This window comes from Jaculus jaculus, chromosome 1 (assembly GCF_020740685.1).
Source record: "Jaculus jaculus isolate mJacJac1 chromosome 1, mJacJac1.mat.Y.cur, whole genome shotgun sequence".
NCBI lineage: Eukaryota > Metazoa > Chordata > Mammalia > Rodentia > Dipodidae > Jaculus > Jaculus jaculus.
In genome coordinates this window covers 342,291,665-342,435,452 of record NC_059102.1, presented here as the reverse complement: position 1 = coordinate 342,435,452, position 143,788 = coordinate 342,291,665, and the positions used below count along the sequence as shown (strand labels likewise).

The 143,788-nt window shown below is 46.5% G+C and overlaps 3 protein-coding genes and 1 non-coding gene across 4 annotated transcripts; all 4 read right to left on the bottom strand.

The window, feature by feature from the left end:
- Nucleotides 1-8,522: 8,522 nt before the first annotated feature.
- Nucleotides 8,523-13,674, bottom strand: Hlx (H2.0 like homeobox). Its single transcript, XM_004670113.2, has 4 exons — nucleotides 12,942-13,674; nucleotides 12,046-12,228; nucleotides 11,091-11,275; nucleotides 8,523-9,223 (listed from the first exon to the last, which is right to left on the bottom strand). Exons 1-4 carry the CDS (start codon nucleotides 13,549-13,551, stop codon nucleotides 8,786-8,788), a joined length of 1,416 nt encoding a protein of 471 aa, XP_004670170.2. The 5' UTR covers nucleotides 13,552-13,674; the 3' UTR covers nucleotides 8,523-8,785.
- Nucleotides 13,675-32,590: 18,916 nt separating this feature from the next.
- Nucleotides 32,591-32,723, bottom strand: LOC123457875. Its single transcript, XR_006635233.1, has one exon. It is a non-coding gene; the product is annotated as a small nucleolar RNA SNORA33 (small nucleolar RNA).
- A 44,104-nt stretch (nucleotides 32,724-76,827) lies between these two features.
- On the bottom strand, nucleotides 76,828-102,482 carry Mtarc1 (mitochondrial amidoxime reducing component 1). Its single transcript, XM_045130964.1, has 7 exons — nucleotides 102,199-102,482; nucleotides 97,578-97,751; nucleotides 94,499-94,661; nucleotides 92,985-93,125; nucleotides 86,903-86,964; nucleotides 86,747-86,818; nucleotides 76,828-78,255 (listed from the first exon to the last, which is right to left on the bottom strand). The coding sequence occupies exons 1-7, from the start codon at nucleotides 102,480-102,482 to the stop codon at nucleotides 78,129-78,131; spliced, it is 1,023 nt and encodes a 340-aa protein (XP_044986899.1). The 3' UTR covers nucleotides 76,828-78,128.
- Nucleotides 102,483-108,509: 6,027 nt separating this feature from the next.
- Mtarc2 (mitochondrial amidoxime reducing component 2) lies at nucleotides 108,510-142,595 on the bottom strand. The gene is made up of 8 exons (XM_004670115.2): nucleotides 142,297-142,595; nucleotides 138,410-138,583; nucleotides 134,553-134,721; nucleotides 132,835-132,975; nucleotides 114,888-114,949; nucleotides 114,720-114,791; nucleotides 111,169-111,316; nucleotides 108,510-109,239 (listed from the first exon to the last, which is right to left on the bottom strand). Exons 1-7 carry the CDS (start codon nucleotides 142,578-142,580, stop codon nucleotides 111,190-111,192), a joined length of 1,029 nt encoding a protein of 342 aa, XP_004670172.2. The 5' UTR covers nucleotides 142,581-142,595; the 3' UTR covers nucleotides 108,510-109,239; nucleotides 111,169-111,189.
- Nucleotides 142,596-143,788: the final 1,193 nt, after the last annotated feature.

Genomic DNA, 143,788 nt, shown 5'->3' with positions numbered 1-143,788 from the left:
TCCCCACTCTACCTAAGAGGCAAGGGCTTGGGGGACTGGAATAGAAGGAAGAGATGGCACCGGGGTAGATCAGATGAGAAAGTGAAGCGGAAGGCGTGAGGAGGAGCAAGGATTTGCATTCACGAGTGCCCCCTGGGTGCACAGGACCCCTGTGGCCTTCCGGGTGTTCTTGAAATGGGTTCTTTCCTCCTCTTCCTCTTCCGGGTGTGCAGGACATACCGGGACCTGGGATGTTGCCTAGTGAGAGCGCACAGGAAAAGGCCCGGTTCCATCCCAAGCACCACCACAAAGGAGTGTGGGGGGCGTCTCTGATTTCACTGACTCTACTCTCGCATTTATAAGAAGTATCAGAATGATTCAACAACAAAGTTCTGCTGTGAGCTTTTTTGTTTGTTTGTTTGTTTGTTTGTTTGGGGTTTTTTGTTTTTGTTTTTGTTTGTTGCCTCCACTGAAGACAGACTAATCAAAAACCCCCCAGTTCTGGCTTGGAAGCAAGAAAGTTGTACATTTGGGAGGGAGGAAAAGAGTGGCTTGTTTGGTTGTTGAAATTGGGTCTTGCTAAGTGGCCTAAGACACCCCCCCTACACACACACACACACACACACACACACACACACACACACACACGCCTCAGCCCCCTGGAGTTCTGGAATCACCTGGGCTGGCTTTTCCTCTCCACTCTTCAAGTACCCACCTTCACCAGGCGGTGGAACCTGGGTGCTGGGGATGATGGCTTAAGGAAGGCTTGCAGGTTTAGCGCCTTTCTTTTGTCAAAAGAGACGCATCTTTTCTTTAACCCTGCTCCTATCAGGAATGAATCTGGAGGGAATGTGAACGACCTCTGAGTGGGCGGGTGGGTGGGTGGATGGATGGATGGATGGATGGAAAGATGCTAATGGGATGACCTTTCTTTTGCAAGGGCAAGGCAGAAGTGTAGGGAAATCGGTGGAAAATAGTTTCCAATTGCCAAAAATTTTTGACCTAGAAGGAATCTCATTCGGAGAACCTGCAGATCTTCATCCCCAGATACTGATTGCGCCTAACCCAGAAGGGGCCGCCAGCACCAAAGCAGAGACAGTGGTAATATCGCACACCACATCCATTGATGGATCATGACTGTAAGTGACCCATGTGTTACCCACACGTGGCCAAGGACTCCTAAACAATGCCTCTTGGAATAGCCATGGGGGGCGGGGGCTCCCGTTCTAAGATATGCGGAGTCCTTCATTTATTTGTAAATAAGATTTCTAAAATTGCTGCCTTCCATTGCACACTGGTGTGTAGGCTAACCTCCACCAGCTCAGAACTACCTGGCTGTCTCTTCGCTGTCTGGGTCACACACTCAGGTCACGCCCTCTATCATCATGAAAAATCAAGGGGGATGACCACCTTCAGTTTTAAGATTGTGTGCTAAGTCAGATTTCTGCTTTTTCTCTCTTTTGTTGTTTTTCACCTCATCGTTCCCCCACACCCCCCCGCCTGAATTGCAATTTCTACATAGAGAATTGTTAGAACAAATTTCATCAACCCTACAGAAGGTGAGGAGATTGGGGGGGGGTCGATTTAGTTTGCTGAGCCGTGACCAAAGTGACCTCATAGAAGAGGAACTGCAGGGACGCTTGTGGGAGGGATGGAGAGGGGATCTGCCTTAGATTGTGGAGTTTGACAGGGTGGGCTTAAGTTTAAACCCCGGGAGCGCTCCCCACCAGCGACCCCAGGATGACTTAGACACAGAGTGAGGCCCAAGGACCAGATGCGACAGATTCTTGGCGTGTGAGAGGGCTAGAGAGTCAAGACTACAGAGGATCCAGGACTCTTCCCTAGACTGGAACCAGTGGAGAGCCAGGCAAAGCCAGAAGACCCTGATAGCATAAGGGAGGTTTCTGGGCAAGACGCTTCCCTGGGCAGGGACAGCCCACCTGCTTGGAGCCTCAGACACACCTGCGCAGCACCTGTGCGGGGCCGCAGTGCTCGGTGCTCAGGAACCCATGAAAATGGCCAAAAGCACTGGCAGATGGTGTGAGGGGGTTATCAGGTAGACTGGTGCCCCTGGTCATTTTTGTTAGTTCATTCATTCTCTCCATTTCTTGAGCTTCTGCCACATGCTGAGAACTCTGCTGGGTGCCCTCTTCTCTCAGTTTCTGAGAAACAAAAATAAACAGCCCTGTGAGGTCAAAAACAAGAACCTGGCAGACCCAGAAACCTCTGTGCTGAGGATGTCGACCAGACCTTCCTCATCCTCCTCCCAGCTCAGCCAGGACCCAGTGGGGGACCTGAGAAAGGAAAGCACCAGAGGCTTTGGGGGTTTTGTCTTTGAGGGAAAAGGGTGAGGGGTGAGCTTCTTTCGGCATCACTCAACCTCTCCCAGAATTGGTTTCTACCTAAGGATGGGGTCAAGGATGCCCATGGGCACACAGGGCCTGTGCAGACCAGTTTCTTCACCTTCTACGTGGACCAGCTCTTCTCATGTGAGGTCCGAGCATTCCAGATGCTCCTTGCGACACCTGGGATGATTCTCCGCTCCAGCTAGACTTCCAAGGGCACTACGCAGGAGCCCCTGGCTGCAGTTCTAACCAGATGATCATACTAATTTTTAAAATATATTTTACTCATTTATTGGAGAGAGAGACAGAGAGGAGAGAGAATGGGCATGCCAGGGCCTCCAGCTACTGCAAACGAACTCCAGATGCATGTGCCACCTTGTGCATCTGGCTTACATGGGCCCTGGAGAATCGAACCAGCATCCTTTGGCTTTGCAGACAAACACTAAGCCATCTCTCCAGCCCCCTAATCATACTGTTTTTGAGGGCTCTTTGATATTATAAACAAGCACAAGAACCACAATAATTTTATTCGTTTGTTCATTGAACTGCTTTGCTAAATGCTGCTCACTTCACAGCTTATCTGAGACAGGGCTTCGCTTAAAAAGCTGAGGGTCGAATTGGGGTGTAGCTCTGGTACAGCACCTGAACGACACCAGCACAGCGGGGAGCGGGAAGGGGAGGGGCTCAAGATGCTTTTGCCCTGGCAAGAGGTCATTAATTTCCTGTTTCCGTGTGGATATCTCTCAATGCTCTTAGTTAGGAATTTAAAACTCCCAGAGTGCCGTTTGTCCTGACATTTTCAACAGTACCGCGCACAACATTTTCCCTCTTGGGATCCCCAATACTTGCTTCAGCTTCCGTCAAATCCAAAGTGTCAGAAAATTCTAGCTTCTTTTCCCTTCAAAGCCCCAAGGGAAATTCCCAAATATATCCCCCCAGGGGCTGTATTGAGCACCTGCTATGCGCGCTGGGCCCTGGGTGCAATTCTTAAAACAGCAAGAAAAGAGCCAGTGAGCACCTGAGACTGTAGATGGAGATAAATGGAGAGAGGGCAGGCATGTGAAAAACATCCGCTTTACTCCTTAAAGGTTTCCTCCAGGGATGCTCACCGGGCAAGGAGGGATCACATTCATAAACCTCCATCTACTGATTAATTTATTGGAGAGTAAGGATTGTCCTGCATTCTTTTTCTTCTGCATGGACGCTAGTAAAGACCTCAATGAATACTATAATGAATAAAGGAACAGATAAAGGACTAGATCATAGTTACTTTGCTCTGCACAATTTTGAACTCAGTTAACCCTCATGATGATTTATGAGTTAAGTACCTATCATACATAGTTGAGAAAATCGAGGCCAAATGGTTTGGGTGAATTTCCCAAGGTCATGTGGCTAATTGTGGAACCAATGAACCTAGGAATGCATGTCCCTGGGGCTAGTTCCCATCCTCCTATCCTGGGCTGGAATCAAGCACACAGGTTCCAAAGCACTGACTCCCCGGTTATAACCCATAGCTTCCTGCCATGCCTCCCACCACCCACAGAGTCTGGTCAAATCACCTGAGCAACCCTGAGCCCCAGGTGTGAGTCAGGTGATGCCACCTCTGCAGCCTTCCAGTTTGCTCCTCCCCGAGGTTCCTCTATGATTCTTGGTGGTGGGTACGAGAAGGAGACGTTTGGTATCTGCCAATGCTGGGGTTGAGTCTGAGGCCAGAGAGAAAGGAGACACCAGCCCGGTGCAGCAGGCACCCAGAGGCACCATTGAGCCTCAACTTCTATTTCCTAACCAGAATCCCGGGTATCGGACACTACCAATAACAACGTGCATGTCCTGCTGACCTGATGTGACCTGGGACACTACTGAAGATGCTATCCAGGCAGTGCAAACTGGAGAGTGGGGTGTCAACCAACAGAGACCCAGGCCTGGACTTCTGTAGAGACATCCCTCAGCGACCACCAAGGAGAAAAGAAGTAGCTACCAGAGCCCAGGGTCCCTCCCCCAGGCCATGGTCTTGAGCCTCTTGTGCTCCTTTAGAGAACCTACTGGGCTTTGATCATCTTGATCAGAGTGGGCTGATGAGACCTCTCAGGAGAAAGCCCTTATATTCTAGCAGAGTACTTCCAGGAGACACTGACCCCAAGGCTTATCTTGGTCCTGACACTCGCTGTCCAGGTGACCTTCAGCAAGTACCTTAACTTCTCTGTGTTGGTGCCTGGTCCCCAAAATGAAATCATAAGTAACAGCACCTTGGCTTCTTCAATGATGCACAGGAGGAACAGAAAAGAGAGCCCAGAGCTACAGTCCTGAGGTTGCCTATGGAAGGAGGGTTAGGATGGAGCCAACAGCCTGGAGAACTCAGTTGGCAGGACATCTGACCCAATGCATCCCACTCTGTGTAAGGGTCTGCATTGTCCCAAGAGCCGCGGTGCTGAGAACATGACTTGTAGAGGAGCCCCCACTTGTCTTCGGGACTCCGGAAAATCCCTTTGTTACACTGAAAGTGGTACTGAGACTAAGATCTGTTCACTCAGGAAACTCAAGGTTTTCCTCTCCTCCACCCAATATCTGCAGCTAAAGTTCCTAGAATCCAGCCCTTGCATTTGCACAAAGGTCTTGGAGTATATAACCACTCCCTCACAGTTCAAAGGCTTGACTATTTAGGTTTTTATTTTTTGCCATCTCCAACGCAGCAGTCATTATATGGTGCAAGAAGGACTGACCTCACAGAACCTGCTTTTCCTCCAAAACGTGGGACTGGGGATGTAGTTTAGCAGCAAAGCACTTGCCTAGTATGTACAAGGCCCTAGGTCCAATGCCACATATTTCCAGAAAGAAGAAGAAGAACTCAGCTGGAGGGGACACTAGCTGCCTTAGCCTCTGGCCTTTCATCCTTTATTGTTCCTTGCTCATCTCGCAAAGCCCATCCCACCAATCTGTTTTAAAATGACACAGCTTGGAGAGAGGGGTTGTCAAAGGCCTGAACAGATGAAAACTCTGCAAGTAAAGTTCAAGTGTAAACCGCCCACAGAAAATCCTCTGCTCTGCCCTCCAAAGTTCTGGTAGGCAGCTGTGAGCCTGCAGAGAAGAACGTGGGCTCATTCCCCAATTGTCTGACCTCTGGTTCCCCTCAGAAGACGTCTGTACTGTAAGGATGGAGAGCTCTTACCTTGCTGACTCCATTGGTGCAGCCCCACCAAACCGACATCTCCTCCACAGTCTGGATAGGGAGCACAGGCCAACAAAAGATCCCAGACTGACTGTCTTTATTTTCAGTCCCCACTGAGGTTTGGAGGGAATCAGAGAGATTTGTGGCAACTGGAATCTGAGCTACCGCCTCCCCTAATTCTTGGAGAGGGTAGAAGTGGAGCGAGCATGGAGTGTGATATTGGCTGGTGTGTGTGTCTGCCTGTTTCCCTCCGAGGTAAAGACCAGGCCTTGATGTTGCTCGTAGACAGACTTGGCCTCAGTAGAAACACGCAGCCTGCGTGACACACTCCTGGCAGCCAGGTCACTATCCACTTCTGGCTGAAGTGAGCCAATGGAGGGGAAAGCGGATCCGGCTTTCAGGACTTCCTCTGCGAATGCCACACCACACAACTGCCCCAACCACACGGGAAGAACAATGCACCAGATCCTTTGCCATATGGAGAGGACACGGACAGTTGGATAGGTTTTTCCCACCACCCCAAAGAGAGTAGAGGACCCATCCTCCACGCGCCCATGGGTCTGTGTGTCTGTATCTGTTGTATCTGTCCGCAAGAGTGAATAGAAGTGGGTGCAGGGGCCCAGAGTCAGATCCCTCCCCGCCCCCAGCGAATGCATGCTGCCGCCTGGTACTCCTACTTGGGACCGCGGACACTTCCCGGACTCTGCCTGCCGTGGCAGGGCCAGGAGGAAGAGCCAAGAACCGCTGCTAAGTCGCAGGAAAACGCGGCTGTCCCCCATGCCCAGCCAGGGACACGAGCCTGCTTAACTCTGGGCTTCTCCAGTGGTAGCGAACCCCAGCCCCTGGCAGGTTCCCAGCAGCCTGGAGGGCTGGCCACTGAAGACGACACACCCCAGTCTTAGCCTTTGGTGGGCTCAGAACCCCCCCCCCCCAGTGCTAAGCTGCCCAGGCTAGGACCCAGCGCTGCCAGGAAAATCTCAGTACCTGAGCCCAGGGAGCAGGCGCTCCCCAAATGAAATGCTGCTTTGTGTCTTGGCCACCCAGCCCTGCCCAGAGAGAAGCCTTCCTCCTGCCGCTGCCCACCCCTTTTTTCCCAAATAAACCAAACTTCACCAGCCTGTGATATGACACTTCTGATGGAAAATGTGGAGTCATTCCACTAACGGGGAGAAAACCCTTCCAGAGTTTCTCCAGCTGAGTGATTAGGGGTGGGCGGGTGGCAGAAACAAGGGTGCTTGCTGCCAGCCTAGAAGGGCGTCTGTCCTCCAGACACTCCCCGCCCCCATACCTGCTGCCTGGTTCACGGGCGCCCTCCCCCTGGCCAAAACTCTACCTGAGGTAGAAACGCCTTTGAAATGGGTTTGAGGGCCCCCCCCCCCCCGTAGTGCGGCCCCCGCTCCTCCCAACCTGCGGGCTCCTCAGCCTGGTAGATATATGTCCCTGCTTGACTCTCCTTAACGCCGGAACTGGGTTTTTAAGTGCCTCGAAATCGAATGTCCTTGGGCTGTTCCCCTTCCAGATTTTCAGTATTTGGAGAGTTAGAGTTAAGGCATGTCGCTAACGGTAATGACAGCAAAATTAAGCTGCAGAGAAAAAAAACTGCCGTTTGAAGTAGCGGAGTTCAATGGAATGTGTATCCCGGCCTGGCAGTGCGTGGAGCTCACAGCCCACGACGGCCCCCAAACTCCTGTGAAACAATTAGGGATAAGAGCTAGCTCACCTCCCCCTACTCAGGACCCCCTCCCCCCTTCACTATGCTCTTTCTAAGAGGGGTTCGGCTCCCTTTGGGACTGGTGGGGAGCTGGGTAAAGAAAGCTCAGCCTTGTACTGTCCTGGGCTCAGTGTTTCTGGGACTTGCTCAGGCGTCGGGCTCAGGCAGGGAAGAGAAAAGCTGAAGCGCTGGCTTCTACTCCAGCGCCCAGCTGCAGGTCCAGGAGGAGAGTCTTGGACTCCCCTTATGGCCCCGAACCTGCTTTTGCAGGCCGGGAGACTGGACTGCATCATGAGCTGTCTAACCTCCCAAACATCCCCAGGACAGGGGTGACCACGAACTTGTGAGAGAGGCCCGGTCTGCCTTAATTAGAGCCACTCAGGATGTCGGGGGCATCCTTATTCGTCGGATTGTTTCTTCCAGAATTCTCCCATCTTACCATCTCCACACACTTCACACCGTGCCCAGGGAAGGAAGTGGAGGAACCCGAGTCGATTCAGAGAGGCTTTCCGAAAAGAAAACCCTTGTAAGCATTGACCCTCGCAGCAGCAGCAAACAGAAGCTGTGGCCGGATGGGGAACTTGCCTCTTGACTCCTGAGCTGGGGCGAGTGGAGGAGAACTCACCTGGGCATCTCTGCTGCAAGCATCGGGAAGGAAGACCATGTGCGGGTGGAGAGGCGTGGTGGGTGCAGCTGTCTACTTTCATCAGCTGGGCAAACGTGGACCAGGAGGTGCAAGCTCTAATTTGGGCATTTGGGCTCGGCCTCTGCGTAATTTTCAACAAGTCACCCCGCTGCTGTACAACTAAGTTGGCGTTTTTAAAACCAAGACGACTCCAGCACTCTGAAGACACCCCATCCCCCCCCAGTCCCACCCTCGCCATTGTGACATTTCCTAGGAGATGCTGGGACCTGTCAGGTGCTGGCACCCTCAATCCTAAGCAAAAGGCACTTTGCTTAGGGACAGACCGCCGTGCCCCCCCCCCCCACCTCCCACACACTCTCCGAAAGGAGCTGGGCCTCTGAGCTCTTAGAGCCACCGGGAGCCGGGTGTACACGTTCATTGCATCCAGACTCCGCCTGGGGAAGTCATCTGCTGAACAGACCTAAGGAATTCTCCAGCTTGCTCCCTTCTCCACGCGAAGAATGCGAAGGTAGCGGTTTTCGTGGACCTTTGAGCTAGGCGACCCTAGGGGGGACTCTCTCCTGCAAGGTGGCCCCCGCTCTGCTGCTGCTGCTGCTGCGGTCTGCAGTGTCTCCGGGTTAAGGTCCTGGGGCCCCAACTACCTCCGCGCCCCAACAATCCAAGCGGCCTTTTACAAACCGTAGTAAACATTTTATTTACAAATTTAAGTCATTGTGTCTTGATGCCAGGACCCCCTGGCATTGTAGGCACAGTTCCATTCAACACTTCACAGTGGGCGCTGCATGTGTCCCAGGAATTCGGCGAGCTTGGGAGCGTTGGGGGAAGCCGCTGAAACCCCGCTCTGTCGCGGGTGGGCGCTGGGAGCCCCTGGCCAGCCACGAGCCGCCGAGCAGAGAGGTGTGGGCCGGAGGAGGCTGCCCGCGGCGTCCCGGGCCGGTCTACAAGCCTCCCAGCGGAGCGGGCGCGGGAGCGGGTTCGGGGCTTTGGGGAGCGCTGCTGGCCGGGGGCTGGGGCGCGGAGAGCAGCTCCGGGCCGCCCGCGCCGCTGCCCAGGCTGAAGCCGCCGCCGCCGCCGCCGCCGCCCGCGGGGACCAGGGCGCTGCCGGCCGGGGCCTTGATGACCGTGGTCTGGTGCGCGGAGCGCTCGGCGCCCTCAGTCCGCTCCGTGTCGCTGGGAGCCATGTCCAGGGACTCCGAGTCGCTGCTTTCGCTGCCCGCTTCGCCCTCCGAACGGCTCGGGCTCCGCTCGTCGTGGTCGCCCTCGGCCGGGGCTCCGCCCGCAGGCTTTTCTCCGGCCTCCTTGTCCTTGTCCTTCTGCGCCTGCGCCTCCTTGGAGTGCCGCCACTTCATCCGACGGTTCTGGAACCACACCTTTACCTGTCCGGCAGAAACAGGAGGGGGAGGCCGGGAGATGAGTGCCAGGCGCACCCCAGAGGACTCTCCGGCATCTCAGAGGATGCGCCTTTAACCACTCCCAAAGATTCTTCCAGAACCAGACACTACCAGTCATGAGGTGCCAGAAACACACTGGAGATCGAACAAGGCCGAACGCAGCACAGACCATTCTCAACACGCGGCCCTCTGACCTCAGGCCTAAAATGATCTGGGTGCGTGCTGGGAAGATGCAGCAGGTTCCTGCACCCCATCCATAACTTAGTAAACCCTCTCTACTCTTCTTAATCTCAAGTAAGGACTCCTGAGAGAATCGCCCGGGGGGGGGTGGAATGCACATAGGTACAAGACTGTGCATACAACTTTAAGGTTTTGATGAACCAAAGTTGATAATGCCTATCTTGGTAAGCACTACCCAAAGCAAGGCACTGCAGAACCCATTCTGATTTTTCTTTTTCTTTCTCCCCTCCCTCCCTTCGTCCCTCCCTCCCTCTTTCTTTCCTTCCTTCCTTTTTTCTCTGAGACAACATCTCTTTGTAACCTCAGGCTGTCCTCAAACTTGAGATCCACCTGCCTCTGCCTCCCGAGCGCTGGGATCAGAGGTCCGCATCATCACAGTATTTATTGCAGGAAAGAACGTAGACAGCAGGAAGGAGGGTCAAAGAGCCGATCCCAATGCAGCAGCGGAGACTCTATGCTGCTGGGCTTTCCCAAAAGGGCATCTTCTTGGTATATTTTTACTCAAGAATAGTTAAGGATTCTGCCTCTGTGAGAGATAAACTAATCCTCCTTGGGGGAGGCTCAGAAAACACTGGGAGTAAAAGTGTGCAACGTAGAGGAAAGGGCAGGGCAGGAGTAGAGAATCTATATAAATATATATAATGGGGGGGGGACACAACGCATTCGAACAAGTCACAGCTTCCCTTTTAAAAATAACATCCACAGCTGGTAGAAAACGGCTGGGGTCCCCGGTGTGTCTGCGTGCGCCGGGCCGGGTTGTGTAATGGAGAACAGAAAAAGCGCCGGTGACCGTGCAGCTAGGAGAAAGCAGCCTGCTTGGGCTTCAGCCCAGCTGGGGTCAGTCCGCACTGGGGCAGCAGCAGTCACTGCTGGGGACGGGGTGGGAAGGGGCAGGGCGACATGACTCTGCTCAAAAAGGGGGAGGAAGGAAAACGCTAATTCTACAATTTAAGAAAAGACGTTAAGTGTGGGCATAAGATTCTCTGTAAGGAGACAGAGCCAGTCTGAAACATGCTTGGGGCCTTCTAAGATCTTTTTGCTTTCTTTCACTCAACTCCACCCCCAATGGAGACTTTTTCAGCGCCTAAGCCATTAGAAGTGCTCCAGGCAGACTCCTCACTTTACTGGAGCGAAATCATTCCGTTTGAAATGATATTTTCACTTCCTCACAAGCAGGGGATTTCACAATCCAGCAGTAGAGGAGGAGCAGGGGAGGTCAGGAGGAGAGGGGGCGGTGGAACACCCCATAGCCATCTTTTGATTTGGGGTTTTTATATTTTCGGAAAATAAACTGGCTCCTAGAGAGAAGTGCACTCGTGCATAATTACCAGCTCGAGCGGCCAGTTTGCTTCCTTGGCGGTTCTTTGGCCAGTTAGCCAAAATAAACATGTAGTGTTTGTTGACATACATCTTCGGGAACGGGCTATTCTCCCCGTCCCTCTCGCTCGTCCCCACCCCCACCCTTCTCTCCTCAGGCCTCAAGTTGCAACGTCCGCAAAGCTTTTTGAAACTCAAGACCTCGGCCTTCCTCCGCCCGCGGCCAGTGGGTGGGGATGGAGGAGGCCCCGGGGGCTGCGAGGAGCTGCCGTCCGCTCGAGGGCGCTGCGCTTACCTGTGCGTCGGTGAGGCCCAGCATCGCCGCCAGCTGCTTTCTGTCGGGCTTGGTGACGTACTTTTGGATCTCAAATCTTTTCTCCAGGCCTTTCCTCTGCAGGTTGGAAAAGACAGCACGGGACCATGAGCGCTTCCTCTTATACGTCTGGGGCATGGTGTCCTTCGTGAGCACAGCGTAGGGTCCTGCCAACGCGGGAAGAGAGACGACGGGGCCTCGTTAGCGCTTAGGTCGCGGCCAGCGAGGCCCTGGTTCACGCCATTACTCGAAAGTCTTTTGAGTTCACAGAAGCCTCCACCCCTATTGGGAAAGGAAAGCCTTTACACACGCCCTAAGGCCCAAGATGGAGTTTCATAGCTCTTAGGACCGTGGTGGGAAGGCCTCATGCCACTGTAGGGTGGAAGAGAGCCCACAACTCATTTCAAGAATGCATCAACCGAATGCAGGGACCTCGGGCTTGCCAAAGTGCTCCAAACTGTCTCCACAGCCCCCTACCTTCCTACTGTGTCGGCGCTCCCCACGTGCCTACCAAGACATAAATAACGTCACCAAACAAAGGTGTTCTAGGTTACCCCAATGTGATTGTGTGTGTGTGTGTGTGTGTGTGTATGTGTGCGCTCACGCGCGCGCGTGCGAGAGAGAGAGAGAGAGAGAGAGAGAGAGAGAGAGAGATATCGAGGGGGAGAGAAAGAATATATGAGTATGCAGCATGTCTGTATGCTTTATTTTCAAACTACCCTCTCTGGGCGAAAAAGCTAGGGAAAGCTCACCCCCACCCCCAACACTGGTAAGCGCTGCTATCTTGGCTTCGTTTTCTCGATCTTTCCATTCTCTCCAGGAAGCCTCCTGTCCTAACATGGGGTTGCCACCCCGCAGCAGCCCCTCCATGCATCTGCCCTGAGGCTCCCCATGGCGACTTGCCCTGCTCTTTGGCTGAACGGGAAGCTTTACATACCTGGAAACGTGTCTTGGAATTGATGCTGAACTGAATTCCTCGGGTTCGAGCTTAAGGGACTGAGGATGGCAGATGCATCGTTAATGGGGTCTAGAGACGCAAAGAACTGGCCGGCGGCGGAGGGTTGTAGGCCTGGGAGATGTACCCCCGCGGGCCGCCCACCAGTTAGCAGGGATGTGAGATCTGGGGAAGAGGAAAGGGCAAACTGGTTACATTTGGGGCAAATGCACACCTTTGGCGATCCTTCTGTTAGTTCACCCTACAGAATACCTTTGACTGGAGTGACTCACTCTTCGTCACAGAAACCTCTGTCCCAACAGCAACCCCCGCCCCAGGAGAACAAAATGTTCTTGAGTGCACCCCTTACGTCCAAGGCACCACACAGTAAAGGACGGGCTTTACACAAAACGACCTTAAGGATGTCACCGTGAGGGGCCTTCAGGAATTCCCCAGACCCTAAATTTCCGTCCCTAAAGTCCCCAACTCTGCCCTCTCCCCTTGGGAGGCTAGACGGACAGTTTTACTCCTCCACAATTTGGGGAGGGATTATACTGGAAGTCAGAAGGATGGAAGAAAGTGTGTCTTGTCAGAAAAATGTCTCCCCAGATAATGTTATTCAAAAGGATTATAGCCATGTGTGCGAAAATTCACACCAGTCACTTTGTAAACAGTGACTCCGTGTTATATGTTTAAGCGTTCCCAGATCCGTTTTCTTATGCAGGTGAGTTTTATTAGCGCTTCGCAGTTTTCTCACAATTCGTTTTCTTCTTCCCCATTTTACTCACTTGTCCTTAAATATAAAAACACCCAGGAGCGCCCCAAACCGGTCTGGGGTCCCAAGGAGTAGGTCAGGGCTGCTGTTACAGAGGCCTGCAGATTCCCACCCAAAAACCTACCTCTCAGCGTGTTGCCTTCCTTGACTTTGGGGTCAAATTCTGTAGACAAAATACGGTCAATTCCAAATTTGAGGTCTTTGCTGGAGGGGGCCGGGGTGGAGCCGCTATGGTGGGGGACCACCCTCGTCCCCGAAGCCGGGGGCTGCAGGGAGCCCGCCCGGGGCGGAGGCTGCTGCTGCTGCTGCTGCTGTGGCTGGTGTTGCGCGGACTGCTGCTGCTGCTGGGGGTGGTGGTGGTGGTGGTGGTGATGGTGGTAGGCGGCCGAGAGAGGTGACAGCCGCTGTGGGAAGCCAGCCGTGACTTCGGAGGGTGCCACCACCGGGGTGGGACGGAGCGGGGACCTGGCGGCCGCTTGGAAGGAGGCGTGCGGGTGCACGGAGCCCAAGTGCGCGGTGAGCGCAGCGGCAGAGGCCCCCACCAGTCCCTCCGCAGCCGCGCCGGGCTCCCCGACGCCCGCGTGCAGGATGTCCGCGATGCAGAACGACGGCTTCTTCACGGCGCCGGGCTCCAAAGGGAAGGAGCAGCCGCCCGGGCCGGCCGAGGAGCAGTAAGCGGCCGACCAGAGGCTCAAGTTGGAGGCGTAGAAAGGAGCCAGCCCGGCGGCGAACATCCTCGGCCGGGGTGTGAGCTGCGCTCGGGCCGGCCTGACCCGGGGGACCGGGTGATGGATGGGTGGGTGCGCGGGGAGGGGCGGCGGAGGCTGCCCCGGGCCGGCCGAGGACGATCCGCTTTCGCTTCTCCGCCCGCAGCGGAACGGGGGACCCCCAGAGCCCCGGCGCCACCGAGAGTGGAGGTGGAAGCGAGGGCCCCGGGACCGCGGCCCGTCCCGGGCCTGGCCCTCTCGCCAGCCGGCGCGGCGCCCGCGCGCTTCCCGCGGGATGAAGGCGGATGCGGGGCGCAGCAGCAGCGGCCCAGGGCCTCGCTCGGCTGACTCCCGGGAAGACGGGGGCGCGGGCTCCCGACACCAAAGAAAACCCCCAACAGCTAAGCCCGCGAGCTAAATTTAAAACAACAACAATAATGATCCGTTAGTTTAGGGGGGGGAAAGTATTAAGAGGAAAAAAAAAAAAACCTCTCTAAAAACTCCCAAAGTTTTGGCAGGAGCATTCGAGTCAGACCCGGGGTAGGACCTGGATCTGAGCTCTCATTGGTCATCCTGGTGACCAATGGGGCCCGGAGATGGAGGGGAATGGGGACGGAGGGGGCGTGGTCGTGGGTTCAGCCCCGCCCGGGCCACGCCAATGTGTTTTCTGCGGCCGCGTGGGGCCCAGCCCCGAGCTGCGCGTCCCTCCGAGCCGCGGTGGGGCCGAGAGGTGGCTCCAGCCCTCTGGCTGTCCCCTTCCCGTGTGCAGCTCGGGACCGCAGAAGGGCGAGGACACCCCTGGGACGCTGGAACGTTATTTCATTTTCTTCCTGAGAATGTGCAAGAGCAGCTCCTCTGGGTGGCGGTGGGGCAGCCGGGGCTCCAGCGCTCGGCGGAGGCGCAAAGTTGGAGCTGGAGCGCTGGGCGCGCTGGGCGCCCCTCCTGTCCTCCCCCCCCCCCGCCTCTGTGCAGCCCTCGCGATTTTTCTTCAATATGCTTTTATTCCAAGGGTCAGTGGTCCTCGGCAGAATCTCCCCCCCCACACACACACAGACATACACCCCGCCTCCAATCTATCCTGGGCCCCTGCCCCGGTCCTGCGGCGTGGAGTCCCTGCCCAGCTCTGCTTCCTGGCCTCCAGGGAGACCTCAGAGAAGCTAGGAGGCCGCAAATTAGTTTTATTCTGAGCTGTCACACCAGTGACAATTTGACCAAGTGACTTTTCAAACAAAATAAGATGGATGGCACCGACTGTCTCCCTTAAAGTCAGCCAAACTTTTGCCCTCCGAGACCGAGACGCAACCAAACGGGCCTACTCCCGAAGCACGCGTCCCCTGGGCTGCGCGGGGTAGGAAATGCCACCTCCCTCCGCGGCCACATCCCCGGGTCACGTGAGCCTCACTGTTTTGCAAGTGCCCTCGAGAGCTGATTGCCTTGAGATGAAATGCTACTTTCAATTCGGTGACAATTTCTCCAGCAGTCCCTTTGGCCTGGTGACCAGAGGAGCCGCGCAGCGGCCCGGGCCTTCCTTTCTGCACGTTGGGTCTTTAGAACCCAAGGAGGGTGTCGTGAGAGGGGTGGGGGGGAGTTCTGCAAAATCAACATCTCTATTTTAAGAATTCGTTCTCTTTTAAATTATAGTCAGAGTGGATTTCCCCACCCCTCTCCCAAACCAACCACAGGCCACCCAGATGAGCTGTTCTTGCACATTTTCAGGAAGAAAATAAAATAACGACAATAATGAAACCACCAAAATTTTGTTTTCGATTGTTCCAATAAGCGTCTCCTGACAGATATTCTCTGCCGCTTTTATTTCCCCTCATCACGAAGATGACAAATAGACCCGAAAATGCCATCCTATTTTCAGTTCAGGATTAATTAGAATTAGAATTAATTTCTAGTTGCTGCTGGTGTCAAATGCATACGCTGCCATTGTAAGCTTTTGACTTTCCCCACCCACCTGGAAATCTATCAGTTAGCCCATCATTTCTGATCGACCACCGCTGATATCCTTCCTCCCTTTCTTTTTGCCTCTCTCCTTTTTTTCTCTCTCCTTCCTCTAAAAGATTTCCTGGCCTTAGCTCTGGGCCAGACCCGGGACCGAAGAGGTTTGTGCAGACTGGGGCGAGCGGTGAGCTCCGAGCTGGGAGAGGCCGGAAGCGGTGCCTAGCTGGAGGCAAACCCGTGACAAGTGCAGGGCCACCTGAAGACTTGGCCGAGGGTTCTGCAGTGACGCCGGTGGCAGGACGGTTTCCTGAACTTCACCCGTCCCCGGGAAAGCCACTAGCGCGGGGATGGGTGCAGTGGCTGCCACGTGCTCTCGCCTTTCTTTTCTAATTCGGTAGCGATTCAAATTCCATTCGTTTGCGCAGCGAGCGAGCGAGCGAGCGACCCAGACCAAAGTATAAAAGAGACGCTTTTAGGCACCTTCCCCTCCACTTCTAGATAAGACTCCCCACCGTTTTTTCGCCCTTTTCAAAGTCGGAGACCCTGCAGGCTGCTCGCGGGGTGCAGACTGGGAACCGGGGCCCTCCAGGTTCCCCGCGGAGTCCAGGACCCGCGTCTGCCGCCGCGCTTCGAAGCAGCTGGCATCCCCGCGTTCACCCCCGCGCCCCTCGGCTCTCCCAGGCCCAGGGCTTCCTGGCAGCCACAGCCGTGCCACCAGCTCAGGGACGAAAATACAGAAGGGAAGTCTTCGCAGCGATTCCCCACCCGCCTTCCCAGCCAGCGCGGGGGCCCAAGACTGTCCCCGCAGGCCCGGCCCGGCCTAGTTGTGAACCCGAACTGTGCCCTCCTCCTGGCTCCCGAAGCCTCAGAACCAAGAACGCTGCAGGAAGCCGGGGCTCACTGGAGTTCAGGTCATCTCCTGTTTTTTGATGGGCTCAAACTTGGACTAAATGAGCGGATGTGCCTGCGAGATTGGTCTGAAAATAGAAGCGGTCCTAGTATTTTAGGATACTGCAGAAATCCTTATTTCTTCCGGAGAAAAACTCTATAATGACTCCTAGCACTTCCCCTTTCAATATTTGTGCAACTTTATCTCCACCAGCAAGTTGCTCGGGTGACGCAAATCCGCCCTTGTGTATTACAACTACCAAAATAAATGCGCGGAAATCAATTCCCTTCTAGCAATGAAAATATAAATATACAGCTGCGACTTTCCCCTTTAATCTTGGCTTTCCGAGCGCCTCTGGGCTGTGGCGAAATGAACTGGGCCTGAGCTATTGAGCCTGGCCAGGAGGCCCTGGTGGCAGAGGTGCAGGCTCCCCTGAGGCCCTGATAACCACAAGGGAAAGAAAAGGGCCCGGTGAAACCAAATTAACTTGAACTTGGTTGGCTCAGCCTCGACCCTAAGTAAGGTTGCCACTTTTGGAAGATGCCACACTGCCTGGCGCTTCTGCTCGCTTTGTGACTGCTGTATGAGATACTTATAACTCCCTCTGTGACTTCCAGGGTAGACCCAGCTAGGTAGAGGTGAGGTCAGAGCCGGTGCCTTTTACAGTTCGACAATGTGGTTGATGGTGGTGTTGGGTTGAAAACTGGGACCTGAATTCAGTGATCTGGGCAAGAGAAGGACCTCGGGCTTTGGCTCTCCTTGGTCTTTGGAGCTTTCATTCTGAAAATCACCAGTGCAACTTCTTGTCTTAACCCAAGGGCTGTGACAGGTCGATGGAAGGCGATGCTGGGCTTTGCTTGTTTCAGGAACTAGAGACTTGCTAGCTGGAGTGTGCATGTGTGTGTGTGTGTGTGTGTGTGTGCACGCACACTCACACACACGTGTGTACATGCGCTTATAGACACTGGGGAAAATAATATACAAGGCAATGAACTTGGGGACACCCACAGTCCCCAACGACAGCTAAATTTAAATGTTCTTTCAATCGTGGAAAGTGGTATACCTTCCTTCTAGCTGTCGTCGTTGTTTTCAAAGAGAAAGAGAAACAGCAACTGCAGAAAAGCAAAGGAAACAGCTTACTGAGATGGTTAAGAATGTGAGGGATGTGCAGCATGGTAGGAATCTGTACATGGTGCCTGTCATTCTCCCAACTGCGATCAGATATATGGGCTGCTGGACCCCGTGCTCCCATGTACAGTGGTACAGACAGGACTTTTATTCCTTGTAGGTTCTAGATACTAGAATTTGAGGCTCTAGGGACCCCTTACAAATGTAACACACATACACATAGCCCCTTGGATTATTCTAAATAGGCCACAACTCTCTCTTCCTGAAAACCTTAGAGTTATTCCAGTTTTTGAGAACAGACCGCTATGAAGTAGGAAGGACAGCAGGACCGCGAGCTGCCACACCCACTTGATTCATTCTTTTCCTTTCCCTCATTCCCCAGCTTCCCTGGTAGCTCAACCTCCCTATGGCCATAACTCTCCCCTTGAACATTATTTAGTTCACAGGACTGGATCCAAAGCCCCAATCCCACTGGTCCACTCCTCTCAGGGAGTTACTTTCATGTCTCCTTGCACTCATGACTTGCATACATCATTTCATACATTTGTACCCAATTCTCTCCCCTGTAAATTCTATTTCTTACATTCACACACGCACGCATGCACACACACACACACACACCACTGGGGTCTTGGAGATGAGGAGGGGCAGACAGGACAGGCATTTTGGGACTTGCTCCTGTTGCAAAGAGCTGCTTCTCTGTCTATTTAAGTCATCTTTACAATCCAGCTAGAAATCTCCCAGATTGCAGAAATCGTAGGGGAGACTCCAGCACAATACAGCACATTGTAACACTGGAGTGTAACCCTTTGCAATGAGAGCATGCCCTCACCTGAGTTAAACAGTGAGGTCATCTGTGACACACGGGATGAAATGCCTCATCATGCAGGCTGGTGTTTGGCAGTTGTAAACTGTGCTCTCTGCTCTGCTCACCAGTTCCCAATACATTAACACTTTACCTGTAATAGCTGGTCTTGTTTTCTGAATTATTAAATCCGAATGGTTTGTTGTTCAGATGGATGAAGGAAGTGTAGGTTAAAAAAAAAAAAAAAGCCCAGACTGGAGAGAAAGTTCAGTAGTTAAAGATATTTGTTTGCAAAGCCCAATGACCCAGATTAAATCCTGCAGTGCCACATAAAGCCACATGCAGAAAGAGAGTGGTGTATGCATCTAGAGTTTGTTTGCAGCAGCAAGAGGTCCGGACATGCCCGTCCGTTCCCTGTCTCTCTCATTTTCTCTCTTTCTTATTCTTTCTCTGTGTCTCTCTTTGCTTGCAAGTAAATAAATATGTTTTTAAGGAATATAAATAAACAACGCTCACATATTTAAAACCAACAATAGCCTGGCATTCAGGAGGGCTGAAAGCCATGCCCAAAGCAGTGTTTCTCTAAAGAGGCAATGCCACATGAACTGAAATATGTCTTCCGTGTTGCCCCCGTCCCATGACAGAAAGTGAGAGCGCAAGAGAGAAAGTGGGGCCAAGCTCACTCTTTCACAATAAACCAATTCCTGTATTGACAACAGTAATTCATGCCCGAGGGCAGAGCTCTCAAGGCCTCAGTCAGCTCTCCTTACTGTTTGAATAGGAAATGTTCCCCCTCATGAGGTGAGCGCTTGGTGCCCAGTTGGTGGCGCTATTTTGGGAGGTTGGAGAAACTTGAGGAGGTGGAGTCCAGCTGAAGGAAAGTAAACCACTGAGCGCGTGCCTCTGAAGGTTACCTCTATCCTCCTAGGTTCTGAGCGCAGAAGAGGAACTCAAGCCCAGACCAACAGGTAGAAATGGGAGGAAACTTTCTCAAGTATGGGGAGCCTGGATAGGGACCTTGTACACAGAGCGAAAGGACTGCTTCCATCTCAGAGGTGGCAGTCTGCCCACTCCACCAAACCCGAAGCTGCTAGAAAGTTAATGGTCAGATCTGTCCAGCCCAGGCCCAACCCACCAGACCCGGCATCTTTTCCTTCCCTGGATGGCCTATAGCGTAGGCAAAGTTGGTTCTCTGCTGACATCTGCTGGACTCTCCCTACATTGTTTCTGACAGTGCCCAGCCTGTGCCAACATCACAGTATGACAGTGGACTCTTGCTTGAGCAAAACTATGGGTTTCTAAAATTGGCTTTAACTTAAAGCCGCCTCCTCCCACATTGCCAGCATCACGGAAAGATCTTCTATCACGCATTAAAATCACCATACAGGGTGGAGGGATCAGTCACCCTTGGGCAGCACTGTCTTTCCGGAGCCAGTCCGCAGCGGTCGCCATCTCTCCTGTTTAAAATACCCAGCAGAGGGGAAAGGAGGGGCATTCTGGGCGAGGCAGGCTGATCCTCAGAGAGGGTAAGTGGCTTGCACAAGGTGTTGTTGTTAGGAAGGGATCTTGAGGGGAGCAGAAGCCTGGTGTTTGGACCCATCAGCAAGCCCAGTTTCTTGATGGGAAACAACTGATTCAAAAGAAAAAGAAAAACTCTGAGCCTCTAAGAAAATGTACACTTGTTTTGGGTAAGGGATTGTATCTAAGTCAGAGGTTGTCACGCAAATATGGTTAAATAAGGGCAGATTGGTGAGCACATTAATTAGAGACGAGAGGTTCTAGGAAGACCGTGGGTTTAGAATATTTTTCCTTTCACTTTTCTCCACACTATTTGAAATTCTACTCCTGGATACAAGCCACCACACTATAATTTAACATATTTCAAACTTTTCATTGTTGTTGTTGTTGTTGGTTGGTTGGTTGGTTGGTTTCACACAGGGTCTGGTTATACCACACTGGCTGGCTTGGAACTCACTATGTAGAACAGAGTAGTCTCTGTGGTAGAGATCTCATGCCTCTGCCTTCTGAGAGAGAGAGAGAGAGAGAGGGGGGAGAGAGAGAGAGAGGGAGAGAGAGAGAGAGAGAGGGAGAGAGAGAGAGAGAGCACACCAGCAGCTAGAGCTCAGAATGCTCTCTACACACCTAGTATGACTGGACATATCTTCCCCAGCAGGGTTCTGCCTGCTGGAGACTCAATTTGCAAGTTTAATCTCAATCAAAATTACCTCAGAACAGTGGAGAAATACATTCACATTCAAACCACCACAGGTGGACCCAGTACAATTAGGTACTTTGAAAGAGCAACCACATTCAATTTGATTATACTCCTTTGTTGTAATTGTTCTATTTTATTACTAGTTATTGTTAATGTCTTCTTTTTGCTGATTATAAATTAAACTTCACCCCCAGATACCTATGTGTAGGAAAATAATATGACTCGATACTATCCATGGTTCAAGGCATCCATTAGGACTAGAGGCATTGAAGCATATTTTCCATGAATCAGGAGGAAACTATAGTAACTATAGTCCATCATGAATTTATATATGGACTGCCAACAATAATTTTTAAGCACTTGTGTTTATTTGTGATAAAGGGAGGAGGGAGTAAGAGAGTATGGGCATGCCAGGGCCTCTTGCCACTGCAAATGAACTCCTGACACATTCTCCATGTTGTGCATCTCGTAATACAAGGGTACTGAGGACCCAAACCCAAGCTGACAGGTTTTGCAAGCAAGCACCTTTAACTACTGAGCAATCACCAGGCCCACCTATGATAATTTTTTATTAACTATGCTAATTTTTTAAAATATTGTTTACTGGGCTGGAGAGATGGCTTAGCAGTTAAGGCACTCGCCTGCAAAGCCAAAGGACCCGAATTCAACTCCCCAGGACCTACATAAGTCAGATGCACAAGCGGGCTCATGTATCTGGAGTTCATGTGCAGTGGCTGGAGGACCTGGCACACCTTTTCTCTCTCCCTCTCTCTCTCCCCCCTGCCTATTTTTGTATCTGTCTCTCAAATAAATAAATACAAATTTTAAAAATATTTATTTATTTATTTATTTATTTATTTATTTATTTGCAAGCAGAGGGAGACAGACACAGAGAGAAACAGAGGGAAAATAGGTGTGCGAGGGCCTCTAGCCACTGCAAATAAACTCCAGATGCATGTGTCACTTTGTGCATCTGGCTTTACATGTTAGGTTTTTCAGGCAAGCACTTTAACAGCCGTCTCTGTAGCTCCTTCACCTATGGTAATTTCACATCCAAACTTATGGTTTATTTTTCTCTTGTGTTGCTTCTTCCTTCACTAGAAAATGCTAACAAAATGTGGATGCTGCCTTAGTCAAGTGAGCTCTGAACTCAGCGTTAATTGTTGTGTTTGTAATTGGGTTCAAAATATAAGTGTTTACAAAAGCATACTATGGTGATTTGGGATGTTAGGCAAGATTTGGAACTTTGCTAGTTACTTTACTTGTTGCTATGACAAAATGCTTGACAAGAACAGCTTAAAGAAGGAAGAGTGTCTTTTGGCTTACAGTTTGAGGGGATGAGTCCATCATGCGGAAAGGCGTGGTGAGAGGAGTAGGAGGCAGCTGTGTGCGGTCAGGAAACAAAGGCTGAACGAACACTGGTGCTCAGCTGGCTTCCTTCCTTCGCTTTGTCATTCGCTTTAGAACTTCAGACGATGGGATAGCACTGTCCACATTCAGGGTAGGTCTTCCTTTCTCATTTAACTCTTTCACAGACATGCCAGGAGTGGGTGTCCTAAATGATTACAAATACAGTCAAATTGGCAATCAAAATTGACCTCCATGGGTACATATGTTACTGCAACATCTTCACTCTGTAGTAAATACGACATAACTGTTTTTGTTTTTGTTTTTTTTAATATTGATGGAGTTTGTAGTTTTTCACCATGTGGTTACATTCTCCTGGAAAACAAGGCATCCTATCACTTTGCACGTCCGAGCCCTCTTAGTGAAGGGGGCACATTGCCATATGAGGACACTGCTTCCTTCCCTCTGTACTTTAGCAGGCTCCACTTACTTGTCACTCATTATGTCCTTTGGAAAGAGGTTTGGCTTCAAAAGTCTTAGCAGGTTGACTGTGAACTCATGCAGAACCTGTGTGACCAATGATAGTCTGCTGTCTCCACTGGGAAACACGTAACGAGATTAATACAAACATCAAGCTAACGCAGATGTGCTTATATGGGGCAGAAAGTGTGGTTGATTGCTGGTGGTGTAGCTCAGTGGTAGAGAACTTGCCTAGAATGTGAAAAGCCCTGGGTTCAATTCCAGCACTGCAAGAACAACAACAAGAAAAAGGTTGTTGAATATTATCCATAGAACCCAGGCCAAACTCTCAGTAGACACTGGTTTAGCATTATGAATCCATGTGAACCCTCTGTATCTTCTCCATGTATCTAGGCACCCACTCAAAATCTGTTGCCTCTTGTCTCTCAAATCCTACATGCCCCAATGCAAGCTCTTTTACCTCCAAACTGGTTCACCTTCACAATTCTTGGAAAAGTTCTCACAGCTTTCCTGGATTTTTCTTCAAGTTAAAGCCTGACATTTGTCCCAAGCATCTTTTTTGTCTCATTACTCACCTCTAATCCATCTCCACCTCCCACTACCCCATGGTCACTATTAAGTTGGGTCTCAACAGTGTCCTCTCTGTATCCACACTTGCCTATCTCCAATTTGCTCTGTGTTTCAACATGAACTGTTGGCAACCCACATTTTACAACTATCACTCCTCTGGTCAAAGCCAACTCTATCCTCTTTTCTCTGTGTCTTACAGTGACCCCTTCTCCTTACTTTCCCAGATAGGTTAGGTCTCAATCTTCACTCCCTCATGTCACTCTAAGTACCTCCTTGGTGCTTGAATCCTTGTCCCAATCACAATCAGGTGTTTGCTACCTGTCCTCCAACTATGTCAGATTCTCAAGTTTGTGAGCACAGGGGCTGTGTCTGTGCATCTAGCCAAGGTCCAGAACCATATGAGTTTCTCTAAAACCATTGTGGACTAATTAATGTTTGAAATACTAGGTGGGTTCATTGCCTTCCTATCTAGATTAATCAATTTCTCCCATCATTTTTCTATCTTCTTTTTTCATGACAGGAATCAGAGAAGTACAGAGACACAGGGAAGATGCCTGCCTTGACGGAGCATGCTATATTACGGAACTCTATCCTAAGCCTTCTTTATACTTTCTATTTTGAAACAGGGTCTGGATACATTGTCCAGGCTGGCCTTGAACTTGTGATTCTTCTTCCTCAGCCCCCAAAGTACTAGAATTACAGGCCTATCCCATCAGGGCTGACGGAGTCTCTTTTTCTTTTCTTTTTTTTTTTTAATTATTTAATTATTTATTTATTTATTTATTTATTTATTTATTTATTTATTTGAGAGTGACAGACACAGAGAGAAAGACAGATAGAGGGAGAGAGAGAGAATGGGCGCGCCAGGGCTTCCAGCCTCTGCAAACAAACTCCAGATGCGTGCGCCCCCTTGTGCATCTGGCTAACGTGGGACCTGGGGAACCGAGCCTCGAACCGGGGTCCTTAGGCTTTCAGGCAAGCGCTTAACCGCTAAGCCATCTCTCCAGCCCTCTTTTTCTTTTTTGTGATCAGTATCATGAAAAATTGAAAGTGATGAAATGGAAGCTTCTGAGCTTCTGAGAAAGATGGCATGGAAATTACAGTAAACATCTGTTACCTTTTCAACCACCCTGCATATTTTCTTCTTGGGACCTGCCCACCATTCTCCACCAGCTGCTGGTGGTAAATCATGGGACCTCACACAGGACAAGCATGACACAGAAGAACGGACAACCACAGGAAGAGTCGGACTCCATGGACTTATTCCTTTCTCCAGAATAATGAGCTTTTAAGGAACTGTAAGCTTGAGCAACCATCATCATACCCAGAAAAGAAAGCCTATCTGAAGGAGAAGCCAAGGAGCCCTGAGAAAGAGGGAGGAAGTCGTCACATGGACAGTACGATCTCTGCGTCCTGGGCTTGTGCCCTTCCTCTGCAGACAGAATGTATCCTGTTGTTTATTTCCAGGGCTCAGTTTTCCTGTTCCCCCCCATGTGCTTCACTCCAACATGCGCTTATTTGTTCACTGCTTTTTAGTTGCATTATATGCCACAATGTGAATGTCAGAAAATGTATCATTCTCTGATAGACTTGGCTTGGCTTCTGGGTTTCTTCCACTACAATCAGGTTTGCAAGCAACACCCTTGTGTGTAAGACCTTATATGCTGGTCACTATTTCTATAAAACACATCCTCAAAAAGAGATTTGCAGCTAGTCAGGCAAGATGTGCCCACTGGTATAATCATGGCATGTCTGGTATGGGAGTAACTAACTGCTCTGATTGGATTGAAGACCTGCTCCACAGGAAGAAATGCAGGCCTGCTACTGAAAACCTAGTCAGAAGTCTGTGGCTAAGAAGACTGTAGGCCCTAAAGAGGAAACTACTGTTGTTTTTGGCTAAATGGATATGCTGTGCCCATACTTGTCCTCTGAATATGTATATTTATATTTTTATCCATCGATTAGTACTGCTCTCATCTTTTAGCCAGAGAAGTTTCTTCTTGCAGGTGGAGATGACTACTGGGACTATTCTAAACTTGTCAGATTCTGGGGATAAGTGACAGCTGAGTCCTCAAGCACCAAGTGAGACATCCATATCACCTCCGCCAAGGCTCAGGGGACATCACAGAAGAGGCAGTAGAAAGAATGTAAGAGCCAGAAGTTGGGGAGGAGTGCTTTGGATCATGGTCTTCTGGTCATGCAATAGCCATTGCACTCACGACCACCCAGGAGTTCACATTACCTGCCTAATACTTGTACATCAACATCCTGCCATGGACTGTGGAGGACAAAATAAAAGACATCAAAATGGAAGAAGGATTGGTTGGCAATAAGAAGAAGTTCAGTGGAAGGGGTTCGCTAGATAAGGTTTGTTGAAGTGGGAGCACCCACCCTAACTGTGGGTGGTACTATTTCATGGGCCAGTGTCCTAGGTAGCATAAGAAGGAGAAAGGAAGCCAAGCACCTGCATTGGCGTCTCTCTGCCTGGCTGTGGCTGCAACGTGAGCAGCTCCTTCATGCTGCTGGCCCCATTTCTTCCCCACCGCAATAGACCATACCCTTGCGTATTATGAGCCTCAGTAAACTCCTTCTTCCTTAAGTCACTTTTGTCAGGTGTTTGTAACAACAAAGCAGAAAGTAGCTAATACAATGGGCTAGAATGTTCTCTCCCAGACACCATCACCTTCATGTTTAAGAATCTTGCCTGGCCTGTGTATCTAAACCTTCCATCTGTATGGACTCAACTCATATCCTCTACCCAGTTAGACCTTCTCCAGTCCGATGTACTCTTCTTCATCCTTCCAAAGAGCTGAAGGCTAAAGGACTTCCTTGGCACATAGAACCCCCCCCCCCATAAACTGGTTTGCTGATTGAATCTGCCTTCCTCTGCTCTCATCTCCCATGCTTCTACCTCACCGGCCTTCTCTGTCCCTACAAGGTGCTCAGGACAGTGGCTGCACACTTGTGATTTCCTCTGCTAACTTACCTTTCACTGGGAGGACTGGGGTGTTGCTCAGGAGTAGAGCACTTGCCTGGCATCCACATGGTGCACCCCAGGTTCCATTCCCAGCACCAGGAAAATACACATACCCTTCTGGAGAGTTTTGCACGGTGGCCCTCTATTTGTCACTCAGAGCTCAACTCAATTGCAATTGTTTATAAGAAAGAGAAGCCATCCCTGTAACCCACTCCTTGCTTTATGATGCCATCCTGTTATGTCTTCCTCAGCACTTGGGAATACATGGAACTGCTTATCTACTTTTCATGCATGTTTATTATGCCTGTCTCCCTCGAGTAACCCCACAAGGAAGGACATGTGTTGGAGATGTACCACTGTACACTTTATGAGCAGCACCAGACACACAAATGTTCATGGTGGTTGGTTGACTGTCAGTCAAGATGTGTGTCAGTGTCCCACTCATTCCATCTTCCTTCTGAAAGGCCCCCCCCTCTAGAGTCTATACCCATCACTTCTTGCACAGTCCGAACTTGTGTTTTGTGGACTGTCTTGATTGGTCTAACTCCTGGTATGGGTTCCATGTCCCTGCAAAACATCTTCAAAGATCTTCCTGTTATGTGCTTATTTTTTCTTTCTAAAAATTATTTAGTTGTTTGAGAGAGAGAAAGAGAGAGAGAGAGAGAATGGGTACACCAGAACCTCCAGCCATTATAAACATACTCCACATACATGTGCCACCTTGTACATCTGGCTCACATGGGTCCTGGGGAATCGATCCTGGGTCTTTAGGCTTCACAGGCAAGTGTCTGACCACTAAGCCATCTCTCCTATTATTTTTAATACTCTTTCCTGACACAGCTTCATATGCACTGTCAGTTGAGGTCAAGTCTCATGCAACCTGTTTCTTTCTTTTTCTTTATTTACTCTTTATCAATACATATATCTAGCTTTGTTTTAAAGTTACCCTCCCTCTCCTATCTCCCCTGCCCACTACTCTGCTTTTATCCTCCTACACCAGGTATATCCCCATGGACTTTCATGTCATTTAAGATCAGCTACCTTCCCTCCCATTTTCTCTTGAAGCCTCTTCCCACCCCTTCATTCCCATTGGGCTCCTTTCTAGTTTCCTGGTGTCTATACACTCTCCTTCATATATATGAATTCTAAACTAGGATCCACATATGAGAGAGAACATGAGATGTTTGTTTTTCTGTATGTGGGTTACCTTACATATGATAATATTTTCCAGGTCCATCCATTTTCCAGTAATTTCAAAATTAAGTCATTTTTCTTTATGGCTAAATAGAATTCCATTGTATATATGTATTTCTTGTTATGTCTCTCCAGAGCTCTAAACTTTCCTGAGCTGCCAAGTGTCCATGGAGATCACCGCTTCAGTCTGCAGCAGCAAGAGACTGCTGTGTCTCCTGACCAGTGCTCCTGGCAGTTGAAACTTTCCTTAGCCTTAGTTTCAGCAATTCCCAGTTAACCACCTTGCTTTTTGTAAAAGGCAAAAAGGAAGGAAGGAGAGAAGGGATGGAGGAAGGGAGGAAGGTAAATAGACAAAAGGGAATAGTGACATTTAACTTCTCCCCAGCCAAAAATCTATAGTTAATTTCATAATGCAGGTAATGGTGCTTATCACTCATAATTAAAACTTTCTCTGAAATATGTTTAATATGATTACCTAATAGGTTTGGCTTTAAATGTCCTTCTTATTCCTAGTTCTTTGCTAATGTTCGCAACATAAGCTCTGTTATCATTGCAATTACTTTCTTATTGCTGGGACAAAACACTCACAAGAAGCAGCTTATGGGGGAAGGGTTTATTTCTCTCACAATGTCAAGGTTTTTCTTCATCATGTTGGGGGAGGCATGATAGACCATATCAAGTGGAAGGAAGGAGTCTAAGTACTGGGCTTGGAGCTGGGCTACATTACCCTAAAGCCCAACCCCAGCAACATACCTCCTCCAACAAGGCTCCACCTCCAAAAGCCCCCACAGCTTTCCCAAATTCCCGCCAGCTGGGGTCCAAGTATTCAAAATAAATGTGATAATGTCCTCTGGAAATTCTAGATTAGAATATTAAGTAGGTCAGTTTTGAAAAGCTTATAGTATTATACCAAAACAACATGGATTTTTTTAAAATTATTTTTTATTTGATAGTGACAGACAGAGAGAGAGAGAAAGCGGCAGATAGAGAGAGAGAATGGGTGCACCAGGGCTTCCAGCCACTGCAAACGAACTCCAGACGTGTGCGCCCCCTTGTGCATCTGGCTAACGTGGGTCCTGGGGAATCAAGCCTTGAACCGGGGTCCTTAGGCTCACAGGCAAGTGCTTAGCCGCTGAGCCATCTCTCCAGCCCAACATGGATTTTTTTTTGAAGAACAAGTTATTTCAAACAAATAACATTTGTCTCTTAAAATGTTATTAAGCATGTCAAATGATTCACTCATTACACTCACAAATAATTCATGGAGACAGGTATTCTATGCCAAGAATTCATCTAAGCACCTGCAACTTGGCAGAACACAGTAAGATAAAGTCTCTGGCTTCTCTTGTCCTTCATGCTTTCTTATAGCAAAATAGCAAAGAAACAGTGAATTCATATGTTGTGTGCTAACACTAATAAATCCTGTGGATAGAGAAGATAAGAGGGAAAAACTAAATGATAAAAACTTAAAGAAATAGCATGGAAAGGCTACATTTTTTTTCTGCAAGCAAAACATTTGGCAGAGGCTGAATAAAGCACATTAGAACAAGATAATGACATGTGGTTAATGACGGGCTGCTGGTGGATTGAATCCTTTAACTCACTTAGTAATTGACCTGGACCCAAGGGGATTCAGTCAGCCACATGCACTTAATTACTTAGTATAATCTTCATCAACACCAGCATTTATGATTTAGGTGCTGCCTATATGGATACCAAATATGCAGGGCAGCAAATTCAGGAGGAAATGTTAGGGTAGGCAAGGAATGAGGAAATTGGGACAGGATGCAGATTCTAAAAAACACAAAAGGAAAACCCAGAAAGGCTAATATTACTGCAAGTATTCCTCTAACAACTACTTCCCCCTGCTTAATTTAAAGTGCACCAAAGAACAGCTTGGGAGGGCTTTAAACAGGCCACAAAACTAAAAGGTAAACTGACAACAACAGATGTTATCTATTCTTTCTTGCCCCGAAGCAAAATGAAAGCCAAACAGTAGATTCAAGATAATAAATTTGCTTAGTTATCTCCTATCTGAAACACCCACCCTGAGCTTTGGGCCACACAAAACAGCCTTTAATTGATCCCAACAGTGTGGGTGGGAGAGATGACTTAGTAGTCCAGTAGCTTGCTTGTAAGCCTGACACGCCAGGTTTGAATCCCCAGTACCCATGTGAAGCCAGATGCACAAAGTGGCACATGCATCTGGAGTTTGTTTGCAGAGGTAAGAAGCCCTGGTGCGCCCATTCTCTTTCTCCCTCTCCCTCCCTTTCTCTCCCCCCCCCCCCGCTTACAAATAGTAATAAATAAATGAAAAACAAAAACAACAGCAGGGCTTGGGAGATGGCTCAGTAGCTAAAGTGCTTGCCATATGCTGCAGTTGTCTTCTTGTTGTTGGTAAAAAGCACCGGACCAAAAGCAGCTGATGGGAGGAAAGTATTTCTTTTGGCTTATAGTCTCGAAGGGAAGCTCCATGATGGCCGGGGACAGCATGGCGTGCTCTGAGACTGGACATCACCTCCTTGCCACAGCTGGTGGAAAACATTAGCAAGAGAGGGAACCAAGCACTGGAGCTGGCTATAAAACCCCTAAGCTCAACCCCAAGAACACACCTTCTCCAGCAAGACTCCGTCTCCCAAATTTCCATTAGCTGGGAAGAAAGCATTCAGAACACAAGAATTTATGAGGACAACTGATTCAGACCACCCCGCCACACAATACTCCAGAGGCAGAGGTAGGAGGACCATTGTAAGTATGAGGCCAGCCTGAGATTGCATAGTGAATTCCAGGTCAGACTGGGCTAAGGCCAGGTCCTACCTCAAAAAGCAATACATAGCAATATCCCTTACACCTATAGAAGCAAACTTATTGTATGTATAAATAGAACTGGGCACTGTGGCCAAGATGTACCCCCGGAATTCAAAGTTGGTAAAACAACTAAAGCAAACAAGACAATTCACTCTACTAGCAGAAAAAAGATGGTGGGGGGGGGGGGAACTCACATGATTATCTCAAAAACTAAAACAGCCTGGAAAATTACAACAAAGTTGGAGTGCTCACAGTTGCTAATTGATTTGAAATCTTAATGTAAATCTTACTTGTAGTGAAGCTATATGACAGGGTTAGGGGTGTAGAAGGTTTGCCCACCACACACAAGGCCCTGGATTTGACCCCTAGTTCCACAAGAAAAGAAAGGTAAAAGACACTGTGGTACTGGCACATAGGCCAGTAGAACAGGATCGAGAACACAGAGCTAAGGCCTTACCCAAAACAACAGACGTGTGACAAGGGTGACAAGTCAAGTCAATGAGAAAAGACTGCTAATGCTTAGCCAGTGGCTTATGACAACTGGCTAGTCACAAACAAAATTATGAAGTTATGTATATGCAAATAACTCCAACTTGATCACAAGCCCAAATATGGTGACTAAAAAATACTATCAAAGGTGTCATAAGAGTAAATCATTGTTATGTCGTACAAAGTAATGGTGTCCCAGATTTGATGTTCAGCATCACTGGCACCAAGGAAAATGCAACTTCAAGACACAGCGATCCAATTCCTGCACCCCTGTGAAGCCTGGCACTTAATTTACCTTCTTGCACTTGCACACAACACTCCTGTGCCAGGAGCAGCCTTCACTCCATCCCTCACTCTGTGTTCCTGGCTAGCTCCTGCTTGTCCTTCAGAGTTAATCCTACGTGACGGCTCTTTCCAGAAGTTTCTTTGACTTCATCCCCACTCTTTTTTAAAAAATATATTTATTTTATTTTATTTTATTTATTTGAGAGAAAGAGAGAAAGAAAAAGAATGGGCATGCCAAGGCCTCCAGCCACGGCAAGAGAACTCCAGACGCATGCACCCCCTTGTACATCTGTCTTACGTGGGTCCTGGAGAGTCAAACCTAGATCCTTTGGCTTTGCAGGCAATGCCTTGACCACTAAGCCATCTATCCTGCCCCGTTCCCACTCTTTATTCAGTTGTCACTGTGAGCTTTCCTTCCCCAGCATCCCAGAGCAGTCTGTATTTACCTTGGTCACAGCCCCAGTGTGCTGTGTGGTCGCTGCACCTCCATCTGCTTTGCTGGCCGAGTCACTTCTGCAAAGAGATTCAGACTCATTCTGCGTCTCCCATAACCCACATGTGGACTGGCAAATAGAAATAGACTTAGCAAATGGGGTGTCGACATATGGCGCCACAGGTTCTGCCAAAATCATAAATAATGAGTCTGATACAAAACAAAACAATACTGACTGCAGTAAGAATACCAAGTGAAGGATCTGGAGAGCTGGTGTAGTGATTAAGGCGCTTACCTGCCAAGTGCGCCAGCCTGGGTTTGAAGCCCCAGCACCCGCGTGAAGCCAGATGCACGAAGCAGTGCATGTATCTGGAGTTTGTTTGCAATGGCAAGAGACCATAGGACACCCAAAGTCTCTCTCTCTTTTTCTTCTCCTCCTCCTCCTCCTTCTTCTCTCCTCCACTCTCTCAAAAAATCTATAAAATATAAAATATTAATAATTATACCATGTGAAGAAATGACTTCTTGAACTGTATACTTACCAAAGCATCTGTAGAAGGTAGTCTGCCCACGGGTCAGGGTCTTGAGAACAGAGGAGCAGACAGGGAGCAGAGGTACTCATTAACAAAGCTAACGAGAAAAAAAGGTAACCCTGGGCCGGAGAGATGGCTGAGCGATTAAGCACTTGCCTGGGAAGCCTAAGGACCTCGGTTCGAGGCTCAATTCCCCAGGACCCATGTTAGCCACACACACAAGGTGGCACATGCATCTGGAGTTTTGTTTGCAGTGTCTGGAGGCTCTGGCACGCCCATTCCCTCTCCCCCTCTCTCTATCTGCCTCTTTCTCTCTGTGTCTGTAGTTTTCAAATAAATAAATAAATTTAAAAAAGAAAAAGAAAAAAGGTAACCTCCAGGCAGAGCTTCATGCAGTAAATTAAAGCCAATAAAGTATGCTTTGTGATTTCCCTGCCACAAAAAATACAGTAATGGCAGTAACAGCTAACTTGTACTTATTCTGATGCCAGGTCCTGCACTGAAGCCTCTACTTACAGTCTGCTATTGAGTCTTGGCAGTGCAGAACGCAGAACACACCAGAAATCTTACTGACACTTCCTTTAACTAGGCCTTTGAGAGCACCCGGGTCAGTCGATTCTGCTAAAGACAATTCAGCACTTGCCTTTTAAGACTGAATTTGCATCCATGTCAAGATTTCTGTTTTTTCTCTAATGCCTTTTCTTTTTTATTGTTTCTAAGTTGGCTGCTTTGATTTTTTGTTTTGATATTTTTATTAACAACGTCCGTTATTATAGACAATAAACCATGGTGATTCCCACCTCCACTTTTCCCTCGCAACTCCTCTCTCCATCCATACCCCTTATTTTCTAAGAAGCATGCATTCTTTTTTCAAAAAAATATGCAATTTATTAATTCTTAGCTTTCATTAAACTTAGAACAAGTTACATTAAAATTAAGTCTTATGAAAATGCTTCAACATTAAGGTATTGTAGCCATTTTCAGGGACCTTAACGACCTCAGCTGTCCTTAAGGCTCGTAACATGGCATCACTATTGCCAGCTCTCTACATTTCTGCAGAAACACATTCAGATAAGCAGACCAATTAGTTAGCTGGCTTGAAACATGCATTTTTTACAACTACAAACTTTCCTAATCATTGCTTCAGCTATACCCCACTTGTTTTGATAAGAGGTTTTATAAGTTATTTTTAAATAGTTTTGCTTTGCTTTTATATCCAAGAACTTGGAAGGTTGTTTTGAACTTCCCAAGTGGAGAGACTTATGTGTGAGTGTGCACACATGTGCACATTGATTATGCTCATTAACTTCTGTTTTTATCCCATAATACTCGGAAAGGAGACATGTAATCCACTCACTTGAAGATTGGTTGGTAGTTTCTCTGCAACTCCACAAGTGACCTAATTTTGGACAATTCTGCTGTATATTTAAAAAAACAAAAGTTACTGGCTAGGAAGATGGCTCAGAAGGTAAGAGTGCTTGCTGCAAACATGAGGGCCTGAGAAGGTCTCAGCCGCCTGAGTTTCAATCCCCAGGGTCCTTGTGGAAAGCGGGCTGCGGTCACACACATCTGTAACCCTGGTCCTGTGGGGAGTAGAGAGCAGAGAATCCTGGGACTTGTGAAAATCACAGCTCTGCATTCAAAAGGAGACTCATCTCAAGGAAATACCCAGATGAGACATAGAAGAAGGACGCCTGCCATTCTCCTCTGGGCTCCACATGCCTGTGAGGGCATCTTCACATATGTGTGCACACCACACACACACACACACACGGAGTACACATGCAAAAGAGTTCTATCTGTTACATACCAAGTTTTACACTTTTCTGTTAGCTATGTACATTACTCAAATATTATTTTCATATCACAAATTATGTATATTTAATTAATTTTGTTTATGTCTCTATGAGTTTCAACTTATGTTTCCATTAGTTTTGCTTTGTATATTTTGAAGTTGTTGGATGCATGAGGTTAATAACATCTTCCAGGATATTTAAATCACTATAAATAGGTCTCCTTTTTTTCTACTGTGTTTGGCCTTAAATTCTATTTTATCCACTATTAACTCTCTAATACTAGCCTATTTGAATTAAGTTTTAAAGTTTTTAAAAATGTTTTCCAGGGCTGGAAGGATGGCTTAGTAGTTAAGGCATTTGCCTGCAAAGCCAAAAGACCCAGGTTTGATGCTCCAGGACCCATGTTAGCCAGATGCACAAGGGGGCACATGCATCTGGAGTTTGTTTGCAGTGGCTGGAAGCCCTGGCGTGCCCATTCTCTCTCTCTCTCTCTCTCTCTCTCTCTTCCCCTCTTTCTCTGTCAAATAAATTTTTTAAAAAATAAATAAATAAGATGGATTGACTGTTTAAAAAACATTTTGCATGTGTACATGTCCATGCATGTGTGTATGCATGTGTGTGTTTCATGTGTGTGCATGCATATGGTGGCCAGAGGTGGATGTCTAGTTTCTTTCTCAGTCACTCACCACCTTATATTTTTGAGACATTGTCTCTCAGTGAACCTAGAGCTCATTAATTCAGCTAGACTAGTTAGCTGGCAAGCCCTGATCTCTACTTCCCCAGCCCCAAGATCACAGGTGCATGCCTAGAATTTTTACAAAGGTAAAAATAGGGGTCCAAACTCAGGTCCCCATGCCTACCTGACAAGCACTTTTCCATCTCCCCGCCCTAGTACTGAGATGTGGATCACAGGTCACCTTGAGAGGGTGTAAGTACCACCCCACGGTACTTGCCTTTTCACTCTGGCTTTCCCCAGACACAGACTTTTGCTCTGAAATCCCAAGTGTTATCGGTGCACTAAACACAGGTCTGGATTTGATATTGGCCTGTGAAAGCCAGCACATACATGCTTGTGCATCCCCCTGTGACTCCGACTCTGCACACTACTTCCCTGGTGTGACTGTAACCAGAGCACGCTCCCCGGTGTCATGTTAGAGGTCCAGCCTCTCACTGTTCTCATTTTTTCTTAAAAACGCTTCTTTTTATTTATTTGAGAGAGGGAGAGAGAGTAAGAATGGACATGCCAGAGCCTCTAGCCACTGCAAATGAACTCCAGACGCATGTGCCACCACGTGCATCCGGCTTACGTAGGACTGGAGAATTGAACCTGGGTCCTTAGGCTTTGTAGGCAAGTACGTTGACCACTAAGTAAACTCTCCAGCCCTCATTCCTTCCTTTCTTCCTTCATTCCCTTTTGAGACAGGGTCATAGTGTGTAGCCCAAGCTACCCTTGCTTTTCTCAGCCCTCCTGCCTCAACCTCTTGAACATTAAACGGTGCCCCCACACCTGGACTCAAAAAGAAGCTTTTGTGATCTGTTGCAGGGCCATGGCCTGTGAAAATCATCCCATATTTCCATACAGATGCCATCTCCTAGCTTATTGATTCACTGTTTAACCTAGTCTGAAATAGAACTTTTGATCCTTCTGCCTCAGCTCCCAAGTGCTGGCATTAAAAGCATGTGTCATGACACCTGACTGGAATGTTCCTTGTGTTCTCATGAGGACAATAAAATCAGATAGATGATAGATAGATAGATAGATAGATAGATAGATAGATAATAGATAGGTGATAGATATATGATTAGGTGTATATATAGATGGCATAGATGACAGAGATAGTATAAATGTAGATATTAAGTGGAACATTTTTTTTTCTGCTAGCTGCTCCTCCTTACATGTAGTATTTGAAAAATAGCCTGTTGATATTAGTGGGAATTACACAAAAAACATGATTTACGTTGACTGACCATGTCCAATGGGCCACTCATTCATCCATTCTTCATTGTCATTTCCCAATCCTGTTCGGTCTCCCTTCTTTTCCCACTGTCCCTCTCCCACTACATCTGAAGGAGCATTCCCAGCACACCCCCTGAACAAACCCTCCTCCACGGGCCTTCCTCCTGAGGAATGAGGTGGCCGTGTCAATGCCTCTGAAGCCTATTTTTACACTCATGTTTGTCCGGAGAGTGACGTGGTTTATCACAGTCCCTGCAAAGGCCCATTGTTCAGCACTTCAAGAAGAATGTTGTTATATTGACTGTTAGTGCGTCAGCCCGGCTCTCTCTGGAGGAGCTCTTGGATGAAATTAGATAATTTCCATTAGGAGACCGTGCATTATTAGTCCCTGGTGCCAAACTGGAGAAGGAGCCAAGATGACTATTTCTGGCCAGGTTCACCTCAGGAAGGAACCTTCTTGGCTTTAATGGGATTTTGCTATTGTTGGTTGCCTTCTGTTTGACACCAGGCCAGCCCAGGGTTGGAAATTGTTTAGAAAGCTGCATGAAATATAATAGAGCCCCAGCCATTTGCTGAGACACATTCCTGCACAATGTTTATTTTGAAGAAAGGAAAAAAAATATATTGTCCTTGGCAGACAACAATTAAAAAAAAAAAGAAAGGAAAAGAAAGAAAGCAGTAACTTGAAGCCCTGACCATATGCTTTTTGTTGCCAGTTATGTTTAAAAACTCCCTGCTGGTATCAGAGAATCTCACACTGAAGTGATAAATCTCTTGTAATATTTATAAGAACTTCATTACACAGATTCATTACAGACCCAGGAAGAGACTTAAATGTCACGGAGGCCCTCAAGGTTGTGGCTGTTTGGAAATGGTGAGCGAGGAGGCGAGGAAGCCTAAAGGAATATTCTAGACTCACACTTACCCCCGGCTGCGCCCCAGATGTCAAGTCCACAAAATGTCCTCTGCCTCTCTCTCAAGTCAAAACTTTTCTCACCCAAGCCTAGAAGCAGAGTGTTTGAATGCTGGCTTTGCTCTGAGCAGAGCTGACCCCCGAGGCAGAGGAATACAGGAAAGATAACTCTTCATCTTGAGGCTGCATTAAGTGTTAGCCTTTGATCACAGTGCTGGTGGTTTTCCATGGAATTAAGAGTTTGGTCACCATCTCAGCTAGACTTTGGGGCAACCGGTGTGTGTGTTTTGGCATCGCTAGTGCTAGAGCTTTCTAAGGATATTGAAGTGTGGGACCTTTTTGGATGAGATTGACAGCCCTAAATAGCTTTTTTTTGTACAAATCCACTTAATGTCATAACCTTGACCCTTTGTTCATTGTTCAACCCCTTCTTGGCTTACGAATGTGAGAAAGTGGTCAGCAGGATGGAACAAACCAAGCCCCAGGTGGGATGTGAACAGACAACCCATGAGAAAGTGATCAGGCTCCACTTAGAAGAGATCTCTGATTGAATTTGAATGCTGGTTTCCAAGGCTGTTCAAAGATAACTTCTTTAAGTCTAGAAGCCAATTCCACCCGCTGACAGTGAGTGGTCTTCAGGCTGTGCTTCCTCTCACTCCTTAGGCACCAGCCTTGGCCTTTTCCTACTTACTTCTTTCAACAAACATGACATATAGCTAAATCCTGACTGTCAGCAACAGAGGAGGAGGGGGAAGCAGAGACAATTAAGATAGCCCTTGAAGCTACCTACCATCTCAACTTCACACATAAATGTCACCCTTTTCCCATGAACTTTTTTCATCAGAAATGTTGATCTGTGGCCATAGCTGACTATTGTTGGTGTGATGTGTATGAGAAAGTGGGAAGCAGAACTCCAAAACACATGCAGCTCACGCAGAAATTTTTCCAGCCCTACCTACACAATTGAGTGCTGACTGAACCCAAAAGAAGCCAGGGCATGTGTAGTGTTGGGCATAAATTCCCCACCCTCAGCTGTCAGCATCTATACACATGCTGTCTGTAACCCATGCTCTGTGAGTATAGGTAAAGTCCTATTGGTGTAGGATTTGGGGGTTTTGAAAGGGCCTCTCAAGCTTATGAACCCCAATATTAAGTTCCTAACAAATTTTAACAAAGAGTTGATTAAAAATGGACTCAAAGCCAGGCATGGTGGCACATGCCTTTAATCCCAGCACTCAGGAGGCAGAGGTAGGAGGATCATCAAGAGTTCCAGGCCACCCTGAGACTACATAGTGAATTCCAGGTCAGCCAGGGCTAGAGCGAGACCCTACCTCAAAAAACCAAAAAAAAGAAAAAATGGACTCAAGAAGAATAAATTATGAATTACTGGGTTTAGGGAGTAATCACAAGTTTATTTAAGGAAAATTGGGATCTAGAAAAAGTCTGGACCAGAGTCATAAGCACATGGAAAATAGGACCCAAGAGCTTATGTAGAGAGATTTAGAAGAAACACACACTCATGTGGAAAGCACACAGCATGTGCCCTGAGCCTTCCCATGGAAGAAAGTTAAGAGTAAGTGGTGATGATTTGAGAATAGGAGGGAGAGAGTACCAGGCAGTGAGAAATGGGTAGTAAAGAGAGTTATATCCATGGTTGTCCCAAATTTAGAGAAATTATACGAGTAGCAGGCCCAGAGTTTAGAGGAAATATCCACGTGGTAGATATGGGGTGTAAAGTAAATATGCACATGGTAGAGTCAGAGATCAGAGGAAAATCACACATGTATTTGAAGTGAGAAGTTACCCCAAGGGACTGGAGAGGTGGCATAGTGGTTAAGTGCTTGCCTGTGAAGCCTGAGGACCCAGGGTTGAGGACCCATGTTAGCCAGATGCACAAGGGGGCACATGCATCTGGAGTTCATTCGCAGTGGCTGGAGGCCCTGGCATGCCCATTCTCTCTCTCTATCTGCCTCTTTCTTTGACTGTCTGTTGCTGTGAAATAAATAAGTAAAAATAAACAAAAAATTTAAAAACAAGAAGTTACCCCAAGGCATAAAGCATAGGTAGGTAGAAAATTACCCAGACCAAAAAATAGTACTCCACTGTTGCCCCATCCAGCCAGGCTGAGTGTGGGTGGGGGAGCCAGACTTAGGCTTACCCAGTCAGGGAGAGAATGGACAAGCTTTTACAGTCTATTGAAAATGGATTCTTACATCAGATTTAGGTATGTAAGGAAAGGACCTGATTGGTTTGTAGAGTTGAAGGACAGACCCCAAAGGCTGCCCCATCTAGGTAATCTACGCTAGCCTGTGGCAGCAGGGACACTGCGTCTAGACACGAGGTGCATTCCTGCCAAAAGTTCCATTCCTGACATGGAGGAATGGAGCCTTCTGGTTATTTCTGTACGTTCTTGTCCTTCGCTGAAACTGCTTAAAAGAAGCTAGCTTTCTCCTGAGTCTCCTTCACTATGAATGGGGTGGGATATCGCCTCAGTGACTGCATAACATTACACAGGAAAGATAAAGAGATTTTGCAAATGTAATTGTGGACCCCAATTCAATTTATTTCTGAGACAAAGGGGAAATTATCTTGGGTGAGTCTGACTTTATCAGATGAAGATCCTTTAAAGGAGCCTGGGTCCCTCCTCAGGGGAGAGACAGTGCTGTAGTGAGTTTGGGCTGCTAGAGTGAAGTGTCATAGACTGAGTGGCTTATAACTAACAGAGCTTTATACTTCCTGTTCTGGGCGCTGGAAATCCAAGTTCAAGGCAGCAACATGGTCAGGAAGGTTCTTTTCCTGGTGTGCAGATAGCTGCCTTCTTGTATCCTCCATAGTAGAAAATGAGCAGAGAAACTTGGGGTCCCATTTGTCTGTTTCTTTCTTTTCTTTTCTCTTTTCCTCTTCTTCCTCCTTCTTCTTTTGCATGAGTGTGATGTGTGGGAACATGTGTGGCTAAGTGTGTGTGGAGGCCAGAGGACAACCTCTGTTGTCATCTTCAAGTCCTGTCCATCTCTTTTGGAGACAGGGTTCTCTCATTGGCCTGGAGATTGCCAACAAGATGAGACTGGCTGGCCGGGGATCTGCCTGTCTCTCCCTCCCCAGAATTGGGGTTACAGAAATGCACAACCATACCACCATGGTTACATGGTGCACTGGGTATTGGACTCAGTTCCTCATGCCTGCAAAGCAAGCACTCTACCAACTAAGCTATCTTCTGAGCTCCCTGTTTGTTTATCCGGTTGTTTGTTTTCTTGATATGTGGTCTCAGTATGTAGCCCAGGCTGGCTTGAAACTCAGAAACATATTGCCTTAGATTCCTACGTGCTGGAAGGGCAGGTGTGTGCCACAGGCCAGCATAGGGGTCCTTTGACTAGGGCTCTGATTCTACTTCTGGAGGCTCCATCCTCATGGCCTAATTACCTTCCCTAGGTCCCTTCTTAATATGCTTCTGGAGAACACATGAACACTGATTTCACAAGCTCTGGCTGACTTTGAAGAAACATAGAATTGCGTTCTCCCCCAGCCTATGGAGAGGGGCTGCCACTACGGGGTTAGGATTTTAGTTCTACAACTGCGGAAAGCTGAATCAAGTCTGCAGCTTGGATGAGACCGCAACTGACCAAAATGGCAAGCCACGGGAGGCCCTAGTCTGCAACACAGTGATGCGCGTTGTTTGAAGCCACTTAAGTTGTTGTAGTCTGTCATGTAACATCAGAGTTTTACAACAGCCACTACGCGGCCAGCCTGACTTGTTCGGACATGCCAGCTCCTCTTCCTGGAGGTGGCCTGTGCCGCGGGTCTGCAGGAGCAGCTCACCTGTGAGACGGACCTTCGGTGGCATGGAGACTTCCCAGAGTCAGTGCCTTGGGTCTTCCAGTTGCCTCCAGCAGGTCAGGGCCTGGGACTCTGAAGAATAACTGGTACTTTCTTCTCATACATTTTGAGAGTAACACACATTAAAAAAGATTTTTATTTATTTATTTATTTAAGTGCGCCCGAAAGAGAAGGAGGCACATAAAGAAAGAATGGGCATGCCAGGGCCTCTAGCCACTGCAAATGAACTCCAGACACATGCCCTGCCTTGTGCATCTGGCTTTACGTGGGTTCTGAGGACTCAAATCTGTGTCCTTAGAGTTCACAGGCATGGGCCTTAATTGCTAAGCCATCTCTCCAGCCCAATGACACACATTTGAGACCACACTTTTCCGGGCTTGGATGCACCTTGCTTGAGGATCAGAAGCCGTGTGACTTGGTCAGAATGTTTAATCTCCAAGTCTTGCACTTTCACAATGGAGAAAATAAGGACCTGGCATGTAACACGCACAGGGAATCCTAGCACTCAGGAAGCAGAGGCAGAAGGATCATGAGTTTGTGACCAGCCTGAGACCCTGTTTGAAAAACAAAATGGGGAAAAAAAATATGCTTTTGTGTCATCTTGAGAAATTATCTGTATGATACACCTGGTCTAGACAGTCACTACAGCATGGAGTAAATATAGGAATTATTTTTGAGACCTATCATAAGGTTCTGTTCAACTGCTTGGTTCAGCCTGCCTCTAGTGCTTCCTGGTGAGTCACTTAAGTTCTCTCTAGTCGCATATTGTCATGAATAAAGTGAAAATTGCATCAGGATTTATTACTTGTGGCTACTGTAACCATTCAATAAAAAGAGCACTTGCCATCTGCATGACACACCAACGATCTCATGAACTTTGACTGGATTCCTGAGATAGCACCGTGCACATCTCAGGTACCTGTGATGGAAGGATTCTTGTGTTTTTCTCTCTGTTCCATTCCGGGTTTTGCTTGCAGAGGGCAGGAGCCATGACTGGGTAATTTCTAAGATCTACCCAGGGCCTCACCCATTCCCTGTCACATGATAAAGTGACCCAGAACAGAATGGACTAAACTTGTAGTGAGCAGAGTCACTATCGGATAGATGCCACCTGTGCAATCCAAGAAAGGCGGTGACTTTGAGGGACCCCTTGGCCCTTCTCTTTAGTAGGCCCAGTCGGCTCACCTCAATATGTCTTTAGCTTTGTTTGAAATACTCTTATGTAGGGAGTGGCTCATCAATCAACTAACCTACATTTGTTTCCTGCAAACACGTCACATTGGCGGTAAACATGAAGAGGCTCCCAGACGTGACAGCAGCAGTCTAGCTGGGAACTGCTGTCTCACCTTCCCTCTGCTCCGGCTCTGCTCACACCTTCTCCTCCAACCTCGGCCACTCGGGAGACTCCCCAGGACAGCTGCCTGCCATCCTCAGCCATGCGACCTTCACATATCGAAGGTCTATTACTGTCACCCTTCAGCCCTTCCTTCACTTAAGCCCAACCCCCAGAGCAGAGACCTGGATGACGACAGGCCTGGTTGCGGAGCCTGTGAGTAATAGCTTATGAACATGGCTACTCAGAGCAGTGAAAAGGCCAGGGAACAAGGCCATTCAGCTTTCCCCAGCACTCCATTCATTTCCAAGGGAAAACAGTTCCGATCAGAGCTATAAAAAGACTGCTGGAGATAAAGCACGCTTCTCTTCCCACTTGGCTGTTTGTTTTCAATGAGGGCCCAGGCCCTTGCCTGCCTCCTTCCCAGCTTTTATCGCACTGCATTTCTCGTCTGTTCTTTTATTCATGCTGGGTCATTTTCATTGTCTCCTGCTCAGAAACGTTTGATAAGAATCTAGCCGAGTGGCATTAGGAAAACCCGCTATTCAACAAAGGAACCTACCATTGTGCCCGGGCACTTCAAAGCTCACTTAATATCTTATTTTTATTGTTTCTTTTCTTTTTTTTTTCAAATGTATGAACAATATGGTTTGCATCTTGGACCATCTGTGGGAAAATATATTTCTCATTAGTTGAAGTCTATGCTGCTGACGATGGACAAAAGCTATGGTAATTCATCCTAAGCTTTGTAAAAATGCTTTAGAATCTTTTCTCTTCTAAACAGAATACAATAGCAGTCAGTTGAGACCTGTCCGCAGCTTGCAGCAGAAGCCAAGGGTCAAGATGCCACAACTACATTATCTCAGACTTGCTCTCAGCATATCTATCTTTTGTTATTAATACAGTATGACTGAAAGATGAATGTATGCAAAATATTATGCTATGTCTGAGGGTATGGAAAGTGATTATATTTTCATAGAAAGGGCCTGACATGTCCACCAAGCATCATAGCAAAGGACGTGAACAACAGCCCAACGCACAACAAATGTAGGTGGATTTAAAATCCTCTCACCTCAGGCTTTGCAATACTAAGGATTCATCTTTATAACACACAGGGTTAGCTTAACAGAGCAAGTTCACCAGAACAAAATTGCTATCTTCTAGAGACCATTAATTAAAGCAATGCTGCAAATGGCAAGGAAGAACAAGCTGAGGGGAAACAGTGAACGTGGCTCCTGGGATATGTTCCTACGAGAACAGTACAAATGGAGTGCAGGTGGTTAGTTCTGGATTTGCTCCATCTCCGGTCACCAGCCATGCACATCTCCAGTCATACACAGTCACTCACCCATGCAGGTAAAATTCTGGAGCAGGGGCTGGAGAGATAGCTTAGCAGTTAAGATGCTTGCTTGCAAAGCCTAAGGACCCATGTTCAACTCCTCAGATCCCATGTAAGCCAGACACACAACATGATGCAAGTGCAAGGTCACGTATGTACACAAGGTGGCACACACATCTGGAGTTTGATTTCAGTGGCTGGAAGACCTGATGCACCAGTTCTCTCTCTCTCTTTTACTCTGTCTCACTCTCTCACATGCATAAAAAATACCAGTTCAACTCTGAATTAGGTAGAAAAATACACATTAAAAATATTCTGGGGCAGGAAATGCTTCCAGCTAATTCAAACTTTGACCTTGCATTTAGCAAGATATCTTGTAAACAGGTAAGTCTGCATTATGAAGTGAATTAAGGAATAAAAAAAAAATACCTGAGTCTAAGATGGATCTTGTAAAAGGTTCAATATTTCCTTTCCTCTATCAACTCCCTTCTTGTGAAAAATATTTAAACTCATCATATCTCATTGACCAGATCACAACATCAGTCCTCACAAACCTCTTCTCTGATTCATTTGATTTTATTTTGTAATACTGTTTTCTTTTCTCTTCATTCTTTCAGCCCAAGTTTCATTCCATACTTCCATCAGCACCCACTCTGAAGTGTGTGTGTACACTCTTTTTATATGTACATATGAAAATAGTGTATATATTTTATAGTATATGTGTGTGTGTGTGACTTTTTTCTTATAAAGTATTTGGAAGACCTAAGAGGTCATGTTGATACATACATACATACATACATACATACATACATATATATTACATACATAAGTACATATATATGTATGTATTACATAGATACATATATGCTAATGCATATTATTTAACAGAGGAGCTGTTCAGAGAAATTCATCATTAGACAACAATTTTTAGAACATCACAGCATGTGCTTATGCAAGCCTAGATGGTAAAGTCAGGCTGTGTGATTCCAGGCTACCAGCCTACTGTACAGCATGCTATTGCACTGAATTCTGTGGGCAAAGGTAGTATTAATATATATAAGCATATCTTAATATGGAAAGGTATGGCACCAATTGGTGGATATTTGTGTCATTTTCACTTTAGGTTCTTAGGAATAATGTTGGATGTGTCTGTATTTTTTATTTTACTTTTATTGGTTATGGACAAACTTAGTATGGAACAACACATGCTGTTACCACCCTTTTCCTCCTCCTTGCCCCTCCTCATTGGGGTCATTGGTAACTTATAATTTTGCTATGATTTCAAAACTACAGAAAAGTTGAAATAATTATACAAGGGACTCTCTTATACTCTACCTAATTTTCCAGTCATTTATATTTTACCCCATTTGTTTATTACTGTCTATTCATTTTTATTTAATAATTTTGGAGTAAGTTAAAGATATCATCAGTTCTTTGATCTCTAAATATCTCAGTGATTTATTTCCTTGAGAACAAAATATTCTCTTATGTGTCACAATTCATTATCAAAATAGTAGGGATGTTTAACACTAATATATTTCTGTTGTCCAGAGGGCACATTCAAATGCCATCATATGCCCTAGTAACTGAATATAGCTATTCTGCTCTTGCAAGCTGGTACCCATCCAGATCATGCATTGTATTCTGTTGATACTTTATTTTACTTTTAGGGTTTTAAAAAATATTTTATTTTTATTTATTTATTTTAGAGAGGGAAATAAACTGAGAGAGAGAGAGACTGGGCACTCCAGGACTTCTAGCCACTGCAAACGAACTCCAGACACATGTGCCACCTTGTGCATATGGCTTATGTGGGTCCTGGGAAATCAAACCAAGGTCCTTTGGCTTTACAGGCAAGCACCTTAACTGCTAAGCCATCTCTCCAGCCCTGTTTATTTTAGTTCTAAAATATTTTAAATGTGATGTCATTTTAATCAATTTTAACTGGTACATAAAAAGTGCATGTAATATTGAGTATCATGTGATATTACAGCACATCTCTTTAATCTCCTTTAATTCAACACAATACCCCAGCCTTTTCCCTCAACTTTTTTTTTTTTTTTCTGAGGTGGGGTTTCACTCTAGCCCAGGCTGACCTGGAATTCACTATGTAGTCTCAGGGTGGCCTAACTCACAGGGATCCTCCTACCTCTGCCTTCTGAGTGCTGGTATTAAAGGTGTGCACCACCACGCCTGGCTTCCCTCAACTTTGACATTTTTGAAGAATGCAAACCAGTTATTTTAGAAAATGTTCTTCAATTTGGACTTATCTAAGGTTTTTTGATATTAGGTGGTATCTGCCATGCTTCTCCACTGTGATGCTAACATTTTTGTTTTGTAATTTATGTCACATGTTGAGCTCTCCACTGAAGCTCAGTACATGCTCTGATCCTCCACAAAATGCCAGCGCTGGGGTTTGTCATCAGTTGTCATTCTCAAGGTCCATCACCCCCTGATGTGAGACAGCATGTTTTTTATCCACATTTATTTAATTATTCATTTATTTATTAATATCTGCAGAGATTGGTTTATCCTCATCATATTTAGCTAGTCTAAGAATTCACTAGTGTAATAGGATTACAAGAGTGTAAGCCTTTTCGCTCTAGCTGCTTTGCATATTCTCATTATTGGTTGATCACTGTCCGGCTTTCTGGTCCGCCAGACCGTCTACACTCATCCCACACTCCCTTCTCAGCCCCAGAAGTAGCCTTTCTTCCAAGGAGCCCTGATTTGCCTTAGTAGAAATTAACATTTAGGGCTGGGGAGATGACTCAGCAGTTAAAGGCACATATTTTCAAAGCCTGCTGGCCCAGGTTTGATTTCCTAGTATCCACATAAAGCCAGACACACAAAATGACACATACAACTAGAGTTTGTTTGCACTGGCAAGAGGCCATGGTATTCCCATACTTTATCTCTCTCTCAAATAAATATAATGAAATATCTTTTATAAGAAAATGAAATTATAACCAAGATCTGAGTATTGTATACTGATGTGTGTCATGACTCCTAGATCCTCTGGGAGGTACTGATGTTATGATAACATCACATATTATTGAGACTATATATACCACACATATTATGTTCATACTAATGCCTCTGATCTTAATTTTACAACACAGAGCACATTATGTGCTTCCTTTAGGCAATATTTATAACTCTGAAAGTGAGAAATGTTGAATGGGGAGATGACTCAGCAATTAAAGCACTTGTTTGCAAGTCTACTGGCCTGAGGTTCAGTCCCCACCAGCACCCACAAAAAGCCAGATGCAAAGTGGCACATGTGTAAATGACCCCAATGAACCCACTATAATGGGAGGCAGAATCAGAAAAACCCAAAACTCATGGATCAGATTCATGCACAGAGACAAGAGACCTGTCTCCCAGAAAGTGGAGCACAGACACTTTGAGGCTGTCCTCTGACTTCACATGAGCACCACAGCACGTGTGTGTATGCACACGCACACACACACACACACACCAAACACATATGTATATTCAGACTAAAAAATAATTCATGGGCTGGAGAGATAGCTTAGCTGTTAAGGTGCTTGCCTGTGAAGCCTAAGGACCCAAGTTCAATTCCCCAGAACCTAGATAAGCCAGATGCATATGGTGGTGCATGCGTTGGGAGTTCATTGGCAGTGGCTAGAGGCCTTGGTATGCCCATTCTCTCTCTCTCTCTAACAAATAAATAAAATATTTTTAAAAGAAAAATAATAATTCATTTTTAAAAGAGAAAATCTACCTTTTATTATCCTCAGTATATTTCCTCATCTGCTAAACCATACCACTTCAATAAACACATTTAACTAATGTGTTTCCAATTCTTTGTGATATAAAATTTTCAAAAGCCAACATACAAGTCTTAGGTGTACAGTCCTGTAGTTAGTAGCAAATGCATGCGCTCATCCACCCCACGTGGCTATCAAGAGATGAAACACTCCAGCCATCCCAGAAAGTTCCCTCATCGGTCACCTTCCCACCACTGGCAGCCACTTGTAATTGTCTCCCTGTTAACTTTTGTCGATTCTCCTGTTCTTGATCTCACATAAACAGCACGATGCATTATCTGCCCTGTTAGGTAAGATGTTTGGCTTCTCTGACTTGGCCCATTGGGGAGCTGCATGTCCATAGCTCCTCCCTTTTTCATGTAGGACAGAACCCTATTGTGTGGCCACACCCATCCAGCTTATCTGCTCTTCCCTCCATAAACACTTGGGCTGTTTCCCGTAGTTGTTCATATGAATAGCGCTGTTACAGATGTTCTGGTGAAAGTGTTTTGTGGACATGTTTCCTTTCATTAATCTTTAGAACCAATTTTTGTTTTCTTAATAGCCTGTATTGTTTTCTATGTCATGGATTTCATCTTTTATCTCTATTATTTCTTTCCTAATATTTACTGTGGGTTGAATTGTTCTTTTTCTAGTTTCATAAGGCAGAAACTTAGATTTTATGTTAGAGCCTTTCATAACATAAGTATTAAAACTAATATGTATTTATAATATATACACACCTATATTTGTATCTTTTTATATAACAATTATTTTTAATAATTTATAATCTAATTCTATGACAGCAAAAGTTTCATTCTTTTGAAATTTATTCAGATGTCTTGTATGTCCAGCATACCACCTTAGTAAATGTTCTATATGCACTTGAAAAAGAATGTCTAATCTTTAGACATTGACTGTTCTGCTCAATAAATTTTATTTAAATAAAGATGGGTCGGGGCTGGAGAGATGGCTTAGCAGTTAAGCGCTTGCCTGTGAAGCCTAAGGACCATGGTTTGAGGCTCTATTCCCCAGGACTCACATCAGCCAGATGTACAAGGGGGTGCATGTGTCTGGAGTTCATTTGCAGTGGCTGGAAGCCCTGGTATGCCGATTCTCTCTTCCTTTCACTCTATCTGCCTCTTTCTCTCTCTGTCTGTCGCTCTCAAATAAATTCATAAATAATAAAAAAAAATTTAATTTTAAAAAAGATGGGTTATACTATTTTCCAGATTTTTTGTATTTATACTGTTTTGTTTGTTTTTTTATCTGATTTCTGAAAAGTCAGAAATGTTTCCAATTATTTGATTGTAGAACTGTTTGTTTTTCCCACAATCTGACCAATTTTGTTTCATATGTTTTATAACTGCTACTTATATGCATAAACATTTACAATTATTATATTTTCCTACTGAATTCACATTTTATGAAACTTACCTGTGGTTTTATATTGTATTTTAAAGAATATTTTGCTTAATATTAGCCCATCAGTAATATGTAATTATATATATGTAATTATATATATGTATATATATGTGAAATTATATAACTCCCATGTGTCTATTTCTTATCATTATTTATTTTTTACTTCCAATTCTTACAGCATCTGTCTTATAGACAACTGTTTTATTCACTCGGATGAACTCTGCCTGTTAAGTTGATCCGCTAATGACTGACATACCCACTGATAGGAAGGTTCAGGTTTATCATTTGCTGCTTATTTTCAGCTTCTCCCAGTTGTTTGGCACTTTTCTGGAGTTCTTCCTTTCTTGTCTGCTTTTGCATTCATTAAATACTTTTTTAATATTCTAGTTTCCTTCCTCTACTGGCTTTTAAGATTTATTTCTTTGTGTTGTTTTAGCGGTTTTTCTAGGGATTTCATAATTCATCTTCAACTTACCATTAAGTTATCACTGCATGAGATATATAATATAAACATACCAAAGTATAGCCATTAACACACTCTAGTATGACTCTGAACTATAGTTACATGTACATGCATTAGGCATCACAAAGAAGGTTGGAGGTGCAGCTCAGTGGCAGAGTACTTGCCTGGCATGTTCAAATCCCCAGGTTCAATTCTCAGCACAAGAAAACACACAAAGAATATTCTACTTTTGGCTTTGAATGGTCATATATTATAAAGAAAGTAAGAAGGGAATAAAGAATGTTTAACTCAACCACTGAGTTCTTTATTCCTTCATATTTTTCATATCCAGTGTTTCCATTTGGCTCAAATTTGTAAGCTATTCCCTGTTTCATGTTTCCAATATCCTTTATTCAGACTTTGAAGATATTTATTAAGTTTAATTTACATTCCTGTTCTTCTCAGTCCATTAATTCTGCTTCCTCTGGTTTTTGGCCTTTCTTTCATGATTCCCGAGTTCCTTGGAGTTCTCTTTCTTATTCTTCAGAACTCATATCCACTGGAGACTGTTAGCTACCTTCACTGGTAGTACAAACCTTGGCAGATGGTCAAAAGACTCTTTTCTGATTTTATGGCCTCCAAGGGAGTTGGGAAAAAGGGCATGCCGCGAGGCAGGTCAGGTGATGCTGGGGCTCTGCTTTACTCCAGCCTGCATGGATGTGGTCCTCGAGGAAACACAGGACTTCCACCTCAGTGTCGCTCATGTTCGTACACTACTTTGCCCCGTGACGGTTACCAAGCCCAAAACACTGCAGGGCGTCTCAGTGAGGGGACAGTGAGAAAAGATGGTCTAGCCAATCTCTATTTGCCACCTCAACTAAGGATCTAAGATTTTACTCTCCTGACTTTAAGGTGCACATTTATTTCTATGCCCTATAAAATTCATGCAAAGGACAGTGTTCTGCCCAAGTAAAATGAGGGTCAGTTTAAAAAGCAAAAAAGAAAGGCTGAGGTATAGCTCAGTAGCAGAGCTCTTAACAAGCATGTACAAGACTTGAGGCTTTATCTCCAGCAAGCCCCCAAAAAGGACACAAGCAGAAAGCACTTGGTAGGCACAGCCCCTGAGTATTAATCAGAAGAAACATAGCTAATCATTCTGAGATATAGATAGAAGACAGATGATCATGATGGTGATGGTAGACAATAGGTAGATTAGATAGGTAAATAGATAAATTAGACAGATAGATAATTAAATAGAGATAGTGGACAGGTAGATAAATTGTTGGTAGTTATATGATAGCTATAGATAGATGATAGTTGATGAATACATAGAGATGATAGGTGAGTAGATAGATGACAGATATGATAGGTATATAGGTGACAGGTAGATACAGATGTGTGTGTGTGTGTGTGTTAGGTAGAAATGGCGCATGGATAGATATAAATAGATGTGGTTGATAGATGATAGGTAGAGAGATAGCTACATTGCATGCATGCAGGCATACCTACATACATACATGGAGAATAGACAGAGAATCGCCCAATAGGATTATGGAGGCTGAGAGGTCCCAAGGTCTCGGTTGGCAAGCATTCCTGTAGCTCCATTCTGAGTTCAAAGGTCAGAACCAGAAAAGCCAACGGTATGAGTCCAGACCTGAAAGGCTCAAGAGCCAAGAAAACTCGGTGTTTCAGTTCAACTCAAAAGACAAGTGCCCAGCTCAAGCAGACATGGAAGAGGGGTTCCTCTGAGAGCTCTTTTGTTCTAGTCAGGCCTTCAAATAAGTGGATGGGCTCATCCACCTGGAGAGAGCTATCTGCTTTGCCCAATCTTCAAATGTTCACCTCTCCCAGAATCACCCTCCTCCGAGGAAAACCTAGAATAATGTTCAACCACGCATCTGGGAATCCCTTGGCCTGGACGAGGTGACACATCAAGTCAGGCGTCTATCTTCAATTCTTTGTTGCTTCGGTTCTATGCAGTTCTCTCTAACCACCTACTAAGCTGCAGTTCCACTCCCCGGGGCCTCTCATCCCCTCCCACTTCTCCAAGACTGGCTTCCAGGAGGAAACCAAGACTCACTCACTCACTGCCTTCCGTGAAGCCAGGAGCAAACCCCTAACTGGTAAATCCCTCGAAGACATTCCTTTAAGAGCTGTGAAGATCCTATTACTAATTTTCACGCTACTCTAAACTTACTGAAGAAGAAAACGCCAAGGTTTGGCTGGTTTGGGGTGGGTTTCTCTTAAATAAATGAGTTCCAACAGATGAAATTTGATATGCTAACCAGTTAGAAATATGACAGATCACAGGCTCAAATAAGTCAACTATAAGAAGTGGAAATTTCAAATAAAATAATTAATAAGATTCACTGAGTGACAATTGTGTATCAAGGAGGCATTTAGTCCAAGAGGAAAATGACTTTATAGACTTTCCATTATTTTTTTTTAATTTTAATTTTTTTTTATTTTTATTAACATTTTCCATGATTATAAAATATATCCCATGGTAATTCCCTCCCTCCCCACCCCCACACATTCCCATTTGAAATTCCATTCTCCATCATATTACCTCCCCATTACAATCATTGTAATTACATATATACAATAACAACCTATTAAGTATCCTCCTCCCTTCCTTTCTCCACCCTTTATGTCTCCTTTTCAACTTACTGGCCTCTGCTACTAGGTATTTTCATTCTCACACAGAAGCCCAGTCATCTGTAGCTAGGATCCACATATGAGAGAGAACATGTGGCGCTTGGCTTTCTGGGCCTGGGTTACCTCACTTAGTATAATACTTTCCAGGTCCATCCATTTTTCTGCAAATTTCATAACTTCATTTTTCTTTACCGCTGAGTAGAACTCCATTGTATAAATGAACCACATCTTCATTATCCACTCATCTGTTGAGGGACATCTAGGCTGGTTCCATTTCCCAGCTATTATAAATTGAGCAGCAATAAACATGGTTGAGCATGTACTTCTAAGGAAATGAGATGAGTCCTTTGGATATATGCCTAGGAGCGCTATAGCTGGGTCATATGGTAGATCAATCTCTAGCTGTTTTAGGAACCTCCACACTGTTTTCCACAATGGCTGGACCAGATTGCATTCCCACCAGCAGTGCAGAAGAGTTCCTTTTTTTCCACATCCCCGCCAACATTTATGATCATTTGTTTTCATGATGGTGGCCAATCTGACAGGAGTGAGATGGAATCTCAATGTAGTTTTAATCTGCATTTCCCTGATGACTAGTGACGTAGAACATTTTTTTAGATGCTTATATGCCATTCGTATTTCTTCCTTTGAGAACTCTCTATTTAGCTCCATAGCCCATTTTTTGATTGGCTTGTTTGATTCCTTATTATTTAACTTTTTGAGTTCTTTGTATATCCTAGATATTAATCCTCTATCAGATATATAGCTGACAAAGACTTTTTCCCATTCTGTAGGTTGCCTCTTTGCTTTTTTCACTGTGTCCTTTGCGGTGCAAAATCTTTGTAATTTCATTAGGTCCCAGTGGTTAATCTGTGGTTTTATTGCCTGAGCAATTGGGGTTGTATTCAGAAAGTCATTGCCAAGACCAATATGTTGAAGGGTTTCCCCTACTTTTTCCTCTAGCAGTTTCAAAGTTTCTGGTCTGATGTTAAGGTCTTTAATCCATTTGGACTTAATTCTTGTGCATGGCGAGAGAGAAGAATCTATTTTCATCCTTCTGCAGATATTTATCCAGTTTTCAAAACACCATTTGCTGAAGAGGCTGTCTCTTCTCCAATGAGTATTTTTGGCATTTTTATCGAATATCAGGTGGCTATAGCTACTTGGGCTTACATCTGGGTCCTCTATTCTGTTCCACTGATCTACATGTCTGTTTTTGTGCCAGTACCATGCTGTTTTTGTTACTATGGCTCTGTAGTATAGGGTAAAATCAGGTATGGTGATACCACCAGCCTCTTTTTTGTTGCCCAGTATTATTTTAGATATTCGAGGTTTTTTGTGATTCCAAATGAATTTTTGGATTGTTTTTTCTATTTCCATGAAGAAAGCCTTTGGAATTTTGATAGGGATTGCATTAAATGTGTAGATTGCTTTAGGTAAGATTGCCATTTTCACAATATTAATTCTTCCAATCCAGGAACAAGGGATGTTTCTCCACTTTCTAGTGTCTTCTGCAATTTCTCGCTTGAGTGTTTTAAAGTTCTCATTGTAGAGATTCTTTACTTCCTTGGTTAGGTTTATTCCAAGGCACTTTATTTTTTTTGATGCAATTGTGAACGGGAGTGATTCTCTGATTTCATCCTCTGTGTGTTTGTTGTTAGCATATATGAAGGCTACTGATTTCTGTGTATTTATTTTGTATCCTGCTACATTGCTGTAGGTTTTGATCAGCTCTAACAGCTTGCTAGTAGTCTTTAGGGTCCTTTATGTATAGAATCATGTCATCTGCAAATAATGATAACTTGATTTCTTCCTTTCCAATTTGTATCCCTTTTATGTGTGTCTCTTGCCTTATTGCTATGGCTAAGACTTCCAAAACTATATTAAATAGAAGTGGGGACAGTGGACACCCTTGTCTTGTTCCTGATTTTAGTGGAAAAGCTTCCAATTTTTCCCCATTTAGTAATATGTTGGCTGTAGGCTTGTTATAAATAGCCTTTATTATATTGAGATTATGTTCCTTCTATTCCCAGTCTCTGTAGGACTTTTATCATGAAGGGATGTTGGATTTTGTCAAATGCTTTCTCTGCATCTAATGAGATGATCATGTGGTTTTTGTCCTTCAACCCGTTTATGTAATGTATTACATTTATAGATTTGCATATGTTGAACCATCCTTGCATCTCTGGGATAAAGCCTACTTGGTCAGGGTGAATGATCTTTTTGATATACTCTTGTATTCTGTTTGCCAATATTTTGTTGAGAATTTTTGCATCTATGTTCATGAGGGAGATTGGTCTGTAATTTTCTTTTTTTGTTCTATCTTTGCCTGGTTTTGGTATCAGGGTGATGCTGGCCTCATAGAAGGAGTTTGGTAGAATTCCTTCTTTTTCTATTTCCTGGAAAAGCTTAAGAAGCAATGGTGTTAGCTCTTCCTTAAAAGTCTGGTAAAATTCAGCAGTGAATCCATCTGGGCCTGGGCTTTTTTTAGTTGGGAGATTATTGATAACTGTTCGGATCTCCATGTTTCTTATAGGTCTATTTAAGTGATTAATCTCATTTTGGTTTAATTTAGGTAGGTCATATAGATCAAGGAAATCATCCATTTCTTTCAGATTTTCATATTTTGTGGAGTATATGCTTTTATAGTATGTCCCTATGATTTTTTGAATTTCTCTGGAATCTGTTGTGATGTTACCTTGTTCATCTCTGATTTTATTAATTTGTGTCTCTTCTCTCTTTCTTTTGGTCAGATTTGCTAAGGGTTTATCTATCTTGTTTATCCTTTCAAAGAACCAACTCTTTGTTTCATTAATTCTTTGGATTGTTCTTTTTGTTTCTATTTCATTAATTTCTGCCCTAATCTTTATTATTTCTTCCGGTCTACTGATTTTTGGTTTGCCTTGTTCTTCTTTTTCCCATGCTTTAAGGCGAAGTATTAGGTCGTTTACTTGCGACCTTTCTAATTTCTTAATATAGGCACTTAAGGCTATAAATTTACCTCTTAGAACTGCCTTCATTGTGTCCCAGAGATTTTGGTATGTTGTGTTCTCATTATCATTTGGCTCTATAAATTTTTTGATTTCCTTTTTGATTTCTTCATTGACCCACTCATCATTTAGTAGTGTATTGTTTAGTTTCCATGATTTTGTGTATGCTCTATAGCCTTTCTTGCTACTGATTTGTAGTTTAATTCCATTGTGGTCAGATAGAATGCAAGGAATTATTTCAATTTTCCTGAATTTGTTAAGATTTGCTTTGTGTCCTAATATATGGTCTATTTTAGAGAATGTTCCATGTGCTGCTGAAAAGAATGTATATTCTGCAGCCTTTGGATGAAATGTCCTGTATATATCTGTTAGGTCCATTCCTTCTATGACCTCATTTAGTCCAGATGCCTCTCTGTTTATTCTTTCCCTGGATGACCTGTCAATTGATGAGAGTGGGGTGTTAAAGTCACCCACCACCACTGTGTTTGGTGTTATTTGTGACCTTAGTTCTAATAGTGTTTGTTTGACGAATTTGGGAGCCCCCTTGTTAGGTGCATATATGTTTAGGATTGTAATGTCCTCCTGTTGGAGTGTGCCCTTAATCAATATAAAGTGACCTTCCTTATCTTTCTTGACTAACGTCGGACTATAGTCTACCCTGTCTGATATTAGGATAGCAACCCCTGCTTATTTTCTAGGCCCATTTGCTTGAAACACCGTCTTCCAACCTTTCACCCTGAGATAATGTCTATCCTTTGTAGAAAGGTGAGTTTCTTGGAGACAACAAATTGTAGGATCCTGCTTTTTAACCCAGTCTGCAAATCTATGTCTTTTCGTTGGGGCATTGAGACCGTTGATATTAAGAGATATTATTGAAAGGTGTGTATTTATGTTTGCCATTTTTGTGTGTGTGTGTGTGTTTCTGGTTCTACCTATGCTCTCTTCTGTTAACTGGTATTTCAGTATAGCTTGTTTTTTCTAGGTTCCTTATATGTGTGCTTTTCCTTTTGTTCAGCATGGAGGATTCTATCAAGTATTTTCTGTAGAGCTGGTTTTGTCTTCAAATACTCCTTTAACCTGCTTTTGTCATGGAATGTCTTTATTTCTCCATCTATTTGAATGGATAACTTTGCAGGATAAAGTAACCTTGGTTGACAGTTGTTATCTTTCATAACTTGGAATATATCACTCCAAGCCCTTCTGGCTTTAAAAGTTTGTGTTGAATAATCTGCTGTAATCCTGATGGGCTTGCTTTTGTAGGTAACTTGATTTTTCTCTCTAACTGCTTTCAATATTTTTTCTTTGGTGTGTGTGTTTGGAAGTTTGATTATAATATGGCGAGGAGAGGTTCTTTCTGGGTTTTGTCTGGCTGGGTTTCTAAAGGCTTCCTGTATCTGCATTGGCACCTCTTTCCCAATTTGGGGAAAATTTTCCTCTATGATTTTGTTGAAGATGCCTACTATGCCTCTGGAGTGGAGTTCTTCTCCTTCTACTATGCCCTGGATTCTTATATTGGATCTTTTCATAGTGTCCCGAATATCTTGAAATTCCCACTCATACTTTTCTATAAGTTTGTCTTTCTCTTTGTTGGACTGCATTAGGTCTGCCACCTGGTCTTCTAGCTTAGATATTCTGTCCTCTCCCTCATCCATCCTACTGGTGAGATTTTCTACAGAGTTTTTTATTTCATTAACTGTGGTCTTCATTGCTAGTAATTCTGACTGGTTTTTCTTTATTATTTCTATTTCCCTATTTATGTCTTGTATTGCCTTCTTTATTTCATTAAATTGGTGTCCTGCCTCTTCTTTGATTCCTTTGATTTCCTCTTTGATTTCTTCTTTGATTGTTTTCATGTGTTCTTTGACCTCTTTGAACATATTTATAATTATTCTTTTGAACTCTTTCTCAGGCATTTCCTCTAACTCTTTCTCACTGGAGGACATTTCTGATGCATTAATACTTTTGGGTGGATTTATATCGTCTTGATTTTTAGTGTTTCTTGTGTTATAATGTATATATTTTTGCATCTTGGATTAAGTTAATGCTTGGATTTTCTAGCTAGCTGTGTATTCTTAGCTATATCAATTGATTTGATGTAATATATTTTCAGGGTAGGACCTTAAGGTGTGAGGTGTGGCTCTTAAGACTCTCAGAGTATCTACAAAGATGTTCTTAGGGGTTGAGTTTCCCTGCTATAGGAGTATTCAAGCAGGCTGAGTGGAATAAAATACAGGTAGATTCTAAAATTTAACTAAACACTGTACACATTCAATCAAAAACAGCCCCGAGTATGTATGCAAGAGTAGTTATTATAATGACCAGATCCTCTATCAACAAAGAGGTTTAGATTTCTGGTCTGTTGAGGGATCCAAGTCAGCTTGTGACCAAGTGAGACCCTTCCCTGGTGCAATCCCAGTTACCTTGGGTGATTTTGGTCTCAGTCAAGTTGCTGCCTGGGTCGTCGGGCTGCTGTTCTGATTTCTGGAGCTGGGCACTTGCTTTTCCTACGGGGCAAACTGAGCCGCTGCTGCTGCCTCTGCTGCTGCTGTAGCTGCCACTGCTGGAGCCACCACTGCTGCTGAAGCTGCTGCTGCTGTGTCCACTGCCGCTGCTCCCCCTGAAGCTGCTGCTGTGGGATCTGCCGCTGCTGCCGCTCCTGGGTCTTCTGCTGCTGGGGCCGCTGGTACTGGTGCTGGAGCCACTGAAGTTGCTCCCGAACTCTGCTCCTGCTTGGGTCCCGTTGTCAGCCCAAGTTGGCGTGGCTGGGTCCCGGGCCGCTGCTCTGTTCGCTGGAGCTGGGTTCAGGCGGTGGGGGAGGGGAGGGAGCCGCGGCTGCTCTGGTTGTCTCGCTGTTCCACTTGTTCTTCTTCCTTGCGGTCTGCTCCTCCGTTGCTCGCTGCCGCTCTCCCCTCACGTTTCCCGAGTTGCGGAGAGCGCGGTGTGAGGGGAAAATCCCGCACCTGGCTTTTCCTGTGGCTCGAGCCGAGTCTGGCGGTTTTCTGCTGCGCCGCGGCCATGGCGGTTGGCCGAGCTGCCGGAGCCGCTTTTCCCGCCTGTGCAGGCTCTGGATGCTCTATAACTCTTCTACTTCTCCGCTGCCGCTTTAATTTCCTATACACCTCATTTTTTAGTAAAAGTGTGTATTTTGCTGAGTTTTTTTGGTCTTTTCCCCCCCTAGGCTGCTTTGGCGTGGTACCTACGCTGCCATCTTAACCAGAAGTCTAGACTTTCCATTATTGATGGTGTCTGAGTTCCCAGCTCTGTATCCAGACCTCTCCCCCCAATCCTACCTACCCTGGTACCCCCACAGCTCCACTTAGAGAGGCACTGAATCTGGCCTAAAAGACTGAAATTCAGGCAAATCTGCCAAAGGAGATGAGATCTCCAACCATACCTGCCATTCCTCATGTTTTCTGCCCAGTGAGCTCAGCCTGCTCTGGTAAGAGAGCCGTGCTCAGGTTCCCTCACATATTTTGGGGCTATTTTTCTTCCTACAAGGCAAGGTCCTCACCAAAGACTCAACTGGCTGTAGGGAAGCATAGACTGTGAAAGCCAGAAGAAACACTAGAAATCTTCTAACCTCCCGTGTTGTAGTGGGGGAAACTGAGACTCAGATGGAATTGGTAGCTTGCTCACCCCAGCAGGTGAGCAGCCAGGAGATGTGACTCCTTAATGAATGGCTTCTCCTGCACACAGAGACGTCTCATGACTCCTCCTTTCCAACGCTGTCTTCAGGGCTCACGTGTGGAACATCAGAACATCGCTCACCCTCTAGCTTCCTAGTGATGAGTATCCATGGCTTTCATTCCTATTTGCTTCTGTTTTGTTGTGGGACTCTATGGCCACACCACCCTGGGCACAACCCATCTCATGTTTTGCTGCTTCATAAATTACTTTTCTCATGTTGGAGGATGCAAGGTAAGAATAAAAAAGCCTAATTTGACATAATTAGGTTAGTGTTTGGTGTTGGGTTTTTAAAAATTATTTATTTATTTACAAGGAAAGACAGAGAATGGTCTCTTGCCACTTCAAACAAACTCCAGATGCATGTGTGGCTCTGCACATTTATGTACTTAGTGGGGAATTGAACCTGGGCTGTCAAGCTTTGCAAGCAAGAACCTTTAACTACTGAGCCATTGCTCCAGCCCCTTGGGTTTGGGTTTTGTCTTGTTTTGTTCTTACTCGGGGCTTTTCTATGGAGTCCAGGCTGGCCTCTGACCCTGCCTCCATTTCTTCTGAGTGCTGGGATTACAGGCCTGGGTTTGAATAAAATGTTTGACAGAACAAGAATGAAGGGAAAGCTACAGAGAGGGCCCAGGGGACCATCCTTTGTCCTCACAGCCCTAAATTACATCTTCAGTGGCTCTTCTCTCGATTGTCACTGTACTTTCCTGTAGTCCCTGTGATGTGTCTGCTGTATAACAGGCTGAATGTACAGAGCTAAAATGTTCCATCCTAGCAGTCAGGTAGCTGAGACAACACAGCCCCAGAAATCCTGAACGCCAGCGCAGTGTGCTGCGGTGAAGAACATCCATCCTCATCCTGCAGGGAGCACCTCTGAGCACCCCGCACATGTCCTGAGCTTCTGTAGAATAAAGATGAGGGGGTACACTCTGTCATCTCGGGTTGAGATCCCCATCCATATTCCACTGTCTCAGACATTGGCTTCATTCTTAAGCCTTCAGACTGGGACTGAACTGAAACTCTGGTGTTCCTGGTTCACTAGGTTGGTGGGCCATCCAGGCCTCCTTATTTGCTTGAGGCAATTCGTTCCTAAAGTAAGGCTCCTTGAAGGCATTTCCTGTAAGTTCTGTAAACCCTTGGTTCATGCATGAGCTCTGAGCTGGCCATGGTCTTCTCAAGGTACATGTCTGTGACCTTCCACCAGACCCCTTTTCTCACTGGTGGTAAGGATCCTGGAACATTCAATTCCTGGTCTAGATATTCATAAGAGATCCTGGTAAGAAACAACAGACATAGTTTGGACTTGAGGAAAGATTTCTACAGAAGTACAGGTGAAGGTAGGGTAGAGCCAAGGGAGAGCAGGAGTCTGGGCTGAAGGGAAAAGATCCCTTACAGGTATATCTGAGGGGCTCTGAAGATAGCTCAGTGTATCTGTTACTTTCTCATTGCTGGGACAAAATATGTGACCAAAAGTGACTTAAGGAAGGAAGGAAGGATCTATTTTGGCTTACAGTTTGTGCTTAGAGTGCATCATGGTGGAGAAGTCATGTGGCCAGATCTTGAAGCCGCTGCTCACAGTCCATCCACAGAGAGAACACAGAGAGTGATGAAGGCTGCTGTTCAGCCAGCTCTCTCCTGTTTATCCAGACAGGACTCTGACGGTGCCACCACAGTTAACATGGTCTTCCCACCTCAATTAACCTAATCACAATGATTCCTCCCAGGCATAGCTGGAAGCTCATTTCCTATGTGATTCTAGGTTTTATCAAGTTGACAGTAACAAACCGTGTAAACCCCATTCTGTAAAGAACTTGCCTTGCATGCATGAGGACCTGAATTCAAGTTCGAGATTTCACATAAAAATACCAGGTAGGGTGGCTTGATCCCAGGGCTGGGTAGGCAGAGACAGGAGAGTCCCTGAGCTTGCTGCCCAGCCACTCTAGCCTAATTGGTGAGCTCCAAGTCAACTGAAGACCCTGTTTCAGGCACTGGAGAGATGGCTTAGTGATTAAGGAGCTTGCCTGCAAAACCTAAAGACTAGGGTTCAATTCCCCAGTATCTATGTAAGGCAGATGCACAAGGTGGTGCATGTATCTAGGGTTCCTTTGCAGTGGCTAGAGGCTCTGGCATGTGCATTCTCTTATTTGCCTCTTTCTCTTTCTGCCTGCCTGTCTGTCTGTCTCTCAACATAAAATAATTTTTTAAAATATTTTTTGTTCATTTTTTATTTATTTATTTGAGAGTGACAGACACAGGGAGAAAGACAGATAGAGGGAGAGAGAGAATGGGCGCGCCAGGGCCTCCAGCCACTGCAAACAAACTCCAGACGCATGAGCCCCCTTGTGCGTCTGGCTAACGTGGGACCTGGGGAACTGAGCCTCGAACCGGGGTCCTTAGGCTTCACAGGCAAGCGCTTAACCACTAAGCCATCTCTCCAGCCCAACATAAAATAATTTTTAAAAGACTGTGCTTCAAACAATAAGCAATGAAAGGTGGTGGATGGCAATCTTAAGGAATGACACCCCAGGCTGTATTTTGGCTTCCACATGTACATGTGTGTGCACGCACGCGCACACACACACACACACACACACACACACACACAAGAAAATTTTTATTTTTTACTTTGAATGAAGACTAAAAGTTAAATTTATTATATACATCAAGGAGGTCCATGACACAAAAATGCCCCTCATTTGAAAACTAATCCAGGGTCCAATTCCTTTTTCTTTATTCATTTGTTTGGTTTTTCTGAGGTAGGGTCTCACTCTAGCCCAGGCTGACCTAGTACTCACTCTGTAGTCCCAGGCTGGATTCAAACCCGCAGCAATTCTCATACTTCTGAGTACCAAGTGCTGGGATTAAAAGCATATGCCATAACATCTGGCTTAGCTTCTCTTTTTCTTGTGGAATCCCATGCCTTTTTATTGCCAAATAATATCCCATTGTGTGGATACACCCACAAACAGAATTATCTTGCTGAATATTTCATTGAATTAATACTCTGTTCAAGATGAAGGAAAAGAAGTTGCTTGACACTAAGAAGTGAATGAGTCTATTTGTTAACCAGTTGTTTCTTTTGTTTGCCTGAAAATAATCTTTAAAGAGATAGCTCAGGCTGGCCGTGGTGGGGCAAACCTTTAATCCCAGCACTTGAGAGGCAGAAGTAGGAGGATCGCCATGAGTTCGAGGCCACCCTGAGACTCCATAGTGAATTCCAGGTCAGCCTGAGCTAGAGTGAGACCCTACCTTGAAAAACAAAACACAAACAAACAAAAAAAAAAAGATGGCTAAGTAATTAAAGGCATTTACTTGCAAAACCTGACAGACTGAGTTTGATTCCTCAGCACCCACATAAAGCCAGATGCACAAACTGATGTATGCATCTGGATTTCATTTGCAGTGGCAAAAGGCTCTGGTGCATCTATTTTGTCCCTCTGTGTCTGTCTCCTTGAAAATAAAGAAATAAACATAAATTAAAAGGTGGTGTTTTGTGCTTGTGAAGGAGTGGGCTTTGTGTTCAACCTTCTTCTCAAGATTTCCAACAAACAGGACATAACCCCTTTGTCTCTCGGTCGAGAGCTGCAAGGAAGCCCTTTCTGTGATCCAAACTCTCCTTTTACGTTTGAGGAAACTGAGTCTGAAAGACAAGAAGGATCTGGGCAAAGGTCACATAGCCAAGTCAAGAGACAATACTAAGACCAACTCTGGCCTGTTGGTACAAAGAATACTACAAAGAGAAACAAAGAAAAGGGAATCAAAGAAGGAAAGGAAGGTGTCGGGAGACAGCATGGAAATATGCAACCAGTCCTCGGCTATTAAAATAGTCGGAACATTGAATTTAGGAACTGCTTTTCTGTCCAGAGGAAATGTGTTTTTATAATCCTCCTTCTAGGGCTGGTGGGAAACGAATCTTTCAAGTCCCCAAGGAATCTTAGGAAAGCCTTCATTAAATTCTAGTCTTCGGTCTGTCTGAGTCATAATAACTATAATAAACTCAGTGTGTGTTTTCTTAGAGATTCTCTTTTAAAGTAGGAAGGAGGAGCCAAAAGGCACAGATGAGTATCGCCAACATGATAAGACAGGGACGGGGGAGATAACCCCGTAGCTAAGACGCCAGCCATGCAAGCATGACGACCTGAGTTCAGATCTTCAGAGAACCCACGAAAACCACATGTCTAATCTCAGCTCAGCTCTTCCGAGGTGGGATGGGAGACAGAGACAAGGCAATCCTTGGAAGCCTGTGGGCCAGCTAGCCTGCAAAACTCAGCAGAGGACACCAAGAGACCCCGCCTCAAACGGTGGGAAGGAAGGACCTATAGGTAAGGTTGCCTCCTGACCTGCACCCGCCTGCCTTGCCGCACACGCGAGATTCCTCGTGTACACCTCCACATACACATGAAGACTTTTTTTAAACACAGAAACCAAAATTTACAAACTGGGCTGGCTCTGTCATTAGGCATGACTGAACCAAACCCAGATGTCTAGTCGAGATGTCTACAGAGTTCTAAAGGAAGTCAGTATTGGGACGAGGGATTAGGTTTTGGTTGGGGGCAAGTACATTCTGTGAGACAGTATGACCCTTCTAAGTATTCCCATGGAGTGGAACACTTTCCTCACTTCTGACCACAGCGCCAACATCACTATAGCTTCACCAAGACTCAGATAAAACATTCCCCCTGTGCCCTGCCCTTCGCCACACTGGAAAGTGCTTGTGGAAGTCATTGCTAACCCTAGCACGTCATCCCCTGCAGGGAAGCTCCGCTGACCATGTGACGCCTTTGCTTCGTCCAGGACACGTGCAGGGTCTGTGGCCTAGGAGGTGCTCAGTAAGCATCTAGCCAATGGCTTTAAGATGTCATCCCTTCCCCTAACATTGCACAGTCTTTGTGGAGATGGGTCAGAGTGAGGAGAAACCATCAAGAAGCTGACAGCAAGGCTACTCGTGGCTTCCTCGTGTCCTCCAGATTCTGTCTTGGGTTGGCATTTATTCATAGTGTGGTAGGCGTGTGAAGAGGCAGGTCACCATTAGCAGGATTCACTGGGCTGGGATTAAGCAGGAAATCTAGCCACAACTCCAGATGCACTGACTTCTTGAAAGGGGTATCCATGACGTCACGGTGCCTGACACTACCTACACAAGACTATCATAACAGGAAGAAAAGATCATGACATCAAAATAAAAGAGAGACTGATTGAGATGGGGAGGGGATATGATAGAGAGTGAAGTTTCAAAGGGGCAAGCAGGGGGAGGGAGGGCATTACCATGGGTTATTATTTATGGTTACAAAAGTTGTCAATAAAAAAAGAAATGAGTCCAGTGCATCCAGTGGGGACACATGGCTGAGGGGGACAGAAATGTCCCATGCGTGGGAATACATCTCAGACTGGAGCCCCAAAGTGCATTCCAAGGACAGGTGTTCAGAATCAGAGAGTTTGGCTTCCTGGTACATTATTTCTCCAGCAAGTCTGTAGCATGAGCTCTTGGCAGCGGTGCGATTAACTGATTTCATGAGGATAACAATTCCCCCCAACTCTCTAAAGAAAAAGCAAACCAGTCTACATCATACCACCCTGAATGCACCTGATCTTGTCTGATCTCAAAAGCTAAGCAGGGTCGGGCCTGGTTAGTACTTGGATGGGAGGAAAAGTAAACCACTTTCAACCCTGAGTTCTTTCAGTTGTCAGTGACAACTCACTTCCCACCCATCCCACCGCAGACAGGCTGATGCGCAGACCAAACAACGAACACTTAGGCGCTCTGCGCACGGCAAAGTGTGTTACATATATCTTTCTGTTAGTTCCTCACAGCAGTGCAGGGCGATATTGTCATCTGACCTGCTTTATGGATGAATGGTCACAGAGATCCCACCAACCGCCACAGGGTGGATGGGCGCAGACACTCCTTTCTTCTGCCACACACCAGTGCCATTCACATGCCCCAGGAGATCCAAGGGTTTTCCAGCAGAGCCAGGGATGTTGTTGTTGAAATGGAGAGCTTTGCTTCCCAGCTAGCAGGCAGGATGTGACAGACAGACAGACAGCATGAGCATACCTGATCGTCAGCAATCCAAAAAAAGCAAAACTCGCCGATGCCAACACTGGTTTTTGTTGTTTATTACCGGTCTGTTTTACCTTCTATGTTTTTGGTGCTGGGAATGGAACCCAGGCATGAGCTTTAACCATTGGTCCACCTTCCCAGCCCCAAATGTTGCTACTCTCCATTGCCCCCCAACACCAGTGGCGCAGCATTTGGGTCTGGAGGGGTGTCAGCCAGGCATGTAACCTGGTGCTTTTGTTTGTGGAGAGTGAGAGCAGAGGTCTGAGCTTGGGGAGGCGCTACCCACTGGCTGGCTTTGGGCAGCATTGCCGTGGCCACATGGAAGCGCCCTGCTGTGGGATGGGTATGCCAGGTGAGGTGGGTAGAGGCCTGACAGATAGGAGCCAGGCTTGGTTTTCAAAGTCAACCACTTGGCTGTGGTCCCCAGAGGGAGGTCTCAGGGCAACCAGAATCCTGGCCATGAAACAAAAGGATAACAGGGAGGAAGCAAACAGAGTTGCTTATCTCATTTATTTACTTTTCCTCCCTCATTTCCTCTTAGGCTCTTTCAGCCCAACTCCCCTCAGCCTCTAGTTCCCCGGCCACTGTCAGGCCAGTCACCTCCCACACGGGTGTTCTCAGCCCCTCTGTTCCCAGCGATCTTTCTCTAGGCTCTGCACAGGACTGGATTTACTGCCACACAGGATTTCCGTAGGTGATAATGGCAGGGCCTGATCATTGCCGAGCTATCCCGCTCTGCTTGTGGGCGTCTATTTACAGCAAGGCAAGAATCTGAATTTCCCCCAAGAATGTGGCATTCCTTAGGTTGCCTTTCCTACACCCAACAGCTGATCCCCTCAGGGAGCCATATATCACTCTACAACTCTGTGAATCAAGTCTTTGAATAAAGTAAAATTCTCATCTGCTCTGTCCTGGTCTCCATGTGTGGCTGAGAGGCACTTGTCCAAGATGGGTCACTCACAAATTTCTGTTCTGACCATTGTGGCCCATGCAACCCCAGGAAGGCTTTGAGAGAGGGGGATATGGCGCCCCTAGTGGCTATTCGAATAGAACGTGTCCACCCCATTGCATTCATGTCAGGGCCTGACATTCAAAAAATATACGCACACAGGGCGAAGGGTTCTTTGTTTCGTGTGTGTGTGTGTGTGTGTGTGTGTTCATGTGTATGAGTGCACGTCACAGCACACACGTAGAACAGAGAACCGCTTTGGGAGTTGGTTCTCCTCTTCCACCTTGCTTAAGACAAGGACTCATGTTCAGTGTTGAATTCCAGGAAATTCTCCTGTCTCCACACCCCTTCTTGCTGTCGGCACAGAGGGTTTAGGCACGCTCCCTACTGTGTCGGGGTTTATGTGGGTCCTGGGGGTGCAACCTCAGATCTTCTCACTTGTGTGACAAGGGCTTTATCCACTCAGCTATCTTCCCAGCCTGGACTTCGTTTCTTTAATTTCTTACTGTGTTCAGAAAAGCTCACCATTTCACAAGCTAAGTGGACGGTCTCCCCAGAGTTTACTTTGAAGAGGATGGATTCCAGAGATGCACTAACGCTTCTAACCCACGGTATCAGGTGGGTAAGCCAAGTACAACGAGCCTGTCTTGAGTGTCCTCCTCTTTTTTTTTCCCCCACTATTAAGATCATTAACTGAATTTTAGGGAAAGAATTCTCTTAGTGAGAAACCTATCAGTGGGCAAAATGCCGAGTGTGGAGGAAACGGGAAATGAGATAAACAGGGAGAAAGAAGGCACCGCAAGGAGCCAGGCACTACTGAAGGCCAGGCCTCCAGGGATGGGCTGCAAACATGGTAAGAAACTTAAACACATGTTAATCTTTGTCCCAAAGGGAGAGAGAAGAGTTCTGACCCCTTCCACGCTGCAAGAGACGTGCTGTCTCTCTCCACTTCCCTCATTTCCAGAGGTCCTATTTTATGCAAAGCTACCCTCCACGTCTTTACTTTAAATTCTTTAATTTTTATTTATTTATTTATTTGACAGAGAAAGAGAGAGAGAGAAAATGGGCACACCAGGGCCTCTAGCCACTCCAAACAAACTCCAGATGCTTGTGCCCCATTGTGCATCTGGCTAACGTGGGCCCTGGGGTATTGAACCAGGGTCATTTAGCTTTGCAAGCAAATGCCTTAACCACTTAGCAATCCTCCCAGCCCCACATCTTTACTTTAAACAAGGATTACACAATGGAAATATATGTAAGATACATGTTGACATTTATTGGAGCAAATTACATCTAACAAAATTTATGATTAATGACACTTAGTGCATGCATGTGCAACCCATACCATTATCTAGTTCCAAAACATTCCCACCATCCCAAAAAAGAAACCCTGTCCCCATTACCTGGACACCTTCCATTCCAAACGCTGTCACCAAGGCTAGATGCAGGTGACAACGCATTAAATCTAATATAGATATCTTGCACAGGCCACAAGTCCTCTCCCTTATCAGGGATAGTGCTGCTGACCTCTTCTTACAAAATATTCACAAATGTAGCTTAATTTTTTTTTTGAATTGTTTTTTGAGGTAGAGTCTCACTCTGGTCCAGACTGACCTGGAGTTAACTATGTAGTCTCAGGGTGGACTCAAACTCATGGTGATTCTTCCACCTCTGTCTCCTGAGTGCTGGGATAAAGGAATACGCCACCACACCTGACTTAGCTTAATTTTTTTACTATGAAAATCATCACATTTATAAGGTAAAAACTGGTGCTTGCTTCAGCAGCACATATACTAAATTTGGAACAATCCTGTTCAAAGATGACACACAAATTTGTGAAGCATTCTATAGTTTTCTATTAGAAACTTTAAAGGAAAAAAAGGTAAAAATTGGGTAGGAGAGATAGCTCAGAGGATAAAGTCACTTGCACTGTCATTATCTTAAATCATCCCTTAGAAAAAGACTATTCAATACACAAAGATCCTAAGGCCATTGTATTTAAAATATATTTTGTCCATAATTATAAAAAGTAACATATTTGGAAACTTTTATATAGATAAAAATTATGGCGCTAGGAAGATGGTTCAATGGGTAAGAGCTCTTGTTGCACAGGAACGGGTCTGGGAGGGGCCTGATTAGTCCTGAGTTCCATCCCCAGTGCCCACAGAAAAAGCCACATGTTGCAGTCAGGTCCACATCACTGGCAGAAATCACCCACCCAAGAGCAGCTTGTGGGAAAAACAGGTTTATTTTGGCTTATGGGCTCAAAGGGAAGGTCCGTGGTGGCAGGGAAAATGATGGCATGAGCAGAGGGTGGACTTCACCCCCTCACCAACATCCGGTGGACCACAGCAACAGGAGAATGTGCCAAACACTGGCATGGGGGAACTGGCTATAACACCCATAAGCCTGCCCCCAGCAATACACTTCCTCCAGGAGGAAGTGTAATCCCCAAATCTCTATCAGCTGGGAACCTAGCATTCAGAACGCCTAAGTTTATGGGGGACACCTGAATCAAGCCACCACCACACTGCACACGGCAATGCATGCCTGTAATCCCAGTCCCATCGGCAGTGGGGCCTAGAGAATCATTAGCCCAAGTGACCAAAAATAGTAACTCTGGGCCCACTGAAAAACTTCAGCTCAAGGGAACATGCAGATGAACAGTGGAGGGAGACACCTAACATCCTCCTCTGGCCCCCATGTTCACAAAGAGTGTGCTCATCTGCGCCTGCACACATGCGCACACCACACCCCCCACGTCACACTACACTATACATACTACACACACATGTGAAAGATAAAAGTTATGCATATTCACGAGTACAAGGAAAGCTAGGGTGGCTTCTAACGCTGGATATGTGTACTTTGGGTGGAAGATCGAAGTCCAGCACAACCACTCACCCAGAGGCCAACACCAGTGCACAGGGCTGGCGGGTGACCTCTGAGGACAGCTGCAGTTTGTTCTGTAGCCTGAACCCTCCTCCCCCACCCCGCCTCATTAACAACTTTCTAGCAACGCAGGAGCAACACAGGCTGACCCGGGCCCGTGAACACGCTGTCTGGCACCATGGCAGCTGCTCTGGAAGTCGGAGCATCTGGGACAGTTATATTGAGTATCAGCTTGATAAGACCTCTGGCATGCCCCTAAGTGTTTATCTTTTTTTTTTTTTTTTTGGTTTTTGAGGTAGGGTCTCACTCTACTCACTCTAGCCCAGGCTGACCTGGAATTCACTATGGAGTCTCAGGGTGGCCTCGAACTCATGGCGATCCTCCTACCCCTGCCTCCCGAGTGCTGGGATTAAAGGCATGTGCCACCACGCCCAGCAAACTGATTTTTTTTAAATGTTACAACCACTTCCTTTTATTCTGAAAGGGGCAATAAACAATCATGGTAACAAATTTGAACAATAGATGACGTAAGTTACGATGGGTCTCAATTCTTGCCCCCAATTCCTAGTTCCCCCAAATGATTCTTTTTCCTTCTTTTTTAAAAATTATTTTTTATTAACAACTTCTATGATTGTAAACAATATCCCATGATAGTGCCCTCCCTCCCCCCACTTTCTCCGTTGAAACTCCATTCTCCATCATATCCCCTCCCCCTCTCAATCAGTCTCTTTTTTATTTTCATGTCATGATCTTTTCCTCCTCTTATGATGGTCTTGTGTAGGTAGTGTCAGGCACTGCAAGGTCATGGGTATCCAGGCCATTTTGTGTCTGGAGGAGCATGCCTTAAACTGATTTTTGTCAGGTACTTTGTCCCAGCCACAAGAAGGTACAGGAACAACAACTTTTCTCTGTGGCCAGTGGAACCAGTGACTTTCAGGAACAACAAATCCAGAAGGTTCCCTCCCACACTGGCTCTTCATTGCCACTCTGATGTGGCCGGCATTCCTCCCCTTCTGCTGCCTGGTTTTTGTTCCTCGGAGGTGTCTGTAGAAACTCGCCCGGGGAGTTTGGGAAGGGAAAGGAGAGGAAAAACCTTTCCTTGAAGACTTGTGTAGGAAGAAGACCAAGTCATGGGAGGGAAGCACTGTCCATTAGCAACAGTCTTTCCAACCTCCAGACCTGAGTCAGTCATCTCCCATCAGTGCAACCAAATAAATACCCAAGATAAATCAGGTAGTACCACCCACATTTAGGGAGGGTCGCCTCATCTACATTCACCTAATCTAGGAAAATCCCTCACTGATGAGCTAAGAGATTTGTTTACTGGTGATTCTAAATCCCGCCAAGTTGGAAACCAAGACAACATAACACCCAGCATATTCAAGACCCAGGATTCAGTGTCCAGCACACAGGACAGAGAGAGACAGGCAGACTAAGCTGTCTAGGAAGTCCCACTTATGCCCCCAGCCTCAGGCGACAATGGACAACTACATTTCTCTTCCAGCTGGCTAAGGGTCTTAGCCAAGATCCCCTCTTGGACCAGGAGGAACCAAGGGGAGCAGTGCTCAAGGAGAAAGTACGGGGAAGAGCAGAGCTTTCAACTCTACCAATCAGCTCTTGGATGAATTGGAGCATATGAGGAGGCAGAGCGGAGCCAAGACTGAGGAATGTCCTTCATTCAACTGTCCCAAGAATAAATGATGGTAAGGCTGAGGTTGCTTTGGACAGCCAATCATGCCTGCTCTAAAACTTTTCAGTCTTGCATTCTTTGAACCCATTATGCCCAACCATTCTGCACCCAGACAACCAAACATCAAGATAGCATATTTAGAGGGACTCAGCTCATACTCCAACCCCACTTTCTTCTGGACTAAAGATCTTCCAAGATAAGGGCGGGGGTTCTGGCCAATGGGGTTCTCAGATGGATCCATGTGGTCTGTAAGTTCCTCAAGGCTTTTCAGGCATAGGATGGAGAATCCGTTCCATTTCCCATCAGAATTCTTTCCATCCTCACTGACCAAAGCAACCTACCAGTTTCATACAGTAAGTCAAACGTGTCATAATGTCACCTCAGCAATAAAATGCCAAACAATATGGCATTCTAGTCCTGAACATAAACTCCGCCAACATCAAATGAATAGGAAGTCTCAAATCCAAACGGCATCCCCTTAGAAGCTAAAGTTCAGAAAGGAAAATGAGAAATGAAAATTTAAAGTTAAGTTCCCTCACCCTCAATCGAGGTACAGTCCAAAGACACTCAACTTTACAGCTGAGTAGACAGCTCAGAGAGTAAAGTGCTTGCTGTGTAAGCATGAGGATCTGAGACCCCCCAAGCACCCCAAAAGCCAGGTGAGGTGGCGCATGACTATAATTGCACAGGCAGGACTGGAGGTAGGAGGGTTCCCAGGGCTTGCTAGCTAGTTAGTTTTGCCAAACTGGTGTGCTCTGTATTCAGTGAGCGACCCTTTCTCAAAACATAAGGTGGACAGTACTTGAACACACCCGATGTTGACCTCGACCCTCCCCATACAAATGCACACACAGGTGAGCCCCTCCCCTGAAAACAGGCAGACACACATGCATGAATACCACACACACAAAAACACACAAGAAACGTTAAAATTGAACTTCCTATTCTAGAACCAGAAACAGCTAGATTTTTCAGTGGCCCTGGTGGGTTGAGGCTTTGTCAGTGGTCATACCTGGGGATGTCTTTCCAAGGGCATCTGTGGGGTTTAGATGAATCCGCCTGCAAGCCTTCCACAGGCTTGATTAAAAAAAAAAAAAAAAAAAAAAAAAAAAAAAAAAAAAACACTTCTTTTAATTGTGTTTTTTATTGTGGTAAAGCACACATACCATAAAATTTGCACTGTGACCATTTCCAGGCGTGCAGTTAAATGCATTCACATTGCTGTGCAACCCGTCTCTGTGTTCCTTGAGCTTGCAAGACTGAAACTTTCAGAAAGCACTTCCTTTCTCTTCTGTGTTGGGCTGCTCTAGGTACCTCACAGAAGTGGAGTCATGTGACAGTTATCTTCGTGTCTGGCTTATTTCACTTAGCCTCATGTCCTCAAGGTTCATCTATGTTGTAACACATGCTACCATTTGCTAATAATGTTAATAATTTAATAGTAATAATAAAACAGGCTGGATAATATTCCACTGTGTGCACATGCCACACTTCGTTGACCCATTTATCTGTCTATACACACTGGAATTATTTCTGTCCCTTGGCTGTTGTGGATGACACTGCTGTGAACCTGTGTATATGCATCTCACTTTTGAAGGCATCAAACAGTTGAAATAGCACAAGAGATTATCAACGGCACAAATTTAGAAAATAATCCAGGCTCTGGCCCAGAGGAAATAATTCAGGCCAGAAAACCTACAGTTTGGTATTTCATGTTGCCAAAAACCCATGCACATTCAGAAGGGTGGATTCCTTCTAGAAGTTTCTTCTAAAGGAAAAAAGAGCAAATGATCTTAACTGAAGAGCTCTTCGTTCACTGCCAAGTGACCAGAATCCATGGAGAACTTGATGATAGCATTAAGTCATCCCAGGGGGAGACAGACACACCTCGATAAACAGTGGTCTCTTTGAGCAACATTTGAGGATTCTTGGTTTTTGTGTATTTTCACAGTTCAGAACAAAATCACTACGTTACAGTATCTATTTTCTGCCTAAGAAGCTCAAAATGTGGACATGCTAATAAAGCATGCTGGGAGTGTTTGGAGTGGCGCAAGAGCTGGTGACCAAGTATGCATCCTGCCCCACAGACCCCAGGGCACCCAGAGCAGCGCCTGCGGACGCATGGCTTGCCAACTGCCATGGTGCAGAATGTCAGACACACATCCACCGAAGAGAGGCACATCCCACAGGACGGAAGATGCCAAGGAGCAGAGAGGATAATGAATTAAGATGCTAAGACACAATATATAAGTCATAAAAATGTTGGTTGCATAGCTCGAGGCCAAGACTTGAAATCTTTATTTATTCTTTGCTTTTTGAGAGCCCTGTGAGCACAATGAGAAGAATATAGCTTTAAGAACTAAGATTCACCCCCATCAAACATTAATGGTGTCCAGAAACTATGTGAACCATCTCACTGGACATCCTCAAGACATTTATATCTGTCTGATGCATAACCAGCGGGGGAAACATGTTAATTTTCTCAGCCTTTTGATAATACGTATATAAGATCTCTTAGCCCCACAAAAAGCTCCAAACATATTCTCTAGGACTTCAACTGCCTTAAAATATAGACGTGCATTTATCTTGGCCACATTAACGAGATCTGTTTGACCAATACATTTATATTTATGACGACTAAGGGCAAATTACAGTTGTTAAAACTTGTCCTTGGGACATGAAAACACTCCTCTGTCATTAATACATTTGGTAATATAAACTATGATGTCAGGTCAACGTAAAGGGTAAAAACGTTCCTCAAGTATGCACACATCATTTTTTAAAGCAATTGAGCCTAATGGAATAACAAAGGTCATCATAACAAACCATTACAGTCTTGGTCTTGGCAAAGCCAGCCACAGAAGAACCTCCAAGAAACCGTCATCATTCCTCCACTGTTATGGCATCTAGACGACGGGAACAGCTCGCAAATGAGTCATATGGGCTCAGATCCGCGGTAGCTATGTGAGCGCTGGACGATCAATTATTCATGTGTTTACAAAGAGCTTTCCTGGTTGATGTTAACCAGAGCTGTTTGCAAAGAAGAGCTCTCCAGCTGTCCCCGGCCATCCCAGGCCTCCAACTAACAAGCCACTTTAATTGCTGGAAAAGTCATCTGGAAGGTGGCCCTCCCCAGTCCAAGAAAATTCAATCTCCTTGAGACTTTACTGGGTGAAAAAAAATATTAATCAGAAATAATTATGACAATACTTTATACACAATACTCTCAGAACATCCTGAAGACAGTGATAAGACTTAGATGGAACTTAGATCCCACTGGCCTCTACCAGGATCAGACTACTGGAGACAGAGACCACGGATGGGTGAAGAGCATAAGGGGAGAGAATGGAGGGAAAGAATGGATCCTGGCGGAGGAAGAGGAGCAATCTAGAATGCTCTATGAAGGTAATGGAGCCCCATGGGGGAAATCCTTCAGAATAGCGAAACGGGAGTGAATTTGACCCATCCATCCAAAATGGCCTGAGGAGAGGGTAGGTAGGAAACGCACCCGCAGGCTGTCCAAGAAGATACCGATGTGCAGGTCCTGTCTCTAAGCTGGGTCACAAAGCACGGGAGCTGCCCCCCCCCCCCCCGGGTTCCCTGAGAGCTGTGTTTCAAGTGATAGCATGGTTACAGGCAAAGGCCTCTTCAGAGAGGACAGGCAGCAGGGGCGAGCTCAGGCACGTTTTTTAGTATGATCCTAAGAGCCTTGGGTACTGGGCGTCTTCTCCCCATGTGACATTGTGCGATGCACCCGGCTGTCACCCCTCACTGGCCTGTGTCTAAGGAAGCGGCAAAAGCAAACCGTGTGGAATGGGCGGCGTGGTAGCCCTGTATGCCTGGCTGAAACAGGAAAATGGCGAGTTCAAGTCCATCCTGGGCTACATAGTGAGACTCTGAGAATAATTAGCAGCAATGACAGTAAAGGCCCGTGTGTGTAAGTAGGATCAGATGCTAGGACCCTTGGGGTGACTCTGCTTCATGCATGGGACTGTCGTTGAGAGGGGCTATTCTAGAAAGGTAAAGTGAAAGCCTGGTGTGGTGGCGCATGTCTCGGACTCCAGCACTCCAGAGGCTGAGGTAAGACCCTCATGGGCTTTAGGCCAGCCTGGGCTACAGAGTATGTTCTTGCTTATCCTGAGCTAGAGTGAGATCCTACTCCAAGAAAAGGAAAGTTGAGGAGCAGAGCTGAGGAGATGGCTTAAGGGGTCGAGTGCTTGCCTTGTGAGAATGCAACCATGAGGGCCTGCGTGCAATCTCACATACCCACCTGAAAGTGTCGACACTGTGGCGCAGACAATCCCAGCTCGGAGGACGCGGAAAGAGGAGGGTCACTGGGACTTGCTGGGGAGGTAGTGCAGCCTAGTGGGTGAGTTCCAGGCCAATGAGAGGTGCGTCTCAAAAGGGGTAGATGGTGTTCGCAACACCTGAAGTTATCCTCTGGCCTCCATACGAACACATGCACCTACACACAAACACGCACACATGAACATACACACACATGCACACATGAACATGCACACACACAAACACATGAACATACACACACACAAACACGCACACATGAATCACACACACACAAACACATGAACATACACGCACACAAACACACACACATGAACATACACACACATGAACATGCACACACACAAACACATGAACATGCACACACACAAACACATGAACATGCACACACACAAACACATGAACATGCACACACACAAACACACACATGAACATACACACACAAACACATGAACATGCACACAGACAAACACATGAACATACACACACAAACACATGAACATACACGCACAAACACATGAACATGCACACACACAAACACGCACACATGAACATACACACACGCACACACATGAACACACACACATGAACATACACACGCACACATGAACATGCACACACACAAACACGCACACATGAACATACACACACACAAACATGCACACATGAACATATACACTCTGTCTCTCTCTCACACACACACATACAAAATGGGGAAATGAAGGAATAAAAGGAAAGAGAAGAGAGCAAATGGAAGGAGGACATCCCGGGCCCTTCCTCTGTGCATGAGGGAGGGGCTGAGCGCTTCTGTCGCTGGGCACTGTCCTGAGGCCAGAGCTGGCGAGGGTCTGGCAGCAGGGGTACTTTATCCCCTCCAGTTTCCCAAGAATGCCCTACTTGTGTTGACTGAGATCCCCGGGCCTTGTCAGGGGCTCCCTCTAGAGACTAAAGTGGCATTTCTCAAAGGACAGAATGAAACCCCGGGTCTTCACACAGGCCTCTCTAGGGCCTTCTGACTGTCCTGCCCTTGAGGGGGGTCCGAGAACTGCTCTGTCCTTTTGAGGGGCTCAAACATGATGGTCCCTGACTAGAGTAGTTTGAGGATGTTCTGATTTGATGATGATGAGAATGCAGTGTGAATTCCATAGAAACCCTTGAACTTTTGGCCATCTCAGCAATGTGTGGTCAGATTTTGGGCAGTGGCAGCAAGCCACTAGTAACTACTGCGATCATGCAGGGCAGGCAGTTCAGGACAGTGGCTGCATCAGATGCATTTGACTTATGATTTTTATTTATTTATTTTTGTTTTGTTTTGTTTTTCGAGGTAGGGTCTCACTCTGGTCCAGGCTGACCTGGAATTCACTCTGTAGTCTCAGGGTAGTCTTGAACTCACGGCAATCCTCCTACTTCTGCCTCCCGAGTGCTGGGATTAAAGACATGTGCCACCACGCCTGGCGATATTTTTTATTTACTTACTTATTTATTTAAGAAAGTGAGTATGGGCTCTTCAGGGCCTCCAGCCACTGCAAACAAACTCTAGACACATGCGTCACTTCATGCATCTGGCTTTACATGGGTATTGAGGAATCGAACCCTGGGCCATCAGGCTTTGCAAACAAGTGCCCTTAACCACTGAGCCATCTCCCCAGCTCCTGGCTTGCAATATGTTCAGTTTATGATGGGACTGCTGCACCATGAGTCAGCATCTCGTTATCACACAGCTGCCCAGTTTCCACCAGGCCCATCCCATCCCGATGTTCTTGAGACAGCGTATTAGAAGTTAGCTCAGGATGGCCTTCAAACTCACTATGCAGCCATGTAGCCCAGGCTGTTCTTGCACTCACAGAAACCCTCCTACCTCAGCCTCCCAAGTACAGGGTTTACAGATGTGTGCATGCTCAGCTTCGTCCTATTTACTTTCTGTTCTTGTTCATCTAAATTGCGGCCTTATCTCCTGCTGGCAATTTCTAACCTCTTCTGTGAAATGCCGAGACAGCAAGTCATCGCGGCTGCTCACCAGAGCCATTCCCACAGACCTCCTCCAGCTCTCCAGCTCTGCGTTTTGACTCTCCACTGTGATTCCCCCCGAAGTGTCCACCAAGGGCAGATCCTCTGGCCTGACCCCAGATGTCCATCAGCCATGGCTGGAAGCTCTTTGGTTTGTGACGGCTGGTGGTCTTGATCCTATATCTCAAATGGAAATGTGTGTAATTGCTCAGTTTCCAAAGTAAATGGGATATCAGTTTTGCTTTTGGTACTAACCAACTTACTAAAGACAAAATAAACACGAGTAAATGGCTTTTAAATCTCATTGACAACAAGCTTGGCAGCTCCTCTGAACTTCTGACCACTGGGCTCTCTCTTCAAACAGGACCTCCTCCAAGGGACAGGAAAGACACACCCCCATGAGAAGGGCATGCGGGTACCTCCCGCATTTAAGGGTTGCCCTCACCGCATTGCCAGGCATACCACTCAAGGTTCTATCCACAGGATGATCCATGGGGAGTGGCTATTACTTCTTATGGAGTGTTGGAGATTTGGGGCTAACAATTCCAATTGTGATATATTACAAATGTCTACAAGTGGCCACTAAACTAAATTTGTGTTTCTTATGGGTCCCTAACCAACAACTGTTCTCAGAAGCCACATTCACACAGCTTCCTAAAACCTGTGATCATCCTGCCACGGGGCCCCAAGGTCCTGGTCATCATGTCACTTGCTGAGTCCTTTTTTTTCTTTTATGCTGCCTTTAGTTTCAGCATCAAGCGGGTTGGTGGGGGAAGCCCCACTTATCTGGATAATCATTTTTAATTCTTAACACCAAGTATGCAGAAAATGAGCTGTAACAAGTTGCTAAGTAGAAAACACAAACACACATACACACACACACACACACACACACACACACACACACACCTCATAACTTCACCTCAAAGAGCAACTAGGCTGCAGTGACTTACTGACAGCTTTTATAAAACCAAAGTGACAACTGCGCAGCTTTTGGTAAAAAAGCATGCTAACTCAGTGGTCCGTCAAAGGTGGCTCTATACATGGGATGTTATGCGTGAGTAAGTGTATTTTGTAGATCACCCACCTTGGGCCTGGGGTCAGAGGGGTAGGTTTTCTGGCTCACTTCAGTCAGTCAGACATCAGAGCAAGAAGTTAGTTAATTGCTTTTATTTGCTAACAATTTTTGGAACATTTTACATGATTTGGTCAACTTCCTAATGAATCAAAGGACTAATGATAATGAAAGATTTGCTCCGTAGGATCTTAAAGTTATAAGTAGATCAGTGGAAAAATGGGTTTAAAAATGTCTTATGTTTTCCTTTTATGTCCTTGAAGGTTTTTGGTGGCCTCTCTGAAGTCACAAAATGAGTTTCTTCCAATTCACAGAACTACTTCACCCCGAGTTTGAGATCTACTCTGGGGACATCTCAAAGATCCAATAAATCTCTCGAACCATATAACTGCTTCTAATAGCTTATACACAATCACACTCCTGAGTAAAAAAGCCAAAGGCACATGGAGGCCACTCTGCTTTCCTCAGAGAGAAACTTTTCTAGTGTAGAAAACGAAACTCCCATCAGATTTCAGTTTTTCAATTTTTCATGAGGTGGGCTGAGGTGCCAATCACCACCACTAGGTGGCGCAGTCTCCTGCAGGGCAATTTCATTTTACTCCTGTGAAGGGTTTCATCATTTCACTGGACAAGACTGGATCTCCTCTCAGACACCAAGCCAGAGGACCTACCCTCTCTGGTGCCAGGGCCCCTCGCACATGCTGGGAAAAGTTTGGAATCTGGGTGCTGATGTGCAGTAGTCAACCAAGGTTTGAGCATCTTGATTGCTGGCTGGTTGGCCTCTTCAAGCTCTTGCAAAAGCTAGTACAGGATTTAAGAAAAGTGATGTATCTTTCCAGATTTATTTAGGAGACAATTTAATTTTTATCGCATGTCCCATGTGTACAGGGAAACAAAAAGTTCCAAAACATTCTTCTGGCTAGCCCATTCCCTTCCTCCTTGTCTCTTCTCTTTCCTGAACACAGGTGGTGAGATGATGGGAAATTTGCAGTCTTGGCAGGTGAATGGAGAAGTAAGAAAAAGAATTATTTTGTAATCATAAACAGGACATTTTCAGAATCCTAATTCATTTAAGAAAAAAAAATCCTACTAAATTAGCAAGACCCCATTTCTTTGCTTCGTGTGCTGGAGCCTCGGAAGCATCGAGAAACAGGGAGATAGATCACAGATCTGAAGAATACAGAGCTGTCACATCCTCCAACACTGCGATCTAAAGAATGTTGTTGTTGTTGTTTTTCGAGGTGGGGTCTCTCTCTAGCCCAGGCTGATCTAGAATTCACTATGTAATCTCAGGGTGGCCTTGAACTCACGGTGCGCCACCACGCCCGGCTTCAAAGACATGTTTTTATGGGAACTGATATTCCAGGACATGCATTTCTTGCTACTGGCCCAGCAGGTACACCGGGTCTCCCACTTTAATGGTCCCTGGGTTTTCCAGAACAAAATACTGTCCAAAAAGGGGTTTGCTTCCATACAACTTTTGCTCCGAAGGGTCACACAGGCGATAACTGCAACAAAAGAAAGATCATCGTGAGTTACGGATAAACAGGAGGATGAGCTCCGACTGGTCCGCCCAGGCAAGAGCGCAGCGCCCAGAGCGCAGCCCGGCAGAGCTAGCCGAGCAGCGCCCCCTGGTGTCACGACACTCACAGCTCCTTTCCCAACATGACAACACGGACTGTCCTGCACCTCCACAGACCTCCTCTCCTTCTGTGTCCCCCCACTCCACACTTGTCATTTGAACTGTGGTGGTGGCCAGGCCCTCAAGCTGGGAGCTCTGGGGCCATCCTCTGCACCGAGCCCCTCCTGGGCCGCAGTTACCCAGACCTGAGGTGGTTAATGTCATCTGCTCACCTCCCCCCACTCCCGTTGTCAGGATCTTGTTCCCAGTGTGCTTAGGTTAGGTTAGAAGTTAAGTGTAATGATGTCTTTGTCCACATCTCTTTTTCGTGTCCCCCATTTCAACTTACTGTGGACACTGCATTACCTGGCTGTCTTATTTGCTGTGATCTTATCACTCCTCGTCTCTAGAACCTTCCATGTGCTGAAGAACAACATCCCACCCTCTGTTCAGCATGAAAGACCCTCTACCTAGCCCAGGCAACTGCTTCCGACCTTTTAGCCCTGCCCCCTGTGACCCTCTGCTGGAGTTCCCAGTGTCCTTCACGTGGAGTTGACTTTCACTGGCTTGTTAATTCCTGATCGGGGTCCCTCCTCCTGTTTCCAGACGGTGCAATCCCACCTTTTCCTTCAGGCCCAACTCAAAGGTCACCTGCCTCATGGGCAAAGCCCACCCTGCCCCAAGCCGGCAGAAGTCTCCCCCTCCTCAGTGTTTCTGTCCCTTCTGGTGTCTTGTCCTGGAAGGTCAGGGCGCATGACTGTTCTTTAAAACGGGCAGTAGGTGGGGAGCCGGAAGTGTGTCCAGTGACTTCATCCTGTTCACACCAAAGATGGGGCTGGAGGCTCACCATGCCCCACACTTGCTCCTTGAATAGGTTAGGGCATCCACCAGTGAAACTCTTAAACACAGTATGAGCGAGGCATGATGGTGCACACCTCCAGTTCCAGCCTTCAGGAGGGCTGAGGCAGGACCATAGCAAGTTGGAGGCCAACCTAAGCCACAGGATGAGATCCTGTCTGAAAAGCAGGCCAACAAAAAGCATAGCGCAAACATCTCTCCTAGGCAGAAAACTCGAGAAACCCACCAACGATGCATTTACACAAATGTGTGGGAATAACTAAGGAGATAAGAGCCCCCCACATGCAGCACCTCTTCACCAACACACCTGATTCCATTTCTTACTTCAGCTAGCCCCAACTCTGCATCACTTTCACATTTAACACATCATTATTAAAAACATTAGCTTTGGGCTGGAGAGATGGCTTAACAGTTAAGGCACTTGTCTGCAAAGCCTAGGGACCCAGGTTCCACTCTCCAGATAAGACACACAACAGTGAAGCAAGCGCAAGGTCACACATGCCCATTGGTGGCACAAGCACCTGGTGTTTGATTACAGTAGCTGAGGCCCTGGCATGCCAGTTCTCTCTCTCTCTCTCTCTCTCTCTCTCTCTCTCTCTCTCTCTCTCTCTCTCGCCACTGATAGGACCACCTCCCTTTGCCTGCAGTGTCCCTTCCCTCCATAGCATGGCAGTGGCCTTGGACCCTATGAATCCAGGCCCCTTTCCTCCCTGCCTCTCCTCAGACAACAGGCAATGGAAGGGCACTTGGGGATGGGGAGGGGGCAATGGCCTTTTGAAGATCAGAAGGGAGCAGCCACTTGTGTGGCTTGGGACTTCCTGTCACCAGGATCTGTAGTGTGAGACAGTGGGTCTGCTAAGCTTGGGGAAGGAAATTTGTGCCTCACACACCCTTGGCTATATAGTTAAAAAAAAAAAAAACTCCCAAAGGTTGCCTCAATCCCTACCACAAGCCTAGGTGGGAATTTGCGTGGGTCCATTGTAGCTAATGTTGACAAGATCCCAGATCCAAGTGCCAGGCTGAGGGGTCAGATGTTGGATCTGGCTAAGGACCTTGGACACAGCCCCTTCTCCAGACAGTTGAAGAACTCATCACCTACCCTAAGCCTGGGTCACTAAGCTTCAAGTCTCCCTTCCCATCAGCCACAAAATCCGCTCACTCCCCCACCCCAAAACTGAGGAGTGGAGCACCAAGGGGAGGCCTCCCCCTCCCCACCCACCTCCTTAGGCTGAGCTGAGGGTATGTACTTGTAAACGCTCAGAACATTCTAGGCTTGCAGGTGACAGTCCATTCTACAGTGTAGATAACAGATCTTCCGCAAGAAGAGTTACGGGCAGAGAGAACGGTGGCTTTGTGCACCCCTTGGACCTCTGCTGGGCCACCCCGCAGGAGAATGGAAGTCTTCAAGTAAAGTGCCAGTGGCCCCTTGTGGACATGATGAGGAATTGAGAGCAGTCTATGCTTGTGATTTCATAGTGTACACACACACACACACACACACACACACACACACACACACAACTTCTGTTGTGATTTATAAACCACTTTTTTTTTTGCTTTTTTGTGACAAGGGTTCACACTGTCCAAGTTAGCCTCAAGCTTGTGGCAATCCTCCTGCCTTAACCTGCAGCTTTCTGAGACTACAGGCTTTACTCATCACCTCTTTCCCAGTGCATTGTCGTTCAATGAACACAAACTTGCCACTGCACTGCAGGGCACGAGGCCCTGAGGCATGTTGTTTAGCTTAATCAGAGGTCTCCCAGGGCTGGGCTTGTCGCTCAGTGGTACAGCAATGGCGTAAGGTCTCCATCCGCCCAGGTAGAGTGTGAATGGAAACACTGTACGTGGCTGTGCACCAGTGGGCGTCACTTGTTACTCACAGTGTCTGGTTTACTCACATCAGTGACCAGGTCATGGCTACAGGATGTCTGCCCTCCCCGCCCACACACACACCCGGGAGATCACAAAGCCACAGGCAGGTCTACGGGTGAGGTTTCACAGCCTCCCTCCACAGCCAGGTTCAGAGCTAAGGCACACGGGGAGGCTCCCAGACACGTGGCACACAGACACCGCCACCGGCAGACACTGGCCAGGCTGGGTTAGGTCCACTGACAGCAGTCGTAGTGGAAAACGTGCTAGGTCTCTCCTCCTCCTCACTGAAGCTGTCAGGTGTATGAGCTCTGACTGTCAATGACTGTGGCGTGCCGGGGCCTATGGGCGGTGTCAGATGGTCTAAGTCTTGCCTACTGCCTTTTATTCAGTCACCAGAGGAGGTGGAAACTCCATTGTTACAGATAAATAAACTAAGCTTTAAGAGCCTAAGCATGCTGGGGAGCAGCTTGGTGGTAGAGTGCCTTTCTTGCTGGGCACCATCCCTAGCACTGCCACAAAAAAAAAAAAGGACTGAGTTGAGGAGATAACTCAGTCAGTCAAGTGCCTTACAAGCATGAAAAGCCAAGTAAGTCTGATTCCCGGATGTCAAGCCCTGCACTAGGGAGGCAGAGACAGGTGGATGGATCCCCGAGGTTCACTGACCAGCCAATCTAGCTAACCGATGACCTCCAAGCCAATGAAAGAGCCTGTTTCAAGAAAAGCATAGATAAGCCAGGCGTGGTGGCGCACACCTTTACTCCCAGCACTCAGGAGGCAGAGGTAGGAGGATCGCCATAAGTTTGAGGCTACCCTAAGAATACAGAGTGAATTCCAGGTCAGCCTGGAGAGTGAGACCCTACCTCGAAAAAAAAAAAAAAGTGTAGATAGACCTGGCTAAGAGGAGCACCACCAGAGATTGCCCTCTGGCCTCTGCAAGCACATGCACACCCACACACACACGTGCACATACGTATACACACAGAGAAATAGGCCTGGTGAGCAGTGTTAATTCCTCACAGTGAATACTATGAATAATTAATTAGGTTTATAAAAAGGACGTATGCAACTTGCCCACATCACAAAATCAGTAAGTGATAAAGCCAGATGGGGTGTCATTTCTTCTCATGGAGTCACCATCCCTATATCCTGCCTTTAGCACAGCTCAGAACAGCCCAACACAAGGGGGCGCACATGTCTGGAATTTGACTGCAGTGGCTAGAGGCCCTGGTGGGCGCCAATTCTCTCCTCTCTCTCTCTCTCTCTCTCTTACTATCACATTAAGAAAAAAGAAAGGCAATCTGTTGAGTTTGGCTCAAAAAAGAAGAAGAGGTGGAGAAAAAAGAGGAAGAGGAAGAAGAAAAAGAGGAGGAAGAAGAGGAAGAGGAAGAAGAAAAGAGAGTCACTCCAACCATTTCCTGTGAGCATACAGGCATCCCTGGCCTTGGCCTGTGCAGGCGATTGCTAAAGGATCTCACTCCTTCTCTGTGTTTTCCCTGCTGGGCTCTGACTGTGCAATCCCAGGAAAGCCAGGCAGGTGGGCAGAGAGGTCAGCCTCCCTGTTCAGCATGTGCCATCTGGAGGCAGCGCCAACCCCTGGGCTCCAGTGTGGCTGAGAGGTGGTTGTTGACCCCACTGTGTGCTCCTGCCCTGTGATTTATGCCATGTGGTGGGACTGCTCTCTGCCTGATTTATGACCACCTGTCAGAGAAGCACATAAATTACTGCACCCATGGCAGTTTAAATCTCAAGGAGAGATAGGGGAAGACACCTAGGCGGGCTGCACTGTCTCTCTGGGTATTAGAAGCAATTAGGGCTGGACGACTGGGCTGTATAAAGCCTGTAGAAGAGCAAGGGGGGGGAGGTCATATGGGCTCTTGGGACCCCTACTTTCTGGCCTTACTGTGTATTTGGGGTCCATTACTCTCCTTCTATAAACACAGTTTCCCAGTGGAGGGAGGGGCACTGACTATGCAGAGAATCAGCCCAAATGCATGAAGTGTTTTGAGGAGCCTCCTTCTGCCAGCCTGGGAGTGTTCCAAACCCACGGGGAAGGGAAGTCCCAAGCCAGGCAAGGTATGAAGGGAACGAGGTCAAGAAATGTACAAAAGGGTGACATCAAAGTCCCCAAGTCATTCGTCTGATTTGCATACAGAAATGCTCTAGCTCTTCCCCATTGCTTTTTGCTTTCTTTTTCAAATTAAGATCTGAGTGAGCCCTACAGGCCCAGGCCTATAGACCAAGCTACTCAGGAAACTGAGGCAAAAGAATGTCAAGTTCAAGACCTGCCTAGGCTACAGAGCAAGTGCAAGGCCAGCCTCGGTAAATGCGTGCGACCCTGTCTCAAATAGAAAGTGAAGAGAAGGCCGACACAGCTCAGAGGTTGAGCGCTCATGCACATGCGTGAGGCTCTGGGTTCAAAACCCAGCTCTGAAGGAAGACAAAGGGGAGGGGGAGGGGAAGGAGGGGAAGAGCAGAACAGCTAGGGCCCGGATGAAGGGAGGTAATTTGCTGGTGGTCACAGCGGCCTGGTTTCTGGTCTACCAGGCTAGAGCTCTTTTCACAGTCCATCCTGCCTTTTTCTGTCCCCCAACCTGTTGCCATGAAAACTAGGAGGACTAAATTCTAGAGTGTTCTGATGTTCAGGGCACAAACTAGAGTGCATCATCATTCCTGCACCAAACGCTGCTCCTCTCGTGGTGTTCTGTTTTAAACAGAGACATGTCTCCTTTGTCTTACAGGACCCTCCCTGCCTTTATTTTCTGGAAATGCCCCCCAAGACCTGCAATGGGTACAGGCAAGCACAGATAGCATGGAACCCTTGAAATACCGCTTCATTCTCCAATGCATACCCACAGTACAGTTTAATTCACATATCAAGTGTGGTGAGGGACCAGCAACAATGAGTAGTGGGAAACAGCATGCCGACAGAAAAGTCATTTTGAATTATCTTTTATTTTTATTTATTTTAGAGAGAAAAAGAGGGAGAGAGAGAGGGAGAAAGTGGGTGTATCAGGACCTCCAGCAGCTGCAAATGTACTCCAGACACATGTACCAAGTTGTGCATCTGGCTTACATGGGTACCGGGAAATTGAACCTGGGTCCTTTGGCTTTGCAGGCAAGTGCCATAACCATTAAGCAATCCTTCCAGCCCTCATTTAGAACTTTTGAACTGCTCATTTTTGTGCTGCATGCATTTGGAGTTCATTTGAAGTTTCTGGAGGCCTTGGCATATCCATTGTCTCTGTCTGTCTCTCTCTCTCTGCTTGCAAATAAACACATAAAAATATTTTTTAAATTGTTTATTGGGCTGGCGAGATGGCTTAACAGTTAAGATGCTCGCCTGCAAAGCAAAGGACATAGGTTCAGTTCCTCAGTACCCATGTAAAGCCAGATGCACAGGGTGACACATGCATCTGGAGTTCATCTGCAGTGTCTAGAGGCCCTGGCATGCCCATTTGCACAGGCTCTCTCTCTCTCTCTCAAATAAATAAATAAATAAAATATTAAATTTTTTAAAAGGCCTATGTTGGCTCATTGCTTTGAAGGTTTCTGCTCATTGTCACTCAGCACTGCTGTCTCTGGGCCTGCAGTAAGGCAGCTAAGGGTGACAAGTGCATGTTACACAGGAAGCAGCTCAAGGCAGTGAAAGAAGATGAGCAAGAGTAAGGGATGAAGATCTGAAACTGCTCTCCAAGGGCACACACCCAGTGACCTAACCCCTTCCCCCAGGCCCCGGCGCTTGGGACAGGGCTGGCGACCCAGCCTTGAACACGGATTTTACTCTAACCACAGCACCACCAAGCTACAGGAATCAGCGCACTGAGCTTCCAAAGTGTTCGCTTTCCATCCTAATACTGCCAGGTGCGGAAACTTTACTGACCTTTGTTTTGTTTGTTTGTTTGGTAAAATGGAGTAAAACACACCACTCTTGAATGTTCCATAGTATTAGCCTATTCTCAATGTTCCATAGTATTAGCTTGGTATGGAAAAGTAACTAATGATGTTTTTAATGTGGAAAACCCCACCCCATCCCTCAAAACAACCCGATCCCATCCCTCAAGACAACCACACCCCATCCCTCAAAATGTAGGGATTGCTTTGAGTTGGCCGTAGGTCCTTGTTTAAATGTTCTTATTAGCACCAGGGGGACCAGTTTAAAAGCAGCCATGCATTACTCCCCAAAGAATTCCTCAGTCCCCCAAGTCTTAGCTCCCCTCCAACCACCTTGTTCCATCTCACTCTTGACCTTCCTCTCTGTTCTGGGCAGCATATGCCCTCGACTGTCACGTGTCTACCTTTCCACTGGGACACATCTCCATAGACTGCCAGGCTGGCCAGAGGGAGTGGCCAAGAGCCTTATGCTCACAGGGGACAACAGCACTCAGTGGGGGCTTAAGCCTGTCAAGGGAGAGAACTACAGATAGATAGATAGATAGATAGATAGATAGATAGATAGATAGATAGATAGATAGATAGACAGACAGACAGACAGACAGACAGACAGATAGATGATAGATAGATAGATGGTAGATAGAGATAGATAGATAGATAGATGGATGGATGGATGGATGGATGGGCATATGTGTCTATGTATATATACATGTGGTAAAATGAAATAAAAATAAAGAAAGAAATGCTATTTTATAACAAATGCTGTAAAATTAAACTTAACGACCTTCATGCCCAAGTCTTTTGCTGCAGTCCTAAAGACTGGCCCCCATGACCTTCCACATGCAGACCAGTGTCCTACCACAGCTCAGCTCTTTCTACACAATTTTAAATTACTCTTTGTGATTTTATCTTTTGCTTAAACTTTTTCCTATGAAAATTAAAGTAAACATAAAAAGATAAATAATAATGCAAAGAATATTCACATCATTTTCCCCCGCCCAGATTGTTTTTATCAAGATCTTGATACTTTTTTTTTTCAAATATTCATGCAACTGCATTTGTGTTGTTGTTGAGATAAAATATAAGGGCTGGTAATGTGCCTCAGTTGGCAAAGGACATGTCTAGCAGGCATAAGAGGCCTGGGTTGGATCCCTAGCACCGCATGAACTAGGCATGATGGTGTACACCTGTAATCTGAGCACTGGGGAAGTAGAGGCAGGAAAATTAGAAGCTCAAAGTCATCCTTAGCTACAAACGTAGTTTGAGGCCAGCATGGGAAATATAAGAACCTATCTGCAAAAAAAGAATAAATAAATGAACTATACTAAAAAAGAATAAATAAATGAACTATACTAGATCTACAACGTGAGGCCACTTCAGTCCTCCATCCATGCTGCAACGAGTGTCTTTCAAATTTACTGATGCGTCTCACACAATCACAATGACACTTTATGCACGAGTAGCATCTAATACTCAATCCATAATTATATTTGCCAAGATAGCTAAGTAATACCGAAACCATTCGTATAGCTGAATCACAAGTTCTAAAGATGATAAAAGATATTTGTGCAAACTGGCATTCCTGTGCCCAAAGCATGGGACTGTTTCCCAGTTACGACGTGGCCAGGACATTTTAGCTTTAAGACTGTCTGCGTGCAGGGTTGTCAGCGCTCCCTCTTATAAACACTAGGTAATAAGTATGGCCCCTGTCCCCAGCACAGAGACCCCAGGATGAGACCCCGTCTGCCCCCTTCTACCTCGTCAGCGTATCCAGCGGCTCCTTCCTGTCCATGACCCCAGTGTCTGGGTCCACCGTGGTTAAAATGCACCTGGACACACAAACAGAGCGTTACATAGGGAGCAAACAAAACGACCTGTGTCCCCTCCTCTCATGGGGACAGAAAGAGCCTTACCTAGAGCAAGCCATCACCCTTTTCAGCTCCACGTCCCCAATGAGAACCTGGCTCCAAGAATCCTATGAGGAAAATCACATGTTCCCATAAGCACCTTTGGGCCTCACCTCTACAGAGACTTCCCAGAAGCCTCAACTACGTGTGTCACTTACACCAAAGATATCTGATTTCTACTTCAGTCCTGAGAAGCCAACAGGTACCCACACACCTTGGAGTTTCTTCTCTCTCTCTCTTTACCTGAGATGAACTGTCTTTCCTGTCCCTTGTAAAAATGACATAAGCAGCTTATCTCTCTGGGCCTCCATTTGACTGACTTCTGGGATAGAAAAAGATAAAGGATGGCATGATCACTTTAGGGTATATCAAATCCCTTGTGCCCCCCATAAAGTATGTGGATTAAGAGCCTTAAATGTGCTGGGCATGGTGGCACACACCTGTAATCCCTGACTGAGGAGGCGAGGGCAGGAGGATCGTGAGTTTGGTGCCAGTATAAGTCACAATGTATGTGTATCTTGAATCTCCTGTGGCCAGAGATGACCAAAAAGGGCAGGTCTAATAGCTTTATTTCTCATGGATCCTGCTTGTAGCACAAAGTCTTACCTACGGACCCTCCAACAGAGAGCTCTCCTGGGGCATTGGCCTGAGAGTATGGCCTTCTCAGAACCATCAGTTCACAGGACTAGGCCCGTCAAATTAAGCAGGGAAATTATACACACACACACACACACACATACATACATACACACACATATACATACATATATATACATATACATATACATACATATATATATATATATATATGATTAAAACTTAATAAATATTCTTTTTTAAAATTCCAGAAGGCGGGCTGGAGAGATTGCCTAGTGGTTAAGCACTTGCCTGTGAAGCCTAAGGACCCCGGTTCGAGGCTCGATTCCCCAGGACCCACGTTAGCCAGATGCACAAGGGGGCACATGCATCTGGAGTTCATTTGCAGTGGCTGGAAGCCCTGGCGCGCCCATTCTCTCTCTCTCTGTGTCACTTTAAAATAAATAAATAAAAATAAACCAAAAAAATTTTAAAAAAATTCTAGAAGGCCAGGTGTGGAGATGCATGTCTTTAATCCCAGGATTTAAGGGGCTGAAGTAGGCAGATCACTGTGTGACTGAGGCCAGTCTGGAGCTACAGAATGAGATCCAGGTCAGCTTGAGCTAAAGTGAGACCCTGCCTTGAAAAAAAAAAAAAAAACGTTCAGAGCCATGCATGGTGGCGCATGCCTTTAATCCCAGCATACAGGAGGCAGAGGTAGGAGGATCTCCATGAGTCAAAGGCCACTCTGAAACTACATAATGAATTCCGGGTCTGCCTGGGCTAGAGTGAGACCGTACATCAAAAACAAAACAAACAAAAAATTCCAGAGGCATAATAAAGGGTCATGGGGCTTAAATGTTATTAAAGTACACTATATCTGTGTATGAAAACAGAGTGAAACTCATTCTCTTGTTAAATTAATATATGCTGATATAAAATGTGAAAATCGAATTCCAAAAGACTGGAGCAGAAAGCATTCTAATGCCACACGCCAAGTGTTGGTTTAACTGCAGGCAAAGCCATTATGGGAGTTTAGAGGAAAGCGCCCCAGACTGGTCTGCTCAGGAGAGATGGAACTGAGTCGTGGAAGGGTGCGGGGACCCCAGCCATGGACAGTGGCAGTTAAAAATAAGGTTAGGGCTGGGGGCTGTGGGGAGCTCTGGTTTTCTGGAAGCCCTAATTTCCAACACCACCTGCCCCAAAGGCACTGAGGAGATCAAGGGAATGAGGGTCAGGTCCTCTCCCTCAGAGACAAGGGCTGGGTGTTGAGGAAAGGCCTGAAGCTAAAGCAGGCATCAGTGTCCTTTGATGGACAACAGCTGAACGGCCACGTTACAAATTCATAATCTTAACTCCCATCGCGCAAGTCACGTGGCACAGCTTATATTTTGCTTGGATTTGTTTTGTTGTGAATCAGAAAATGGTTCCCTGAACTGATGTTTCTCAACAATCCAGTTTAGAGCCGCCATGGCCTGTGCTGTGAGCATTTGTCCACCAGGGGGCAGTGTGGTCACGAAAACATGTCAATAGGTACAAAAGGAGGGAAATGAGGCTCCAGGTAAGAAATTATTACGAACTAGAGAACTATTTCCAGAGCCCCTCCTAAGTGAAGTAAAAACGATTTTGGACTGAGTCGTAGAAAATTAAGGTTAAAAAAATCTCCTGCACAAGAAAATTGCCCCTATTTGGCAAAGGGGAAGAAAAGAAAAAAATGACTATATGGGGCTCATGCCGGGCCCACAACTGTTGAGTCAGGGAGAAGAGCCGGTGAGTATCCCCTGAGCTAGAGTTGAGATATTGAAACAGGACAGGCCCAGAGTGGGAGAGATCTGGGCAAGAGGCCAGTGGGGCCCTAGTCTGGCTCTCAGAGTAACTCACAGGAGAGTTGCCTTTTAACCTGGGCTTAAAAAAAAAAGGCAAAGAGTAAACATCTAGGTGACCAGGAATGTGTGTGTGTGTGTGTGTGTGTGTGTGTGTGTGTGTGTGTGATGTTATAGGTCCAGTCTACAGTCCTTAGAGCTTTTCTTGGAAATAAAGGCTGGCAACGCACCTTACCATGGCAAGATGACGGAAGAACTTGGGTGACGGAGAGGGATAGGCAGGCCTTCAAAGACCAGAGTTTCTTCGAGTTTTGAGCAAGCCAGATGTACTGATAGTGGAAGCGCCCCATGAGTGCCTGGGGAAGCTATGCCCGGCCTCTCTGTGGTCCAGGAAGGCTCACTGATGATGTGATAAAGTGTGATCTAGCCAGTGGCCATGAACTGAGACCAGAAGGAAAGGGGCAGAGGGAGGAGCCAGAGAAATGCCTTGAGCTCCAAGGCCCAGTTGAAAGAAAGAACGGTGTACCTGTGCCGACCATGGAAAGTAAGGAGGATGACGACACAGCAGAACCGTGATCGCCGAGGGGAGCAGGGAGAGGGATCAGGGCAGAACTGGAAGCTGAGTAAGGGGTATAAAGTCCAGCAGCACAGTGTGAGGTCAGGGCAGCTCGGAGGAGTCTCTAGAAAAAGTGCGCACAGATTCAGGGGACAGGGCGATAGCGTCTACAGATCCCTGACCACCATGGGAAGGGAGTGGAGGATGGTGTGGCATCCCTGATGTGGCCTTGGGTATAATGAAGGCAAAGGGGCAAATGAAGGGCTTGAAGGAAGCTCAGGAGACCGTGGTGACGAGAGGATACTGTGCCTGACAATGTGTGAGTCTGCTTTCCAGAAGCTTCCATGCAGTTCCCCGGCACTCCTCTCCACTGACCACTCTAGCCTGCTCTCCCTTGCTGCATACTGACACCCACCTGCTCTAATCCTTGCCCAGACTCCTTCCAAAACAAATACAGCACACATCTGATTGTCACTCCCTGTCCTTAAATCTCTCCTAGATCCCTAAAACCCAATACTCGGCCTCACCACCTCCTTTGCACCTCAGTCCCTTGAGCCTCCACAGCCTGCCTGTGTTCCTGTTCTCTCATCTCAACTCTTCATGAATCCAGCCAATGAGGGGCAGCTGCCATGCACCAGGCCTGAGGACACAAGACTCTGTCCGTAGGCAGTCCATGGACACACAGGTCACGTGGAGTCAGAGGGACAAAGCAGGCAGGCAAAGCAGGGCCCAAGGGGGTCATCAAGGGACTTGCTGCACAGTCAGGCAGACAGAGGTGAGGATGCTGAGACCAGACCTCAGGCCTCCTGGTTTGAATGCAGGAATGGAGTTTCTAGATCGCTCCTCGTTCAGAACATCTTATCCCCTTCCCATAGCAAAGTTGAGAGACAGAATTTGTTTCCCCAATATAAACAATCATAATTAAACTGCTTAGGTCAAATTCTTTCCCTAGGAAACTGACAGAGGTAAAGACCGCTCTCTGGTCCCATCTACCTGATTCCAATTCTATGCATGCGCAGGACTCCTAAGTTCCTATCTGAGGACCAGTGTCCCTTTTGAGTATCAGTAGCTGGCCACTATCACCAAGACTGCAGGCCAGGGTTTTTTTTTAAACTTTTTCCATTCACAACCCATTTTTCTGTTGAGAAATTTTTGGTGTGATCCCAGCTATAGGTCACATAAATCGATGTACAACTCAAACATTTATTGATAGTAAATCATAAAGAAATTAATTTTAAAATAAGTCCTGGTGTACATCTTACCATTTATTGAAGACAAAAGCCAGTGTTTATGCTAATGAGTAGATATGCTTGTGTAACACAAAGCACATCCAAAGGTATATTAACTTGAAGCTTACAGGAAAAAATTACAGTAGAAAAAATATTAAAAATTGTTGTTTTCTGTAACTAAGACATTGTGTTTCTATAAGAACAGAACACTTTGTATGAACAGCAAGAATACTGCAATTTATAACCTTTGACAGTCTCAGATCTGTGCTGAGGTCAACACCACATTGGCTGCCGTTGCCTTGTGTGACATCACACACAGTGCAAAGTGCGCAGGTTACGTGTTCAGAACGAGGCTGCAGGGAAGACATACATAATGTGGGTAGGAGCTGCCAAAAATACCTTGGGTTCACTATGTATTTGACTCTGAATTACTATTTGGTTGCCATGTGTTCAGAAACCTTTTCTACAGCCACATTCTTCAGGGCCCTCACATCCAGCTTGGTGATACCACATGGGGTTGTGATCCCCAGTTTAAGGAGTCATACCTAGGCTAGGGAGATGGCTCAGCAGTTAAAGGCGCCTGCTTACAAAGCCAGACAGCCAGGGTTCAATTTCTCAGTACCCACATAGAGCCAGCTGCACAAAGTGGCAGATGCATCTGGAGCTCATCTGCAGCAGGAAGAGGTCTTGGCACACCAGTATTCTCTCAGCCCTGCCCCCCACCTCTCTCTCCGCCCTCTCTTTCCAATAAATGGACATGACACATAATTAAAACAGACACTGTGCTTTAGGCCACCAACGCTGACTTCATGGCAATTAAGGCTATTGATCCGAAGGGATGACAAAGGCTGGAAGAGTCAGGTGGAACGGGGGAAACCAGAAGCAGCACTCTTCATGTAAGATCACAGGCAGGCACCCGAGGGCCAGGAAGGAAGCACTGGAGGTATGTGGGGCAGTGCCATCAAGCTTATAAGCACAAACTCTCCTCCCCCACCCCGAGAGGAGTTGACAATCCTCATCTTCCTGCTAAGCAGGAAGCCCGGGTCTTATGGGCACAGCATGCACTCAGTTTGTACCAAGCGTGACACTGATCCCATATCCCCTGCCGGGCAAACTGAGCTCCACAGCTGACCTGTCTCCTCAGCATTCTTCTTACCAGCCCCAGACCTCGATCCTGCCTCGTAGACCACGGCGTCTCTGCCACACCCGTGTGTGCACCATGCACACAAGTCTGCCCTTGTTAGGCGCTCCATCAACCTGCAACCTGAACCACTGAGCAGCAAAGAGACAGTAAATAATGCGCTCTTTGGAATCAACTATTCCAATGATAATAACTGCTTCTTGGTTAACTTGTGATAAGGTCTCATGGAACACAGGCTGGCCTTGAACTCACTATGTAGCTAAGGCTAGCCTTGATTTCCTGATCCTCCTGCCTGTACCTCCCAAGTACTTGGATTATTAGTGTGCACCCCCAAACCCAGCAGTAAACATTATACTTTTTTTCTTTTGGTTTTTTGAGGTAGGGTCTCATTCTAGCCCAGGCTGACCTGGAATTCACTATGTAGTCTCAGGGTGGCCTCAAACTCACAGCCATCTTCCTACCTTGGCTTTCTCAAGTGCTGGGAGTATAGACATGTATCACCATGGCTGGCCTGATTTTTTTTTAAATATTTTATTTATTTGAAAAAGTAAGAGGCACAGAGAGAGAGAGAATGGACACACCAGGGCCTCTAGCCACTGAAAATGAACTCCAGACACATGCACCACCTTGTGCATCTGGCTTTATGTGGGCTCTGGGGAGTCAAACCTGGGTCCTTTGCCTTATCGGTAAGCCCCTTAACCACTAACCCATCTCTCCAGCCCCTGCCTACCGTTTAAAAAAGGTGAAGAAGTTAAAGGGTCACCTCTGCATAGGCACCGCACCCTGAAATGACAATGTTGGCCCTGAAGTTAGACTCTGTGACTTTCTTCTCCAGCCTGGAGTTGAGATCTGCCAGGGATGCCTCTGAAACAACCAAGAACGGGCTGACATCTGAATAGGCCACCTGAGAAGGAAAGGGATGTTGCTGTGAAATGTGACACAGAAATATCTCAGCCTGAACCCTATGTATGTAGTGCCTGGAAACCCTTCCACACACACGCCAAGGTTCACACACATAGTCCTTCTAAGAGTTTTTCTAGTTCTTTCCATAGAAATGTCACAACAATTCAAAGCCTTAACTGTACTGCACGGTGGGAGGAAGGGAACAAAGCTGTGGTAGTTAATCTTGTCAATTTGATCGGATATAGAGTCTCCATGGAGACAAAGCCCTGTGAGTTTCTAGATCAGTTGAATTGAGGTGGGAATACCCCCTTCTCCCTTCCTCCCCATGAGGTACAGTCTGGTCGCCTAGGTTGACATGGAATTCACTATATATTCTCAGGCTGGCTTCAAACTCAAAACAATCCTTCTACCTTGGCCTCCCCAGTGCTGGGATTACAGACGTGTGCCCGCACGGCTAGCGAGAAGAGCCTTTCTAACTGCGGATGGTACCGTTCCATGGGCGGAGGTACTGGCCTGGGAAGACAGGAGAAGCTGAACGGTCACCAGCTCTCATCTCTCTGCTTCCTGTCTGTGGATGCAATGTGACCAGTTGCTTTGTGCTCTGGCCACCACACCTTCCTCACCATGAGGGGTGACACCCCCAAGAACTGTGAGCCAATAAAACCCTGAAGACCCTGTTTGTCAGATGTTGGGTCACTGAAGCCAGAAATGTAGCTAATACAATGTCCGTAGGGTCCTACAGCTGTCACTGGGCACATGCCCTTGATGACAGCTTCCTAAGCCACTAATTTCTCCAACGTTTAACAAAGTGGTCAGGTTTGATGGCTTCATTATGTTTGATTAAGATATTCACTAACTATTCCATGGGTACGTATGTTTATGCAACCTTCCAGTTGATGAAAGTCCTTACGTTGGCCCTGACTTTTAACACTAGAGTAGTCCCCGGTGCTCGCTCCTGCTCCGTGAGGAGTGCATCCAGCAGCGTTCCTGCAAGGACCGGGGTGTCGTGGGGAACCTGAGGTCCTCCACTCCTGCTCCAACTTGCTCTGGGAGTCAGACATGCAATTATGAGTAAACTGAAAATCTTGAGCTCAGTGTGGTTACAGAGCTGAGTGGAAGTGAACCGCGTAGAAGAGTGTTGAGCCGCTGCTAGACCGGGATGCTCACACAAGCAGGGAACGAGGTGCTCATGGGAGGAAGTGCAAGACATCAAGCAGTGGGAATCCCATGCCCGTGGGAAGGGCTTGCTTGCTTGCTGCCAAGTGCTTGAGATCCGAGGGGCCTGGGGACTGCACGCAGTGCATTTGAGAAGTCACCCTGCTGAAGAGCTAAGGGCGACTGCTCTCTAGCTGCAGAGCAAGCCACCCCTCTCACCTGGTCCTTGGGCTGGAACTTGGCCCTCATGTCCTGAGAGCGTCGGGGTTGCATATGGGGCTCGAAGCTCACCAGGCGGTAGGGTTTCGTCTTCAGGAAGCTGGTGATCCACCCAGCGGCCGCGTCGCCACAGTCTCGGCCCTGCACCTCCAGGCCATGCACTCTGTAGTGGGGACAGGACCAAGAGAGAGCAGGACAAGGCTCACCCTGTGTATCCTAGGGGCATCGGAAAAGCTGCAGAAATCCAGCTGTGAGTCAGCTGTCGCCTCTTCATTATCAAAGGACGCCATTTTTTGGCTCAGCCCTGCCTCTGAACCACTGTGCAAGCCAAAATGAAAATAAAAGTACTGGGGACTGGAGAGATGGCTCAGCACTTCGAGGTGCTTGTTAGCAAAGCCTAATGGCCCACGTTCGATTTCCCGGTATCCATGCACAGCCAGATGCACAAAGCGGCTCATGGGTCTGGAGTTCATTTGCACTGGCTACAGGCCCTGGTGCACCCATTTCCTTTTGCTCATTCTTTCACTTTCTTTCTTTGAAAATAGAAATATTTTTTTAAAAGTATTGTTTGAACTGGGTGTAGTTGTACACGCCTTTAATCCCAGCAGTCGGGAGGCAGAAGTAGAAGGATCACCATGAGTTCAAGGCCACCCTGAACTCCATAGTGAATTCCAGGTCAGCCTGAGCTAGAGTGAGACCCTACCTCGAAACTCCCCCCACAAAAAATACTTATACATATATAATAATAATAATAATAATAATATAATGAAATATATATACATATATATATTTAAGTCCTGTTTGAGTTGGGTGTGGTGGCCCATGCCTTTAATCCCAGCACTCGGGAGGCAGAGGTAGGAGGATTGCCGAGAGTTCGAGGCCACCCTAAGACTACATAGTAAATTCCAGGTCAGCCTAGGCTAGAGTGAGACCCTACCTCAAAAAAACAAAAACAAAAACAAAAAAAGTACTGTTTGAAGCCTTGTTCTCCACTTTTTGGGTGTGTGTGGGGTATAGTGTGTGTGGCGTATGCACATATGTGTGTGCAGATGTGCACACATACAGAGGTCAGAGGAGGACATTGGTATAAGGGCTCATCACTCAAGCTCCAGGCCCCACATGAAAGCTGGAATCTGTGGTAAGCCTCTGTAACCGCAGCATGATGGAGGCTCACAGGAGACGATCCCTAAAAGCTCAAGGCAAGCACCATGGAGAGCAGCAGAGCCAGCGTCCAGAGTGAGAAACTGCCGGCGGGCAGGAGAGGAGCCACCCGGAAGTAATCCTCTGACTTCCACGTGTGAACTATGGCACGCATGTGCCCATAATCACACGTGTGCATACATGAAGGCACACGCACGCACACACAGTAAGTCTTTAGGAAACCGTAAACCCAGATGATAGCTCCTTCACAAAAGACCAAACCTGAGCCCAGATGGAGTGCATGCTAAGGGAACTTGCCTAACCATTCACTTTGCAATTTTTTAAATAAATATGTCTTATTTAGTTTGTGGGGACAGCTGAGTCCAAAAGCCTACGTAAGACTGTGAAAAAAAAAATCCATATAAGTACAAATTAAAAACTAAGTGAAGTCTCTACAATTCAATAGTAGAGCCCTTCCTTAACACGCATGAGGCCATGAGTTTGATCCCTGGTACAACCCAAAAATTAAATGAAGTTTTATGTATGTGTTGATTGATTTTGCAATGAATGGATTGATGCATACTAGGGCCTTGTATATGCTAGGGAAGCACTCTTCACTGAGCTACATCCCAAAGTTTTTAATTAGAAGAAAGTATTGTCAACTTGACTGGATGTAGAACCATCTGGAAGATGGTTCTGTGATGGTATTACCAGAGAGGTTTCATTAAGGAAAGAAAACCCAGCCTGAATGTGGGCATTACCATCCAGTGACTGAGCACAAGGAAAAGGAGGAAACAGCTGAGCTCCAGCAGTTACCTCTCTGCCCCCTGCTGCGGATGCAGGGCCACCAGCTACCTCCCTCTCCTGTCGCCACAGCGAGAGGGACTCTGGCGACCTTGCCTTCCCCATCATGAAGGGCTGTACCCTCAAACAGTGAGCCAAAATAAACCCTCCTTTCTTAAGCTGCTTTCTGGATTCCCTTCACTGTTCATATTTTCTCAAAATTGAATGAATATACAGAATCTACATTTCAGTAGGAATAAAGGGCTGGAGAGATGGTTCAGTGGTTAAGGTGCTTGCCTGCAAAGCCAAAGGACCCAGGTCAGATTCTCCAGTACTCATGTAAAGCCAGATGCACAAGGTGGAGCATGTATCTGGAATTCATTTGCAGTAGCTGGAGGCCCAGGCACAACCATTTATTCCTCCTCTCTCCCTCTCCCTCTCTCTCTCTCTCTCTCTCTCTCTCTCTCTCTTTCTCTGTCTTTCTTGCCTCTTTCTCTATTTCTCTCAAATAAATTTTTAAAAACTTAAAATATGCTTTAGAGAAGAACAAAATGTTTATATTTTAAATGTTTATATTTATATATTTTTATGTCATACATATTATATTAATATAATCACAAGAATGTATAGTATGTATTATATAATATATAATAGTAATATATAAACATATTATAAATATGTTTATATTTGTATATTTTATATATTTATAAAAGTAGAATGGGGGTCTTGAGGGATGGCTTAGCAGTTAAGGCATTTGCCCACAAAAGCCAAAGGACCCAGGTTCGATTTCCCAGGACCCACGTTAGCCAGATGCACAAGGGGGCACATGAGTCTGGAGTTCGTTTGCCATGGCTGGAGGCCCTGGCGAGCCCATTCTCTCTCCCTCTCTCTCACCCCTCTTTCTCTTGTCAAATAAATAAATAATAAAAAATTTTTTAAAAAGTAGAAGGGGGGACTAGGAAAAGGGAAGGAAAAGGAAGGAGGGACAAGAGAGACAAATGTGGATAGAAAGACAAATATTTTCTCATGCAGAATCTAGATTTTAGAGTCGTCTGTGTGTGTGTGTGTGAGAGAGAGAGGGGGGGGGGAGGGAGATGTAAGCAGAAGGGGAGACTACATGAGGGAAGAAGGAGACCATCAGGACCCGCTCACTCACCTGCACATGTGCAATGCATTTGTGGTGGGTGCTTGGATGGGCAGTATCAGGTCCTTTGTGTAGGCGGCGCCAAGTGTCAGTGAGTCACCGTCACAGGTCAGAGACATCAGGACCATGCGGGGCTCCTGCCGGGCAGTGACCATGTCTCCTTCCTCGTTGATCACAAGCCAAAACCTGTCATTGTGAAAGCACAGGCTGTGTGTGGACCGCCGGGGCAGCCCCAGATTGTTGCAGAACTTCAGTTATGTACTGTGACTGTCTTGGTGACTCCCTGTAATCCCGGAATATATGAGGTAGTGTGTGTGTGTGTGTGTGTGTGTGTGTGTGTCTGTCTGTCTGTCATGAACACCAACGCAGTAGCAAGCAAGAGTGATACTTGGTTAATTTCAGCACCCGAGCATTGACATATAATAACAGAACATTGTGAGCTGCTTTTTTTTTGTCTTTTTTTTTTTTTCTTGTTTGTTTTTGTTTTTTGAGGTAGGGCTTTACTCTGGCCCTGGCTGACCTGGAATTCACTATGTACTCTCAGGCTGGCCTTGAACTCACGGTGATCCTCCTACCTCTGCCTCCCGAGTGCTGAGATTAAAGACATATGCCAACACGCCCAGCGTTTTGAGCTTCTTGATGGCACAGAAAAGAACGATGTAAATTATACTTTCACTTTGATTTCCAGGAAGAACTCTGATCGCTTTCTTTTAACATGTCCCAAGAAGGTGGCAAGAAGCGGGAGGAAGAATGGGAAGAATGGTGCCTGCCACCAGGGCAACAGTGAGCTCGCAATCACAGAAGTGACATGTGGTCCCAAGTGTGGGGTCCAGAGGAGCAATGGGCAGGGCCCGTTACACCTTGCCAGTGCCACCTTTAGAGTAAAAAGCTTTACTACCCGGGGCTGTGACCTCTGCAAGTTGACGAAAGGTCTATTGTGAATCTGGACAGTACTTTTTCTAACCCCGTACTCTCCTGGGGAAAGATAACAGAGACAGAGCAACAGAAAGAACATTCCCAGAGAAAGAACAGTGCGTTTCCAGAGGCTCCAAGACACAAAACACACGGGCGTTTTGGACATTTTAGTGCACGCTGATTAAGAGAAAACAGCTATGGAAGGAAGTTTGTGCTTTGGGATTCCTCATGAGAAAGAAAATAAAAACACCAGACACTTTAGGCGATGAATGGTATTTCTTGCACCATCGTCTGCATGTTTGAGTTCGTGAACTACACTGGAAAGCACAGCCAACACCAGCCCTCCCTCACTGGCTTCTTATCAGCCCTTCACACAGACAGGACCCTGCCCAGCCCGAATCCAGTTCCTCCAGGTGAGAGTTGGATCTTCCTAAAATTCAAATCTAATCTTCTTATTTCTGCCTTCAAAATCTCTCCACAGTTCTGGGACAAAACTCTGAAGGTAAAGGAAGGCTTCAAGGCCTCCCAGTCAAACCTCTTTCCAGCCACACATGCCAGTGTTTCTTGAGTTTTACATACTTTGGCAGGGCAAGCACATGCCAACTGAAATATCCCTCCAGCCCCTAAGTATGTCAATTGCAATGATACATGAGAAGCATAAAATACCTGACATCTTGGAGCAGGCCCCAAGAACCGAGAAGACACACAGGCACTTGCCCAGAGATGTTTATCTTAGTGTGCATTATTCAGAGTCCCAAGGTAGAAACAGAGCAACCCACCAACATAGAACAGGTTTTTGTAAAACGTCATTTGGACGCTTTTTACCACTCCAGTCTTCTCAAAGTGCAAGAAGCACACTCACAATGTCGTGTGACCATCACATTTCCTCAGCCTTTCCATCACCCAAAGATGACCTCTGTACCCATTAAGCAAGAACTCCGCGTGCTCCTTGCCCTGCCCCCAGTAACCTCTGACCCACTCTCTGTCACTAAGGATTGGTGTGCTTTAGATGTTCCATGTATCTGAGACCAGGCAGTCCTTGTCCTTTGCATTGTGATCATTTAAATCAGATGTTTCTCAGTGCCAGGTCATGTGCCATGGCTCCATGCCTTTCTAGAATGAATGATATCCCACCGTATGTACAAACTACACTGTGCTCACCCATGCCGCCACTGACGGCCATTTGGGGTGTCTCCACTTCTTGCTTACTGGGAGCCATGCCACTAAGAACAGTCAAGATTCAATGTTGCAGAGAATCACCAAGTCCCCATTTCCAGTTCCTTGTGGGGATGTCTCAGAACATGCCAACCTTTCAGTCCAGTGTCTTTGTCCAGCTTATTGCTTCTCTCTGGTATGTTCTTCACCCAGCTTTCTTTCCCAGAAAGTTCTTGATCATTTTCCAACTTTCAACACAAGCTGTTACTTCCTTTGCTAAGTCCTCCGCGAGTGCCCAGACTCCGCCAGTGCCACCTCCTCGTTGTGTTTCTGGCCACTGTGACAGCACCCCGGCCATCCACTACATGGAAGCCATTGTTCTCTCTCTTTTTTTAAATCTTTATTTATTTATTTATTTATTTGAGAGCAACAGAAAGAAAGAGGGAGAAAGAGAGAGAATGGGCGCGCCAGGGCTTCCAGCCACTGCAAACAAACTCCAGACGCGTGCGCCCCCTTGTGCATCTGGCTAATGTGGGTCCTGGGGAATCGAGCCTTGAACCGAGGTCCTTAGGCTTCACAGGCAAGCGCTTAACCGCTAAGCCACCTCTCCAGCCTCCATTGTTCTCTTTGTCACGCTTTCTGGGAGTATGCAGTATAGAATTTACCACAGGGTCTGGTACAAGTGCCACCTCTCATTGTCATCTGCGGTAAGACAAATTCGAAAAGCGTTTCCTGAGTAGATGCAATAGTAACATTACAGTGCCCCTCACCTACAAAGGAACCAAGTCAACAAACTCTACTATCTATCAGGGTCCACTACACAACACAGGGGATGTTTGGGGTTCTTGGCTTCCTTCCCAAAACAAGGGTGCATAGCTCACCTTTGAGCTTTGTCATAAATTGCTCTGACAAAGGCAGCAAGAGGAAGGTTTGGGTGGGGGCGAGTGGTGGGCTTGTCATTAAGCCAGACAGCCCTGCAGCAGCCATCCCCCCTCCTCCGCCCTCTGTGTAATGTGTGGCCAGTCACAAAAAATAGCTCTAGAGCTGGAGAGATATCTTATTAGTTAAGGTGTTTGCCTGCAAAGCCAAAGGATCGAAGTTCAATTCCCCAGGACCCACATAAGCCAGATGCAAAGGTGGTGCATGCTTCCGGAGTTCATTGGCAGTGGCTAGAGGCCATGGCCTACCCATTCTCTCTCTTTCCATCTTCCTCCCTCCTTCTCTTTCTCCCTCTCATCTGCCTCTCTCTATCAAATTAATTAATTAAGTTTAAAAAGATAATAGCTCTAGGAAGTAATGGACTTCGTTAGAGATTCAGAATAAGGCAAAAGCATGTCTAGTTATTTAAGATAGGGATCACCTGTGTCTCACAGCACCACCCACCAGGAGGAGGCACTACCCAGTCTGGGGCCACCCATCAGCTGCCTCTAGAAGTCACTTCTAAATTGACTCTGGGGCCAGAAGAGCTCTGAAATAAGCCTCCCTCTCCTCTTGAGCTGGCTCTGCGCATTTCATATCTCCACAGAGCTGCTTGTGGCAACTTGCGGGCGAGCAGCCTATCTTGGTGTGGTAACAGCACAGGACTGGGGTGAGGACTTTCAGCACCCCTCGTCCTGTGTCATTTGCTGAGTGAGGCTGCTCTGGGGAGAGCTCTGAAAGGCTGCCTCACAGTAACACCCACAACTGACCAGTGTCCAGACCCAAAGGGCTCAAAGCTTCTGGTGTTGAAATTTTGCAACCTCGCTGTCAACTCAGGAACCCACTCCGGGGGTGGGGGGGCTCTAGTGAAACAGCTGTTGACAAAGCCTGGCTGGTGTGAGCACGGGCCCTGGTTCTGCTGCTGGAGCTCTGAGCCTGTTTCTTCATCCACAGGAATGCCTGAGAGAATTGGGTGAAATAGCTGGGAACAGCAATCGGTTTCAAGCCTCGACAAGGTATCGCGCTCTGCCTCTTTGGTTACTGTAGTCCAAGCGTCCCTAAGATGTGAAGATGTCACTAAAAATAATTGACCGGGCTTGGGATCAGTTCCTTCAGAATTTCTTCATGGAGGGGGACTGAGAAATGTGCGGGTCAGTCAGACATGATGGCTCATTCCTATAGCCACTGGAGAGGCAGAGGCAGCAGGATCACTACGTATGAGTTCCAGGCCAGCCAGAGCTACAGGGCCTCTAAATATATAAGTAAATAGGAGGGAGGGAGGGAGAAAGGGAGAGAGGAAGGGAGGGAGGAAAGAGGAAAGGAAAGAAGGAAGAAAAGGAAGGAAGCAAAGAGAGAGGGAGGGAGGAAAAGGAAAGAAACAAATTTTTCTTGTGAATTATTAGACACAGCCATGCATACAACACCTTATAAAAAGTACCCAACTCAAAAGAGCCAGTAGGGGATGGACAGACAGACGTCCATCTGGGGAAAGCAGGAAAGTGGAGACCAGGAGGCTTACAGTCCCAGGTCCCCAGGGTCTGTTGGTGGAGGGCGAGGGTCACCTTTCCGGCTTCCCAGTTAAGTCCCTTCAGCACCTGGTGTCTCGGTAAGGGAAGGAGGGACCTGGCCGCCGGGGCGGGCGTACCTGTCGCGCAGCCGGCCGCAGCGCAGCCCCATGGCCGTGCACTCGGCCGAGCTCACCGACACCCCCTTGCAGGACTTGATCGGGTAGATCCACAGCTTCGACACGGTGCCCACCTGCTGCAGCCGCCGCGGCCTCCGGGACCGCCTCCGGTGCCAGGCCGCCGCCCCCAGCGCCAGCGCGGCCAGTCCCAGCGCGGCGACCCCGAGCCAGGCGGGCCGGGGCTGCGCGGGGAGCCGGGAGCCCGGGAGGCCGAGGCGGGCCAGCGCGGACGAGCCCGAGCCCATGGCCTGCAGGACCCGGCGACAGACCCGAGGCCGCGGCGGGGCCCAGCCGGCTGCTTGCTCGCGGACACTGGCCCCTGGCCTTGACCCCAGAAGGGCGGACAACTCCTTATGCCCTTGCCCGCCAATCCGAGCCCTGCGGCGCCCTCACCAGGCCTGGGTAGGAGGCGTCAGGGTCGGCTTTCAGGATTTTCATCCCACGCCTGTCCCACCTCCCGCCTCGGGCAGTGGCTCGCAGGCCACAGTGCCCTCCCTCTCCTCCCCGTGACCTCCTCCCCCAAGACAGCTGTGGTTTTTGATATATACATATATATACACACACATACATACAGGTAACTTGTGGGGTTGCTTATTTGACCTGAAACGGATCACATTTGCAAGCATGATTTTGAAATTGGAAATGAGCCAGCTAGCAGCTGCCTCCAGGGACAGTGAGCAGCAGGTCTGGCCCGCTCTGGCCTGTGCAGTGCCCTGTGACCCGGCCACTCCCCTCGCAGGCTGCTCCAGGCCTAGCTGCCAATCTATTTTAGGGCCACTATTAGCCAGAAGAACAGAAGCTACAGACCGTATATATGAAAGGGGATTGATTAGATCGTCGTACATGATACAGGCAGACTGCTCTGGGCCGAGGGAGCCAGGAGCAGAGACCTGGAGTAAAGCCATGCTCTGAGGATGCCGTGAGTGGGAAGGAGAACCAGGGTCGAGCTCTACTGGGCTCTGGCAGGTGGGCTCCTTAGGCAGGATGCCTCGGTTAGGATGTGGATTCCAGGTTCCCATGGTTAGGTCAGGGACAAGCCCCCCAACCCCAGGGGCTTCTAGACAAGTCGTAAAGTGGCCTGGCCAGGCAGGTGTGGACTCAGTGGATTCCAGGTTCCCATGGTTAGGTCAGGGACAAGCCCCCCCCCACCCCAGGGGCTTGTAGACAAGTCGTAAAGTGTCCTGGCCAGGTGGGTGTGGACTCAGTCAGAGGAAGAGTTAAAGCCAACTCCAGCAAATAGCCTGATGTGTCAGGCTGTGAAAACATTCTGACCCTTGTTAAGATGTCAAGACTTTATGAAGATTATCGCAACAGGGTATTACATTAGAGAAAGTGAACCAAACGCTTAAAATAAAGAACCCTGGCTGGGGATTTGTATCCAAGGGGCTGGAGGGTAAACGGATAGGCTTTTCTAAGATGGCACATCGGGATGATGGCTTCTTTGCTAAAACCACTTGCCAAAATGCTCGTGACAGCTGGACACCAAGGACAGGATATTCTTTCTAATCTCACTTAATAGGACATTGGCCACGCTGACCACAGCATGCTGGGGACTGGGGGACACCGAGGGAATGGGGTGCAGGGCCAAGGTTGAAGCCTAATCAAGGTGAGGGGGAGCTGCCTGGCCCAGCTTGGCCATGAATCCCTCAGCCAGAACCATCCACACAGATGGCAGATATTTCGAGCCAGAGAGGGGCCAGTCCCCAAAGACCAGCAGACACTACTTCCCCAGCCGCCGTTTCGTTTTAGGGCCAGAATTAGTCAGAGGCCCCAGAACAGAAGCAACAGAACATACAGCAAGGCGGACTTACTAGATTGTTGTGCACAGTACAGGCTGGGTGCTCCAACACTGGCTGTCTGCAATCCCCGAGGCTGCATGCCAGCTGTCCCGCCAGGCACCGAAGGCCTGGAGGGCAGTGAGGATGCTTGCAGAGCTGCTGCCCTTCGCCTGAGGCAGCTGGTTTCCAGTCAGTGCCGATGCAGCAGCAAGGGGCAGACACGGGCACCCAACAGCCCTGCTTTGCCCTCAGACCTCCTGACATTTGGTAAGGCTGCCTGCTCCGGGCAAGGTCCTCCTCGGCCAATTCCTCCTGAGCACTCGGAGTCAGTCTGGACACTAGTCTCTTCTTTGATTCCCGATACAATAAAGCTGACAGGAGATCAACCGTCACTGGGCCCATCAGTGCTGGCCTTCTATAGGGGTGAACTAAAGTTCCCCAAACACAGCTCTTTGTGCTGCACCCACTTCCAGCAAGGCTGAATGGGCTTATGAAGCTCCTGGGATCACAGACAGATGGAATGTTGCAGGATCGGAGCCAGGTTACCTTGGGGTACCTTTAGCCCTCCCAATAGCCATTTACTGCCCACCTCTGTGTCTGAACTAACATCCTGGTGACTGCCAGTTGATCAGGTGTAATCCTTCTGGGAATGCAAGAACAGATCCCAGCTTCCACCAACCCAAGGGTTAGAATGTCATCAGACGGCATCTGGGCCGTGGTAGGGATTCCCCTCCACACACTTGGCTATAACCCACCTACCTGATGGTCAGCCAAGGTATTTGAAAGATGCCTTGATTTAGGACTTTTTTTTTGTTCTGTAAGTGTAGAACCTCATGAAATTGTTAACACGTTGGACCATGGGATTGGGGGCAGCCTAAATCTGTGTTCTAGGGCCATGGTCACTCGTACTTGGCTCCAGAATAAACTCTCCCCTGTCCCCTTTGAGGTGACAGCTGTGTCTTTTGCACCAGCAAAGGAAATCCTCCATCGAGATCTGTCCTTCTCAAACATTCCTCATCATACGTGTTTGTCATGAACACATTCTGTCCTTTTTCTCTAACCACCCTGGTCACCTTCAGCCGCTCCCCACTCCTGTGCAATCCAGAAGTGGTGCTCCAAACACAGAGACCAGTGTCTTGATCTGCTGGGTGGACCTTCCTTTACCTCCCTGAAAGTGTCGACTGCTTAATATGGTCTTCATATGAACTGTCCCCTCCAGCTATGCCTGGCCCCTAGCTGGTGGCACTATTTCAGGAGGCTGTAGAAACTTTAGGAGGTGGGACTAGCTGGAGAAAGGCAGCTTGAGGCTATGTTGCTCCTGGCCCCTTACAATCCATGTTTCCTCTGCCCCCTGAGGTAAAGAGTGTCCTCTGTCACATGCTCCAGCCATCATGAGTGTGGTGGTTTGATTCACATGTGCCCCTTAGGTGTTCTGAATGCTCTTGTTGCTATTGTCCACCTTTTTTTAAAAAAAATTTCGTTTTCTTTCTTTCTTTTTTTTTTCTTTTTTTTTTTTTTTGGTTTTTCGAGGTAGGGTCTCACTCTGGCCCAAGCTGACCTGGAATTCACTATGTAGTCTCAGGGTGGCCTCGAACTCACGGCGATCCTCCTACCTCTGCCTCCCGAGTGCTGGGATTAAAGGCGTGCGCCACCACACCCGGCTCTTTTTTTTTTTTTTTTGCTAGTGCTTTTCTTTAAATATTTTTTGTTCATTTTATTTATTTATTTATTTATTTGAGAGCAACAGACACAGGGAGAGAGACAGATAGAGGGAGAGAGAGAGAGAATGGGCACGCCAGGGCTTCCAGCCACTGCAAATGAACTCCAGACGCGTGTGCCCCCTTGTGCATCTGGCTAACGTGGGACCTGGGGAACCGAGCCTCGAACCGGGGTCCTTAGGCTTCACAGGCAAGCGCTTAACCGCTAAGCCATCTCTCCAGCCCAAATTTTTGTTATTTTTATTTATTTATTTGACAGCAACAGAGAGAGAGGCAAGAGAGAGAGAGAGAGAATGGGCACGCCAAGGCCTCCAGCCACTGCAAACGAACTCCAGACACGTGCACCCCCTTGTACATCTGGCTAACGTGGGTCCTGGGGAATCAAGCCTTGAACTGGGGTCCTTAGGCTTCACAGGCAAGCACTTAACCGCTAAACCATCTCTTCAGCCTGCTATTGTCCACCTGATGTTGGCAAGGAGGTGACGTTCACTCTCTGCTCATGCCATCGTTTTCCCCTGCCATCATGGAACTTTTCCCCTCAAGCCTGTAAGCCAAAATAAACCTCTTTTTCCCACAAGCTGCTCTTGGTTGGGTGATTTCTACCAGCAATGTAAACCGGACTGCAACAGTAAAGTGGTACCGAGGAGTGGAATTGCTGCTAGACACCTGACTGTGTGGCTTTGGCCTTTTGAAGCTGACTTTCAAGAGGAAAGTGGAAGGATTTGAAATCTTGGCCTAAGAGATGCCTTGCAGTGCTGTAGATACAGCTTGATGGACTATTTTGGTCAGAGTTGAAAGACATGAATGCAGGAAGAACTGTGGACTGTGAGGTTTGGCTTATAAGGGTGAGAAAGAGCTTTGCTTGGACTGGGCTAGAGGAAGTTTGTGTGAGAAGCTTGCTGTTATGCCCATGTCCTGAGAACTTGTGCAGGGTTGCTTTGAGTAGAAATGAATTGGTGTGAGCAGAGGGATATGGCACAGAAAAAAAAAAATGTTTAGGCTGCAAATTCTGCCTGTTCAGCTGCAATCGAGAGATTACAACCTTTGAGATTGGGCTAGCTGACTTGCACAAGGAGTTTCCTGTTCTTCAAAGTCTGTTTATTCTCTCCTAGGTTAACAAATTGGCACCGTATCTGGTATTATGGAATATAAGAAATACAGGAAAGAGAAGATCATTGAGTTTGCAACACGGTCTTATGTTTTGGAAACAGCCATGGGCAGTGTGAAGCAGGTTTACTGGATACTACATGGAGACCCCATGGGGCCATGAAGATGAACTATGGATTGCAGTGGAGACCCAGTGGATATGCCGGGACCATGAAATGGCTGCTAAGGAAAACTGGCAGCCCTGATGAAATTTTCCAGGACTGTGAGTAGTCTAGCTGGAGGGGCGGAATTGGAACTCCAGAGACTTGTTGCTGGTTAGAATCATCGGACTTGGAGACGTGTCACTAGCTAGAGGCTAGAGTTGTTGGACTTGAAGCTACAGAGTTTGATGTTTGCCCTGGTTGTTTTAAATCTTGTATTGGTTGATTTTTTTTTTTTTTTTTTTTGCTATGCCCAATACCATCTTTTGCAGTGTAATGTTTATTCCGTGCCATTGTGGGTTTGGGGGGATTTTTTTGGTATAATGGCTCAGTTAAAAGCTCTTGGACTATGGGGATGTTTGAACAACATTGGGATTGATAAAAAAACAAACTCTGGGGACTTTTAAAGTTGGACTGAATGCATTTTCCATCGTGTGTGGTTATCAATTTATTGGGGCCAGGAGCAGAATGTGATAGCTTGATTCAGGTGTCTCATAAACTTAGGTGTTCTAGATGCTAGGTTCCCAGCTGATGGAGATTTGGGAATTAATGCCTCCTGGAGGCAGTGTATTGTTGGGGCGGGCTTATGGTGTTACAGCCAGTTTCCCCAAGCCAGTGTTTGACACACTCTCCTGTACCTGTTGTCCACCTGATGTTGGCCAGGGTCGATGTCCACCCTCTGCTCATGCCATCGTTTTCCCTGCCATCATGGAGCTTTCCCCTCAAGTCTGTAAGCCAAAATAAACTTCTTTTTTTTCCCTATAAGCTGCTCTTGGTTGGGTGAATTCTACCAGCAATGCAAACCTGACTGCAACAATGATGTACTCTGAAACTGTGAGCCAAATATATCCTTCCTCCTTTAAGATGTTTTCTCAGGTATTTTGGTCACAATGACCAAAGTAATGAATACAAATATACTCACAGTGGATGCTGTTGCATAATGGGCAGAGGTCTGTGTTCTCTGGGGGTTGGGGTGGAGGGAGAGCGTGAGAGTGCACTAGATTGAAGGTAGACAGGCTGGTAAGAATTTGTTTACCCCCTTCCCTAATTTCTCTTCAGAAACATAAGGGAAAAAAATGGCTTTTCTGCTTTAATCACTGTTGGTAGCATGACTTTTTTAACTTGATTATTTCCAAATTTAATCCAGATCACTTCAATTCAGTTTCAAACCCAGCAAAGGAAAAGACAGAAATCGTCACCTTTAGTCATTGGCTATAATGCCTTAGAGGCGTGATGTGTGTGTGCAGTTCATGATGTCCTGTGCCCACCAGGGACAGGAGGTAATGTTTGTGGATCAGACTTGTTGCTGGAAGTCGTCAGAAAGGATATCCAAAAACAGATGTGACTGGCATCCTAACACAAACTTCAAGAAGCCCACACACAGCTTCAAATACCAAAGATGAGGTACAACTGAGATTCCCATTTATTAATGATGACGAAACCACAGAACTGAGAGTGGAATGACTCGGTTTCAGATTAGTGATTTTTATTTACTTGTATCAAACTAGTCCATTTCTCTGGGCTATAAAAATATATATGAATCTTAAAAAGACCTTTATGATTCTTCCTCACATTCCTGTTTTTTAAAAATTCATTTCTTGTTTAGAAATAAAAATGATATATTGGCAGTTACAGATAAAATGTAATATGGTCTAACAGAATCAAAATCTAATAGAAAACAGTCTATTTCCACATATAAGTATAATCCTGGTTCCATAATGTTACATGAAGAAAAAAAATGCATGAATGAAAACCCAACAGGAAGCCTTTCAGCCAGGTCAGGACCAACTACAGGCATTTTTGAGTATGTTAACATGTAGAGGCATATTAAGACATTGTACTATTTGCCCATTTTACCTTAAACTACAACAGGTAGTAAAGTGTACAAGCTTTTTTCTTTTTTTAATGGCAGCATTTCAATTCCTTCTTGAAACTTTTTTTATTCATCAACATTAAAGTCAGTGATTAGAAAAATGTGGCAGCTGTGGTAACATTTAGAGTAATTTTGCAGATAATTTTGTTCATTTGAAAAGCCTTCATTACCCTCAGATTCCCAAGGCAGCTGTGATATTCTCCGGCATGAACTCAGAGCACACACAACTCTGAAAATCACAAGTTGAGATCCATTTCTAAAGGAAACACGGTCGACACAGGGAGTCGGGAGTCACCGAAGCTCTGCCAGTCAACGTGCCTTGGATGCTGAAAGCCCAACACATGACAAGAATCTCTGACTAATTGGTTATTTAGACCATGGGTCAGCAACAATTCAGACTCCCATAACCAGTCACTTGTTGAGGTACAAAGGCAATATAAACTATTCTCTGCTGGAATTACCACCGTGGAAAAGAGCAGCTCATGAAAATGAGCCCTGTCCAGGTCCAGAGCATGAGCGTCTTTCTCACATGACGCTCTGGTTTGGATATGATTTGACCATGTTCCCAAAGGGGTCCTGTGTTGGAGGCTTGGTGCCCCCTGTGGTGACGGGAGACAGGGTGGAACATTGAGAGGTGCATGCTAGACAGATCCTTGGGGGCACGCCTTTGGGAAGGAAACAAGGTAGATCTTGTGGAACCTCAGTTACTTCCTTCAGAAGCCCTCAAACTTGGCCCTTCCCCTCCTGTCTTCCAGTCTCACTGTGATCTTTCTGCACCATGAGGTAATCTATCATGTTGTGTTACAGCCAAGCGAGCCCTCACCAGAGGCCAATCTGAGGGAGCCACCCAACCCTGGGACTTTCAGCCTCTTGAATCATGAGCTAAGCAACCCCATTTTCATTATGAAGTATCCAGCCTCAGGTATTTTGTTAGAGCAACAAGAAACAACTCACATACATGACAGCTGGAGAGTGCAAGTGAAAAAATAATCCTCTGAATGCAATTGTTCAAGGTGCTAAAAGTGCGCTGGAGAGATGGCTCAGCGGTTATGGTGTTTGCCTGACAGCCTGACATCCCAGGTTCAATTCCCCAGGACCCATGTAAAGCCAGATGCACAAGGTGGCACATGCATCTGGAGGCCCTGAAGCACCCATTCTTATTCATCCTCTCTCTCTCTCTCTCTCACTTTCTGTCTCTCTCTCTGTCTCCTGACAAATGAATAAATAGAATATATTTAAAAATATGCAGATGGCCCATGGGTCACTAATTCTACTTTTAGAACTATAACTTAGAGAAGAATTCCTCTACTTTTGAAGTGCTTTACCTGTAAAGTCACCATGATGTTACTTATAACAAAGTAGAATACTATACAAGTGCCACACACTGTACCCTGTGTTCACAGAGTATTACACAGCCCTGCAATGTAATATTATAAAACCATCAAAATGACATCGAAGGGCCAGGCGAGGTGGGTCACACCTGTAATCCCAGCCCCTGAGACAGAAAGGCAGGAAGACTACCATGAGTTTGAAGCCAGCCTGCGCTACAGAGTGAGCGCCACATCAGCCTGGACTAGGGACACCAGGCTTGTACATGGCTGGTTTTGAACTTATAGAGCACACAGTTACGAGACTGTCTTGAATTTCAGATGAGACTTTTGATTTCGACTTCTGACTAGTAGCAGGGCTGGTCAACACTGTGGGGACTTTCCAGCTGGACTGAATGCATTGTGGATCATTAGAAGCCCTTTGGGGCCTATGGGGCAAGAGGCAGAATGGGGTTTGAATGTAACAAGCCCTGCACAGGTTCGTGTGTTTGAATACTTTAATCCTCAGCTGGTGATGCTGTTTAGCATCTTTCAGCAAGGTGATTTTGAGGAATTTACACTTTCCCTTTCTCTTTCCTGACGTGTAAACCTTTCTCTCTCTCACACACACACACACACACACACACACACACACTTCTATAGAGCTGCTGGCCTTCATTTCCTTATTCTTTCAATGACTCGGGGACAGTGTGTGACACACCGTGTCTCCTCCATCAGCACCCTATCACTGAATAGCGTCCAGGGATGGGGAAAGCTGGTCAAACTATACACATTACTGAGGGGAGTAGAAAAACGGCATTTTCTCTCTCCAAAACTATTCATTCTCCCAAGAATTAAAACAGTTACATGTAAAAAACACATTTGAAGACAAGAAACTGTAGCAGTGGCCTTGTGGCCCTGAATTCTGAACTAAAGCTGGGCTTTTACCGTGTCACCATGGTGCATCCATCACTCCACCATCCGATATACAGGGTCGCCAACTCTCAGGGTTCCAGTTTTTTCCACTGAATAATAGACCCCAAAAAGCGGGGACGCCTTGTATATATGTCGCTCAGAAGGATCACATAGGCGGTAGCTGAAAGAGGTCAATATCCATCATGAGGCATGAGAAGGAAATGACAACCCTAGGGCTGCCTCAGAACTTAAGGGGACCCTCCAGGCCACTCGGGTGTCATGTGAGCCCCGTTCTGAATGTGGACAGAGAAGGCTGTCCACAACTCGTCAAACTCCAAAGAATCGCAGGTTTTCTAGAAGTAACTTGAGAGTCAAAACAATTTTGCGGTGAAAGTCTGAAGCACTTACACGCAATATAGTAGAAATACTTTGTTTATGTTAAGTACCAGCTTCACAACTCATGGAAAGAAATGCTCACGAAATCACAGAGCAGAGCCACCCTTTCCTCGCCAGGCCCTCTGTGGAGCGCACCCAGGCCTGCACGTTCAACCTCCCAGCTTCACCAGCTCAGAGCTGGAGCTCCCGAGAGAGTAAAGATTCAGCCCTGCCGGCGGGGGTCTGGATCACTAAGGATGTCCTTTCTACCCCGTTTCTATATGAAGAGAAGAACATTTAATTCCACTGCATGTTAAGGCAAAGACAGAAGAGAATTGTGACCTGAGAGCTGCATGAAATACCTTCAACCCACTGGAAGCAAGGAGACAGGGCAAAGGGGACAGAAACAGCCTCCCTAAAAATGCTGTCATTCTTTTCCTACTTTGCTTTTTGCAGTGTTAGTGATGGAACCAGGGCCTGCTCTGCATACTCAGAAAGGACAGAAGGGGGTGCTGGAGAGATGGCTTAATGGTTAAGGCAGCTGCACAAAGCCAAAGGACCAAGGTTTGATTTCCCAGGACCCACATATGCCAGATAGATGCACAAGGTGGCACATGTGTCTGGAGTTCATTTGCAGTGGCTGAAGGCCCTGATGTGCCTATTCTGTCTCTCTTTCTGCCTCTATCTCTCTCTCTCTCAAATACATAAAGTAAAAATGTATTTAAAAAAAGAAGAAGAAAGTACGTAAAGGAAGGAAAGGGAAAAGACAAAAAAAGAAAGAGAAAAAATAAAGAAAGTGCTCTATCATAGCCTTCTTAACTGAGGTCTAAAAACACATTCTCTAGTAAGAAGTTAAGTCAGCCAAAATTCTTTAATTAAAAAAAACACTCTATCAAGAAGAAGTTCCCTGATAGGCTCATTTTCATATTCTTTGATGTTGATTCTAATAAAGAAATTTGAAGTTTAAAACAAAAAATTAAATTAGTATTTAAAGCCTCCACTTGGAAATATACACTTACATATTACTAGAAATTGATATGAGAGAGGTTAAAATTTCAGAATGGAATGTTGTACAATTAAAACCTTATCACAGGGGCTGGAAAGATGGCTTAGCAATTAAGGCACTTGCCTGCAAAGCCAAAGGACCCAGGTTCCATTCCCCAGGATCCACATAAGCCACATGCACAAGGTAGCACACGCATCTGTAATTCATTTTCAGTGGCTGAAGTCTCAGTGCACCCATCTCTCCCTCTATCTGTCTCTTTCTCTGTCTCTCTCTCACACATAAATAAATAAAAACTTTTTAAATATTTTTTTAAAAACTTATCACAGGGGCCAGGTGTGGTGGCGCATGTCTTTAATCCCAGCACTCAGGAAGCAGAGGTAGGAGGATTGCCATGAGTTCGAGGCCAGCCTGAGACTACATAGTTAACTCCAGGTCAGCCTGGGCCAGAGTGAAATCCTACCTCGAAAAACAAAAAAACAACAACAACAACAAAAAATAGGAAGCCAAGTATAGTGGCACATGTCTTTAATCCCAACAGTCTGGAGGTAAGCAGGAGGAATTCTGTGAGTTCAAGGCCAGCCTGGGACTACAGAGTGAATAACGTAAGCCTAGGCTAGAGTGAGAGCCTACCTCAAAATAAATAAATAAATAAATAAATAAAGCAGGGGCTGAGAGATGGCTGAGAGGTTAAGGCGTTTGCCTGCAAAGCCTAAGTCACTCTTGCACTCGCTCTCTTTCTTCTTCCTCTCAAATAAATAAAATAAAAATTTAAGTAAAGGGGGAAAAGAAACAGATCACAGGGGCCGGAGAGATAGATGGCTTAGCAGTTAAAAAGCCTCACGGGCCTGGGTTCAATTCCCCAGTACCTACATAAAGCCAGATGTGGAAAATGGTGCATGCATCTGGAGTTTGTTTGTACTAGGAGGAGGCGGCTCTGGTGAGCTCATACTCTTGCGCCTGCCTCTTTCTGTCTCTAGGGATGTACTTCAATTGGTAGCGTGCTTGCCTAGCATGCATGAGGCCCTAGGCTCAGTCCTCAGCACCACATAAATCAGGAGTGGTGGTGCACATCTATCTTCTAGTACTTGGGAGGTATCGGCAGGAGGACCAGAAGTTCAAGGTCATAGCTATACACTGAGTTCAAGGCCAGCCTAGACTATGTTTATCTCAAAAAAAAAAAAAAAAAAAGAAAAATACTCTCTCTGCCTCATTCTCTCTCAGATAAATAAATTAATAAAACATTTTTCAAAAATAAGAATACTGTGCTCACCAAACCACCTAGTAAGCACTTCTCTTAATGTTCATACCCATATATTAATGCTACTCTCACTTTTGGATAGAGAAGCTTCTTTTTTCAGATGGCAGTGACCTTGGAATGACTCAGAAGGCACCACAGTGCTGAGAAGAAGTGACAGATTAGTGTTCAGCACTGAAACATCTCTATCACACCTTCCAGGGTGCAGGGTCCATTGTGGAAGAAGTGGCGGAAAGAATGTAAAAGCCAAAGGAAGGGTAGGACGCCTTATAATGTGCTCCTCCAGACACAAAAATGGCCTGGATATCCATGACCTCGCAGTGCCTGTCACTACTTACACAAGACCTTCATAATAGGAGGAAAGGATGGTGACATCAAAATAAAAGAAAGACTGATTGAGAGCAGGAGGAGATATGATGGAGAGTGGAGTTTCAAAGGGGAAAGTGGGGAGAGGGAGGGAATTACCATGGGATATTGTTTATAATTATGGAAGTTGTCAATTAAAAAAAAGAATAGAAAATATCAGAAGCACTAAAATAATCATCCAGAAATTTTTTAAAAAAACAAAGGAAGAAGAAATAAATACTTATTTGCAACCAGTGACAGACTCAAAGCAAGCAGAACACAGAGCTCTGGATGGTTCAGGCAGCATGAACGCCCCTTCCAGTAGCCATAGCACCTCACTCATGGAAAGCCAGAGGGATGCAGCTGACATTGCTGCTCTGGAGGGCTGGCAAGATGGCTCAGTGGTTAAAGGCACTTGATTGCAAAGCCTGCCGGCCCAGGTTCGATACCCCAGTACCTACATGAAGCCAAGATGCACAAAACAGCAGGTGCATCTAAAGTTCATGCGCAGCAAGAGGCGACCCTGGCCCGCCCGTTCTCTCCCGCCTGCCTCCTCTCTCTTGCCCTCTTCACAAATAAACACTGGACATGTTGGTGTCCTACCTCTTCAGGGTCTCCAGTGGCTCTTTCCTGTCTATAATTCCAGTGTCAGGGTCCACCGTGGTCAAAATGCACCTGTCGGGCAGTAACCAAGAATGAGATAATGACTGAGAAGAGCCTATGTGACTTTCCCCACCGCTCTCCCAGGTCGAGTCCTAGTGCAGGCCTTACCTGGGGCAATACAACACCTTTTTCATTTCCACATCCCCGATGAGGAGTTCATCCCAGCTGTCCTAGGGGAGGAGGGGAGTGTCTGTTAGAGTCAGTTCCTTCCTCGGCTGGCACTATCTATGAGCCAGCAGAAGAAGACACCGAGAACTACCCCAAAGAGCGCACAGAAACCGGCAGTAGAGAGCTGGGCCTGGGTCACATGCCCCCTTACCTCTGGGCCTTGTACATGCTATGCAAGGGCTCTACCATTAAGCGACACCCCAGTCCCAGGCATCCATCTCTTGATTGACAATGTTAAACCCCTCATTCTCTCAGGACAGCAAGGCCCAACCTTTGATAGTGTGCAGGCTACGATGGTCCTCATTACTGGCTAGAAGATTAATTAACACCATAACACAGGTACAGGCTGAGGCCAGCCCACTGTCTCCTATGGCTAAGCCACAGCACAAACCAGTTCCAGCGTGCAGGTCACTGATGAGTGAGACACCAACCAAGAGTGGCTGACCATGGTTCTCACGTTCAACACTGCCACCACCACAGTAGGCAGTGTGACAATGGACGGACACTCCACACGCCTTCCTCGCCCTCCAACCCCTGGACACTGGGTTTCAACTAATCTTCACAACTTGAAGGGAGTTACAACTGTGATCCTCATTTTACCCCAACAAACAGAGGTCTAGAGAACTGAAAAGTATCTCTTAGGTCACCCCAGGAGGAAGTAGGGAAGCCAAGACTGAAAATCTTTCTGACTATGAGGTGGTTTGGTTCAGGTGTCCCCCATAAACTTAGGTGCTCTGAATGCTAGGTTCCCAGCTGATGGAGATTTGGGAATTAATGCCTCCTGGAGGCAGTGGATTGTTGAGGGCGGGCTTATGGATAATACAGCCAGCTCCCCATTACCAGTGTTTGGCACACTCTCCTATTCCTGTTGTCCACCTGATGTTGGCCAGGGAGTGATGTCTCTCTCTCATACCTCTGCTCATACCATCGTTTTCCCTGCCATCATGGAGCTTCCTCCTTGAGCCTGTAAGCCAAAATAAACCTCTTTTCTTTTTTTTTTTCCCACAAGCTGCTCTTGGTTGGGCGATTTCTACCAGCAATGCAAACCTGACAGACTATAAAGGCAGGACTGTCAAGCACCCCTCTTTTAATCCATTTACATATACTGCACATACACACAAACCCAAAAGCACAAGAACATGGGTACACAAATGCATATATACATATATACACACAGATACATGTGTGTGCTTTCATACACACATGCGCAAACATGACATACACCCAGAAACAGATAAACACATACACAATCACACATAAGAACACACACACATGCATACATATATGAAATATACTGATTGTGTTTATATGCACATCATATGATTTACATGGATATTCACACACTTGCATATATTTAGCATTCCCTTGGTGTCCAAAAGAGATCTGTTCCAAGACTCCTTTCAGATACTAAAACCTGCAAATACTCAAGTCCCTTATATAAAATGAGTCTTTGGAGCCGGGTGTGATGGCACATGCCTTTAATCCCAGCACTAGGGAGACAGAGGTAGGAGGATTGCTGTGAGTTCGAGGCCACCCTGAGACTACGTAGTGATTCCAGGTCAGCCTGGGCTAGAGTGAGACCCTACCTTAAAAAAACCAAAAGTAAATAAGTAAGTAACTAAGTAAACAATGAGTCTTTGGCCAAGAAGAATGGCTATATCCGTCCAAATGTCTCATAATTAACTATGCTTATACCCTTTAATTCATGCTCTTCTCACTCTTAGTCTGAGAATCTGTTTTGTTTTAACACACAGCAGGAAAAACAGGGGAGAACCAAAATTCATCAATACATCAAGGAAAGATAGCTGACTGCCCGGTATGAGACAAGCCACGTCCTGCACATCTGCCAGGACCCAGGAGATATCACAGAGGCAATTTAAACACGAGCACTGCTCTCACTGCTAGCCTGACAACCAGCTCCAGGGAGAAGGCAAGAGACACTGAGGACACTCAAACCTCATCAAAGTATTAATCCAGAGGCTGCAGAGAGCTCAACACTAAAGTAGACTTATAACACACCTGCCAAGGCTCAGGGAACATTGCGGAAGAGGGAGTAAAAAGACTATAAGGAACCCAAGGTGGGAAGGAGTATCCTGAGGCACTGACCCTGCCCCAAAGAACAATGATTCATGCTTTCATAACCACGTGAATACCAGCAGCCCTATGAGAAGGGCCCCCAGTGGAATGGGGAAGAGGGAATGTGAAGAGGATACCATGGGGGCAATGGCAACAACATGCAATTTGTTCATAACTAATATAATATTTTTACTTTTCATTTATTTACTCATTTGAGAGAAAGAAAGAAAGAGACAAAGAATGGGCATGCCAGGGCCTCTAACCACTGCAAACAACTCATGCACCACTTTGTACATCTAGTTTTACATGAGTACTGGGGAATTGAACCTGGGTCCTCGGGCTTTGCAGTGAGCTATCTACCCAACCTGTCATAATTAATTTAAAAATGACATACTATTTTCTCATAATCTATGCACATATTCCCATATCCTTAGTTTAAATCCTCTCAAGCTCATTTAAAATACTGAATAAAACATAAATGTACACAAAACCATGGAACCTAAACAGTACACTACTAAATGATTAGTGGATCAATGAAGATACCAAGAAGGAAAACAAAAAAAAATTCATAGAATCAAATGATAATGATAACACAATATACCAAAACCTTTGGGACACAACGAGGTCAGTCCTAAGAGGGAAATTTATACCTTTAAGTGCTATATTAAGAAATTAGAAAGGTTGCAAATAAACAATTAATGCTTCACCTTAAGGCTTTGGGAAAAGAACAAGGCAAACCAAAAAATCAGTAGAACGGGAAGAAATAATAAAGATTAGGGCAGAAATTAATGAAATAGAAACCAAAAAGAAAAAAAGAACACAAAGTATCAATGAAACAGAGTTAGTTGTTTGAAAGGATAAATAAGATTGATAAACCCTTAGCAAATCTGACCAAAAGAGAGAAGAAACACAAATCAAGAAAATTAGAGCTGAAAAAGGCACCAATATAACACCAAACAAAATTCATCAAAGAATTCAGAAAATCACAAGGACACACTATGAGAATACATACTCTACTGTTTGAAACTTTGAAAGAAATAGATGATTTCCTTGATTTATATGACCTACCAAAATTAAATCAAGATGAGAAAAACTATTTAAACAGACCTATAACAAGCAAGGAGATCAAAATAACTATAAAAAAAATCTCCAACTAAAAAATTCCAGACTCAGATGGATTCCTAGGTGAATTTTACCAGGCCTTCACAGAAGTAACATTAATGCTTCTCAAACTGTTCCATAAAATAGAAAAGAAAGGAATACTACAAAACTCCTTACAAAGACAGCATTACCCTGATATAAAAACCAGACAAAGACAGAACAAAAAAAGAAAATTGCAGACCAATCTCCCTCATGAACAGAGATGTAAGAATTCTTAACAAAAAATACTTGGAAACAGAAAAAAAGAATATATCAAAAAGATCACTCATTCCAACCAAGCAGGCTTTATCTCAGAGATTCAGGGATGGCTCAATGTATGCCAATTGATAAACATAATACACCATGTAAATGGCCTGAAGGATAAAAATTACATGATAATCTCAATAGATACAGGAAAGGCATTTGACAAAATCTAACATCCCTTCATGGTAAAAGTCCTAAAGAAATTGGGAATAGAAGGAACATACCTCAACATAATAAAGGCTATTTATGATAAACCTACAGCCAACATAATACTAATGGGGAATAACTTGAAGCTTTTTCACTAAAATCAGGAACAAAAACCAGGGTGTCCACTGTCCCCACTTTTACTTAATAAAGTATTAGAAGTCAGCTATAGCAATAAGGCAAGAGACACACTTGAAATGGATACAAATTGGAAAGGAAGAGATCAAATATTTACCATATGCTCCAGCTAGAGCACTCCTAGACATACATCCTAAGGACTCATCTCACTACTGAGATACTTCTTGCACATCCATGTTTACTGCTTTCTATTCAAAATAGCTAGGAAATGGAACCAGCCTAGATGTCCCTCGACTGATGAATGTATAGTGAAGGTGTGGCACATTTACACAATGGAGTTCTAGTCAGCGGTAAAGAAAAACAAAATTATGAAATTTTCAGGGAAGTGGGTAATCTGGAAAGGATTATACTTAGTGAGGTAAACCAGGCCTCAAAAGCCAAATGCCACATGTTCTCTCTCAAATGTGGATCCTAGCTACAAATGATTAGATTTGTATGTGAGTTAGAATAAAACCCAGGAGCAGGGCTGGAGAGATGGCATAGCAGTCAAGTGCTTGCCTGTGAAGCCTAAGGATCCCAGTTCGAGGCTCCATTCCCCAGGACCGACATTAGCCAGATGCACAAGGGAGCACCTGCATCTGGAGTTCGTTTGCAGTAGCTGGAGGCCCTTGCATGCCCATTCTCTCTCTATCTGCCTCTTTCTCTCTCTGTCACTCTCAAATAAATAAAATAAACAAAAAAAAATTAAAAACTCAGTAGTAGAGGCCAATAAGCTAGAAAAGGGCTATAAGGAAGGGAGAAGAGGGGAGGATTCAAGAGGTGGTAAAAAAAAAAAATATATATATATATATGTATGTATGTATGTATGTATATGTGTGTGTGTGTGTGTGTGTGTGTGTGTGTGTGTGTGTGTATATATATATATATATATCTCAGATGAACTGTTTACTGGGGGTGGAAAGGCCTAAGTGAGGTCAGGGGAAGAAACTGAATAAAGGAAGGGTAGGGGAGGAATAATCAAAATCTAAGAGAGTATGAAAAAGTCATATGGAAACCTACGTTTTGGAATGGTGCACCCAGAAACCATAGATCGTTAATTGGAAATTTTCAGTGGCAAGGATGGGATACTTTCCAGTGAGTTGTTAGCCAGGGAGGTCCACAGTAGACCCCAAAACATGACAGGCCATTGCCAAGGCTCTTGGTTTCCCACCAGGAATAGATGGCAAGACCCTGTTGCTGAAGACTCCACATGCTTGGGCTGCAAGGTCACTGAGAAATCAAGCTGGAGCTAAGCTAAAAACCTCTTTCCTGTAGACCAGCTGACAGAAAGCTGGAAAAAGCTGCACAGCATACAGTCCTATGGGAAAGAGATGTCATCAGTGGGCAGCGCAAGCCTCAAGCTTGGTCAATCAGGCCAAATGAGCCAAGATGCAATAGTGGCATGCCTGCTGTGGGGAAAACCAAGTGCTCACTAATTGTACTGGAGACCCACTCCACAGGAGGGAATACATGCCTGGTACTGAAAACCTAATCAAAAGCCTATGGTGAGGCAGGTCATGAGTCCTAGGGATATAACACCTGCTGGTGTCTGGCAAAATGCATAGATTATGCTCACCAAAGTGCCCTGCAGGCAATTTTCTTAACGTTCATACCCATACATTAATGCTATTCTCATTTCTGGTTAGAGAAGCTTCTCTTTTCAGATGATAGTATCTCTGAGATGACACAAAATCATTATGGTGCTGAGTGCTCAGCACTGAAATCTCTATCACACCTTCCAAGGCTCAGGGTCCATTGTGGAAGAGGTGGCGGAAAGAATGTAAGAGCCAAAGGAAGGGTAGGACTGCTTACAATGCAATCATCCAGATGCAAAATGGTCTGGATACCCATGACCTTGAAATGCCTGGTACCACCTGCACAAGAGCCTCATAATAGGAGGGAAGATGATGACATCAGGACAAAGGAGAGACTGATTGAAGGGGGGTATCATGGGCGATTTATGAAGAGGAAAGCAAGAGAAGGGAGGGGATTATCTTGGTCTGTTGTCTGTAATTATGAAAGATGTCAATAAAAAGAAGTTATAAAATAACCCCAAACACGGCAAGGATGCAGGGAAAGAATCTTTAGCCACTGTTGGTGAGAGCACAGACGGACATACAGTCATGATGGATACAGTCATGATGGAGAGCAGTACGCAGGCGTAGCTATACTTAGCCTGGGCATAGGCCCTAAGGATGCTACAATCCACTACAGAGATACTCGTATGTCCATGTTCCTTGGGGCTTTATTTACAATACCTAAGAACCGGAATAATTCTAGTTGCCCATTGATGGATGAATGGATAATGAAAATGTCGATATACAGAATGGGATTCTATTCAGCAGTACCCCAAAATGAAATTTTCATTCCAGAGAGGACCATCAATGGGATTATTGTAAAGGGGGGCAGCCTATACTTATTTTCTTTCTTCCAAACTACCAGCAGTTGTTACATTGTGATGCTTGGCTTCTCTTGTGTCTAAATAACGGCTCCTTGAGGTACTTCTGCAAGAAAGAGCTCTTCAGACGATGCGCTCCAGTTCTTCACCGTGTCACTGAGACTCAAGGGACAGTTTCCTGGCAGCGTCCTTTGTGTTGTAAACTGTCTCCAGAAACAGAAGTAGGTTTTGAGAATGGCCACTTGGGTTCATGACTAGGTCTCTGGTAGGCTATTTAAGGCCAAATTCCAATATAACGTCAACCAAAGTAACTATCATTTAAAATTAAAAATAAAGCTCAATGTGTTTAAACAAAGAAATCCTTACATAGGGGAAGATGGCAGATGCACATTTCTCCCCCTTTTGACAATGTTTTCTGGTGCAAATACTGTTCAAACACCAGTTACACAATCATTTGTATTTACTTGTCACAAATTGAAAATGATGGCTGTTTTGCCCCATTGTGTTATGACTACTAAAATTCTTCTGAAGATACACCTAAAATCTCAAATATAATGTGTACGCATGATACAACTCTTCCTGAGACAAATGTGTATTGTGGTGTGCACTTGTAATCTTACTATTCGGAAGGAAAAGAAAGGAAGATCATGAGTTCAAGGTCTGCCTGGTATGCATAGTAAACTCTGCCTCAAACAAAAATAAACAAATAAAAATTACCTGGTCAGATCTATCTGTATCATTCATATTTGAAAATGCGGATAGAAACAATCTCATTCTTATATTATTTTAAAATCTGGATAATATTATTAATCATTTATTATGTAAATATCATTATAGAAAAAAGCACATTTAAGGCATTGCTACTGGAAACACAGGAAAGGGACAGGTACAGTAGATATGTTAGTAGAGGAGCAGAATACTGTGCGCACTTCGGAGGGAGGGTGGGAAAGAAGAGAGACTGGGAGGAGAGTTCATCAAAATTAAAGATGTTTTGAATAAGAAAAAAAAGCCTAGGTGGTATGGAAATAATTGTTATACTATTCAGGAAATAATAATGACAAGAAGAAAGTCTACATGGTCAGGTGTAAGTTTTCCAAATATGTGTTTTCAGTTTTTTAGATTGTTGTGCATGTACGTGTGTGTAGACCCATGTGAGCATGTGCACGCCTGAGACGCCAGACAGCAGTGTGATTACTGTCCTCATCACACTCTCCCTCACTGAGACACAGTCTGTCGCTGACCCTGGCGTGCTCTCACACAGCTGGGTCGCATGTCCGGTGAGCCCAGGGGCTCCGTCTCCACCTCCCCAGGGCTGCGTGGCAGGCGACACTGCCACACCTGGCATCTTATGTGAGTACCAGGGCACCCAAACGCAGGCTCAAGCCGCAAGCGCTTTTCCTCTGAGCCACCTCCCCAGCGCCCAGTGCCTTGATCAGTAGACACAATCCAGTGATACGAAGAGCACACTGCGTCCATGTTCCCGTATGTCATGTCATGTCAGTTATATCGCAGAAGAGGCAAAATATCACATCTATCCTCATGGGGCTTTTCAGCTCAATCTGACAACTAAATTGGCATGAAACAGATCAACAGGGTATGGGGACACACATTCATTTCATGTACATATCACGTGACACGTGGCTTTTGTAAATGAATCCACAGACCCAGCTAGGGCTGAAGGCCAGTACGTTGACTTGGACGAAGGTCAGTAAGGTGGGTGACAGCAGCAAGGCAGGAGCATGGGCAGGAGGACCAGGAGGTTAAAGGGCAGCCTGAAAATTAAAGCAAAAGACAGAAAGGTGCTTTCCTTAGAGCATGAGGGGGTCTTTCTCATGGGAATTTCTCCTCCTGATTTTCAGGAAAGGAGAAAATCATGATCCTCTAACGTATTCTCTTTTACAAGTGTTTTTTTAACTTGAAATAGTCAACTTGCCAGAGTTGCATGTTTCAGACACATTTATAACACACCATCTATCACATCTTCACACACAGTATCATATATCTACACAAACGGGGGATGTAGACCTGCGTAAAGGTTAAGGGTCCCTCTTGCTAATAAGAAGCCATCTGGGTTAAGGTCCATGCTTATCTCCGCCAAGACCCACTGAAGCAGAGTTGGAGCCTCACAGTGCAACCCTTTTCCAGGTCATCAGAAGGATGGGAAGACAACATTGGGATGGGCCCACCACAGGCTCCATAAACAACACCAGCACCTATAACTGAATGCAAAGAATGTCCTTGAAAAACCATTTCCTGAGCTCAAGTCAGGTGAGGGTTCTGACGACCCTGAGTCCAGGGGATTTACAGCGAAGGAGTTGGTCTCCACTCACCAGGTCTCTTCCGGGCCTGAGAGAAGAAGAGCGCAGTGAGCAGAGGGCGCAGATGACCAGGGACCACTCAAAGCCAGGTTCTGACCTGCATCTCCCCCTTGGGCAAGTTATTTCCTTCCTCGGGCCTATGGGGGAGCTTGGCAAATGCACAAAAGGTACCTCAGTACTAAATGGGTGTCCAAAACTCAGACACCTCCCACCCAATATGATCTCCGATATAGTACAGAGGTCTCTGTGGGTGCCCTGGGTCCCCAGCCATCCCCCAGGGAAGTGAGCGCAGCTGGAAATCAACCCATGTCCCAACCAACCAACAGGCTGATGAAATATGCAAGCTTTGCGAAGGTCAAGGTCACACCTGTGACAGAGCTTCTATACCTGGCCAACACTTCTGACAGGCACTGTTCAAACAGGAAAACTGCAAGATAATCATGGCATGGGTGAGCCTCCTGCTGGACTGTGACCTCCGATGGGGCATGACCCAGTAAAACATACATGGCCAGGAAAGTGAAGGGTGACTTGGGCCCTAGGCTTTAGGCAACCAAAAACAATAGACTCCTTTCACCACAGGAGGGCACTGTGCCCACAGGAATGTGAGCCACCCACAGCCAACCAAAATTCCCAGTCTATGTGGCAGCCTGTACTCAGTTCCCTCCCTCCAAGAGCACATGAGCTCAGCATGTCAAGGCCACCTACATGTGGAAGTTCTGTATGATGACCACACCAGGAGGCTGGACACGCTGAAAAGGAATTATTATTATTATTATTATTATTATTATTATTATTATTATTATTTGGCTCAACAGTACAGATCCAGCTCATCTGTTCCCATAGACTGGCGAACCGCAGGACTCTGGTTAGGATAATTAATTTGTCTCCATAAGAATTATCCAACAGCAGCTCCAAACACCAACTCTGAGTCCTAAAATAGTAACCACTGCATACAACATCACTCATCCTCATCTAAGCACTGTCCACATTGGGGTGCAAAGCACTATTTGCACTAAAAATTATACATATATATATATATATAAAACTTAAGTTTAAATGTGATGATTAAATCAGTTCCCAGAGGGAAACAATAAATTTTAAATAACTTGAAAATAAAAATCAAATTCATAATGATGACTTTACATTTTTTAGTAAATACAAGTAGACAGACATAACTGAAAAATGCCAGGGTCTTTCCCAAACATCAAAAACGGCTGAAGGAACCTGGGTGCTCCCTGCTGGTGAGAAGTCTATCTGCATACTGACCAAACCAGACCTAAAGTTTGTAGGAGGCTCAGCTCTGAAAAATTAACCCTCAGTGTGGTTTCCAGTACTCTATGCAGTCAGAGAAACTTCTCTAGTAATGAACGATAGAAATGGTCCCTGAAAGTATAGTCTTTCGAACTGTGTTTTTAAATAATAATGATTGGGCATGGTGGCACACACCTTTAACCCCAGCACTTGGGAGGCAGAGGTAGGAAGAGCGCCTTCAGTTTGAGGCCACCCTGAGACTACATAGGGAATTCCAGGTCAGTCTGCGCTAGAATGAGACCTTACCTCGAAAAAACAACAACAAAAAAGAATGACCAGTGTTGCTGAATTCAAAAAAAGAGTGCATTACACAGACCCTGTGTTCCTTCATACCAAAGACACATTCTGAGAAAAGTGTCACACCTTTTATTGTACACACATCACAATGCCTTACACAGACCTGGATACTACAGTGTACTGCACACCTAGGCAACAACAGCGTACACTGGACACCTGGCGGAGGGCAATGCGGATCAAGATGGCATGGGACCGAATCACACACGAGAGGAAAGATGCCATCAGAGACACAGTAGACACAGCATGCCCGAGGCTGCACCTGAAGTCGCATGATAACCTTTTTACTGTAGGCCATTTCTTTTATAAGTGAAAGGCACATACTTTATAATAATAAAAGTCGTAATACTATAAATATGTAAGCCAGGAACTCTGATGTTTATTATCATTACCATGCAGTATATGCCAGACATAATTGCACTGCTGTACTTCTATTCTACTGGCAAGACAGAGGCTTGCTTACACCCCCATCACCAAGAACATGTGAGTCAGGTCTTATCCCTCATTACAAGAGCTGTAACATCATTAGGCAACAAGAAATTTCCAGCTGCACTAGAAGTATGGGCCCCCCATTATAGGTACCTAGAACACAGTGTAGAGCAAACATCAAATCCATACGCCTAACTAGACGCATCAAAGCCGGGCACCATGGCACACACCCTTCGTCCCGCCCTTGGGACGTGGAGAGGAGGGTTAGACATTCAAAGTCATCCCTGGTTACATCTTCAGCCAGTTTGAGGCCAGCCTGGGCTACATAAGACCCTGTCCCAAAGAAACAATGACACAAACAAACAAATAAAACCCGTGTGTGTTATTTGTAGAAATCTATCTGCAAGCCTTCTTACTAAAACTTAAGTATTTTTAGACTGTTTGTAATATAACTTTCGGTTTGTTTTGCCGTACTGAGGATTGAACCCAGGCCCTTGTGCGTGCTGGCAAGAACTCCAACACTTAACTATTCAACAGCCTCTTTTTGTAGGACATCTTAATTTCCTATTTCTTTTTTTTAAATTGTAATCCTAATAACATATTTTAAAAATCATTTTAGTCTAGGTAGTTTCTGAGATGACTTCTTTTTGGGTTGTTTGTTGGTTTGCTTGTGACAAGGGTGACCTTGAACTCTACGTGGCCGGGGATGACCTCGAATTCCTGATCTGTCCGCTTCCTCCTCACACGTGCTGGGGGCAGGTGTGCACAGAGGCCTCCTGACACCAAAGGCACGAACTGTTTCCAACACCAGTTCCGCAGTTCTCCACACCAACGGCGTGCCCCACAGCTCAGCTCGTCTCACACCACCAGAAGTCAGGCCAGACCCAGAGGCCGGAGGGTCCGTCCCCCTCGCTGCCTCACTTCAGAGCAATGGCAATGGCAAGTCCAGCCTCCTCGGGCTTACCAGGCAGGTCTGTGTCACAGGTTCCCACAGTCCTCACCACAGGTTTGGCATTTCTCTACAATGACTCCCAGGGCTCTGGAGAGCACTTCCTGTTCCCAGGTATTGTAAAGAATGTAATTGGACTGGAGAGATGGCTCTGTGGTTAATGCATTTGCCTGCAAAGCCTAACAACCCGTGTCCAATTTCCCAGTACCCACGTAAAGTCCAATGCACAAAGTGGCACATGTGTCTGGAGTTCGTTTGCAGTGGCTAGAGGCCCTGTTGTGTCCATTCATTTATATTCTCCCTTTCTCTCTCTCTGTCTCTCTCCTTGCAAGTAAATAAATTTAAAAAAAAATTAAGGGAATGTACTGAGAAACAGGGAGAAATGCTTAGGGCAAGTGGAGATGGTCACAGGGCTTCAGTGCCCACCCCTGATGCTCCATCATCTTGGCACCTTCATGCATGACCAGCTCAGAAGCTCTCTGACTCCTCTCCTCCAGCAGTCTGATGGATGGCATGGCTGGTAAGATTACTGACCACTGATGCACTTAACCACTATCCTCTCTCCTCTCCCCAAGGCCAGGGACTAAAATGAAGGGCCCAGGTGAGCCCCACCCTGAAGCAGCCCAGACACCCATTCTCCTGAAGAGCTGTCTCCTTACTATAAACTCAGGCACAACTGCAAGGGGCTTGTCATGGATAACACCAGACGTTCATCTCACCCCTATCACACCAAAGGTTTAGGAGCTCAGTGCCAGCAACAAAGGCTGTATGCATGTAGGTGTTTTCCCATTGTTTCATATGGCAACACTATCTCACACCAAAACCCGTGTGTGTATTTCTAAGACATCAGAGCAAATGAATACTCCTTAGCAGGGTCTGGTGACCCGTGCCTGTGATCCTACCACATGAGAGTGGAGGATGGAGGATCAGGAGTTACAGCCTGTCAGAGGCTGGCCTAAGAAGCTACATGAGAGCGGGTCTTTAAGAAGCAGAACACTTCAATGTCCTTATTCCTATTCTAAAACCTGATCATTCCCCCTACAACTGGATCCAACTCACAGCCTGTCCTGCATACCCTGGCTGAGTGCTCCTCACTCTTGGGCCCCAGCCTGCACCCCCACCTTGCCACCGAGTCCCCAGGATGGACACACGGAGTCCGCTGGTGCCATCACAGATTCTGTCTATCGCAGAGATGCCTGCTGCTAACACGCTCTCTCAGAACACTGGGCGATGGTCTGAACTTGCAGTTTCCTCAGCTGAAGGGAAACTATTTTCTGGCCAAATTTCCTTCAGAGACTGAGGTGGATGCCCAAAGCGTTCCCAGCTTAAATGCGACGACCTTTCTCTCTGTGGAGAGCGGGCAGCCTGGATGGGGCGCTTGCCACGAGGCCTGCGCGGCGCAGGGAGAAGAGAGGTGGGCTCCGAGCGCTGGGGGAGGCAGACCCCTCCCAGGTCTCCGGACAGCAATGAGCAACTTACATGGAAAGCCTTTAAAACGTTCACATTGTGCTGTCTAAGGACAGACTCGGAATGCCGGTGAGGACTCTGAAACAAAGCTGTCCGTTAATTACCTAAGAGGAAATGGAAATCTATGGGCCAGGGAAATGGCTCAGTGGTTAATGGTGTTTGCTTACAAGGCCCGTCGGCCTGGGTTTGATTCCCCAGTACCCACATAAAGCCATATATATAAAGTAGCACATGCGTCTGGAGTTCATTTGCAGTGGCAGAAGGTCCTCATGCACCCAAACTCTCTCTCTCTCTCTCTCAAATAAATACAAATATTAAAATAAAAAATAAATTTTGCTATATACACAAGATACAGAGGATGTATTACTTTTGTGTTCATGTGTATTGGTGTGTGCAGCATTTGGGGTTAAATCCAGGACAGAGTATTCTAGCAAGTATTCCTTCAGTAAGGTCAGAGTGTGTTACTTCAAAAATTACTTTTATAATTCGTTAAGAATAATAACTTCAGCTGAAAATTTTTTCTTAAATTAGACAATTAAAAAGCTTTCTATGTAGGGCTGGAGAGATTTCTCAGTGATTAAAGCAGTTGCCTGCAAAACCTAATGACCCAACTTTGATTCCCCAGTACCCACATAAAGCCAGACACACAAGATGGCTGGAGTTCCTTTGCAGCAGTTGGAGACCTTAGAATGCCCAAGTTCTTTCTTTCTCTTTCTCTCTCCCTGCTTACAATTTAAAAAAAGCTTTCTATGTTGACCGGGGGTGTAACTCGGTTTGTAGAGTGCTTACTCCAGCATGCATGAAGCCTTCAGTTTGATTCCCAGCACCACATAAACTGGGCATGGGGACACATGTCTATAATGCCAGCATTTGAGAGGTGGAGGCAGGAGGATCAGAAACTTAAGGTCATCCTCAACTATACAGCAAGCCGGAGGCCAGCCTGGGCTGTATGAGACCCTGTTTCCCCCCAATCCCCCCCAAAAAAGAAAGAAAGAAACAGAACAAAAGAAAACACTTTCTACGACCCGACCCCGGTTTCAGATGGCCTGAGTGTTTCTCATGGATAAACAACACTGTGTGGAGAAGTGACACATGACACCACGCTGATGTGAGCCAATGAGCCCTCATGGGACAGAATTCTAGTTTGGAAACGTCGTAGCAGCGCGGATTCACTGGCTCTCCGTGACTGCACACCGCTGCAGGGGGATGTGGCCACAGGACTGGCTGCGGGCCGCGGCCTGGGAAGCCTGGCTGGAGCCTTTGAAGCCTCAGCTCCCGGGAAAAGGCCTCCACTTAGACACACGCGCAACAGAGCCGGGCGTATCCATTCCCAGTCTTCACCTCTCTCGCTCTCTCCTAAGTAAATAGATTAATAAATCTTTTTTAAAACCTACAAATGATAATTTCTAGAATTTTCCATTTGGCATTTTTAGAACACAGTTGACCACTGGTAAATTAAACAATGGAAAACAAAGGACGTGTGGTAGAAACGCTGGGCTCTCTTATGCCAACACCTCAACACCTCATGCACAGCAAATGAAATGTTGACAGGAACAATTCTTTTTCTTTCTCTCTTTTTTGTTTTATTTTCTTTCACTAGTTTTTAGTTTTTCAAGGTAAGGTCTCACTCTAGCCCAGGCTGACCTGAAATTCACTATGTAGTCTCAGGGTGGCCTCGAACTCATGGTGATCCTCCTACCTCTGCCTCCCGAGTGCTGGGATTAAAGGTGTGCACCACCACACCCCGTGGACAGGAACAGCTTTCAATCCTTCTACAGACAATTTCATCTCGTATCTTTTACTTTATCCTATTCTCTCTCTTCCACGCTGGTCATGCCAGGTAGAGGTGTACACACGTCACCCTAGCACTCAAAGGCTGGGGCAGAAGGAGTGAGAGTTTGAGGTCAGCCGGGGCTACACAGCACGTTCCGGGCTCATGTAGCTGCATGCTGAGACTATTTCAAAAACATAATAAATAAATAAACAAAGAAACAAAATGTCTACAGGGTCTAGAAACACAATAATGGGTGCAACTTACTCTGGAAAGGGCAGTGGGTGGACTAACTGGCCTAACACATGCGCCCTCTCATGCGGTGCTGGCACAGTGCCTGCTATCTAGGCCAATAATCAACTCAAATTTGTCACCACTTCCCTTTTGATATGTGCTTGTTATTTCTGCTACTCAGAAGCCAGGTCGGAGGCGTTGCTGTTCTTGTACCGTGACAGACGCATGTCACCCCAACACCCTAATAAATCCTAACCCAGGTCACTGGAGACCAAAGGTCTGAGAATGAGAATTTGCCAAAATGCTACTTTCACCTGCCCGGATAGGACTGGACAGATCCAGTTTACACCACCTGTCAATGGTGGGTCTGGGACTCGAACCACAGATGCCTGGCGTCACAGTCTCCCTCTCCAGAAGTTTCTGGAAATCCCTTGCATAGGTCAACTGCAGAGATGAGAAGTGTGGGCCGATTTCATTAGTTTTAAACTTCCTCGCTCTTTGTGCGCAGGACACAAACACACCACCCTGGCACAGCAAGCCTTTGGCAGTCACCTTTGTATTCTGGCAGCAGTTAAAGTACACAGGACTTTGGAACACAGAGAGGAGTCGTTGCACAATGCAGTCGGCCTCTCGCTGATCTTTACAATTAACAACCAATGCAGTCAGTGTCTCAGTGGTCTTTGCAATAAATAATGGCCTGAATTTTTGCACCATGCTTAGACTTGCTTTCTTTTATCATTATTTGGTCAACTAAATATGTACATGCATTATCACTTTGCATTAATATTTAACAGAGCCCCTCTAACTGAAAGGGCTAACATTTTATGGTTGTACCAAGTAGATAGGTTAATATGTTATGTCCTTGGCTACTGGGCCTCCTCATTTAAGGCAGAATATATCCGTAATATTGGCTTCATTTCATAGTAAGGATTTTTTACAGTCTGCGTGGCCAGAGGACTTTCCAAGAAAAGTGTCTTACCTTATTTACAATATCCATAATTCTATCACAAAGCAGGAATAAAGAAATGGGCTTGGGGGCACACATTCCCTCAACATGGTGTGTGCGCGCGCGCGCGCGCACACACACACACAGAGGAATGTGTGTCTAGGATCCCAAAACATCCCAGGGAGACCCTTTGCTCGCAGCCTCGTACACCCTCACACCTTCCATCAGCAGGCGCTCTTGGTCCACAATGGCCCCCAACTCCCTGGCCTGTGAGCAGTACAAGTCAGGAGGCAGATGCACAGCCTTGTTTTCAGGTCGCTTGGCTGGTCCTCCCTGCACCCCTGTCTCTCTTCTCTGAGAAGATTTGACAACCTACTTCGTTTTGTTGTTGTTGTTGTTGTTTTGTTTTTTAATCGATTTCAGTGAGAGCAAGAGAGAAAGGCAAAGAGAGAGAATGGGCACGCCAGGGCCTTCAGCCACTGTAAACAAACTCCAGATACATGTGGCTTACACAGAGTCCTGGGGAATTGAATCTGGGTCCTTTGGCTTCGCAGGCCAATGCCTTAACCACTAAGCCATTCCTCCAAGCCAACAACCTACTCCTAATCGCCTGTGCATCTTGTGAGTTTGTGCTTCTCTTTGGACTGCCAATGTCTCAGGGCCACACCTCTCACACTGCCTTTCATCTCGGAGCATCCTGAAAGGCAGGGTCCCTAGCTTTTTATCTCTGTACCCACGGTGCCTAGACAAGGGGCCTGGCCCAGGAGTAGGATGGCACTTAAAAACATTTATTTGAGTTCGAGGCCACCCTGAGACTACAGAGTAAATTACAGGTCAGCCTGGGCTAGAGTGAGACTCTACCTTGAAAAACCAAAAAACAAACAACATATATATATATATATATTTACATAAGCGTGTACATATATTTATTTGTGACAGAGAGAGATGGAGAAAAAGAGAATATGAGCACACACCAGGGCCTCCTGCTGCTGCAAACAAACTTCAGATTCATGTGCCCCTTTGTGTATTTGGTTTTATGTGGGTACTGGGAAACTGAACACAGGCCAGCAGGATGTGCAAGCAAGTGCCTTTAATTGCTGAGCCTTCTCTCCAGCCTGATAACGGATGTTTTCAAAATTAACAAATGTAAGAAGGAGCCAGGAGTGGTGGCGCATGCCTTTAATCCCAGCATTCGGGAGGCAGGGGTAGGAGGATCACTGTGAGTTCAAGGCCACCCTGAGAATAAATAGTGAATTCCAGGTCAGCCTGAGCTAGAGAGAGACCCTACCTTGAAAAACCAAAAAATAAAATAAAATAAAAAATAAAATAAAATAAAATAAAAAGAGTAAGAAGGAGATGTTCGTCTGCCATTGCTAGAGGTTCTCGTGTACCCATTCTGTCTCTGTCTCAAATAAATAAATAAATATTCTTTAAAATATTTTATTTATTTACTTGAGAGAAAGAGGCAGAAGGGGGGCACACCAGTGCCTCTAGCCACTGCTAACAAACTCCAGACGCATGTGCCCCCTGTACATCTGGCTTACGTGGGTCCTAGAGAATCAAACAGGAATCGTTTGGCTTTGTAGGCAAATGCCTTAACTGCTAAGCCATCTCTCCAGCCCCCAAATATTTATTTTTTAAAAAGATCATGGCTAGAACTAGACAGTGTCGTCTGAGACCCACAGCTAGAGCTATACAGAACCATCTAGACTACAGGTAGGCCTAGGCTGTTGGCCTCAGAACCACTACAAGTTGAAGCCTGGTGCGCTCTGGAGTCAGAGGGCGGAAGGGTGAGCAGCGCCCCCTTGAAGCCAGAAAGTGCTGACGACAGGCGTAAGTAAACAACTCTAGAAGACCCGGGTGAGCTGGGTGGGTCTCTCCACTCCCCGCCTTGAGATCTGGGCTGTTGCCAAACTCTGTGGGCAGCATGTCCAAGCACGATGCCCCATCCCGTCACTGAGTCGCTTACCTCCTCAAAAGCGTCACAGCCGGTCACCACGATGTTTGGCCTGAAGTACTCCATTGTAATTTTCTTCTCCATCCGGGTGTTGAGATCTGCCAGTGAGGCCTCGGTGTGGATCAGGAGGGGGCTGCAGTCTGGGTAGGCCACCTATGCCAGGGACACAGCACGGACACACTGCTCAACCTAGCGGCCAACTCGTCGACATCCAGAAGCCAAGCCTTGTAAGCACACGAGGCAAAAGCGGCGCTCAGGAGGGAGAGGAGAGTGGGCCTTGCAGGCAGGCTTCCCAGCAAGGGAACGTGGCTCCTGCCCGCACGTAGGGCGGTCCTGGCTGACAGCACTTATCAGCCCTTCCCATTGCCTCGCTGCACAGGAAGGGAGCTACTCCAATCCACCTCACTCTAATGAAAATTTCATCAATACCCACCCACTCAACAAGCATCTACTGAGATGTGTGGGTACCAGGCACTGTTCTAGTAACAAACATAGGAAATCCCACCCTGAACACCGTTCTTTCTGCTGGCACAGCAACTAGCTCCAGGGTGATGGTGGCAGACACGGTGGCTCAGGGAACATTGCAGAAGAGGGGCGGAGACACTGTAAGAGCCACAGAGTGGGTAGGAATACCCTGAGGCATGCTCACCCACAACTGAGGCCTTCATGACCCCACAGTGAATCCCGTGACCCTACTGAGGAGTTGCCCAGAGAAACAGAAGCAGAGTCGATGGAACAAAAGAGTATAATAATATATACACATATGTGTGTGTGTATATATGTATTTATTTTAAAAGTAAAAACTCTTCTCTGGAGTGCTGTGTAACTCTGTCAGCTGGACATGACAAGGGCATTGTTTTCCTGAACCCAGCAGCTGTGGTAACCTGCACAAGGCCTGCGTATGAGGCCAGGTAACAGGGACAGAGGAGGGACTCGAGCTTACAGCAGCTGATGGCTGCTGAGGAGATTCTCTTCTGTGCTGGAGGCACTGATGAGTGATGGAAGAATAAGGGTTTTGTGGGAGTGGGAGGCAGATAAGAGGGTAATGGGGGTATATATTATCTAGATGCTATGGGGAGGGGTGTCCCTGCCTCAAAAAGCTTGACATTTGAGGGCTCCAGGGAGAACCCCTGAGGTGCTTTCATCTTTAACCTTGGCTCATCACAGAACCTTTGAGGGGTGGCTGACACATTTCTCCGTACGAGAAAGGGCTTTCCCAGCCCCTGAAATAATGACCCTGCATGGGCCACAGGTGACCTGTGGAAAGCCTGCATCTGTCAACTCAGGAAACTCAGAAGAACTTCCAACCACTATCTCCGCGTTGCTTAGGAGCCACTTTTTTCTTTTTCTGGTTTGGTTTGAGACAGGATCTCATTCTTAGTCAAGGCTGGCCTAGAACTCACAGCAATCCTCCTGCCTCCAGCCTCCCAAATGCTGCTATGATAAGCATGAGCCACCATTTACAGCTGCCTGCCAATTTCTTCCTGAATCTTCACATCAGTAGGTCAGCCTGGCTCCGCCCTCCACGCACCTCCCACGTCCAGTCCAGTTCTCCGCATCCAGCTCCCTCACCCAGCCTCAGCGTCTCTACCTAAGACCGTACCTGGGCCACCCGGCTGCGCTGCCGCCCAGCTTCCCTAACTGGGTGTCTCGAGGGGAGGGCTCCTATAGGCTGAGAAGGAAGCCACAGAGCCTATGGTAGGAACACGATGAAAGCCCCGCAAACTCGCCTGGTAATTCTGAAGGTATGTTTCAGAAGGGAAAATTTTCTTTGCTGTTCTTCCCTTCATGGATGTTTCAAACTGAACCAGCCTGTACGGCTCTGTTTTCAGGTAGTCGGTGAACCACTGTGCTGCCTCATTGCCGCAGTCTCTGCCTTTAATGTCCAGGCCAAATATCCTGAAAGGGTCACAAGGGAACACCAGGTTACTTATGTCAACACCCTGGGGCTGGTGACCTGAGCCTCCCAGTGGGCTGATAAGATATCCTTAGGAGAGGCTAGGCAAGAGCAGAGAAGGGCCTACAACATGCTCGCTCGGAAAGCAGGGCGCTGCAAAGTCACACAAGGGAACCTGCGGAGTGCTGGGAAGGAGCAGAGCAAGCAGCACCCAATCAGCCTGGCGGTGTCGGGAAAATGGAAAGGCAGAGGAAACGGTTACACGCTGCTGTTATGACCGAGTAACCTGAAGGTCGGGGGAACTGGCTGCCAGGAGAGCTGACCACATGATCAGGGAGCTGGACTTCGGTCCCCTCCACCCCGACACATACGCATGGAACACAGGTTCAAAGTTGAGTCTATCAATGAATGGCCAATTATTTTATCAATCACACCTATGTAATCAAGACTTCATAAAACCACTGAGGACTGGGTTTGAAGAGCTTCTAGACTGCTGTGCACAGGGAGGTGTCTAAAGCGTGGCCCACACAGAGAGCCCACAGGAGCTCCATGCCCCACATCTTCCCCCAGCCAGAGCTTCCATTCCACTCACCCTCACCCTTGAGCACCCATTATAATAAACTGCAAACACGATTCCCCACGTCTGTGAGCCACTCTAGCAAACTGCAGCCAGCGAGGAGGGCTGGAAATCACTATTCATAGCTGATGCGTTCAGAGCTCAGTCTGAAATCATCACTGGCTTGTGAAGTGGGGGCAGACTCGTGGCATACAGCTCTGAACCTGTGAAGTCCAATGGTATCTCCAGGTAGACCAGGTCAGAATTGGACAGGAAACCAGCTGATGTGCATGGCTGACTGGTTGTTGGAGGAGAAACAACCACACATTTTGGGCCCAGAGGTGACACTTGCTTTCTGAACCATCTTATGTGGCTTTGTTCTGCTGTTTCCCAAAGGAAACTATTGTATCAGTTACAAAAATAAAAATAAAACTTTGGTTGGACACTGTCTACAGTTGAAGTTTTTTCTTTTTGGAAGAATTTTTAATGTTTAATAAAGCAACCATCATTTCTGTAACTAACTTAATTATATCCAAATATATACATCAAGTTTCATATAAAAAATAAAAAAGCTACCTAGCTAGTCTTTAGCACCAGATCCCAAAAGTGATTGACTACACTGGAAGTCATTTCTTGCTTCCTCCTTTAAAACATAAGCATGGTTTAGTTGTGTTCTTTGTTTTTTGAAACAAGAGACTCACCAGGTAGGCGAGGCTGTCCTTGAACTCCCAGTCCTGTCTCTGCCTCCCAAACTGAGATCACAGGCACGTACCATCACACCCAGTTTAAGCATGGCCTTCTCAGACAATGGCCACTGAGAAATCTCTGATAATCAAGAAGTTAGGCTGGCTTCTAGTAGCTCTCCCCCACAAATTAACCCTCCACTGAGGAAACAGGTTCAAGACACTAATAAGGAAAGGTAGAAAACCAGACTCAGTGACATCCATGACACTTCAGCCTTCTCCAGATGGCTGCGTCAAAGGACTTCCTTTTCAAGCTTGAGGCTGCAGGCTGTTTCATTTTATTTGAAGCTCTGGAAATCCCTGTTGGCACTTCCCACGAGTCTCTGAGAGGCACTGTCTCCCCCGCTGCAAGTGTGGCAGTGCCCGAAGGGAGTCTCTGGGAGGTAAGGTCAATGAGAGGTCACAACAGGACTAATGCCTTCTTATTGTTATTGTTTCACTGGTGGGTTTTTGTTTTGTTTTGTTTTGTTTTGTTTTGTTTTGTTTTGTTTTGTTTTGTTTTTTCCAGTTCTGAGGATCAAATCAAGGGCAGTGCCCATGCCAGGCAAACATTCTACCCTTGAGGCACTCACCTACCCCCAGATGACTTTATAAAATGCATTCTTCCCCTCATTTCAAGGGAAGGCTATGCGAGGAAATGATGAGATGGGACCCATCTGTGGCTGAAATGTGGGCCCTCACCAGCCACCGACCTACCAGCACCGTGAGCTTCAATTTCTCAGCCTCCTGAGCCATAGAAATAAGTGTGCTTTTTAACGCAGCCCAGTCTATTTTGTTCTTTTGTTGTCATTTTGTTACAGCAACCTTAGCTAATTAGACACAACTTGCTTCCTATCATATATTTAGTTTTTAGCAGTTCCCAAGGCAAACAATCCAATCTTTTAAAGTTTATCTGCCAGACCGAATGGCACACACCTGTAACCCTAGCACTGGCGCCTGAGGGTGGGGACTGAAAGTTGGAGACCAGCCTGGGCTACATCTTTAAACAAAACAAAAACCACCCAAAATAGCAGCTTCTAAAGGCGCAAGGGGGCTGAGAATGTAGCTTAGTTCCCAGAATGCTTGCCGAGGAAGCAGAAACCCCGGGTTCCATCTCCAGCATTGCCTAAAACCAGGCTCAGTGGACACACCAGTAACCCCAGCACTGGGGAGGTAGAGTGAGGAAGATGAGAAGTTCAAGGTCATCCCAGCTACGTAACGAGTGTTAGGCCAACCAGGGAACATATGAGACTCTGACTCATTCTTTCATATTCTCCCCCCGCCCGCCAAACAGGTAAGTTAGTCAGCAAATAAGAGAAGGGACTGGGGCATACCTCCCTGGTGGCACATATGTTGAGCATATAAAAGGCCTGAGTTCAATCCCTACTTCCAAAAGCAAAACAATTCATGCTCAACTACGTACCAATGTCCAGCTGCTGGAAAGATCAGGACACCGAATCTACCTGTGTCATTGGATAGTTTCATCCACCCGCCGCAGATCCAGACTCCACTGCTACCCTGTCCAAAACTGCAATGGACTCATGCAACAGAGCATGTAAACAGACCTCACCTGTTGTCTCCAGACCTTACTCATTTCCCTCTTTCCTTTCAGAGTTCTGCCCAGGTGGCCAGGTAGAGCCATAAGGGGAAAAGCTGCTCTGGGTGACAGTGAGTCTGCCAGGCGACAAACACACCCACCACCCTCCGCACCAGTGGGTACCTACAGGCTTTCAAAGACAACAGAGTTGCTGTGTCTTGTTTTTCTCTTAAGTGAACACATCTGTTTAAAACCTTTGGTTTTTGGAAAATTGTTTCTCCACCCTGCACACAGATACTAAAAGCAGACTCCTGGCCAGGCGTGGTACCACATGGCTTTCGATCCCAGCACTCGGGAGGCAGAGGTAGGAGGATCACTGTGAGTTTGAGGCCAGCCTGAGACTACATAGTGAATTGTAGGTCAGCCTGGGCTAGAGCAAGAGCCTACCTCAAAAGAGGTGGGACTGGAGGGATGGCTCGATGGTTAAGGTATTGACATGTAAAGACAAAAGACCCAGGTTCCCCAGTACCCACGTAAGCCAGCTGCCCAAGATGGTGCGTGCATCTAGAGTTTATCTGCAGTGGTTAAAGGCCCTGGTGCACACAATCTCTCCCTCCCTCTATCAAATAAGTAATTTTTTTTTTAAAGCAGACACCTGGGAGGGGAGGACAGTGAGCTCAAATCCAGCTTGGTTTGAGTGACCCACGACCAGTCCAGTCTTCCTGGAGACAGCAGTCCAATGCCCCACATGCACAGCTTTCCCCCTCCTAAACATTTCCTTTTCCAACGTCATCACCTAAGGAGCTGGTGGAAACTCCAGCAAAGGCAGGAGAATCCGATGGGCTGCAGCTCCCCGCTGTTCCCCAGCAGAATACCTGCAGTCGTGGATCTTGTTGGAAGAAGGCAGCTTGATGGGCACGACCAGCTGACCCATGCCTGGGGCCGTGAGGCTCAGACAGTCGTTCTCCAAGGTGATGGAGACCAGCACAAGGCGAGGCTCCTGCCGGGCAGTGACTGTGTGCCCATCTTCCTTAATCACCAGCCAAAACCTGCAGAGGAGCAGAAAGGCACACTCAGAAGAGCCTCCTCGCGCCACGAGAACTTCCTGCAGCTCTCCACTGCCTCACACTTCATTCGCCCTAGCTGCAGACCTGACAGTTACTCTCTAGATCAATTTTCCGGGTCGGCCCAGATCTCTTAGTCTAATATTGTTGCTCCCCAAAGGAGCCTTTTAAAAATAATTTTATTTATTTATTTGAAAGTAGAGAGGCAGATAGGATATGCTAGACTACAAATGAACTCCAAACCCATGCACTACTTTATACTTTATGTGGGTAAACCCAGGCCTTCAGTTTTTGCAAGCACGTCCTACATTATATAGACCATACACTGGCTTCCTACAAACAGCACGATTGCTAGATGGCTCAGCAGTTAAAGATACTCACATAGATCTGAGTTCAAGACCCTTCAGCACATGTTGGATTTGTGGTTTTGAGCGAGACACTTATCCTATCTAATACTGTTCTCTTACCTGCAATACAGGGATAATAATATCTAGCCCACAAAATGAAGCCTAAATCAACTAACCTAAAGAAAAAAATTTAACTCAATATATCTGCTGTGCGTACAGTTCACTGCTGTATCTTCCACTCCAGAGTTCATCCCACAACATCTCAAGAATTTGCTGCTCCAAACAAGGGAAACCTGATGCAGTTCTTTTTGTGAACCAGTGCCCAGGGAAGTCGACAAGCAGAAACAAAGCAAACATTCTTTCTCCCCATGGTGGTAATAATCCTAGCCCAGCAGTAACCATCAAACTAGGAAGATAACACTGTGATAATAGGGAAGAGTGGAAACCTGAGATTCCTCAAGTCCTGGGAGGGAGAAAGGGAAGGAGGGAGGGCAGAAGGGAAGGCCTGTCTCCTCAGGATGAACAGTCTGTGTTGCGGAGTAGCCAATGTCACTGTGCATGGAGCCCTTCCAGAAATAAACAAGTTTGCCTCATCTTTCACACTTAAGTAAGGTCGGAGCACTCTCTTAATGGTCCCCCCCAAAAAAAAAAACACCTTTAATCACAGCTTCAGAATGACACAGAGACAGACTCACACTCTACAAAAGTTGCCTTCCCTTTTGGTGATTCCCATTCATGTGAACTGGGACAGGAATCCCAGGGAATAAAAGAGTTTTTTAAAAAAGTCTCCAGCATTAGAAATTTGGAATGAGGAGCTAGGAGATGGCTCAGCAGTTAAAGGCACTTGCTTGCAAGCCCTCCCCATAAAGTGAGACACAAAGGAGCACCTAACACATCTGTGGTCCCAATGCACCTTCGGCAATGGGAGGTGGGGCCAGGAGAATTCTGAGGCGTGTGGGTCAGCTAGACCTACACATCAAGAGAGACTCTGCTCAAAAAGAAGGTGGAGGAATGGAGAGATGGCTTAGTAGTTAAGGTGCTTGCCTGCAAACACTAAGGACCCATGTTTGGCTCTCCAGGTCCCATGTAAGCCAGATGCACAAGGTGACGCAAGTGTGCAATGTTACAGCACATGTGCACAAGAGGGCGCACGCGTCTGGAGTTCCACTGCAGTGGCTGGAGGCCCTGGCGTGCCAATTCTCTCTCCCATACAATAACTTACAAAAAAAAAGGTGGAAAGAGGACACACACCTCACAATTGTCCTCTGGCCTCCACACTGTGACACACACACACACACACACGCACACACACACGCACATGCACACACACACCCACCATTAACAAAGAGAGAGAAAGAAAACAACTCTGAGATGAGAATGGGGAGTGGAAAGTTGCAAGTCCCACACCGATGACACTTCTCAGAGATAAGATTTTTCCAGTGCAGCCCACATCCTTCAGGTGGACAGCAGTCCTCAAAGGACATACATCCATGTAGCCTGGCATGAACACAGGGCAGTGGGTAGTCTCTGCCACAAGGTTCCCTGAATGGACAACTTGCAAACTTCTCTCTTCTGCCCAGGCACAGAAACAGTTAAACCATGCCAACCAGGAAGGAAGACCTCGGTCCTGAGAGCTGCAGGCCTGCGTGGGGGGGGGGGGGGGGGGGCTGGGCCCAGCGTCCTGCACTGAGGGTCACCCAACACTAGCGGTGTTGGTATCGGTTGATCTTCTCCTTGCCGTGACCAGATACCTGACGGTAAGTAGCTTCAAGATGAGAAAAGGAAGAAAACATGGACAGAAGAGGTGGTGCACTGGAACGGGGTTCAGAGAAGGGACTAACGAGAGAAATAGGAGTCATAGGGACTATGATCAAATGACAATATGTTCATGTATTAAAATTCCCAAAATAAATGAATGAATTCAGCCAAATAATTCAAGCAATCACCTTTAATCGCTGAGCCACCTCTCCAGCTCCCGTGCCAAATGACTCATATTTAACACTTGCTTATCAAAACATCTTAGAAATACAAACCTCTGAAGTGGTTACTGGAGGAAGGATTTACTTTGGTTTACAGTTCCAGGGGCTCCAGTCCATCCCAGTAGGGGAAGACATGGCGGCAGAAGCATGACGCATCTGGTCACGTTCAGTCCAGTCAGGAAGCAGAGGGAGCCCCAAACTGCTGCTTAGCTAGGTTTCTTCTCTCCAATCTGAGGTCCCAGCACATATTTAAGGTAGGTCCTCCCACTTCAACCAGTAGCTTACCTACTGTCCTCAACAACATGCCCAGAAATAGGTATCCTAGGCAATTTATCCAATCAAGTTGACAGTGGAGACTACTCATTCCAATAACATAAAAATGAAAATGGCGATGGAGAGCTGGACAGATGACTCCATGGTTAAAGATGCTTGCTTGCAACGCCTGATGGCCTCAACTCCCCAGTGCCCCAAAGCCTGATGCACAAAGGGCACATTCATCTTGAGTTGGCTTGCACGGTCAGGAGGCCCTGGTGTGGTCATTCTCTCTATTTCTGTATCTCCCAAATAAATAAATAGTTTATTTATTTATTTATTTATTTATTTTTAAAATGGCTGTGTAGAGATCAAAAGGAGTGCACAGGTCCTTTGCTGAGCCTCAGTGATCTACTGGCAGGTAAGTGCCTCACAGATATCCTGTGGGAAACTGAACCCGTCAGAGGGGGCAACTTCCCAAAACCCAACACCGCCTTAGGCGGTTCAAGAAATACCCAAGTGATCAGTCTGCCTTTCACCCTGACCAGTCCAGAGGACTTACCAAGCTTATGCCCACTCAGCAGCTGGCCTTGATTCAAGTCCAAGCTCCCTGGCCTTCAGAACTCCCTCTCAGGGCAAATCCATTGTGCATCACAACTAAACTGTGTGCTTTCCTTTAAGCTCCTTTATGTTTGTCTTGAGGCTCAGCCGGATGCTACCTCCCTGGCAGCTCCTGCTACATCTTCCCCTACTCTGCTCCTTCTGTTAGATGTGGTCCCCAGAGCCAGAGACAGATGAGCCCCAAAAAAGGCCTAACACAATGTGTCTGACCAACCCTCAGGTTCAACTTGGCTCCTTCGGATGCTACAGGCATTTTTTTTTTTCCTTTGCTAGCCTGCAGTTGGCATCTATCTATGGGCAGCAGGAGCCTTGCAGACAAGCAAGTCAGATTCTCTCCTATACTCAGAAACGCTGCGGGTTGGCACCAATCCACTTTCCCCAAACTACCACGGCCGGGGGCATGGCCCTTCTCCGCCAAAGGATTAAAGGGGTGAGAATCCTGGAAATGCCTCCCTCGCCCTGCCATCCCCGCTGGACGCCACGCGGGGCCCGGGCGTACCTGTCGCGCACCCGGCCGCGGCGCAGCCCCATGGCCGTGCACTCGGCCGAGCTCACCGACACCCCCTTGCAGGACTTGATCGGGTAGATCCACAGCTTCGACACGGTGCCCACCTGCTGCAGCCGCCGCGGCCTCCGGGACCGCCTCCGGTGCCAGGCCGCCGCCCCCAGCGCCAGCGCGGCCAGTCCCAGCGCGGCGACCCCGAGCCAGGCGGGCCGGGGCTGCGCGGGGAGCCGGGAGCCCGGGAGGCCGAGGCGGGCCAGCGCGGACGAGCCCGAGCCCATGGCCGGCCAGGAACAGGGGAGCAAGCAGGACGACGGGGCCGAGCCAGCCGGGAGGGGCTTAAGGCTCCGGGCCCGGAGCAGGAGGAGGAGGAGGAGGAGCAGGAGGAGGAGGAGGAGGAGCAGGAGGAGGAGGAGGAGGAGCAGGAGGAGGAGGAGGAGGAGCAGGAGGAGGAGGAGGAGCCAGAGCTGGCGCAGGCGCAGAGCTTCTGAAACTTTTGCAGCCAGGTTCAGTGACTCAGGAAGGGTGGCCAGGTTCCCTCGTGCGCCTGCGTGCGAGGCCCTTAGCCCACCGCCCGAGGTCTCGGGGAGCCCTTGTGAGCCTTGTCGCTTTCACCACCACCACCGCCGCCTCCCCCTCCCTCCTCCTGCTCCCCCTCCCCCTCCTTACTCCCCTGCGCCTGCGCAAAGTAACTTTTTAACTGCCTGAAAAGAGTTCAAGGCTGCCAGGAGGTCTTACTGCTCGTTCTGACCACAGCAGGAGTGTACGCCTCTGACCTTCCTTCCTTAAAGCACTTCGTAGAACGGATCTGCGAGCCAAGCTGTGTCACCCAGGCACTTGGGAGGTGGAGGCAGTGTGCAAGGCCAGGCTACGTAGTCAGACCCTATCACAAAATTATTAATTGACCATTAAGGAAGAAGGACAAAATCGTGATGTCCCTCCTACAACACAAGGTCAGAAAGCAATTCCTATAAACGTATTTAGTACTGCACCGACACCCTGCCATCAGAAAGGATGATGTCACCTCCCTCCTACCCTCCAATCACAGAACAGAATCCGCACGCTCCTGTCTGCCAACTAGCAGAGCAAGGCCATTAATAATGACCGCTCTGTCGCCTTTCCACTGCACTTGAGCGGCACAGAAGGCGCTCCCGAAGGGGGATGCTAGGCAGGGAGAAAAGGCATCAGAAGGGCCATTTAAAGTCAGCTGTCTCCAGGGCACTGTGTGGAATGTAATTCAGAGCTAGGTCAGCTTTCTCGGGTAGCAGTAGCATGAGCCACGGCCTTCCTGCATTTTGGAGAACTAGAGAGAACAGGGCTTGCTTTCAAAGCCTGCTGACTTGGGTTCAATTCCCCAGCCACCCACATAAAGCCAGCTGGGCAGTTTTTTGCAGTAGCAACAGAGCAGGGTGTGTGAGTGTACACGTACACACACACACACACACACACACACACACACACACACCTGTTCTTCATGCAGATAGCATAA

What these genes read in the sequence shown, in the direction of transcription:
- Hlx (XM_004670113.2), bottom strand. Translation starts at nt 13,551, where the DNA reads ATGTTCGCCGCCGGGCTGGCTCCTTTCTACGCCTCCAACTTGAGCCTC. An exon ending in GGAAGGCAACACGCTGAGAG is followed by an intron (nt 12,229 to 12,941) that starts GTAGGTTTTTGG and finishes CCTCTTCCCCAG; the next exon opens with ATCTCACATCCCTGCTAACT. An exon ending in TGGGCCTCACCGACGCACAG is followed by an intron (nt 9,224 to 11,090) that starts GTAAGCGCAGCG and finishes TCTGCCGGACAG; the next exon opens with GTAAAGGTGTGGTTCCAGAA.
- Mtarc1 (XM_045130964.1), bottom strand. Translation starts at nt 102,482, where the DNA reads ATGGGCTCGGGCTCGTCCGCGCTGGCCCGCCTCGGCCTCCCGGGCTCC. An exon ending in AGTTCCAGCCCAAGGACCAG is followed by an intron (nt 93,126 to 94,498) that starts GTGAGAGGGGTG and finishes TTTCCTTCTCAG; the next exon opens with GTGGCCTATTCAGATGTCAG. An exon ending in GGTGCGGTGCCTATGCAGAG is followed by an intron (nt 86,965 to 92,984) that starts GTGACCCTTTAA and finishes TTTTCCTCATAG; the next exon opens with GATTCTTGGAGCCAGGTTCT.
- Mtarc2 (XM_004670115.2), bottom strand. Translation starts at nt 142,580, where the DNA reads ATGGGCTCGGGCTCGTCCGCGCTGGCCCGCCTCGGCCTCCCGGGCTCC. An exon ending in GCTGTGACGCTTTTGAGGAG is followed by an intron (nt 114,950 to 132,834) that starts GTAAGCGACTCA and finishes CTCCTCCCCTAG; the next exon opens with GACAGCTGGGATGAACTCCT. An exon ending in AAGGTGTTGTATTGCCCCAG is followed by an intron (nt 114,792 to 114,887) that starts GTAAGGCCTGCA and finishes ACTGCCCGACAG; the next exon opens with GTGCATTTTGACCACGGTGG.